Source organism: Perognathus longimembris, chromosome 6 (genome assembly GCF_023159225.1).
Source record: "Perognathus longimembris pacificus isolate PPM17 chromosome 6, ASM2315922v1, whole genome shotgun sequence".
In the NCBI taxonomy this organism is placed as follows: domain Eukaryota; kingdom Metazoa; phylum Chordata; class Mammalia; order Rodentia; family Heteromyidae; genus Perognathus; species Perognathus longimembris.
In genome coordinates, this window is record NC_063166.1 from 49,076,101 (window position 1) to 49,219,700 (window position 143,600).

Genomic DNA, 143,600 nt, shown 5'->3' on the forward strand with positions numbered 1-143,600 from the left:
CTCTCTCTCCAGTTGAGAAACATTGTCTGAGAAAGCTTTGCCCTGACATTCAGTATCCCCCATATACAATGCCACTAGAACAGACAACATAGCCCTAATTCTTGGTTTAGGGGTTTTCCATTCAACTAGACTCTGGCTCCCCTAAGGTTATGATCCTTTTTATCATTTTCACCACCCTATGTACACCAACTAGCATAAAAGTGGCTTATGAGAAACTTCTTGAATGCACATTACTACTTGAGTACCAAAGGAAATGAACTGTAAAAGAGGCTGGGGACATTACAAGATCAATTCCTTTATCACACAGGACCACTATGAAGTCACATTCAGAGATGGATTGTGAAGTGTGCCCAATCAGTGAAAGATTCTATATTGCCAACATCATATCTTGGAAATGCAATACTGATGAATCACTTTCCCGAGGAATGGAGGATGCGAGTTCCGCCATTTGTTACCTATCCATTGAATACCTCTTCAACTCTGTCCTCCTCCAAGTTTCATAATATAATTACCAGCCACATCACATAGCTGATATTGCTGTTTGCAGTCAGCTTCATTTCAACCTTGAGGGCCTTTGGCTGAATAGAGCAGCAACAATCATGTTGAAAACTCCAGGAAACACTCATGCCCAACAGAAATTTATATCAGAATTTATATTAACGATACTTGCTAAAGTTGAGCAACTAGTGGCCATGTGAAGCAACACACTTTTATAAATAAAATCAATATGCCTCCACTTCAACTCTATAAATATCAGGTGGAAAAGTTAAAGAACAGGAAGTAGAACTGTGGCTCAAAGTGGTAGAGTGCTAGCCTTGAGCACAAAAGCTCAGGGACAGTGCCTAGGCTCTGAGTTCAAGACCCATGACAAAGAAAGAAAGAGAGGGAGGGAGAGAGAGGGGGAAGGATGGAAGGAAGGGAGGAAAGGAGGGAGGGTAGAAAGAAAGGGGGAAAGGGAAAAAGGAAGAAAGCAAAAGAAGAAAGGAAAGGAAAGGAAAGGAAAGGAAAGGAAAGGAAAGGAAAGGAAAGGAAAGGAAAGGAAAGGAAAGTTAACCGTGGAGAGTGTGCTACTGATTCACAAGCTCAGCAATGTCATATGCCTCTCTTTTAACCCTGTGTCCCATGCTATGCAGACCAGGTTCAAAGGTAACCTGGGCAGCATTATTACAAAATATTCATGGTGCTTGATTTTTCTCCTAACCTTAGCAAACACATAGCACTTGATTTGCAGATTTGAAGTTAAATGAACTGATATATACAGACTACTTAGAATAATAGTCCAAACTAGGTGCTCACTGCTGTTGTTACTATGTGCTCCATATATCTAGTATTGAAGCATAGCAACATGCTTCTCACATGTCCATGCTTTCATTCTTAGTTCCACCTGTGCAATCAATGCAAATGTCCCATCTAGAGATAGTAACTTTACCTGCAGCTGGGCATGGGGTATCTTGACCACCAGGAAGATGTATTTGTCCTCACTGTTTTTGTTGTACTCTTGCATTGCAAACCATACACATTGCTTCACATTGACATTTGAGACGTTGACAGGTTTGAATGGCCTCAATACCTTCATCTCTTTCTTGGCTGGGTCTATGCTGACTCCCATGTCCACAAGAAGGGTGAGGAGTAATAGGAAGAACCACCAGGATCTGATCATTGTACTGGAGTCTCGGAGTCAAGAGGCACAAAATGGTATCCTCCTGTGCTCTCAGGGCTGGTGCTCACGAACTGGGTGGCTGCTGCTGCTGCTGTTAAACTGGTCAGCCTAAATCATACAAAGGTTCTCTAAAGACTGCACTTAGCCAGGAATGCCAGAGGCCTATAATGGGAATACACATACCATAGTAAGCCCTAAGTATATTCGAAGAGAATAAGATGAGAACATGTTTTTAAAGGTGAAATGAGGATTGCATAGGACTTTGGCTACATGGAATGGTGACATCTGCCCAGAGTAATTAGACGGCATGGGGTAAATGTCCTTACAGAAGTGTTTCCTTGTAAGACTAGTAGTTTTAGGGAAGGCTGTGGTTCTACAGGCAGTCTGGAGAGATGGGGGCACAATGATAGAAGGAGTGACATTGATCAAGATGCATTGTACTCAGAAACTGACATGTTGAATTGAAACTCCTTTGCATGACTACTTAAGGATGTTTACATGTTTTTTAAAAAAATAAATGAATTAAAAGCTGTAGTGCTGGCTGTCTTTCATGAGGAGTTCTTGTCATTAGGCTCATATGCATAAGGTCCCCTCACTCATAACCTCCCAGATTTATGTAGTTATTTAGATCTTTTGGTTAAGTCTTGACACAAAAAATGACTTGTTTGATTCTAAATCAATTTCATAGTTCAAGGACCTTGTCACATCAGGCTGCCTTCTCTGTATCAGCCTATCTGGATTCAAGACCAATCTGTCAGGGTCACTTTTTACAGTTACCCCTCTCCTCATCCATGACACCCTAGTTGGTCTCTTCCACCAGTCTTCCATGCCTTTTATCCTGAGTGTAGCCTGTATTTCTAGGAGCAACTTTCTCCCTCTGTAGACACTGCCATGTCCTCACCTGGCCCTATGCCTGCCACTCTGGTTTCTAAAGCTCAATGCTGTAATACAGAACTGTAAAAATTGCCCTGCCCCAAGGTTTCTTGGCCCCCAACCCACTGTGACTTTCAAACCTGTTCCTCCAGCTCAGCCCCTTCTTCCTTGTGGAATTGGGCTCTAGTTGTATGTCCCAGCCTGTGCTTCTCCTGGGTCTCCAGATCTCTCAGTTCACGCTTATGGCCTGGCCAAGAGACTCTGTGTGTCCTGATCTCTGGTCCATCTTCATCCACTGAGCCCAGGAACTGCAGGGAGGCCACACTTTGTGATGTAATCAGGCACCTGTGACCTTGCCTTGGGAGTCACCTCTCATCTACAGGCCTCTGGTCTTTGAGTCTAAACAGCTCTCAAAAGACACAGGCAGCAATCAACATCCCCCCTCCTCCCTCCCCACACCCTGCCACAGAGTTGGTCTCTGTGGAAGCCGGCTGTCCATCTGCAGCCTAATGAACGCCTACCCTCTGGACTCCACATGTTTAGCATAACAGTGTCTCTCCTACTATCCAGGGAGTGGGCCATAGAGAAGGTGGACATACCCCCCCTCAAGCTCTCAGAGTTCCTGTTTTCCGTGAAAACCCAAAACCAGTATGCAGCAAGTTCCTGGAGGGACAAGAGCTGGGCATTTGCTGCAGCCTGCAAAGATGAGGAATGGCCATGTGCAATAGATGCAAAAGGATGTAAGTGTGCCAGGCAGGTTGTGAAACAAATTAAATGTATTTAAGCTGTATCTCTATTGGATGTTATGTGGTGGATTGATGTTTTCATCTGTGGTTATCAATAAGAATAGTTTTTCAATATATTTGAGGGATTGCACAAAAGGCTAGATGAATTGTTGTAAACCTGTTATAGGAACTCACATTTATTGTTTATTGCTAGTCACCGATTAATGTCACAACTTTCTAATTTTAGCTCTTGGGAATTTTAAGACCCTGGGCCATATACTTCACCAATAAAAAGCAGAATCTGTTAGAGAGTTCAGAAAACCCAACACTTTAATTTCCCCAGGGGTTCCAATGTGCAGGCGATTGAGGATCAGTGCAGAACACCTGTGCTTTATGAATTAATGTGTCCATGAAGCCTCTGTGAATCTTGCTAAAACACAGATGCTGATTGGATGTGTCTAGGTGAAGCCTGAGGTTCTGCATGTCTAACCAGCTCCAAGTTGATACAGAGGCTGCTGGTTTCCCAGCCATGGTTTTGAAGTGTTGAAGTGTTGAATGATAATCCTTGCTTTCCACCACTTTGCTTCAGCCCAGCTATTATAACTCAATTAGATAGAAGAGTAATTATAGTGTATTGATTTGATTCACATTAGTGGCATTATTTATTAAAGATATCCAAATTTTACTCAGCACTTCTGCTGTCACTTATCCTACTTATTATTTTCTAATGTATTACCTTTCCTTTTTAATTAACTTTCAAGAATCTTAGGGGAATCTTGGAGTAATTAATATTTTGTTTTAAGTATGTGAAGCAAGACTTTTGTCCAATGTATCCTCCCTCTTCTGAATTTATTCGTATTTGATTTTTAAATAAATTCTCCCTTTAATTTTAGAAAAATCTATCTTCAAATATTTCTATTTTTTATTCTTTTCTTCCATTTGGAGATTATTATGTGTTCTTTTGTCGAGTAGAAGGGATAGTTGTGAAGTTCTTATGTTTTTGTGTTCTTACAGCTTTAGGGATTTGTCTGATAAATAAAACTGTTAAAAGATATGTTTTTACACATCTATAAACTATGAAATGATCACCATTAGCAAATTTATTACCTCACATCTTTTTTTTTGTTTTGGTTACTTTAATGCTGAGCCTAAACTATCCAGACACGGCATGGCTGGCACTACTACTTGAGCCACACCTCTACTTCTGGATTTTACTAGTAATTAGAAATAAGAGTCCCTTAGATCTGTTGGCTTGGGCTGGATTTGAACAGCGATGCTCAGATCTCAGTCTCCTGAGTAGTACATTATTATTTGTAGTAATCAAGTCTTATTCATCTTATAATCTTAAATGTCTGTACTGCATCTCTTACCATGTAACTCCTGGTGCTACCATCCTACTATTACTATGTTCTTCTACATCCTACTGTTACTGTTAAATTTTCTATTAGATTGCACATATAGGTGAGATCATATAGTATTTGTCTTCTTGTGTCTGTATTATTTCACTTAGTACTATCCTCTGGCCTATCTATGTTGACATCGATGGCAGAATCTCCTTTTTATGGCTGAATAGTATTTCACTATATATGTACCACATTTCCTCTATCCATTCACCTGTTGTTGGACACTTTAGAAGATTCCATATTTAAGCTGTTGTGAAGAGTACTAAAGAGATAGATGCTGGGAGTACAAGTATCTCTTCAACATGCTGATTTCATTGCTAACCTACTAATTTGCATTTATCTTATGACAAGGATGGTAGGTACAAAATCTAGCACCCTTAACAATGGCTGTTACTTAGTTCTAAGCATCAGTTCTAAGCATCAAATCAATGAAGTCCATACTGGAAGCATATTTGTTATTTCTGTGACAGCCAGAATCAGAGGTCAGACACAGGCCTTAGACAAAATATGTTAGCTACAATTCACACATTTGCTATAATATTAGCATTACCCAGAGAATTAGTCACATAACTGCTAAAGTATTAGATTTCCCTAAAGAACTACTTTATGACTTTGCTCACAAAAGCCAATTGGCTGATGTTTTTTGTGTTTGGGATATTGCATGACATCTATGAAAATGGACATAGGGCTGATGAATCAAGAATACCAGATACATTTAATGGTCAGTAATGGAAATTGGCATGAGATCTAGGAACAACAGGCCTGGAATATGTGAATTTCTGAGCCCTGGATAGAGAACTCAGGGCTCATGAATAAGAGCTCTAACTTGCTGAGTCTAAGGTGAGTAGCAAACTAGTTTTTCTGATCACACATCTGCACTTGGAAATATAAGCATGTCACTACTAGATCACAGGTAATGTTACAAATCTTACATATAGGTCAAAGCATCAGTGCTGGGACAGGGTACCATCACTGTCTGTGACCAAAGATCCATCCAGGGCTACTTCTGTTAATCTTGTCCCACCAGCACTATGCCAAAATCATGGGCACAAGTTGGCGAAGAAAGGGCTCAACTTTTTGTCAAGGGTCACATGAGTCCATAGAGACAAAGGATGGAGGAGCACTCTTCCAGTGCTCTTCCAAACAGAACTCTTTGCCACCTCGATTGCATTCTCCTGTCTCTCTGCCCCTCCAGGGCTTCTCCTCACTAAGATCTGGTGAGAAAGACTTTCTCCTTAGGGTAGAGATCTGACACCATGGTACATCTCTCAGGGATCAGGAGTAGTATTGAAAGCTGTAAAAGCCAGGATGAGTACCAGAAAGGGAGCATAGGCAGCAGGGATCAGGTGGGAACATGGATACAAGAACTGTTGTCTCTTAGGCTCTCATTCCTGGAGAGGACGCCTTTGTTAGTCAAGCAACATGCATTGTCCAAAAAGGCAAAGCTTCCTATAAATACCAATTACCCTCTTTCCCAGACCTAGGCCCGAGTTGGCTCATCTGTAGAGGGGCCACCCACTAAGAGCCTTGTCCTGGAGATGGGAGCAATGAGGAAACAAGCTATAGCTGTCATGAAAAATAATCTGCATTCCTTCTAAGTGTGTGAATGAAAGTTATGGAGAAACTGGAGAATGAATGATGGATAGAACAATGGCAAAACAAAAGAGACCATCACACAAAGGATGAGACGCTTTATAAAGCTTACTAGGCATTCTGCACGCACGGGCAAGGTCAAATAATAATGACAAGAATGTTTTCTTGCTTATCACTGACTGTGACATATATGACAAATAAACAAGATAGAAAAGCCCAAAACTTCTCAGGAACACAGAAGATGCTGTGAGATGCCTTTAATTGTGCTAGTGCTGCATAGACTTTGGACTACAGACTATCTTGTTCCAGTGGGGGAGGGAGGTTCGGCTGTGGGTGGCACAAGATCCCGTTCCACCTATGTCTGTATGCAGGTGCTGTTCATAACTTTGAACTGGGTAATCCAAATTAGAGACTCCACAATATAAATGCAGCGAACCTGAAAAAATAATAACACATAAATTCGAAAAATATAATATGTACCGATATAATTTATATCAACATTTGATATTGTCACTCAAGTGATATCTTGAGTTGAATTAAACACTAAAATAGAAAAGAAAAAACAGAAAATCAAAAGCAGTCACCTAAGGGCAGTCCTCATGAATACAGCTAAGGGCTTCACCAAGACAAAATGTAATGGTTGCTGAATTCCCCCACCCACCTGACCCATCACTTACCCCCTGTGACATCTTGTCCACTCATATTCTTCCCAGAATATATGATGCTGAGTGAAATGTTCCCACCCCAAAGGTCTGAGGGGTCCCACAGAGATGGCCTTGCCAGGTACCTCCTATCTGAACAACAGCACAAACCCACCCCAAAGGCTATTGGTTGGGGAGTGGGATCTCTCATGAACAGTCTCTCCAGAACAGAGAACCACTCCGAAGCTCTCGAATCCCATGGGTTGCATGTCACCCATAAGGTGATAATGTCAGAACTCAGGCTCTCCAGGAATCATCTTATGACATAGAAACTAGAGTGAGTAGCAGGCTGAGCTGATTGAATGGAACCATCCCAATCCCCAAGGACATTCGCAAAGGAAGGGTGAAGACCACAGACAGAACACCATCTTCCTTAACTTCCAGGTTCTCAGGAAAGTATGGGGCTAGGACCAGAGGAAGGGCTCCATCCACGGATGAAGGCCACCTGAGAGTTTTCTGGTTGCTTGTGGTCAGCCAGCTGGGCTATGAGCAGAGGAGCTGCCCCCAGCACGGTGAGCCTTCTCTGTCTGCTGAAGATGACCCCTTTCTGCCTGCAGTGGGGATCCATGAAACCTGGTACACAGAGGTCATACACCCTCATTCTGTTCAGGATTACCCCTTGACATAATTCCTAAGCCTCTCCTCAAACCTCCCTTAGTATCTATTTTCATTCTCAAAGACTGGTGATATACTGTGAAGTTGATTTGATTCTCAAACCTTTTTCGCTCCTGGGCCATGTTGCAATGGACAACTGTCAATGTCTTCCTCGTATTTCTTGCAAATTGTACGGCCTAGCTCCAAGTCTACTAAGAAAATCCAAGTCCACCTCTGTTAAGAGAAATTTTACAAGTTGTTATGCAATAAGCTTATACAGAACCAAATAGAAAAAATGATAAAAGGATACAAAGGTGCTTATGTAGGTCAATAGATATATACCTATCATTTTCATTTCTTTTCTCTATTTCTGTTTTTCTTTCTCTGTCTCTGTCTCTATTCCCTGTCTCTGTGTGTCTCTGTGTGTGTATTAGTGTGTGTGTGTGTGTGTGTATATGTCTGTATTTCCATCTCTAAATCTTTTTTTGAGATAGGATCTAACTATATAATTCCCAAATGGCCTCAAACTCTTAATAATTAATCCTACTGCCTCTGCTCCTAACTCCTGGAGTTATAGGTGTTCACCATTACGCCTGGCATCTTACTTTTTAATTTATGTATGTGCATTTTTCTCCTCATTTCACCATTTACCTACCAAAAAAAATTCTTTAAGCTGAGAGTGTAGGTCAGTGATAGAGTATGTGCTTAGCAACATAGTCTAAGTATGTTTTATGTATAATTAATGGACATTTCCCAAAGAAAATGTCCATTAAGTACACAGGAAACGTGCATTAGGGCCTTTCTTCAGCACTCTTTTCACTGGCTAATTAATACCAGGACAATGAATATTCAGGGTATAATATCTTAATACAACCAAATCCTATACATTACTGGGCACAGTAGGGCATACCTACAATACCGTCACTCCAAGGATGAAGCATGGGATCTTGAGTTTTAGGCCAGCCTGGCTTACAGAGAAAGTCTTAAGCTAGCCTCAGCCTTTGGAGACATTTTCTAAAAACAAAACAAAATCTACACAGCCAGAAACCAGTGGCTCATGCCTATAATCCTAGCTACTCAGGAGGCTGAGATACGAAAATCGTGGTTCAAAACTAGCCTAGGCAGGAAAGTCTGTGAGATTCTTATCTTCAATAACCTGTCCCTCCAAAAAGCCAGAAGTGGAGTGGTTGCTCAAGTGTAAAGCTCTAGCTCTGAGCAAAGCAAAAGCTCAGGGACAGCAACCTAGGCCCTGAATTCCAGCCCCAGAACGCACACACGCACACACAAAATCCGACATAGCAAAGAACCTGTCCACACCACAACCACACCTGACAATATAACCAATATGACAGTTCTCACAAGAGTGTCAGACACTGCTTTCTGCTGAATGGCTTCCTTTGTCTAGCACAGGAATCCATTGGGTAAGTTAACAAGAAGAACCAAGAGAGTTTCTTAGGGATAGGAAGCTGTGTCTTTAATGCAACACTGACGGCACCGAAGTTTGATCTTGCAAACTTGAGGAGGTGACTTTTAAGCACCCTGTGCTATTCTGAATGCTTATTAGGATCTTAAAATGTCATTATAAATTATTTTCCTTTTTGGCAGTTACTGGAACTTACAGTGATTACTTTGCAATTCCTAGGTAGGCATTCCACGAAACTATCCTCTCTGCTAACCTTTAAAATTTATTTTCATGACAGGCACCGGTGGCTCAAGTCTGCAGTGCCAGCTACTCAGGAGGCATTGATCTGAAGATTGAGGTTTGATGTCAGCCTAGGCAGGAAAGTCCATGATATTATATCTCTAATTAATTACCCAAAAGTGAGAAGTAGAGCTATGTCTCAAGCAGCAGAGCACAATAAACTGGAGCAAAATAGCTCAGAGACAGTGCCTGGGCCCAGAGTTCAAGCCCCAGGACCAGCACATACACACACAAAAATGTCATTTTCATTTCATAACTATAGATCCATGATAACTGAGGAAACAACCAAGCATGGGAAGAAAACAAAGCCAGCTAACCCTAGGTTAGCTAGCTAACTCCCAGGTTGGGGCCATACCTCCCACAGACTGACTGGGAAAATGTCCAGAAAGCCCACTCAATTAGGGATTCAGGAATACTCTCTGGTGATAACGATACCTACCCATGCTTGACACAGTAGCCACATATTCGCACAACCATGCTCAACACACCAACCATACACTCACATCTTCCCCAGTACCCAACTCCCAGTGACCAGGGCACTATTGTTCCTGGTCTGGTCACCAGCGTGGCCAGGACTGTCAGTTTTGGCTACTAACATCCTGCAAACATCCCAAGAGGTGTTTATCAGCTCATATGAGAAACACCATATAATGCATTTCTGGCATTCCAAGCTTAGCATCCCCACATCCTTCACTTTTGCTGCCCCCAGCACACCTCTACCTCAGCACCTCCTTCCCTGAATACATTTGGCTTGGTGGCTGCCTTCACTTCTGTTCTCCAAACCTCTATGTGGCTAGGTCTTTCCGGGGATGCCCATTGAAGAGGGCACTCACCCAAGAAGCTACCACCTTCTAACCTTCCTCACCTCCTGTGATCCTGAATCACTGCATGAGCTTCACACACACACACACACACACACACACACACACACACACACACACACCCCACTCCCCACTACTTCACTCATGGATTCAGGCCTACTTTGTTTCTGTCTTTTACTGAAAGAGCAACCATGAGGACAGCTTCCTCTTGCCACCACTGATTTCTGGCATGAAGAAACAGCGGATCTTGTTCCTCCCTCATGCCAAGGTGAAGTTCAGATGCTTCTTTTTCCTTTCTGTAAGTCTTTCTTCTGCCGGCTTTTCAGGAACCACACTTGTTAAAATAATAGAACAATGTCCTCTAGTAATAGCTGTTTCAGATTTTTTTTTAATGTTGCTGTTACTGTTTTTAACACCAAGTTAAAAATCTCACTTGCTCTTTTTCAGAGATCCAGGATCCCCCAACTCTGCTAGCATTCAAACATGGACACCATCAAGAGACATTTGGTCATCTACCTGGTGTTGGCTTCTCCAGACTTGCAGAAACTTGTAGGCAAACTCATCGTCCTGGTCTTCATTGAACTTATGAACCACATACTCCACAGAAATGGCAAAATACTTCATATTCTTGTCAATGTTATTAAATTGGTAACTGCAGACATGGGTCCCCAACACGATGAGCCCCACCAGCTGGAATACTTTCTGAAACATGGCTGACCCTAGAATCTGCACTAGGGGCTAGGGATACGGAATGATGGCAGCTGCTGCTGCTGGTGACACCCTCCCAGCTCTGCACCCCAAATGGCCCTGCCCACCAGAGGCCTTATCCTGCTAATATCCTCCCCTTGGCCAGCTCTTCTGTCCAGTGCTTTATCTCAACTCCCCTGCCTTACTCCTCCCATCTTCCCTAAGCAGAAAGCAGAGTAGGACATTACATTTTCTGCCCCCTAGTGATATAAACCCTGGATTCACAGGCCTCAATTCAACATCTCTATTGCTCACACATCCCTGGGGCTGCCTGCTGCAGCCTCACACCCTCACCTATAAGATGTGGGTAGGGTGTCTCAGCCCACCTGCCTTACCCTCATAACCCTGAATCCTAGAATTGGCAGAGCCACGGGAACTTCTAAGAGTAAGGTTGGACTATTGAGTGACTTTGGTTATAGCTTATACTGTTCTCAGGGAGCTCCAGGAGGGCACAGAGTAAGGGACCAGCATGAGAACTGGATGATGGTCCCTCCACTACTGCGGCTTGCTACTGGCCAATTTTCTATCTCTCTTTCTTTCCTTGAGGTCTGGGCAGGCCTGTGCTTAGTGGCGAGACTCCTAGGATCAGAGAAAAGCAGAGTGTGAAGCACCAGCTCTGCAGAAATGGACATGGAAGGCAGCCATGAACCTAGAAGGGGGCAGGAACTGGAGAAAGGGCAGTAGCTGAGCATCAACTGACATGCATCCTTCTCCAGCTCTACCTCTTGGCAGTGCCATAGCTTTCATGTGTAATCTGACCCATGCCCTACCTCCCTCTTGGAGAAGTTGCTGGAGAGTAAACAAAATGGTTAAGCATGCCAAGAAGGGCCAAGGCCACTGATGTCAGGGGAGGATGCTCATACTGAAACAATTTTCCCTCCTTTGGGGTATTGGGGCAGCTGCACTTGGATGACTCCACAAATGGGCCCAAGAACTGGCCCACTGCCTTGGGGACTGGTTGTAAGGGCAGAACTGGAGCAGAGAGATGGGGATATGAACAGAATGATAGACACAATTGTGAACACTAATCCAAAGCTTTGAGGTAGGAGTAGATGGAAGCATGCAGACTTAAGGAATGCATGGGATCTTTGTACCACTACATATACTTCAAAGTATTTGTGATTCCCTAGTGTGGAGCACCAGCCTGCAGCTTTAAGAGGTGGTTCTAGCTAACCCACCTATTTTCCTATCCCTGGAGCCACATGGCTGTTAGCCCCACCTGCCTTCCTGGTCCGGAACCAGAAAGGCGGCTCTAACCAGCCCTGCCTCCCAGCCTCGGGACCACGTGCAGCCAAGATGGCTGCTGGTTGTGAACCCGGAGGCGGTCCTGAGGGCCGTGACATAGATTTATGCCGCCCTTAGGGAGGTCCCTTGGCTCTCTACCCTTGATGGATAGCTCAGGCAGCCAATCAGCGCCTAGCTAGGTGCTCTACACCCCCTCCCCTTCCTGCCATCATTTTGCCTTTATAAATGTGGTTCCCCCTTATTAAAACCGGAGACTGCGTGAGGCATCCCCGGGATCGTCTGAGTGTCCTTCATTAACGTAAGGAGGGCTGGGAGCGGGCGGTTCGCGACTCTTCCTCCTCTTGGTTTGCCCCGTGGGGTATGCTCCCCGCCTCTCCCGCTGGCCAGGAGAGCACTGGGGACGAAGGAATCCAACAACTGGCACCCAGATGTGGGGTTGGAAAGCATAGGTTTAGAAACTCTACCGGCGAGCCGAGCAAGCAGGTCCCAGAGGTAAGGGCATCCCTGAAAAGAATGGGGCACTCTCAAAGTCAGCAGAGCGATCCACCCTTCAGGGTGCTGAGATTTATGCTCCAAAATACCAGACTGGACATTTCAGACTCCTAGGCTGTAAAGATTTGGGAGATGCTGACCCATGCTGTCCCTTGGCTGGCCGAAGCCAATCCACTCTCCTGGGGGACGTGGGATTGGCTAGAGCAGGAAGTGGAAAGCAGGGATTTCGACTTGGGAAAGGAGCTCCCTCTCGTATTCTTCCAAATTCTCTGGGCCCTTAAGGCCTGCTTTCCCCCAGACCCATTAAAGGAGAACATCTGGGCCTGGGAAGGGTCTGTGGGAGAACATTTTGGAGGGGAGGGAGATGGCCCTCCTGCTGCCCAGGAGGAGAGGGGCTCAATGCCTCATTCCAATGGGCCCACAGAAGAGCCCCGGCCTGGTCCCCCGGGTCCTGAGTTAAGCGCGCCTCGGTCCTGAGACATGTGGTGCACGAGCGAGGTGGGGGGCGGCCTCTGCCATCTTGTCATCCTTCCCCCACCGGATGCTCCCCTCCACCTTGTGCAGACCTGAGAAGGCCTGCCGAGCTGCCAGTCTGCAGCCACAGCTCTCGCTCACTATGCATGGGCTCCCCAGTAGATGTTGACCTGGGACTCATCCCATCCAGGTGGCATTCCTGGTAAGCCCAGGACTTTAGAGAACTTAGAAAGGTACTTACTGAGGAGGGACCTAATTCTCCCTGGGCCGAGACCCTCCTCCGTGGCCTGGCTCATCGACTTAGCACCACCCAAGATTGGAGGAGTTTAGCTATGACCATACTTCCCAGACCACTGTACATAAACTGGTGTGCTTTTTTCAGAAACGCATGCTATGCTCAGGCTGAGAGAAATCAAGCTGCCAATCCCCCAGTCCCCATAACTTTTGAAATGTTGTTAGGGTCCACTGATCCGTACTCTACAAGCCTCCCAACAGGCTGCTCTTCCTGCCCCCTATCAAGAGAAAGCATTGGCCCTGGGATTGGCGGCATGGAAAAGGTTGGGGGGGGTGCTCCTCGGAGCCCCCGGTATCAGGAATTACTCAAAGGGCTATGGAGGACCTTGGCACCTTTATCGACAGGGTGGAAAGGAGCCTCCAGGGAAAGGTCCCTCCTGGGCCCTCACTGGACCAGCTTGTCAAGGCCCTGGTGTGGGACGGAATGACCGCAGACCACAAGCTAGCCTGTACAGGAATGAAGGATAGATCTATGGAAAGCTGGGTAATTGCCAGTGAGGATGCCAGTGCTCAGGCCCGCCGGACACAGTCACTGACTGCTTGGCTTACCGAGGCATCCGCCCTTGCCTCTACCAGCAGGGCAAACAAGGGGTTCTGTTTTGGGTGTGGCTGCCAGGGCCACTTTAAGAGGGAGTGTCCTACAGGCTCCGTAAAACCTGGTGCCTCATGAGGACAACCCTCAGGCCAGGCTAAGGCGCTACCTAGTACACCTTGCCCCCGGTGCAGGAAGGGATTTCATTGGCAAAAGGATTGCAAGTCCAGATTTGATGTTGAGGGAAAGCCTTTAAACTAGTAGTGGGGTGCCCTCCAGCCCCGTCACCCAAAGGAAGCGACCAGTCTAGCAGCCAGTCTAGTGACCAGCCTAAGGCCCACTGGACAGTCCCAATAGTCCCAGGAATTAGACCAAAAATAGACATCTTTATAGCAGGGAAAAGGTTCCGATGTTTAATTGACACCAGAGCAGACGGGACTATGCTAAGAAAAGAGGAGGTTCCCCCACAATGGAAGCTGACCCCTGGGCCTCCGTTGTCGGGGGGGTGGGGGGTGATGCTAGGAGTGAAGTAACCAGGGACTGGCTTGTCTGTAGACATCTAGACGGTAGTCAGGGAGAAGTGCACCTCCTGGTGGCGACTGGCCTAACAGCTAATCTGCTGGGACAGGGTATTTTTGGGGAAGCTGAGGCCTTGATCACTACAGGTCATGGCCTGTCAGGTAACCCTAGTGACTATCAGGGAGTGCCTCCTTCCGAGGCCTCGGGGCAGGGGGCTCCTGTTCCTCCTATGGGGCCTCACCCCCAATCCTAGGGGCCACTGTTCCTACCATCCCTGCCATTCGATGGCAGTTAATTTGTTACCAACCCTTGTGTCCTCATATATTAAATTAGATAAAAATTCAATTACTCCCCTGATAATCCAAGATAGGCTGAGCCTATCTTCTTGCAGCACCTTTGAGGACACCAAGAACTACCTGGAAACCTGGCACAAGGTAACCAAATGGCCAATCATCTGGCCACTAATGGGATTGTTATAGTTATAGCCACTGCACAGCCTCAAAATTTTCAAATGGCTCAAGGACTCCATGAGTGTATGCATTTAAATTGGAGAGGGTTACATCAAAGATTCCCCCTGGTTCCTATAAAGGACTTTAAAAAGATCATAAGGACATGCAGATCATGTATGCCATTTCTGCACGTTCCGCCTCTGCAATCTCCTGGAGTTAACCCCAGAGACCTTAAGCCTAATGTTATCTGGCAAACTTATGTAACCCACTATGCTCCCTTCAGAAAATTAAAATATATATTTATGTCCATAAACAGCCATTCACATGCCTGCTAGGCAATAGCTCATTCAGGTGAGAGGGCCTGGCATGCTGAAAGCCATTTTCTACAATGTTTTGCTATCCTGGGGCTCCCCCTACAGATAAAAACAGATAATGGGCCTTGCTTTATAAGCAAACCATTACAGACACTTTTTCAAATATGGAATATTAAACACACCACTGGAATACCATACAATCCAAGGGGTCAAGCCATGATCGAGAGGCATAATAAGACCTTAAAGGACCAATTATTAAGACAAAAGGGGGGAAGCAGCCCCCATGACCAGTTAAGGACAGCCACCATGCTTACATTAAATATTTTAAATTTCTCCAAAGACCAACCTCTGACAGCTTTTCAGAGACATTGGTCAAATCAGACACCTTATTTAAAGGTGAAAGTCCGATGGAAGGACCCCCTTACTGGATCATGGCGAGGTCCTGGCCCACTTATTCGTGTGGGAAGGGGCTTTGGATGTGTCTTTCCGATTGGGGAACCAAGCCCAATTTGGATACCAGCTAGAGACTTAAAGTATTGTTCATCAGAATAATTACCCAAGAGCACTCACTCTTGAGAAATGTCTTCTCCTCGTTCTCTCTAGGAAAAAATAAAGACCATGGTGGATTTCTTCCTGCTCCTCCCTGGAAATACGGGAAGCCTGCCTGCATGCATCAGTGGTGGACAACAACAGAGACAGCCAGCCTCCCTTCCTTCCAGTGTCCAGCCCTGCTTGCTTCCTGGACTCTACCTTGGCGTCTTTCGTGTGCAATGTTTTGCTGTGGCGATATCGCCTGCAGCTTTTCCAAAGAACTGGAATGGAGTATTGTACTGTTGTTTCCCTTTTGCCTTTCCCCTGCTGCTGAGCTTAGGGGTTCCCGTTGGGGGGAAATAGGTGTTGAGGGTTTTGGCACCTTGCTTCAATGTTTATGATAAAATGTTTACTAATCACATGCATTAAGTTGCTAGCACCTTGGCTGCCATGGACCTCCAGAGTCGCCAGGGCCTGAACCTGCTTCTACCTCACCGCCAGAGAGGGGGAATGCTGCCTGCGGCACAGAGACGGACTAAAACTCCAATTTTCCCTGGACTGAGCTGAATGGGTGGCTCCCTCACCTTCTCCCCCTGTGGGAGAGGCCCCACATTTGCCTTGTGTTTACATTTGCCTTATGTTCACATTTGCCTCTTGCTAGGGCAAATAGGTTTCCCCTATTTCTTAAGCTATGAGCCAGAGCTGTCCAGTTAATGGTGGTCTGGCAGCATTATGCTGCTTTTAGCCATTTGGGAACCCTATGAGGTTGGTCATGACCCCTACCAGGATGTGCAGCCTACTGGGGTGTACAGGCGTGAGGCAGAAATAACAGGGCCTCCTCTTGAGTGCCAATTCCACTCCCCCCAAGCAGGCCCTGCAGGTAGGTTTGCCTGAAGAGCTAGGATGGCAGCCAATGACGGGTAAGACCTCCCGGGGGGGTGGGGGGGCCGGCGGCGACCTAAGACAGGCGCATTCTTGAGTAAGGAGCCTCCTGCTAATTAAAAACAGAAGGGGGAGATGTGGGGCACCGGCCTGCAGCTTTAAGAGGTGGTTCTAGCCGGCCCGCCTATTTTCCCATCTCTGGAGCCATGTGGCTGTTAGTCCCGCCTGCCTTCCAGGTCCAGAACCAGAAAGGCAGCTCTAAACAGCCCCACCTCCCAGACCATGTGCAGCCAAGATGGCTACTGGTTGTGAACCCGGAGGTGGTCCTGGGGGTCATGACATAGATTTATGCCGCGCTTAGGGAGGTCCCTCGGCTCTCCACCCTTGACGGACAGCTCAGGCAGCCAATCAGCGCCTAGCTAGGTGCTCTACACCCCTCCCCTTCCTGCCACTATTTTGCCTTTATAAATGTGGTTCCCCCTTATTAAAACCGGACACTGTGTAAGACACCCCCCGGATCATCTGAGTGTCCTTCATTAACATAAAAAGGGCTGGGAGCGGGTGGTTCATGACTCTACCTCCTCTTGGTTTGCCCCGTGGGGTACGCTCCCCACTTCTCTGGCCAGGAGAGCACTGGGGGTGAAGGACCCCCTACACCTAGCTTCTTGCTGCCCAAGAAATTACAGGCTCCCAATTTGTTACCGTCATCATTCTTGGCAGCAAAGTGACCATCATGCCTCACTCACTTCCTAAGAGGGCCAGATCTATAAGGAGGCTCCTTTATTGCTGGTGTGAACTGTGACTGTTTTCAATTCTAGATCTCTCCTGCTAAGGGTCAGCAATTTTATTATGCTTTCCAATGAAATGACCAATGGATCCCTTGATTCTTTCTATCCACCTCTGATCTTTGTCTTTTTTATGCATATGTGGTACAGTAACCTCTTATTTATTTTTTACCAGTCCTGGGTCATGAACTTGGGGCCTGAACACAGTCCCTGGCTTCTTTTTGCTTAAGGCTAGCACTCTACCACTTGAGCCACAACACCATTTCTGGCTTTTTCTGTTTATGTGGCGCTGAGGAATCAAACACAGGGCTTCATGCATGCTAGGCAAGCATTCTACCACTAAGCCACATTCCCAGCCCCTCCCTCTTATTTTTATCTAGGTTAAATTGAAATTGTTTTGGAGATATAAATCAAGGTCAGTGTATACATTTCTACATCTACAGTATATTTCTTAAAGCCCTGTGTCAACACGTGCTTGTTACTTCAGAATGTTTTAATTTTACATATGTGTACATACACATACATATACACAGATATCATCTTAATTTACATACATACATATATACATATACACACATACATATATACATATACACAGATAGCATCTTAATTTACATGGGGATAACATCTCTACTCTTAGTGCTACTTAGAAATTTAGAGTTGTGTGGAAATTTTTTTATACTTTTCTCTCCTTAATTTCTGCTAAATTCACTATAGCCAGAGAACAATGTATGGTGCCAATTATGGAATTCATGAAAACTTGTAGTATGAATCAGAAGATGTTCAGTTTTGATAAATCTTCCATAGGTTCAAAAAGGGACACATGTACTAAAAAAGTTGAGATAAAGCTCTCTATAAAACTAATTCAAATTGGTTTAATAGGTTTTTCAATTTGTGTATGTCCCCTGTGATTTTTACTCTATGGAGCTGTCCATTACTGAGAAAAGTGATTAAAACTCTCCTACTAGTATTTGTGTTTCCTTCTCGGCTTGCTAAGTAGCCTCAGTGACCTTGAGGGCAGAGCTTCCTATAGCCATCCTACACTGAGCCTGTGCCTGGCCCCTCTGTAGAAGGACCACCCATTGGGAGCCTGGGCCCCAAAACTCAAGTATAGGGGATTTAGGTGGCTGCTCCATGGGGGAAATGTTCTGCAGTATTTTTGTTGTTGTTGTTGTGTTTGTTTGTTTGTTTTTGAGATAATGTTTCACTATTTTGTCCACGGCTGAAGTAATCCTCCCTCTTTAGTCTCTATAGTAGCTGAGACTGTAAGAGAATAAGGCATGATTTACACATTCCTCCCAAAATAACAGAGAAATTGAAAAGAAGTGAATGAATGAATGAATGAACTTGTGAAGGAATTCATGGAAGGAGGAATGAATGAATAAGTACTCAAACCAACCAGTGGGGCCCCTGCCTGAGCTCTATCACATGAACTGAAGGGCCTGATTAACTTGGCTCTCTGTAACTGTAGGAAAGGTACTAGTAACGATGACAAGAATTTTCCATTGTTTATCACATACAATGACATCCAGTGTATGTACATGATATATAGAAGAGTGCAAAATGGCTACGAGGGTGAGATACCTTTAATTGTGCTGGTGCTATAAGACCTTAGACTATATCTATCACACTGCAGAGGAAGAGCAGGATTTTGCTGTGGGTGGCCAAAGGCCCTGTCCCCCCTTACGTTATCATTACATATGCTGTGCAGGATGACAAACTGGGAAAACCACAGCCTGGGGAATTAACATGAAAAGTGCAGTACACCTGAAAAAAAAATGTAACACATGAGTTTAAAAACTGTAGTAATTCTAACACATTAATTAGAGAACTGTAACACATCTACATCATAGGGTATAGCATATTTCAAGATGTGCTAAAATGAATTTAAAAAGAAGTGGGGGCTGGGAATATAGCCTAGTGGTAGAGTGCTTGCCTTGCAGGCATGAAGCCATGTGTTCAATTCCTCAGCACCACATATACAGAAAAAGCCAGAAGTGGTGCTGTGGCTCAAGTGGAAGAGTGCTAGCCTAAAGCAAAAAGAAGCCAGGGTAAATGCTCAAGCCCTGAGTCCCAAGCCCCAGGACTGGCAAAAAAAAAAAAGGAAGTGAAAATAAAAAAGAAGTGAAATATAAAAACTAAACCAAATATACACCCAAAGTACTGCTCTGCCCAGACAAAGAACAGAGGTAGCTGAATTTTCCCACCTAGTTGAGACCATCACCCATCTCCTGTGACATCCTAACTACTCACAGGCTTCCGAATACATATCTGCTGAATAAAACATTCCCACCCAAGGGTCTCAGAGGTCCCATAGAGATGGCCCTGCCAGGCACCATCCACCTGAGCAACAGCACAAACCACCCAAAAGGAGGCTGCCGCCAAAGCTAGTGGTTAGGGAATGGGATCAACCATGCACAGCCTACCCCTGACAGAGAGCCACTCAAAACTTCCAAATCCTATGCATACGTGTTACCCATAAGTTGATAATGTCAGAACTCAGGCTCTCTGGGAATTATCCTTATGACATAGAAACTAGAGGCGAAAGCTGGCTGAGCAAATGAACTGAACCCTTCTGATACTCAAAGACATTAGCAAAGAAAAGGTGGGGACCACAGACAGAACATCCTCTTCCTGGATTTCTAGCATCTCAGGAAAGTACAGGGCTGGAACAGAAGGGAGGACTCTATCCAACCAGGAAGGTCACATAGACTTACTCTGGTTGCCTGTGGTTAGCCATCTGTCATGTGAGCCTGTCTCTGTCTGTTTAAGATGACCCCCTGTGCCTCCAGCGGGGGATCCCTAAGACATGGTAGGAGAGAGGTCAGGCACCCTCATTCTACCCCAAAATTAACCCCAACTTCTTCCCTAAGCCTTTCCTCACATTTTCTTTAATATCAGTTTTTATTCCCCCAAAACGTGTGATACTTGGGGTTGTTTTATTCTCAAACATTTTTTGCTCCTGAGCCTTGTTGCATTGGATAATTGTCAAAATTTCCATCTTGTTTCATACAAACTGTGAGGCCCATTTCCAACTCCATTAAAAATATCACTGTCCATGTCTATCAAGAAATCATACAAACAGCTGCTAAATTATTTGGGGTTTTTTGTGAATTAAAGCAAAGAGGAAACCAAATCTCTGAATATTCAGGTGCCTGAAAATAAGAATATGCAGACAAGCTAGGCACTAGTGGTCCATGGCTTATGATCCTAGCTACTAAGGAGGCTGAGATCCTCGGATCTCCGTTCAAAGCTAGCACAGGAAAGCAAGTCCATGAGAGTCTTATCTCCAATTATCCACCAAAAGCTGAAAATGGAGCTGTAGCTCAAATGATAGAGTGCCAGCTTTGAGTGAAAAAGCCAATAGACAGCCCTCAGGACCTGGCTTAGAGCCCCCGTACTGCTCTCCTCAAAAAGAAAAGAATAATACTCTGGTTTCTCTTCAGATCGTATAAATCTTTCACCTTTTACTAAAGATTTCCGTGGAGAGGAACAATTCTGAGTTATCAGGCAATTTTTTGAGGCCTTGTTTTACCAAGGCTACTTAAAAAAAAAAGAAAAGAAAAGAATATGCATCCAATGTCTTCATGTCAACAGAAAGGTGCCCAGGAGTTCTCTTAATACATGCACTCTTGCCAGCAGTTCATGCCTGGGTAACCACATGTCTGTACCAATAGAATCCCACACAGAAAATCCTACACAAGCTGCTACCACACCTGACAATATGACAACTCTCAAATGTGTGCCAGAGCCGAATCAGCCTGACTGAGGTTTCTGCTGATTGTCTCCCTTCCCACAGAGCAGGAAGATAGCTAAGACTTCACTTGCTACTAACAAGCAGAATGGCACTCTCCCTCTGGGGCATGAAGTCTAGACTGGAGTGGGAGTCTTGAAGGCTGTGACTCTTTCTTTTTCATGGACACCGCATGGCACGCTCATCTTACAAACATAGAGGTCGGTTTTGTGTGCTGTGCAGTTGTGAATGTTTCTTAGACTTCAGTGAAAAGTTGTGAAGAATGATTCTCCTTTCTTTAAATAGAGGTCCATGAAAGCTAAGGAGTTACTAACCAGAAGAGAAAACAAATCCTGCCAAGAAATCTTCCCAGAGTGAGTCACAAATCCCACTCGTGGATCTGAAAATTGTTCCAGAAAGCTGACTCCATTAGGGGCTCTGGAATCTGCCCACACAGGTTACAATGACACTCACCCAGGCCTGCCACAGCAGACACACAGTCATACATGGACATGCAGCACACTAACCACACACTCACACACCCATGCCATCCATACCCACACCCACTCCTGACACACACCAATCCCACACTCTCACACTCGTGCCTGACATACACCAAACACACACCGTCATGAACAAGGTACCAACAAATAAGCACTCCCCCATGTCAAATACACACCAGACACATATTCACTCATATCCAACACATACCAACTACCCACTTATAGACAGATACACACACACACACACACACGTCCTGCATACAGCAACCATACATTCATATACTCATTTCAAAATGTACCAGCTATACATTCACCCATTCTCAACACATACCAACTACACAAACATATGCACACACGTGTATTCCCAACATATACCAACCACACATTACTCACTCAAGCCTAACACACACCAGCCACACACTCAACACACTCCTTCACATTGTCCCACACCTTCTTGTATGCCACCCTTACCAGGAATCCGGCTAGCAGCCCCCTGGCTGAGTAGCATCAACAGAGCTTCTAGAGGTGAGTCACCCAAGTCAGATGTATCTTCCAGCGGACAGGAAAGAGCTGGAATAAACTGTGCCCCTGGGCAGGTCCACTTACCTGCAGAGGGGACTACACATCCACACCCAGAACCCTCCTCATCAGTCCTTGCTGATGTCCCAGCTTGCTCAGGACTCTTCACGTGAGGACCTGGCTCTGGCATGCACACAGTGACTGCCACTTATCTTTTTCTGGGCTCATCCAACCTCTAGCAACAAGTATGTGTTCTCTTCTGTGTTGTCATTGAACTGAGCCACAGAAAACTCCACTGATGCCACAAAATTAAGTTCTTACTAATGTCTACAAATTCTTTACGAATTTTCCAGATATGGGTCGCCAGCACAATGAGTCCCACAAACAGGGCTACCTTCCACAACATGACTGACCTCAATGTCAGTATTGGGGACCAGGGATAGGTCCTCCCAGCGGTGGGTCTCACATGGTGCTGATCACCTGATGCCGCTGTTGGTTGTCTCATCTGTATTGCCATGCCTTGCTCCTCCCATCAGTCCCAAGCAGAAGGCAGACCAGGAGGGTACATGTTCCTCCTGCCCCTAGTGACACAATCCCTGGACCAATAGGCATTCACAACATACCCCTTTCCCTGTAACCCTCGGGGGCTGGTCCCACAAGTTCTAACTGAGGACTTTCACAGCAGCTTCTACCTGCTATCCCTGCACTTAGAGTAGGGGGAGTGATGCCCACTCTGCTTGTCCTCACACCATGCCTGCAAGGATTATGAAGGTCACAGGGGCTCTGGGAACTCTGGTAAGCCCTCACCTGGGGACAGAGGGTGGGGGAGGTTTCAAACAGTTGCCAAGCTTGCTCTTGACCTTGGCTGGAGCTCATCTGCCAGTTGAACAACTCAGGAAAGCACAAGGAATGTGTCCAACAGTGTTGGGGAGGGGGTTAGCTGTGAGAGGACAGGCTTCCCACATCCCTGCCCTTCATCCACCATAAGTCTATCTGACTCCATCCTTCAAGACTTCTCTGTCAATTAGAAGTTTCCTTCATTTCTAAACCTGCTTTCATTTCCACTGACAGTGTTTTTGTTTTGTTTGTTTCATTTTGACACGTTTTCATTTCAAATCAGGAGTTTATATTCTTATCAGCTTTTTGCTTAAGTCCACACTAGCCAGAGAACATCCACTCTACTTTGGCCTTCTTAAAAACATGTTGAAATATGTGTGTGTGTGTGTGCACGCACATTCATGTGCATGCACGCACACACATGCCATTACTGGACTTGAATCAGAGATTAGGCATTGTCCCTTAGCTTTCTCATGCAAAGCTAAGGCTGTACCATTTGAGCCACAGCTCTGCTCCTGGGTTTTTGCTGGCTAATTAGAGATAAGAGCCTCATGGACTTTCTTGATAAGGCAGGCTTTGAGCCATTATCCTCAGATCACAACCTCCTGAGTAGCTAGGATTACAGGTGTGAGCCATTAGTGCCTGGCTGAGGCTTACTCTTCTTTGTTCAGAATATGAAAATATTCTCTATGCATTTGGCGGAAACGTGTATTCTGCATATTTTAGTCAGAGAGGTAAATATGATGTAGTAAGATCATTTTGTTCATACTTTAAATTTGTTGATATTTGATTTGATACAGTTTGGATTTTATTTTTGATCTTCTTTTTCTATTGGTTATTGAAAAATCTTAAAAGCTCTCATTATGAACATTGTGAGTTTGTTCTTTTTCCTTCTACTTCTGACTGTATACATTTAAGACTGCTGCACTAAGTCTAGAACAAATAGAACAATTACAGCTTGCTGGTGCTGACCATTTCCTTACATGAAGCACATATTTGATTCTGAGTAGCATCTCTTACTCTGCATATTTGGTAGCAGGAAGATGTCTTTTGCTTCAGAGAAGCAATATACATTATCATGGACGAAGTTTGTAAAACTCACACCAAGGGCATTTCTTTGCCAATGAGAAAACTGGGACACAGAGAGAGCCATTGCATTGCTCACGGGAGCATTTCTGGCTTAAACAAAGCCCTTAGAGTCATCAAAATGAAGTACTACCAAGCACTAGTGGCTCATGCCTGTAATCCTAGCTACTCAAGAAGTTGAGATCTGAGGATCACAGTTCAAAGCCAGCCCAGGTAGAAAAGACTTTGAGATGTTTATCTCCAATTAACCAAAAAGCTGGAAATGGTGCTATGGCTCAAGTGGAAGAGTGCTAGCCTTGAGCAAATAAGTTTAGGAACAGCACCCAGGCCCTGCATTTAAACCCAGAATCAGCACACATACACATGGACTCACGCACACACACACACACACACACACACACACACACACACACGGAGTACATATGACTATGACTGACACAGCATCAGGTTGTCCTTTCTCAAAGAGGTAAAGGCTCCATGGTCAACCCAGTCAAGAGCAGATGCCGCAGGTGTCAGGAAGCACAATGCAAGAGCTAGGGCAGAAAGTGTGATGGAGGTGTGTTCATGAGCAGGTGATGGTTGTGGGTGTCAGGGGCTCTATCTCACTGGGGAGCTGGACAGAGGAAGGGAGAATGTTGTAAGGTATCTGCCTGAAAAGTGGCCCACCTGAAGGGCACAGAGGCTGGGATACTGGATCACTGACTATCATATGTGTAGAGGCTGCTTCCTGATGCATAAATTGCCTGGCACCTGGGGATAAATGTGTCCTGTGGCCAGAAAATACTTTAAATAAATCCACAATCTACAGGAGGACATAGTAGCACTTATTTTACCCATTTCAACAGTTGTGAGCAGAAAGGGCTGAGTCTCTGTTCTCTGCTCTGTTCCTCTGCACTTGGTCCACTCTCAATCTGGCCATGTCCTAGAGCATGATGGCTGCACCTAACAACTACACTCCACGCAGTGTAAAGGGAGAATAACTGGCACTTATGGAAGTGCTTTTGGGAGAAGAGGCCTCACCATCTGGGGAAACCATCAGCAGGGGCTGTGGCAGGTGTACCCAGGACTATGATCTCACTCACTAGCCTGACTCAAGAAGAAACCATCCTAATGATGATCAGCTCATACGCAAACACATGCAAACACATGCAAACATACGCAAACATACGCAAACACATGGCTGAGTCTACACAATATCTGCACTTTCAGGGAACAAAGAAGAAATATAATGGAATGTTCTTTTTGCAATGCATGAAAATACAAGTACTTAGGAAATCAGCTTAATAAGATGTAACTATATGTCAATACACATTTTAAAGGCCTTCTAGAGATATGAAGACTTAAGTAAATAAAATATAATGCAAATTTTTTTTCTTCAAATTGGTAGGATATTCAATGGAATTTCAATTCAACAGGATATTTCAGGAAATAAATATTTAAAGCCGGTTTAGAAACATAACATGAAAGGAGAGTCAGCAAATTTCTAAAAAAAAAAAAAAAATGATGAGGATAGGAGATGTCACAAGTAGCCCAACACTGGTGGCTCTCATCTGTAATCCTAGCTACTCAGGAGGCTGAGATCTGAGGACTGCAGGTCAAAACCAGTCCAGGAATGAAAGTCCATGAGACTCTTATCTCCAATTAACCACCAGAAAACCAGAAGTGGAGCTGTTGCTAAGTGGTAGAGCACTTGAGCTGAAGAGCTCAGGGACAGAGCCCAGGCCCAGAGTTCAAGCCCCATGACTGACCAGAGAGAGAGAGAGACAGAGTCAGAGACAGAGACAGAGACAGAGATTACAAGTTACAAAGATTGACAGGGTCATTGGTCCCATGGTTGCTCAGATTTTACTTCCAGGAGTCTAGGGTCAGGCTGAAGGAGGGTTAGGAAGATTACCATGATCAGCATTCCCAGAAGGTAGGATAGACTTGAGAAAAGGAGGAAGAAGCCGGAGAGGGGGAGGAAGAGGAAGAGATTACTCTGAAGTTTATTTTCAGACAATGGATAACAAATGATATGTTTATGCAACAGAATTCCAGTCTATGACAAAAGTGACCTAAACACAAGTACACACAAAACCACAGATACGTTGAATAAAGAGATACCAGAAATAAGAATATATATTGTATGACTACATTTCTAAAACTTCAATAGCCTGAGATAAGCCATGATTTAGGATGTGGACAGAGGTTATCTTTGGAAGCTTCTCATCTGTAGTATGCAGATACACTTGCCATTCTAGAGGGTTGTCATGACGAGACAGGAGTGAGCAACTGGCTTAATTGACAGGCACTCTGGCCCTGTGTGAATAGAGATTTTACACACACACACACACACACACACACACACAGCATTTCATTCTTTTCCACTATCTTCCCTCTTTTTCAAGGACTCTCAGCAAATATGAGGCTGTTGCTTAGAGGCCAATGGTCACCTGGTTTATTTGCCATTCTCAGTCCCTCAGTGGCACCCCATTTGTAGTCTGATGTACACCTTCTCTATGAGACTATGAATCGCAGGAAGGAGCGTTTGGGAGAGCAGCAAGCATATGGACAGTTCAGAGGCTCACTGTGGCTTGAGTATAGTCTGGAAACTTGGAGCATGAACTATCCCCCATGCTGATAGAAGGCCTTACCTGAGAGGATAGCTTAAATATACAAACAGTAAGGCTGGGCTGAAAACCTCTTTCCTTCCAGAGTCTGGAATGTGGTACATGCCGAACAGAGATCCCTCCATAACCAGTGCAACAGAAACCTGGATAGTGAATCTCTCAATACATTTCCTTAGCATGGCATATCTCACGGGTGTCCTCACCGCTCACTGCTCAATGTTAAGCACCTGTTATGTGACTTCCAGAAAATGCTATAAGTTCTGCCTGCCTCCCATTCGACTGCATCGACACATTTTTTATTTTGCTAATGTGCAGTGTGGCCTTCGGCTTGTAAAACTATGCACTGTGTCCTGTGAGAGAAAATTACCCACTCTATTTTTCTTCTGGGGGACCTCAAGCCCACTGCTTTGACATGTGAGTCACTGTTTCATGTACAAAGGCAGGGTTCGGGTTCTCCCCTGCTCCAGCCAGAGGTGAGGGATAGGCCTGAATCTAGAAAAACTGCAGAGGGAGTGTTAGGAAAGCTTGAGGAGCAGGGCTAAAGTTGGAAAATACCTTGAAGGGTCCAAGAAATCAGCATCTGCTCATGTTAGCCCCCTGAAGACCTCTGGTGTGTGTGGAGGTGAGTGTGAGGGAAGGGGAAGGTATGAGCTAAGTAGGCTGAAGTGTGTGCCCATGTATGTTCAGTGGGTGTGAGTTCATGCAAGTATGTGGGGGTGAGTGAGAATGTCTGTGCAAGTGTGTCTATGTGTATGTGTATGTAAGTGTGACTATGTACACTGGTAAGTCTACTGTTCTCTGCTGGTCAGGAAAGGGCAGATCTGCTTGTGCACTAGCAACTTGCAGAGCTGTGCCAGACAGGCACCGTCACACTGATTAACCATCAACATGCTGCATGTAGGGAAAAAACTAACACTGGCGGTACCTTTAACTACTATCCCACTCTGTGAAGTGTATTAGTGTTAGCTTTAAGTGCTAAATAAGAATAAGAATGGTCATAATAGTTATAAATATTTTATGAATTTCTAGATGGCACTGTGCTGAATTATAATTTTGACCCATTCTGCAGATAGACAAGACTTTTACCACTTGAGCTATACCCCAAAGCCCCATAAACTTTTTAAAAATTTTTTTGCCAGTTCTGGGCCTTGGACTTAGGGCCTGAGCACTGTCCTGGCTTCTTTTTGTTCAAGGCTAGCACTCTGCCACTTGAGCCACAGTGCCACTTTAGGCCATTTTCTATACGTGATGCTGGGGAATTGAACCCAGGGCTTCATGTATGCAAGGCAAGCACTCTTGCCACTAGGCCATATCCCCAGTCCCCCATAAACTATGTTTTAACAATTAACTCTTTAACAATCAGAGATTGATTTCACAGCCCTAGTGCCTCAGCTTTAACCTGGGAAAACTGATCCAAGCATAAGTTAAATGAGAGTACTGCCATCTTGTGGTAAATGTGCATTACTGAGACAACTCCCTGGAATGCCTACATCGATGCAGAACCTTCTAGATGTCATACTAACACTGCCTGGCCCATCCCCTATGCTCTCTCCTCTTGTGGTTTCTGTGGTTCAGCTGTTTGTCCTTCCCTCTAGATATACATATTTTCCCCTAGTCAATTATTTCCCACCCTCCCCACCAATGTGGCTAAGATGTACTATTGTCTCTGCTCTATCTTACATAATTTACTATCTGACCTTGAGAGAACACTGGACCAATGAGAAGCAGCTTTCAAACAGCTTTTCCTTTCTCTATCATACTTCAATTGCTGTATTTCATCCAACTGCCAGGCGCCCTTCCAAGGCTGGGCTGGAAGGAGCAACTGTGGTCTGTGACTTGCTTGGGTATCCCACATGTGGATGCAGCTCAGACCATGTAGCACTCAGACCCTCTGTGGCAGCCCTTGCTGCAGTCCTAAGCCCTTATTCCTAGAGCTGCTGCACACAGACGTGGCTGACCTTGGCTGGCAATACCCTGTGGTGCTGCAGATCAGGCCAGCAGCAGTTGCACAGAATGTTGACAGGATAAGGTAGTGCTGCAGATGGCTCAAGTTGGCATTGTCACAAGGGGCTCAATGTACATTTTCTTTTCCAGACTAAGAAACCATAAAGCTCAGAAAGTGTCTCCTCCATCTACAGAGTGCTTCTTCCGGGGTACACAGTGTGGATGAGGATGCCTGGGGTGGGAGAAGCTAAAGACCCATCCTCCTGCAGGTGTTTTCCACAATGAGAGGTGACTTACAATGTAATAAAGAAAGAAGAGTGGCTAGTCTCCAGTGGCTAATGCTGCTCATCCTAGCTACTCAGGAGACTGACTGAGATCTAGAAGATCATATGTCAAATCCAGCCTGAAAAAAAAAATCCGTAAGATTCCATCTCCAAAATGACCAGCAAAAAGCCTAGCTGGAGTCATGGTATAGCACCAGCCATGAATAAGCAAGCCAACCAAGTGTGAAGCCCTGAGTTCAAACCCCAGTGCCAGAAAAAGAAAAAGAAGGAGAGGGGGAAAATGTAACTTAGGTTAGTAAGAATAATACATTTTATCAGTCAATAGTATAGTAAGGTGATAATAATTTACAGCAATTTAATATTTATTTCCAAATGGTACGAAGACAGACTTGGAGTGATTCTCATCAGACCCCTACACCTATGAAAGCAAATAAATTGGAACTGAAGTGTTCAAGAGGCTTTTGCTTTCTGCCACCATCTTTCCATTTTTCTGTGAGGAGATGATTATCTCACTAAAAGCAAGGGGAAGCAAAAGTTGAAGAAGGCTGAGTATTTATTAGCATTCTCTAAGTTTTAAAGTTCGAGGCCTTTGCCTATGTTTCTATTTGGTTATTTGTATTATGCTGATTTTTCATAAAATTTGTTTTTTCTTACTTTGATTTGGGTATATGTGGTACATATATACTTCTGGATGGTGGTTTATCTTCTCATTTTATTTATAGCACACTGGTGAAAAGAAATTCTTAGCCATAATGGAGTGGATATATTGATTTTTCTCTCTTCTGGTTTGTATTTTTGATGTCTTATGTAGGAACTCAAGGTCATAAAGCTACTCAAATGTTTTAACAAAGTTAATTTCCTGTGTTCTCTTCCAAACATTTTGAAGTTTAACACCACCTATTTCTATCCATAATCCACCTAGATTGGTGCATGGCATGTTTGCTAATGCTTAGTTCAAACTTTTGGTACTTATAGTCTGTGTGAAGGGCATATGCCTCTCCTTTCCTTATTGTTCCTTCCTAGTTTTGGTGTTAAAGTCGTGCTGGTCTTCAATGAGTCTGAGATCATGTAAGTCAGGAACTTCACCATGAACAGAAGCACACAGCAATGGGATGTCTATATAAATAGAAAGGTACAAGGGAACCATGGAGTCTAGGGAACAAAGCAATTGTTTGAAGTGAAGAGCAGTCATGCTTGCAGTCCTAAGTCTGAAGAATGAGAACAGGAACAATCTAGAAAGAGTCAGAGAATATCAGCTGGCCACTTTGTGGAGGGGCTGGGAATCAAATGCTGGAATCTCACTCACCTTCTATCTTTCCTTAACTCATGCAATACGCACCTCACCTCACTGGTCAAATATAGGTATGACTCACAGATCTCAGGAGCCCCATTGGTTGAATCCTATTGGCTTGTGTCCTGGGGTAGAAGGCAGCATAGGACAAGTGTACTAGGGCTTTCAATGTCACACACCAGTAGGATATATATATATATATATATATATATATATATACATGTATACATATATACATACATATATATCTGTGTGTATACATATGTGTATATGTGAAAAGATATATTATGAGAGACTTATTCATGTGATTATAGAAACTGAGCAGTACATAATCTGTCATTTGCAAGCCAGAGGTCCAGGAAAGCACCCATTGTAGAATCATAAAAACGCAACACGTGGCAGGATACAAGCTGTGAATGGACACTTGCTAACAGTAAGAAAGCTAAAACAAGAAGGCCTGGTTCACCATGTTCAACCCTCACTGTTCACCACTCTGTTCACCTTAGGGACTGTGAAAGCACCACAAGTGTTGATTTGAGGATTACAACACATTTTAGCTAGTAAGTGAATTTATAAACAGAGAATTTGTGAATAGTAAAGGCTTCCTGTATTTTCAGTCGGTTACTGAGATGCAGAATAGGTTTGCAAAACTTCAGCTCAATCTGATCTTTTTTTTTTTTTTTTTTTTTCGGTGCCAGTCCTAAGGCTTAGACTCAGGGCCTGGGCACTGTCTTTGAGATTTTCTACTCAAGGCTAGTGCTCTACCACTCGAGCCACAGCTCCACTTCTGTCTTTTTGGTGGTTAATTGGAGATAAGAATCTTGTGACTTTTCTACCTGGGATGGCTTCAAACCAAGATCCTCAGATCTCAGCCTCCTGAGTAGCTAAGATTACAGGTGTGAGCCACCTGAACAAGCTTTTACATATGGATTTTGGGGAGGCAGTCCAGATGCAGACTACAAGTCATTATAGAGCACACAACTCTAATTACAAAGACAGAAACATGTTACAGAAACATGTTTCATAAACAAATAAAAATAAAGCTACAAACCTGTTCCCCAAGCATATCTTTGCATGTGTAAGTTTGATGATTAGATAGGGACATGTATATATTAAAAATAAAACAATTTTGTTACACATGCTGGATTATGGGAGATTATCTTATTCTCAAAATGTCTTTGAGTTGTATTCATTGCATAGTAATTTGTGAAAAGAAATTAACAGGCATGAGAGAAAGAAACCACTTACCTCTCTTAACAATTATGTTTGAAGCACCAAACTATGACTGATAGATCCACCTTAAGCATAAATGAGAAAGGTCTAAGTTTCAACTGTGTTGTTTGTTGATTTGCTGAAATTTAAAATACTAAGTTAATTATAAAAGTTTCTATAGATTTTCTAATTGTCTAGTGAAAAAGTTACATTAACTAGTGACCATAATATAAGTAATATGTATTTCTCCTAATCAGTTATTTTATTATTTAATATTTTCTCCAAGCAGATATTTGTGTCTACTTAATTCTTTCTTTTCTAATTTTTATCTAAATTTTAAAGAGCAATTTCTTAAGAAAATATTAGATTGTATTTTTAAAAGCTACATTTGAGAACATTTGTAGCAACTTTATGTGGTTTGAAATGGAATTCCCCAACCCCCTCCATAAACCAATGCTACTTTGACAAAAACTTAAACAATTAGTACAGAAGATATAACTAGGGCTTGGAGGCAGCCTCAGGTGATAGGGAGCTTGCCAATGAGCATAAAGCATCAGATAGTGAGCTCAAGTCAGTCTCCAATGGAAAACAAACCAAGTAATTATTTCTGAGATTTACTGATCAAGTGCTCTTGGGTTTCTAAAGGCTGGGATATGACTCAAATGGTAGAGCTCCCATGTCACAACCAGACACCTTGAGTTCAAATTGCTAAAAGGAAAAGTTCAAATGTTCTTGGTTTTACAGGTCCATGAGGAAATTCAAAACAATCACTACAAATAGAGCAATTAAATCCTAGCCCTAAAGTTGCACAACTTTATTCACAGAAATGGAGGATATTTGTCTTCATTAGTGCATTACTTCAAGATTTTAGTGAAGAGATTTCTGGAATGTCTCCATTGGTCCTCACCTTCTAAGGCAGAGCACATTGCTTTTTTTTTTTTTTTAATTTTTTCATGTTTTGTTTGACTTTTTCTTTCTTTTTTTTTTTTTTTTTTTTTTTTTTTTTTTGCCAGTCCTGGGGCTTGGACTCAGGGCCTGAGCACTGTCCCTGGCTTCTTTTTGCTCAAGGCTAGCACTCTGCCACTTGAGCCACAGTGCTACTTCTGGCCATTTTCTGTATATGTGGTGCTGGGGAATCAAACCCAGGGTCTCATGTATACGAGGCAAGCACTCTTGCCACTAGGCCATATCCCCAGTCCCAAAACATTGATGCGGTTTTTTTTTGGGGTTTTTTTTTGCCAGTCCTGGGCCTTGGACTCAGGGCCTGAGCACCATCCCTGGCTTCTTCCTGCTCAAGGCTAGCACTCCTGCCACCTGAGCCACAGCGCCCCTTCTGGCCGTTTTCCACATATGTGGTGCTGGGGAATCGAACTGAGAGCTTCATGTGTAGGAGGCAAGCACTCTTGCCACTAGGCCATATTCCCAGCCAAGTGGACTGGCCCTATCCAGTGCCTCTGAGCCACTCTTAACCTTGCAGGAAGAATTGAGGCTGGGATGCCCTGAAAGAGGACTGCTGAAATCCCAGGCAGGCCCCTCAGGACTTCAGGACCATGTAAGGCAGGGCTGCTCCTCTGTCTGGAGCCTCCAGCATCACAACTCAGGCTGTAGAATCACTTCTTATAACCTAACATTAGTGGTAGTTACAAACTGTCTTCAAATCTGTTGAGATTCTCTCAGCCTTATCTATTTGCCTGCATGTGGAAAAGTGCTGTTCCATTACTTTTGAGAACAGGATAAAAAAAAAGGTGACCCTACTCTATCTAGCATTCTCCCTTCCCTTCTAGGAAATCATGCAGAAGACCACACTTTTTTTCTTCATTACAAAGGTCATTTTCTGACTCTGCCTATCTTAGAGCTTAGTATTCTCATATGGATTTAGCCCTTGTGCCCATCTCTCTGATAGGCAGGTGGACACTTAACCTTCTAGTCTAGAGTCTGATGTACTGATTGGTTGGGGTGTCCATGTGTCCTCTGGATCTTCTCCTAGAGAAAGGTCAGCAATTTGTCTGACCTATTCTTATTCAAGGTGGAGACTGTTCCACTCCTGACCTATTTTCTCAAAAAATACTTGGAATCGTTTCTCTCTTGTCTTAATAAATGCTCAGAGCCCCTGAAAGGCCAGTTAATATGATTCAGATCAGTGTTTCCCAAAGGTCCTGGTGTGATGTGTTTGGTCCTCAGGATAGTACTATTTTGATAAGTTATATAGACCCTTAGGAATTGGGTCATAGTGGGAGGTCCTTAGGCCATTGGAATTATATTCTTCATGGGATTGTGGAATTCACAGTCCATCTACACACTCCCCATACACACACACACTTCTTGGCTCATGATATGAATGTTTTAATTTGCCATGTACTTCTAGTATGATATTCCATGTTCATAAGAGGGCCAAAGGCTTAAGGACATCCAATTTTATAGCGGAAACTCCAGAACTGGAAGCTAAAATAATCTTGTATTCTTTATAAATAAATTTCCCCAAGTATTCCATTACAGTAATGCAAGGCTAACTAATACATGCAGTGAATATAGTCCGCTGCTCTCCATGAGGACTCTATGCAATGATAGGATTGTCCTACTGTATACTTCAACAGGGTAGCCACTAGCTATGTGTAGCTATTGAACCTTTGAAGTATGGCTACTGTGACTATGAAATAGTAGTTTTGTTTTATTTAATAGTGTTGAGTTGAAATGTGAAGTCAATATTTGGCCATCCTAGAGAGCATAATGTAGGTAAATAGACCCCTGCATCTTCTCCAGGACAGCTCCTACCTGAGTTGCTTCCATTTCATCCCTGGCCCATACTAGGGGATCACTCTCCTTATTTTCACTTCTGATCCTTCATCTCTCAATCTGGTCAGTCCTTATTCTGTAAAGTTTCGCTCTTTTCCTTGCTTCCTCCTCTTATCTTGTCTCTGACAAGAAGCACTTACTATACACAGTAGCTGTGGTTGGAAGATTTTTCTCCTTCTTTGGAGCAAAGTAGAGAAAAGAAGTGCCCACACAATTTCTATAAGAAAACAAAATAATTTTTAAAAACCAAAATGTCAAGATACAACCCTCTCACCCTTCATTGCAAGTACTAGTGTAGAGGGGAGAAGTCTAGTTTTTTGTGGGCTTTTTTATGATGACAGATGTTAGAATTATGAGTTTAGAGTCAGGGGTGAAGGCTTCTTAGTCTTTTTTTTTCTTTTTTTGCCAATCCTGGGCCTTGAACCCAGAGTCTGAGCACTGTCCCTGGCTTCTTTTTGCTCAAGGCTAGCACTCTACCACTTGAGCCACAGCACCACTTCTGGCTTTTTCTGTATATGTGGTGTTGAGGAATCGAACCCAGGGCTTCATGTATGCGAAGCAAGCACTCTACCACTAGGCCACATTCCCAGCCCTCTTTTTTTTTTTCTTAAAGGTTTACTTCCCAGATCCCAATTCCAGGTGTTTCTAACATCAAATGCTGGTGGTCTAGGTATCTGTATTTCTTGAACATCCTGCAGAACTTCTATATTTCATCAAGTTTGATAGACTTAGAACTTTTAAGTTGGTCCATTCAATCTCATCCTCAAAGCTTGTTTTGCTTTACAATGTTTATGTCCAGTTTTTGCAGTTTTTCATCTCTTCTTTCCTGTGTTACTGTTACCTCCAATATCCTCCCTTCTTTCTCTAAGCTGCTACAAATACAAATCAGCTTGTCAAATGAGACAAATATACACAATAATTGTAAATGAACTGTGCAAAATGACCATAGGTTTCCTCTCTCTGAAGTGCCCTACAATGTGTGGACTCTTTAACATATGCCTACTAACTTTTCTTTCTAGGAGTTTGTTCCCTTTTGCCTTGCTCCCTAAAACAATTCATTTTCTTAGGGATGTTTTGCTAGTCAGTGTATTTATTAATAGCTTTACATTATCCTAAGTTCTCATTCGGCAGTGATTCTATTTGCTTCATCACCTCTGTGTTAGCGTTGCCAACCAGTCTAGACATTGTATAAAAAATAATTCCCTCTGGAAATCATTGGCACAGGACTGCCTCTATCTATGGATATTTCTCTTAGGAGATTTGAAGTCTTTCTGGCAGACAAGAATGTTGTCCTAGGAGATCCACCCCGTGGCCAATATTACATAAGGAATAAGGCAGGTCAATGACTCATATTCATTTAATAGAATTCAAGCAATAGAAATAGTGGGTTATGCATATATGGCACATGCAATTCATCTCTAACTAAAAAGAGGACCTGCAGAAAGTTGCAGCTTGGGGAAACTTAGAAATGACTCTGAATTTATGTTAGTGGAGATGAGGCACTTAAACATCTTGCTCTGAGACATTAAAAATAGCTCTTCCCACCAGCTGTTGCTCCTTATTTTGGAGAGTGGGGGAGGGCATCACATGGTTGATGAAACTGCTCTCAGTGGCTGTATTATATTCTGTTAGAAAGGACTTGCATGTAGGTTGAGCATTCCAATCTGTTACTTCCCCATCGGTCCATTGCTAAGTCAGTCGTGTGCAGCAAAGATGCCTAATGCTGCATGTTCCGGGTGATCTCTGTTGCAAGCCAAGAGTCGTTTACCAACTTCATATACTTAAAAGCCTTAGTTCACCTTGGCCCAAGACCCCACTAGAGGGCCACGCCCCCTGCGCCGGAGATTCGGGAGTCCGAGTTCCGCAAGTGGGGACCCCCTCCCAGCCCTGCCCAGCAGCCTTCTGGGAGTTGTAGTTGGTGTTACTCGCACCCAAGCCTCCGTGACAGACTCTTGGACTACAAATCCTAGCAGGCACCTCGCCCCGCACCCGCACTCCCACCACTGGGAGGGCCGAGGCACTCTGAGAGCTTCACCTGCGGGCGGAGGAAGCTGAAAGCGGCGGCAGCTGGCAAAATGGACAACGCAGGCAAGGAGCGAGAAGCAGTACAGCTGATGGCGGAGGCCGAGAAACGGGTCAAGGCCTCCCACTCCTTCCTCCGAGGGCTGTTCGGGTGAGCGCTGTAGTGTGCGTGCCCAAGGGTGCCCCGTACTCCCCCCGACCCCCATCCGCTACCCTTGCAAGGTCCCCAGTACACCTTCGGGGTCCACTGAGCGCTCCTGGAGTCCCTCAGGTCCCAGGGCCACCCTTGATCACCAAGGTGGCGCCTGAGGACCCCATGCGTCCTCCAGAGACCTTCTTAGACTCCCATCGCCCCCTCTGGGTGCTAGAACAGCCCCCAGGGCCTGCGCACCCCCAACCTTCCTAGGTCCCCAATGTCTTTTGCACCCCTTAGAAAGTGCTTCGGGTTCCTTAGCCCCCACGCGCATTCCAGATTCCTCATCATATCTCTCTGGAGTAGCCCCCCCCCCCATTCTCTTTGGAGGATCCCTCGGCCTCCTCGCGACCTCCAGAGGTCCCCCCAAGCTCTCCTAAAGACTCCCAGAATGGCCCCAGGGACCCCCAGCCACTACACTCCTCCAGAGACCTCCGCGTCCCCCTCATTTTCTGCCCCCAGCATTGGCATTGCCAGGATTTGGGGTTCCGGGGTTCCACACCTGGATCTGAGGCGACTAAGATTTGTGCTTTTCGTGGGGATGGAGCCCATTGAGCTCCGGGGAGACCCACGTAGCTGGCATGAGGGGTGAGGGGTGCTGTCCAGGGATCCAGCCCAGTGCTTGACTCGCACATCTGCCGGCTGCCCGCGGGGAGGGCCAGGCCACCGCCCCCATTCCCCGGGGAATGGCTCTCTGGCTCTGGCCCAGGGCCCTGGCGACCAGTAGACATTTAGTAAATATTCCTTGGATGAAAGGAATTAATTTCTTCAGTATTGTGTTTTTCCGCTACCAGAAGTGGCCTTATTACCATTGCCACCAGTTTGATTAAAGATAACGTTTTAAGCCCACAGCTTTTGGGAATTCCCTGTAGTTCTGTCGTACTGTTTTAGGATAGGTGTTTTTTCTTTAATTCCTAGCTCTCAAAAAGCAGAGCCTGCACTGACAGCTTGTGCTGGCCGGGCTGTTGATTATGTGAATGATTCAGCTGTTTGTGATGAGAAGGAAAGAAATTTCGATCTTTCTTTTTGAAATTGAAGGTCCTCTGCTGTCACCAAGAGCACCATTTTATTCTCAAGCAGGAGCCATAACACATACTTGTTAGACACAATTTCATTTCTAAACAAATTCAATTTTGTCTCAGTTCAGAAAACACAGCTAGTGAATGAACTTTTGGCTGGTTTTGCAAAGTTCATCCTTTTGGTTGCAGATTATAACATTGAAGTATTATGTGATATTTTAATGGTAAACCTTTATAGATACCTCTCCAGGAAAGGCTTATGAATAAGTTTCAAAAGTGTGTGGTAGTCTAGTCTGCAAAGATGTATAAAGATAATGTCCCTGTCTCCAAGGACTTCACGGAAGGCCTTTATTACAGCTGGTTTCTGAACTTCTCACATGAAATATGACTCAGAGATATGCCTTGTTTCCCTTTTAAACGTTTCTCTTAGTATTTAAGGTTAAGAAGACATTTAAAATTCATTCAGATAAATTCTAATGCCTTGGTACTTCATGCCAGCAGGAGATCTTAATGTTACATTGAGTTTCAAATCAGGATGTACTTCTTAATTGTCCAAGGGTGGGGGTGCGGGACAGCTCTGGATACTTACCTTTGGTCAAAAGACATTTTGTTTTGGCCTTTTTTTTTTTTTTTTAATCTAGATCAAATCTTGAGGCAATAATCCTGAAAGGATTCTGAGAAATCTTTGCTTTTAAAGAAATATCTTTTGATTATTTCTACCCTACATCACTGACAGGCCATATAGGAAGACCTTCAGCTTTATTCACATTCACTTGCACATAAGTCATTGTATCCAGGTCTAACCTGGATATAGGAGCCCAGTTTATTATCCTGGCTATTGGAACTTTGGGCAAGTTAGCTTTGTTTCTCTGAGTCTCATTCACCTCTGTTATAATATGGGATATTAAATAGTACATCTAATAATTAAGGAGAGTTTTGTGAACATGTTTGTGAAACATTGAGGGCTATGGATGTTGGAGATAATGCATATCAGAAATTAACTTGTATATTCTTTAAAATTGTCAGCTCCAGTTATTTATCAAGAAAGTTAGAGGGGAGAATGAATGAAGTAGCTTTTCTAGGATTTCAGAGCTAAAGACTTGATTGTGTGGTCTTGTAATGAAATAAATAACCTGAAAGAGTTTGTAATCGGTTTAAGTGCCATGTGAGTGTTATTTATACTTTTGAGGACTGTGTTGTTTCCTGTAATACTTGACTTCTGTCAAGCTTAGAGAAAGAAGAGTACTTAGAGTTCTGTGAAGAAAAAAAACAAGTTTGCTTCTAATTTCAGTGAGAAGATAAGATTTTTTTTTATTATCAATGTTAGATGTTTAGTGTCCCATGTTTTAGGTAGGTAGCATCATGTGCACCTGTCATCCCCCTTCTAGGCTGCAATACAAGTTACTTTACTCTGATACCCTACCAGCTGTATCTTTAAAGTAATGTAGCCTGTACTCACAGCAGACTCTTGAATTAACAACACAGAATCAACAAGACACACATATGCCTGAATATAATTGGAACACATATAACTTAAGAGCTAAGCAATTAGTGTTTACAAGGGGATAGATGATACTGTCTTAAGGATATGGTGGCAAATAAAAGGTGTTTGGCATATTGCAGATGCTTTTACATCACAGACATTTGTGATACCCTCACTGCAGGTTAAAGCCTATTCTCCTTCACTCAGTGTTGATCTGCCACCGACACTGGCTTTATGGCAGTACTGTTTTCTCAGCACTATTCCATAGCTCTTACTTTATGTTAATAAAAGGATGAGAATATGCACACATATTCACAAGAAAGAACTAGTTAATATTTCTTCAGATTGTTAGGCACAAATTTTATGCTTTGCTTGGTAGGTAAGTTGTCCGTGTACTTTCCCAGCATACCTTTCTCCCATTGCACTCTCCCCCAGGAAAACAGCTGAAAAGGGATTGCAAGAACCTCTGCTACTTCTTTTTTGCTTTTCTACATGATTGCTGCTTAGTTAAATCATTATGTGTTTCTGTAGCTGTGGATAAAATTAAATCTTAATTTCCTGCGGTCATCCCTCGCTATATTGCAGTTTGCTTATTGCATCTTCACTGTATCATGGGCTTACAAAACAACAAGCGTAAAGTCTGGGAGTATCGCCTAGTGGTACAGTGCTTGCCTTGTATACATGAAGCCCTGAGTTTGATTCTTTACACTACATATGTAGAAAAAGCCAGAAGAGGCATTGTGGCTCAAGAGGTAGAGTGCTAGCCTTGAGCAAAAAGAAGCGCTCAGGCCCTGAGTTCAAGCCCCTCACCTACCATGGGAGTTATGTTCCAGAGAACCCTATGCTAGGTAAAAATCCATGAAGCAGCAATAAGTGAGCTGTGACATAGTGAGGGACAACTATATAATGCTGCTACTTTGTGGATTTTCACCTGTTACAGAGGTCTCCGAAATGTAACTCTCGAGATAGATGAGGAATCAGTATAGTATAGTATAGCTCCTTCCATAATGAGCTGTAGAATTTTGTAGTAATTTCAGGTTTTTAATTTACATCTTGATGAGACAGTAGTGTCATCTTAAACTGGTCAGAAGCAGAAATAGTTTTAAAATGCAAAGATCCCCTTACTGTCAGCTCCATTTGTTGCTAGGAGACCAGAAACTGAGGTTAACCTGCACAGTGCCATCTAAGAAAGTGGTACTTAAGAATCATAGTAGAAATGTTAGTGCTGTCTTCCCTTCTTTCCAATGGTTCTTAAACTCAGAGCTTGTAAAAGAGCTAGGAATCTGGCAGGGTCAGTGTAAAGTGGCAGTGAAGGAACCTACTGACTATCTTGATAATATCATGAATCTACAGTTGACTAGCTATTTGTAAAAGCACTATAGGATATTATCTTAGTTCATTTGGCTTTATTTCAGTAAAGATTGTGTCTCTACATTCTGCCTAAATATGTAGTCTCTTGTGTAGCCTTCATAAAACATTTAGGACTTTCTCAGCTATAATTATTAATATTCAAACAGATTTAGCTTTTAGAAAAAAAAATCATTAAGGACTGGACTGTCATGTGATAGAGCACCATCCGGGAGTGAAAAAGCTAAGCAGGAGTGTAAGGCACTGAGTTTAAAAACCCCGTTACCAGCACCAAAACAAAAAACAAAAAAACCACAAACCCAACAACCTGTTAGGGTAACTTTACATATAGAGACAAATTATATGTATTAAAATGTGTATTTTAATGTAAGAACTAGAATAATCTATAGGCAGTTATTTCATATATTATATAAAGCAAATACAATAATATTTGTGGCTCTGGTTTCTCATTTGGTGTTTGATGAGTATAGCCGACCACATAAGTCATTCTCAGGGGGCTTCTGTTTTTTGTTTTAACTTTCAAATGGGCAGGGTTGCTAGGTTTGAATGGGGTGTCAAGATGTCAGAATGCATATTCAACTGCACAGAGGTGTGTTATTGTTAATTTGAATCATTTAGTTTTCTAGTTTTAGGTCATTTCAGTTGGGTGTCAAATGATATGCCACCTAACCTGGATTTTTTCCTGCTTGCATTTTTTCAGTGTTCACCATGTATTCAATCTTTCATTCTTGTGAGAATTACTCTGAGAAGTAAGGAGGGTAGGAGCACCTGGTAGGTGGCTCCTTGGGAGTCTATTCTGTTTCGTCACTATGGTGAAACACATCACCCAGCTAGTGGCAGCAGGCAGCTGGTGAATGTTGGTGGGGAAACTGAACATACGAACACTAATACAAATCCTGACTTTAAAAAATTTTACTTTTGTCTGTGTATGTGTGTGTTTTTTAAGCAAATGTATAGCTGAGCACTGGTGGCTCACACTTGTAATCCTACCTACTCAGGAGGCTGAAATCTGAGGATCATATTTCAAAGCAAACCTGGGCAGGAAATTCCATGAGACTCTTATCTCCAATTAACCACCAAAAGTAGCTCAAAGTGGAGCTCTGGCCTAAGTGGTAGAGTGCTAGCCTTAAGCAAAAAAGCTCAAGAGCAGACCTGAAGTCCTGAGTTCAAACTTCAGAGTTGGCACACACACACAAAAAAGAGCAAAGGTGTAATAAGTGAAGAGGTGTTATGTTACTTTCTTTTGTTATTTACTTAAACATTTATTTTAAATGAATGTTAAGCATTTTTCATACATAGTGGAAAAGTACAATAATACAGAGTGTTTTAGTTGGACAGTAAAATTCTTCCAGTTATCCTTTTTTTTTTTTTTAATGTCACCTACCCCAAAGTAATATATTTGGGGGAGGAAACTGGAATTTGAACTCAGGGCCTTATACTTGTTAAGTAGTCTACCATTGAGGTACACTGCCATCCTTTTCCTCTCCAGGTACCTGTATGTACCACAATTTGCCTACTTTAGTCTTCATACAATATGACATACACATGCCATTATACCTAGCTTTTAATGTTGAAATGAAGTCTTGACTTTTCTGCTGGACTAGCTTGCAGCCGTACTCCTCCCAATCTTAACTTCTCAGGTAGCTAGGATTATAAGAATGAACCACCAGTGTCCAGCCCAAAGAAATCATTTTTAACTGTCTCTTTTCAGTTGTTCTCATAGTTACCATCATGATTCTAACTAATTCTAGGATACTCCTGAATTCTGTATCTGTTGGTTCTACTGGAAATGTTGATGAATTTTGCTGGAGCTTATATAGCCTTTTATGCAAATAATAAATTAATTAAACTCAAACAGATTAATAAGTCAACTCTGAATGGAAATAGTTATCATGGTAAGGAAGTATCTCAATTCTGACTTTATTGTGTATTTTCATTGGGAGTTAATGGGTTTTGAAGGTCTTACCAATATCTATGGAGATAAACATGATTTTTAGGGTAACTAGTATGTTCAATAGTGAATGGCTTCATACTGAATTATCCTTGAATTCCTGGATTACACACCTCTCTAGATGATGATGATGATGATGATGATGTAGTGACAATGATGATTAGAGATAAGGTGGCATTAAACTGAATCCTTCTGCCTCAGCATCCTGAGCATTAGGATTACAGGAATGTGCCCATCTCTATACTATATTTTCCTTTAATAAGTTCCCTTTATGTCTGCCCTTACATATTTCATTTGGGATTATTTTATTTAAAATTCTTTTGTGTATAGTCTTTGATCAAGTTTTAGTACTGGTGTAACAGGTTCCTCTTTTTTATGTGGGTCATGGGGCTTGAACTCAAGGCCTGGGCTGTCCTTGAGCTTCTTTTGTGCTTAAGGCTACCACTTGAGTCACGGCACCACTTCTGGAATTTTCTGAGTAGTTTATTGGCGATAAGAGCATCACAGCATCCTGCCTGGGCTGATGCCAACTTCAACCATCAGATCTCAACCTCCTGAGTATCTAGGATTATAGGGCCAACAGCTCCTGACAACAGGTATGTCGTAAAAAGAAATTTGGAGTTTTTCCTTTTAGATTGTGATCTTTGAAAGGTTTTTATACTTTTATTTTAGGGTTTTTTTTCTTTTAGATTGTGGTCTTTGAAAGGTTTTATATTTTAGGTTTTTCTTAAATTTTAGATTTTATTGAAAGGGGATTAAAATAGGATATCACTATGTGTGTAGCCCTGGTTGGCCTCTAACTTGCTATCCTTCTGCCTTGCCTCCTAAGAACTGAAATTACAAGGCATATTTTATCTAGATCATATACCATGAAAGAACCATCCAGGTACTTTGGAAGTTTATGTAAAATCCTCTTTTGGTGTGTATTTCTTTGATAACTTTCTCTTTGGGATTTGGAGTGTTTAAATTTTCTATTTGTACTGAAGCCAGTGCTTGGTAAATTTTATCTTCCTAGGAGATTATTAATTTCAGCTAAGTTTTAAAATGTTTATTTGTAGAGTTGTATGAAACAGTCTTTTATGGCCTGTACAAGTTGTTTGTTTCTGTAGTTACCTCCTTCATGGTTGTATCGTGCTTTCTCCTTTTCCCTTGATTCTTTTTGTTTTATCTAACAACCGTGATTTGGTTTATTAGTTGTTCTGCTTTCTGCTTCTATGTAATTGATTTCTACTTTTACTTTGTTTTCTTTTCACTTTCCTTGGCTTCTTTTGTTTTTCTCTCTAGCTTCTTCGGGGAGGAATGGGTAGTTTGCTATTTCCATTTTTATTTGTATGAAACAAATATTTAAGATGATGAACTTTAAAACTGCTTTAATTGTTCACTGTGGATCTTGACATTTAGACAAGGATTTTATTTTAGCTTGTTTCCCCTTTTTTTGTCAGTTATGGGGTTTGAGTCTAGGCACTGTCCCTGAGATCTTTTTTGCCCAAGGCTAGCCCTCTACCACATTGAGCCACAGGTTTTCTGGTGATTAACTGGAGGTAAGAGTCTCATGGCCTTTACTGCCCAGGTTGGCTTTGAACTGTGATCCTCAGATCTCAGCCTTTTGAGTAGTGAGGATTCCAGGCATGAGCCACTACTGCTTGGCTTGACATTGTTTTTCTTTTGATCCAAAAGTTCAGGATAATGTATAGGAACTTCATCAGCTTCATAGGCAAAATCTCCTTTTTATATGTTAATTTACAGTTTTCCTTATAATCAGGGAACTTGAGATTTTCTTTGCCACCATATGTACTTTAGAAGAAAGTGGGTATTTTCTTAACAGGGCTTGATATTATTCATAAAATGTAATCACTAATTATACTATGTCAGTATTTCTTTTTTTATCCACTTGATCTGCTTTGAACAACAAGGGTACACTAATGTCTCTTTTAACTGTTTTTCTACCTTCTTATATCTCCTGTAGTTTGTGTTTTCAAAAGATGGCTGATATGTTTTTGCTACATAGATATTTATACCTAATGTAATTTCATTATGAATTTTACCTTTCGTACTATAAACTGTACTTGTTTAACATATTGAGTGCTTTGAGTCCAAATTCTACTTTGTCTGATTCCAGGATAGCAATCCTTTCTTACTTGTTATTTGTGTGTCTGCTTTAGAACAGTATTATGTAAGCAGATTAAACACTTAGCTAGTGCCTGTGCCTGTGTTCCACAGCCCCCTATTGAGCCTGTGGTGGCCATGTGACTAACATTGAGGAAGTACAAGTGGAGGGGACACATGCTCCCATTGCTCCCATTAGACAAAAGTGCAGTGACACCCCCGCTCCCCCCGCATGCTGCCATGGCTTTATTCCTTCTATAAGAAAATAAGAGGGCCTAGCACTGGTGACACATGTTATCATCCCAGCTACTCAGGAGTCTGAGATCTGAAGGGATTGCAGTTTGAAGCCAGCCTAGGCAAAAATAAATAAATAAATAAAATCTGTAAGACTCTAATTAATGCAAAATGCTGGAAGTGGGTGTGTGGAAGTAGAGATATAGCTCAAGTGATACACTCTAGCCTTGAGCAAAAAGAGCCTGAGACCCTGAATTCATGCCTCATAGAGAGAGAGACACAGAGAGACAGAAACCGAATGAGAGAAAAGAGGAGTGGGGGAAGGTGGGGGGAGAAGGGGAGGGGAGGGGAGGAAAGCTGGCCATCCCAGAGAAGAGTCTCCATTCCATAATAGTGAATGATGACACTTGGAGACAGAACTAGCCTGCAGTAATTATCAGGTGAAAATTAGCAAAAGAAACTTTTTGGACATATCAGGGTCATTTGTGGTGGTGGCAGATTAGCAAATATTGGTTTATATTTTTTCTATACTTTAAACCATCTATTTTAAACCTTTCAGAATAGCTTTACTTTAGTTAACCTCTCATACTTAGCACAAAGTTGAGTTTCATTTCATGAAATGAAAATGTCATTCATATGATGGTTTATTTAAACGGTCACACCGCTTTGGTATATTAGTTGTGCATTATGTTTTATCAAGTTAATAACTAGGAGATGTTGCTGGCAAATGAAGACATGGGGGAAAGGGGAGAAAGAAAAGGCAGCAGGGGCAGAGCTGCCCTGTGTGGGAGACACCTGCCATGGCCCTAAGCACTGACAGTGAGACTTAACATGTTTTTCAGCCCATTGATATGGCTTGAAACTTCATCAGAATATTCTGATGATAGAATTGGATTCCTTCCCCCCAGCCCAGCTCCGCATGTACATCTTTACAACACTATCACTGTCACTTTGGGAGATAATGCTACTATAATATCTTGTCATTTTAAGGCACTTTATTTCTGCCCCAGCATTTGTCACCTTGTTCTTTCGGCTGTATCTCAGGATGTGTGTGCCTTTAATTCCCACATGTCTACTTTGATACCTCCCTCCTCCCACCTACAGTTTTAAAATAGTCTGTATTATCATCACCACTGTGGTACAGTGCTCCAAAGCAGTGATTATTCAGGATGAAAGAAATCAACACTCCAGATTGTTTGAGGATTAATTTGTTTCTAATGTTTGGATGTGTTGGCACTTTGACCTCAGTTGAACATGATAGGGCTGGATGTACTGTCTTCGACTTCTACCCCTGAGGTTTGATCTTCTTATAGCATTCTAACCTTCCTGTAGGCAGTACAACCCCTTCCTAGTGTTTTCTGGCATGTATTGATATCAACAAATGTTTTCTCTTGGTCAGGAAGAGGATTTTTACCTTGCTGCTAGAATTGAAACAGTTTGCCCTGCTTGGGCCAGAATGGTAGCAGTTCTTCTGCCAGCTGGCCAGTATTTTCTTTTATGGTAGAGGAAACATTTGGTTCTTCAAGGTCTGAACCCCATAATAACCAAAACTACTAATTTAACCCTGTCATTTTAGTGTCATATGCTATATTACTTTATAACATAATTTCCCAAAATCCAGTTTCTGTTTTCAAGAAACTTCTATCCCTGTTTAGAACTCTGGTTAGCAATCATTTGAATAATTTGAATGTAAATTCTGAATATTTATCCTCAAAACCTGACAATTAATTTTATATACATAGAACTGGTAAGCATTTAGTATGATTTTTGAAATGTAATTTTTCATGAAGCTTTACAATTGCACTCTCTTTATAGCAAACGGGTTTTTAGAATTTTTAAAATGAGAGTACTTGTAGTGAGTAGTTCAAGGATGTGCAGTCACTTGGTCTAGCTGGTTTTTTTTAGTGTTTATAAAGATCACTAAATTTGAAGTCAGGATTCAGCTGTACCATTCCCTTAGGCTGGGTAACAAGAGTAAGCCATTGGCCTCTTTTCTGTTAAAGAGAGATAGTGCCTTTTGCGATTCTTATAATAATGAAAATGGTATAACATGTAGAAATATAGGAGTTCTCTTATTCTTAGCTGTGTCAATCTCTGAAAATAGTAGGATGAAGCACATTTTAATTAAACTAGCTTTATTTATCAACCTTTAACAAGAATGACTGCATTGTAATTACAGTTCAAAATTCCTGGTACATTTTACAAAAACAAGACCCAGGAAAGTAGACAGCACTTGTTAGATCTAGAGAGCTATGTCTATAATCAAGAAGCTTCACATTGCTAACAATTTTCCATTAAAAAAGCTACTTGCGGGGCTGGAGATATGGCCTAGTGGCAAGAGTGCTTGCCTTGTATACATGAAGCCCTGGGTTCAATTCCCCAGCACCACATATTCAGGAAATGGCCAGAAGTGGCACTGTGGCTCAAGTGGCAGAGTGCTAGCCTTGAACAGTGCTCAGGTCCTGAGTCCAAGCCCCAGGACAGGCAAAAAAAAAAAAAAAAAAAAAAAAAGTAGATTTAAAAAGAGAAAAAGGAGTATGAGAATAAGGCTCTACTTTCTCTGGCTTCCTTTTTGGTTTGGTTTCTTGTTGTCCTGTCATTCACTGTAACATAACATATAACCTCCAAAGGGATTTTGTTTTGTTTTATATTTATTTATTTATTTACTTAATGGGTGAAGGTAACAGCTTCATTTAGGGACAGAAAAACAGACAGATAATTCATTATATACATTTTATCCATATAAATCACCGAATTATAATTCAGTGCAACTATTGCAACAGTTTTAAAGCTTCTTTACCCCAGAAAGAAACGATACCCCTTTTAGCTATTATTACCTCTCCATACTCCCTTAACACTCTGAGGTCTATATTTATTATTCTCCTTTTTGCTATTGTAAGAGTATTCCTGAGACTGAATTTACAAAGAACAAACGTTTCTTAAAATTATGGGGGTTGGGGCTGGGAATATGGCCTAGTGGCAAGAGTGCTTGCCTCCTATATATGAAGCCCTGGGTTCAATTCCCCAGCACCACATATACAGAAAATGGCCAGAAGTGGCACTGTGGCTCAAGTGGCAGAGTGCTAGCCTTGAGCAAAAAGAAGCCAGGGACAGTGCTCAGACCCTGAGTTCACGGCCTAGGACTGGCCAAAAAAAAAAAAAAAAAAAAAAAAGTGCAAGATCAAGCCACTGGCACCAAGTATCTGAGTCTTGTTGCTTAGTCTTCGCATGACAGAAGTCTGAAGGTAGAATGAGTGTTGTGTTCTCCCGTGGCAGAGGAATGAGAATATCCACTCCCATAAGTCCAAACCAATTCATCAGGCCCTACCTTCCAACTTTGTTGCATTGTAATTAAGTTTCAACATGAGTTTTATGCTTTCAATGCATGAATCTAGTTGTAGTAATTGTCTTGAATGAGGACCTACTCTGCAGTGATTGCCATAGCAGCAATTATCCATGGGAGATTTCTTTAGATCCTCATAATAACCCAAGGTATAGATGATATCCATAGTTTACATATACATATCTAAGAGGAGAAATTAGAGGGCTCTCTGAGGGTCAGACCATTAGTGCCTCAGGCCCCACTCACCCCTGGGCCTAACTCTATGCCCAGCCTCGACTGTAGATAGTTCTCATTGACACATGCCTTGCTGCAGCTCAACTTTATCCAGTTCCTGGGACATGTGTTTGCACATGTATATCATGTGACGTCTCCCTGTCTCTGAGTCATTGAGTCCATGATCCACTCTGAATTCTTCATTATGCACATAATGAAGTCGCTTCCCAAATCTCGATTTTCCTCTTATTTTATATTTATAGTGCCAGTAGACACAAAAGATGAATGTCTTTTGTAGAAGGGCCTTGGCATAGGAGAAGCAGTGTTGCATTAGGAAAGTCTGCAGATATTACCAAAGATCAGTTTTGGTTTTGTGTATGAGGAAGTTGCTGAGCATTTATAGACATCCTTCTGTAGAAACAGCTGCCCCCTGAAGAATTTACTGTGCTCTCCAGAACTACTTGTATTCATTCAGCCACTGGTGCCCTGTCCTCAGGGTGCTGTACTGAGTAAGGGCTGCAACCTAAATACTCCTGTGATAAGGCAAAGGCTTGCCCTAATACAGAAGTAGGATAGTGTGCTTTCCCAGAGGCTCTGGATTCAGGCTTTGATTTTTGTTTTTATTTTATTGTTTTGGGTTGTTGTTTTGTTTGGAGACAGGGTTTTACTATTTAGCTCAGGCTGGCCTTGAATTTATTACTTTTTTCCCCTGTCACTTACAGGGCTTGAACTTGGGGTCTGGGCTCTGTCCCTGAGCTTTTCTGATCAAGGCTAGCATTCTACCACTTTGAGCCACAGCTCCTCTTCCTGTTTTGTGGTGGTTAATTGGAGATGAATCTCATGGTCTTTCGTGCCTGGGCTGGCTTTGAGCCACAGTCCTCAGATCTCAGCCTCCTAAGTAGGTAGGATTACAGGTATGAGCCACCAGCTCCCAGCTTTTGAAATCACTGTCAGTCTAAAATGACCTTGCATTCCTTATCTCTCCTGCTTCTTCTTCTAGAGACCTGGGATTGCAGGCATGTATCACCATGACCAGCCTTCAGGTTTTATTTTTATTTTTAAGTCTGAATAGAGATAGTGGTAAACTCTTGAAAAATAAGGTAAAGGTGTCTTTGTCCTTTGAATTCAATCTCCTTTGAGAAATAGGCTTCTAATTACTTGGACTAAAAACTTACAGTTTTTATATATTCATAAAAATAACTGGTTAAGGTAGAGAACTCCCAACTTAGCCAGAAGTATGTTTGAGTCCCATTTCTATTGTAGCTATGCTGTGTGCTTACAGTTGATGACTTCACTGTTATATGCTTCAGTTTTCTCATCTGGAATATGGAGACCGTAATAGTATTTCCCATTTGTCCAGCATATAGAAAGTGCTCACTAAATGTTCATTATTTTCCTGGGTCAAGCCCTAGTACTGCCCCTCCCCAAACATTTATTATTGTTTTGTTTTTGTTTATACCAGTGCTGGATCTTGGATCTCAAGGCCTGGGTGCTATCCTTAAGATTAGTTTGCTCAAGGCTAGTGCTCTACCACTTGAGCCAAAGTTCTACTTCTTGCTTTCTTGGTAGTTTAGTAGTAATAGTAGTCTCACAGACTTTCCTGACTAAGCTGGCTTCAAACTGTGATCCTCAGAGCTCATTACAGGTACAAGCCACCAGCACCTAGAGGATGAATAATATGGATGGTTGCTGTAATAAAAATATAACCTCATGTTTAAATTTTTTTTGTAGAGGAAACACAAGAATAGAAGAGGCTTGTGAAATGTATACCAGAGCTGCAAATATGTTCAAGATGGCTAAGAACTGGAGTGGTATGTACAAAGGTTTTACTTGTTTGCTTTTCACACAGATACTTTAAAGTCAGTTTGTAAGAAGAAATAATTTTTGTGTTGCCCTTAAAGAATAAGTGGTGGCTCTGGTGACAAGTATCATTCACTTGCAGGATGATGTAAGGGAACTAAGCAGGGACAGCCCCTAAGGCACTAGGCTGACAAATAAAAAGCCAAAATTGTTTGGAATTAGGGAGAGTAATCTTTGCTTCTTACAAATGTTGTCAGATAAATACAGGCCATAACGAATGAAAGTTGTCTTAAAATTCAAACTACTAGGAAAAAATAGAAAAGCCTGGCTTTCATTAAACATCAGTTGAGGCTGGGAATATGGCCTAGTGGCAACAGTGCTTGCCATGTATACATGAAGCCCTGGGTTTGATTCTTCCCCAGCACCACATATATAGAAAATGGCCAGAAGTGGTACTGTGGCTCAAGTGGCAGAGTGCTAGCCTTGAGCAAAAGGAAGCCAGGGACAGTGCTCAGGCCCTGAGTTCAAGGCCCAGGACTGGCAGAAAAAAAAAAGAAAGAAAGAAAAAAACATCAGTTGAAACTTTCTAACCCTTCCCTACTTCTGATATAAGAGATTGAGAGATCATGGAGAACTGAAACCCTGGGGGATCTTTATATCAGCCCCTGCAGACTCATCACTATTTTTTATTTTATTTTATTAATTTTGAGAAATAATCTCAGTACTGCTCAGACTGGCCTGGAACTCACCATTTTCTGTGACAGCCACCCATGTGTTAGGAGTACCAGTGTGCACCACCATGCCTGACTTCATTATTATTTTCTCAGAAAGTGTTTTCCTACTTAGTAAAATTCCTCATGAAGAATATCAGCATTATTATTTTCATTCATTTGGTCTGAAAGAATGGTCCTTTCTGACATTGATTTGAGAAAATAAATGCCTCCTACCCTGAAAAAGAGACTTCATGACCCAGTAAGTAAAAATGGAGACAGTCTTAGACCAGAGCTGGGAGGGGTGTGAGTCTCTAGTTCTGTTCACAGCTTCCAGGTGATGTGGGGGTAGCTCCCTTGGCTTCTCTGTAAGCTGTTTGTTTCCTTTTTTTGCCTTTAAGGCAGACACTTTAGAATTGTCATTTCAAAGGAAAAAATGCTTTCAACAGGATGGACCTGAAAGGTCCTTTGTAGCTGTACACTGTGGTGCAGTGGTGGTGATCATAACACCATTACAGCTTGTTATGGTTTTGAAGTTCTCTTGTGATTAAGCTAACGCTTTTGATTCTTACCGGCATTAGGTCAATTTTCACATTAAGGACCTTTAGCCTGAGAAGTAGGGAGACTTCCCAGGGGCCACTGAGTTTAATGGATTCCTTTAAAGACACTTCCAGATCTGGGGATATTAAACTGGCACTTGTTGGCAAGGACTGGAATGAGTGCTCAGAGTGAAAACGTAAGCCAGCAACTGGTTTGAGAAAGTTAATACACAATAATAATGTATAATAATTAAAGTATTCTCTGTTCTTGGGGAAATAGAGGTAGGCCAGACAAACTTCGAATCTGTAATATTACACTGAGAAAGAAAAGAATGGGTTCTGGGATAATAAATACAAAAGTACCAAAAATGAAATGCCAGCAGGAGGATACATATGTAAGTTGTAATGGAGTGATGATGTTTTAAACATGCCAAAGCATAGGCATGAACCAAGGATAAAGCTGCATGAATAACAATGTCTAAAGCCAGTATAACCTGAGAAAGCACTTTCTAGTTACAACAAATGAGGAAAAGTATGCATCCTCTTTCTTTAGGTGTGGCTTAGTTTGCTTAATATGATTTTTTCCCAAGTCTTTCCATTTCCTTACGAAATCTACAAGTAAACACACTGGATGGTAAAAGAAAAAAAATACACTGTGCCATGATAAATTATACAGGACCCTAGGCATTCACATTCACATAGTGAGACAAAAGGAGGATATTCTTTTTTTTTTTTTTCTCAAGGCTAGCACTCTACCACTGGAGCCTCAGTGTCACTTCTGGCTTTCTCCTTATATGTGGTGCTAAGGATTCAAACCCAGGGCTTCATGTATGCAAGGCAAGCACTCTACCACTAGGCCATATTCCCAGCCCCAAAGGAGGATATTCTTAAGAGAGGATCACAAAAGTTCAGTAGCTATGGGCATATGATCATATAGAATGATGTTTATTGAAATGAACTCCAAGAAATGGAAACAAGAGTTTTTCTGTTATTTTGCTTCTTGTTTTTTCTTTTCTCCCTCATCACTGTTTTTTGTTTTTGTTTTTGATTTCCTGAGCATTTGTCTTGTATGTAAGTTTATCTGTTTGGGGGAGGGTAAGAGGGCGCACAGAAATAGTGGGACAAAGGGTAAACAAATGCAGCAGTGGTGCTCACTAGACGCTGTGTTGAAAATGAACTATACAACTTTTGGGGGAGGGGAGTCTAGAGGGGAAAACTGGGAGAGTGGAGGTGACACTACTCAAAAAGAAATAGACTCATTACCCGACTTATGAAATTGTAACCCCTCTGTACATAACCTTTACAATAACAATTATATAATTATGTATAAATATATAGGAAGTATATTTATATATATGTCAAATATCTATCTATCTGACCTTTCTAAGCACTTAAGATTCTAAGCCAGTACCACGTTCTTCTGAAGCAGTGTTCCTTAAAGCGACTCCCAAACTGCCACTTAGCCTTAGCTGTTGTCCTGAGTACCCCCAGGTGCCTTCCCGTCCCCATCCTGGCAGTAGTCTTGGTCCCTCCTCAGGACCTGCTGTCCTTCAGATTCTCCAGTGGCCAGTAGGGCTTCTCCAGTTCCCGCTCTGAGGCTAGCTAACATCTAGCATATCCTCTTACTGAGCATTCCTTGGTCCTTTTCTATTGCTATGAAAAATAGCCTGGTAGTTGATGGAAACAAGAAACATACTGCTCACCATTCTGGAAGCTAAAAATGCCATGGTCATGGTGCCCTCAGATTCCGTGCTGGTTTGCTGCCTGCTTTATCCTCACAGAACCTGAGTCAGAAAGCAGGAATGGAACCTGACAGGCTGGCTTCAGAGTGAGTACTGACTTTTGTGCAGAGTGTGGGGGCAGTTAAAGTTCAGAAAACACCTAAGTGAAAGGAAATAGATGCTTATCTCTGGGGAAGAAGATGGTACAAAAGGGTACAGCTGAAGCTGGAACTAAATTGGATGTTACATTTTTTACAAATCAATATAAAGCAAATGTTACTAACCATTAGCAGTAGGTACCACTTTGTGTTAGTGAGCTTTCCAGGGCTGTGAACAAAATACTGAGAGAACAGCCTAATAAGGGAAATATTATTGAATTCATGATTGCCTGACCCTGTACATTTGGAAAAATTATCATGGCAGCAGGAACATGTGGTAGAAGAGGTTTTTTACCTCCTAGCAGTCAGGAAGCAAGGAAAGGGAGACACATAAGGTTTCCCTGATACAGCTCCCAAGGACCAGCATCCTCTGGTCAAAAGGTATACTTCATGAAGTTTCTATAACCTTTCAAAATAGCATCACCAGGTGGGAACTAGCCTTTGCTCTATTTCAGGGAACTAACTGTAAACATTTTAGTCGAAGTCAGTCTTCAAGCCAGGGCTGTTTTTCAGGGAGACTTACTACCCTGGGCTTAACTGTGGCCTCTTCTTCAGCTGCAGGAAATGCATTTTGTCAAGCCGCCAAGCTCCACATGCAGCTTCAGAGCAAACATGACTCTGCTACCAGCTTTGTGGATGCCGGGAATGCTTACAAGAAGGCAGACCCTCAAGGTAAGGCAACAGCTCTATTTCTGTGTAACTGACTAGCCAGTGTTCCTTGTAAAGGTCAATGTGTTAGGTCCATTTGTGTCCCAGTAAAAGAGGAGTTTTGTATTTTGGAAGAATTCAGAACCTTAGGAAGTATGGGGGCTTTTATGAAGAGAAAATACTTTAAATGATTCTGGCTGTTTAGTTGTCAACACCGTTTTCTTAAGCTTAATTTCTGTTGAATTATAGAGAACATTGTATAAGTTACCTTCAATTTTATCTGACTTCTTATAACTTTTGTGTTTTGGGACAAAAATCTTATTTTGTAGCCCAGGCTGACCTTGTAGTTGTCATCTTCTTGCCTCTACCTCCCAAGTTGGGGTTACAGGTGTGTGCCACACCCGGATCCTTCATTTCAATCATATGAAATGTATTCTTAAACTAGCAAGAAAATTCTAATATTCCCTTTCTCCTAAATGCTCATTGAATTTTAAGATTTAGATGAAAATGGTAATGTCTGCTTGCTAAAAACGTGCCTGGAGCACACAACACTCATTTAGGGTGTTATTTGTTGTTGGTTGGTTTTGTTTATTTCGGTGGTTCCAGGGTTTGAACTCACGGCCTCACATTTGCTAGGCAGGTTCTCTCTCACTTACTTGATCTATGTCCCCAACATTTTTTGCTTTAGTTATGTCTCAGTTGCGTCCTCCAACCCCCGGCCCTGCCTTAGACAGTCCCATCTACAGTCCCTGCATACCCTGCATGTTACCATGCCCATCTTATTGATAGAAGATCTCAATAACTTTTTGCCCAGGCTGGCCTTGAACCATGATCCTTCTGATCTCTACTTTCATATAGCTGAGATTATAAGTACAAGTCATCATGCCTGTTGTCACTTTTTAAAAGTATTTTTTTCTAAAGTATCTTAAGGAGGAAAGAATAAAATTGGATATTTAAACTGGTAAAATTTGGAACTCGTTTTTTTCATTGGGAAATTATACTTAGCAATTACAAGTATTAATATTTTTTCTCACATATGCGCACAAATACTTTTGAGTCTCCTCTTTTTCTTTACATTTTTGTTTTAGCCCATATTGTTTAACACATAAGTCCCAATTTTTATGATAAATCATAAAGAACGATGGTATTTCAAGAGCTTTTGTATAAAGATTAATCCAGATTTTTTTTCTAAAGTGAGAAATGACACAGCCTACGTGAGCCGGCATAGAATGGTATGGTTGTATTAGATCAGTATTTTAGAACATGGAACAGACAGTAAAATCCTTACTTTCAAGCCTTGCATAGAGGTGCCCACCTATTATCCCAGCTTTGGGGAGATAGGAGCAGGGCAGTGGGGAGCCTGGACTACATAGCAAGACCTTGTCTTTAAAAACAAAAAAAAAGCCCTGGTTTCAAAGACTCTTCCATGACCTAATAAGATGTTCTCAAGGTTACTAAAGAACCCCATGAAACTGAATGAAAACAAGATTGTACACATAAAAATGCCTCTGAAACATAGAAAGAAAGAAAAACATAGAAAGAAAAACTGGTTCCTATACTTTTGTTTCTGTGGAATTAGAGGCAAATCATGTTTACTCTGGTTTTTCTTTTTCTCTATATTTTTAAAGGTTTAACAATGAATTCACATAGTTTATGTAGTTTAAGGGAAAATTGCTTTTTATTGTTATTGTGATGGATACCTTTCTAATTCTTAAGCTTTGCCTCACTGTGCCTCTTTCAAAGCAAAAGCAATAAACTTGGAGCTGTCAGTCACAGACCAACAGTATAAATACCTCCAGTTGGTGACAGGAATTTTCTTGGCTCATTGTTTCAGGAAATTAATATAATTTATTATCATGATCATTTATTAGATTTTTTCTTCCTTTTTTTTGGATACCAGAAGTTAGCATCTTTGAGCTTGTCTGAGCTGTCTAAGCAGGCCTCTCTTTTGATTGCAGCCATGTGAATAGTAGGATCAATGGAACTGGCCTTTCTTCTTAAGTGACACTGTCTTCTAAAATAAATATATATATCTACATGACATTGATGAACAATACGTTCACTTTATGTATTAGCAGACATCATGTATCAGTGTTGGTGACAGTGCCCATAGTCTTGTTTTCTTTGGAAAAAAGTCTGCCTCCTTGGATGGCATTTTCACTTTCAGGTTAAGAGCACTGAGCCAATAATCCTCCAGCCACATTTCCTTAAATCAGCCTGTAGCTGCTGGGAACAAAGCCATGCTCATGAACTTGAACTTGTGCATGATTTGTGTTTGCTTTACTAACTGACCTGCCCATCCTCCTGCCCAAATTGTACCTCATTACCCTCTAATAACAGCCAAGAAGACAGGCTCACCTGAACCCTCTTTGACTGAATGGATTTTTCATTGTTTTTCTTAAATGCCTACGCTTCAGAGGCTATCAACTGCTTAAATGCAGCCATCGACATTTACACAGACATGGTAAGACGTTGCTTTGCTTGAGTGGCTGTGGGGTGGAGTACCTAACATGGCTTAGAATCATTTTTTTTCTATTTCCAAACTGCATGGCATTCACATAGGTAAAACAGGTGTGTGACTCTGGATTTTTCTCCCTAGGGAAGGTTTACAATCGCAGCAAAGCATCACATCACTATTGCTGAGATCTATGAGACTGAGCTCGTGGACATCGAGAAGGTAAGTGCAGGGCAGTCTCTGAGTGAACTCAATGCAAAGCAAGTGGAAGGAAAACTCCAGGGGCCTGCTCTCCCCTCACTGACTGAGTGCTGCAGTATCATGGGGGTGAGACTTCTGGGAGTGGCTGGCTGAGTAGAGGAGTGCATGCCTAAGACAAGATAGCAGCTGAGATGTTGGTATGACCAAAGTGATTTTGTCATGTAGCTCAGCTCAGGTCTCTTGAGGCCCTGGGAAGAAGGTGTAGCCCCTTGGCCAGTGCTGCTTTTCCATCTGTGTGCCAGTGAAACGCAACTGTCTGCAGCCCAGATTTGCTCCAGACTCCAGGTGAAACCCACCTGCCTGCTCACCTTTCCACTTAGGTTCCACTGTCATCTCAAAGCCATGGGGGTGGGAGCTCCAGTGACACACCCACCCTAGTTCTCCCCTCCCAAGTGGCAGGCTACTGTGTCTTCTCTTGAGTCTTCATCCAACCTGTGAGCAGTTTCTGTGGGCTCTCCTCCCTGCTCTTCAGTCTCAGCACTTCTCAATACCTTGTCCCCAGCCTCACTTCATCATCACAGGAGTCTCCTAACTGGTCTCCTCACTTCCACATCCCCTGCCCACCCCGAGCCCTCCTGTAACAGAGAAGCCATTGTGTGAGCCTTGTGAGTCCTGTGAAGACTCTGTTTCTCCATTACTTCCAGATTTTGTGAGCACCATCTTCACTCTTGGGAGCGGCAGGAACCATGCATCCCGTCTTCATCATGGCACTGGATTACCCCTCCCACCCTGTCCCATGCTCTGCATGCACCTCTATGACCTCAAGGTGGTGCACTTGCTAGGCAGGTGCTCTTCCACTGAGCTAAATCCAAAACCCCTAAATTTTATGTTCCTGTTTGTCTTTTTTTCCCCTCTTTTGCAGAGCTAAGAACTGACCTCAGGGTCTTGCACTTGCTAGGCAAGTGCTCTTCCACTGAGTTTAATCTCTTAACACCCTCACCCCCTGGACCGACCTTCCTTCCTTCCTTCCTTCCTTCCTTCCTTCCTTCCTTCCTTCCTTCCTTCCTTCCTTCCTTCCTTCCTTCCTCCCTCCCTCCCTCCCTCCCTCCCTCCCTCCCTCCCTCCCTTCCTTCCTTCCTTCCTTCCTTTATTTGATAAACTCTCACTATGTGATCAGTGCTGGCCTAGAACTTGAAATCCTTCTGCCTCGGCCTCCCAAGTGCTGGGGTAATGGGTGTGTGCCACATAGCCACCTGTCCCTCTGCCCACTCATCTGCCTTACAGGTCCACATAGTGAACTCCCCACAGCCTCCAAGTCCACGTGGCTGACTTCTCCATGTATCTCTTCATTGTATCACCTTTTCCATGAGGCCTATAAGGCTTTCTAGTTAAAATCATAACCTTGGCCCTACAGGACTATTACTCTACCACACATGAATACCTCACTGATTTTTTCCCCTCAAATTATGCAACATGTGTCACCTTTTATCAGATGTTAGTATATACTTTCTCATAAATTCCTAATATTTGTGTCTCTTATCCTCTGCTGGATTTCGTGCCTATATCAGCAGAGGAGCTTTACCTCTGCTTCACTTATAGGTACCAAGGTCCCAGAAAATAGAAGTCCCTAAATAAATAGCAACTGAGTAAGCAAGCCACACACCTATTTCCTGTATGAAGCAGTACTGAGGCTGGACCACCATGGTTAACATGAAGAGGCCATTTTTGACATGCTGACCACCACCATTCGTTATTCAGCACAAAGGGTGCACGTGTTCCTCACATACTACTCATTCTTAGTCCCTACCCCTTTGCCATGTCATGCCTTGCTGAGGAGACTGTGCTCTTTATCTGATCAGGGCCACCCTGTGCCCAGGCATGTGCATGCAAATCTTATAAGGTTATCTGTGCATACTGGGTGAAGGTAAAGGAGCCTGGAGTGAACCCTCAGTTGTCCCCTGGTGTGGGCTTAGTAATGGGACACAGGATACAGAGTTGGTGTGGCTGGGGTCTTTGCTTCATCAGAGTGCCTGTGATGGGCACTGTACCTTTATTGAGGTTGAGTGAGTCAGGTATAAAATCTGCACCAATGTCTTCCTGGATTATTTTTCTAGTCCATGTCAATCAGAAGAGCACTCTGGGTCTAGAACTGACCGGTGTTATGTCATTCCTGCCACAGAGTTTAGTTATCTCTAACACATGTTTTTCCCTTTGATTTGTCAAAGCTGCTTCTAAAATCCCCATCTCATGTTTCTTCTCTTCTATGCTTTGCCAGTAGGTGGCACTATTTTCATTCCAGAGGCCTGTTCTATTAAAAAGTTTTAGAAAGTGTGGCTCTCAAGTGGTGCTACATGCCTCTGATACTAGTACTCAGAAGCTGGGGGCAGGAAGATTGGGAGTGTGAGGCCAGTCTGACTACACAGCAAGACCTGCCTCAAAAAAATTTTTTTAAGTATATTACTATATATGTATACATGCTCCTGCTTTGTTTACAAACATTATTACCTTCTCTTAACTTCTTTTTCCCAATTATGGTCAGTAGTATATGAAGTTTAGGTATGAAAAATCACTCTCACCAAGATACCTTGTGTCTGGTTTATTACATATATATTTATTCTCTGTTAATACTACCCAGTGCTTATTCTCTGTTTCATATTTAAGCTATTGGTCAATAAAGTGTAACATTCCATGAACTCGGTTACTACATTTAACTTTCCGAGGTAAAACAGTGAACCCAGCAATAGGAATCCTTTTTAGGTGATGTTTTACATGATCCCTGGGAACTATGACTCAATTTTGTTGTCAGTTGAAGAACATAATTTAAAACTATTCACTAAAGCTAGGCTAGGCATGTATGACAGGCTGACAGGCTGGCATTAGGTCCCATCTCAGAGCATTTGTTCAAAGCCAGCCTGGGCAGGAAAGTCCATGAGACTCTTTATCTCCAGTTAACCACCAGAAAAACAGAAGTGGTGCTATGGCTCAAGTGATAGGGTGCTAGCCTTGAGCTGAAGAGCTCAGGGACAGAGCCTAGGCCCAGAGTTCAAAACCCATAACCAACAACAACAAAAAGTTACTCTGTTCAGTTACAGTGGGAAACTGTTCTAAAGACTCTAAAGAAGAACAGTTCAAAGAAGGGCTTGTTTTATGGTGGGGAAGGCAGGGCCTTATGCTAATAAGTACACTCTACAACTGAGGTACATCTTTAGCCCCAAGAAGAGTTTCTTTTTTTCTCCCCCAATTAACCATCAAAACACTGAAAACCATTTTTTTCCTGACATTCCAAATTAATTAAAATATTGGCAGTGGTTCAATAGGGGGCCTTTCATTTGTGATGGTGTTTATGTTTATTCACTAGGCACCTATCCTATGCTAGGCTTATTAACTAGGCTCAGGTTGTACTGGTGAGCAGCAGTGCTGGGACCTGCCCTTACAGAGCCTGTGTTTCAGTGGGAGAGATGCACAATTGTCAGGTAAAAATAAGTTGCCTATTAATTAGGATAGACTTAAGTGGACCCAATCTTTCAAAACAAGTAGAAATGTCTGTTTTTAAATACATCTGTGCAAAGTTCAACGGTGTAGGTACTCACAGTACAGAAGGCACTTCTGCCTTCTTTCTGTGACTTCAGAGATGGTGCTGATCTGGTGGCTATTGCTGCTGTCTGTTTTACTGTCTGCAGGCCAAGCCTGTTTGCTTCTAGTACACTCCCTGTGGCAGGCAATCAACGCCAAAGTGGTATTCTAAGGAAGGTTCCAAGCCTGTTTTACTTGTTTTCTTAGGCTTGTGCCTGGCACCTTTAACCTGATCTTTGTGTGCTGCTAGCTTTCTCTGGGACTTATTGAGAAACTTTTGTAATTCAAAGCCTTCCAGCCTTGTTTCCTTATGCCTGCAAGGTAAGAATAGTTTTGTTTTTTCATTGTGAGAAAAAGCATTTTGTAACACATAAAAATAGTGTGAAATTGAAATGGCTTTATCCAAGAATAAAGTGTCCTTATCTGCAGCCATATGTACTCATTTTTGTGTTCATGGCCATGCTGTCAGAGTGGCCGAGAGCTGCCATGAAGATGATTTGACTCACAAGATCCACAGTACTTAGTATCTGACCTGTTGCAGAAGTTTTCCAGATTCATGGCTTAAAGCATGTGCAGACTTACTTACCCCTTCTCATGTGGGATATAGCAGTCACTGGTTTTTCCAGTCTTTTGAGACCTTGCCTCTAATAACTGCCTATAAACTAGCTGATTTCTTCCAGAATTCATTCCTCGTAAAAAATGTAGCTGGAAATGCACTCACACAGCTCTTCTCATCTGCTTTATATAGTTCCATCTGCAGAAGCTATGTGTCTACCTTGTCAATTGTACTAGTGCTTGATTTCACTAAACCTCTGCTACAGTGTGACAAGAGCTTCTAGCCTTTCTGGACCACATCCTCTATGTTGTTAACTTACCACTTCAGTGGGTATCACACATTCTAGAAGGAAGATAACATCTTTCCTCAAGATGACATTCTGTGGTCTTGAGGGTAGTCAGTGCTGCAATAATAAATATGGACTCATTTAGGTCTAACAGGGTTCCAGTCTTTTCTAAAATACAATCTGCTTGCAAAACCATTTGGTGTAAACCAGCTGAACAGCTCATGGGGGAGAGGGAAAGGGGGAGGGGGGAAGAGGGGAATGAAGGAGGAGGTAATAAACAGTACAAGAAATGTACCCAAGGCCTAACGTGTAAAACTGTAACCTCTTTGTACATCACTTTGACAATAAATTAAAAACAAAAAAAAGAAATAAAATAAAGTACAATCTGGTGTAGCTGTTGTGAGTTTCTAGTGATAGATACACACGGTTATATTCTATCTTTGAGGTTCTTTAGAAGGCAGGCTGAGATTATTTAGAAATCTGTGGCTTCCAACATCACCCTAGATGTGCCATTGCCATTCTGGCTTATGGGAAGTGTCAGGGATCTGGAGAATAGTGCAGAGTAAGATGTGTGTCCCAGGCCTGAAAATAGCCCACAACAAGCCTGTTTATATTCCATAAAAAAGAACTAGTCATCTGACCACCTTCACCACAGTGGAGGCTAGGAAGATGATACAGCTGTGTGTTTGCTATGGGGAAGAAAAAGAGCAGATTTGTTTAATAGTGAGCATTCCACCACCATGAGGTTTACAGCATTAGATTCTTTCCTGTATTTGCTAAATAAAGTAGGCCAAATTGTGGAAGATTGCTGCTAGAATAGGGTTGAGTTCTAGAAAAAAAAATCTGTACAAATGTAGTGGGTGTTTTGACAGTACTGACTGAGGATTGAACTCTGAGCCTCATGCTGTCACTAGGCAAGAACTGTTCCATCTGAGCCGTGTCCCATCCTTTTGCTTTTATTTCAGATAGAGTCTTGTACTTTAGGGCAGCTTTAGAGGCAATCTTCCTTCCTCTATCTCCCAAGTGGTTGGAATTATGGGCTTGAACAACCATACTGGGCTATATACATAGTTTTAAATGCAACTCTTCAAATGAACAAGTGGTGAATGAAATGTATGTTTTTCAGGCTATTGCACATTATGAACAATCTGCTGATTATTACAAAGGAGAAGAGTCTAACAGGCAAGTATTTTTTTAATATTAGTAAACAAGTTTTAGCATCATGATAAAAGACTAGTCATCTCTCTTTGTACCAAATGCATGTCTCCTGTGTCATGGGGCCCGTGTATGTGCATCTTTTGTTGTGGGTTGTTACTTATTCTCTGGTTCTTCATTTTAGCTCAGCTAACAAGTGTCTGCTGAAAGTGGCAGCCTACGCAGCACAGCTGGAGCAGTACCAGAAAGCCATTGAAATCTACGAGCAGGTGAGGACACCACTGTCTCCTCAGATAGAAACCAGAATGGTTCTTTTACATTCAGTGTTTTATTTATTTTGTATTGAGAGATAATTCACACTTTGTGTAGTCCATCCTTTTAGTGAGTAAACTCAGTAGCCTTTAGTCTATTTATGAAGTCATGTAAATACCACCACCACCTAATTCTATCTCATTTTCATTACTCCCCACAAAAGCCCACTACCACTACCCTGTTCACCCTGAAAAACCATCTGTTTTCTGTCTCTGTGGGTTTTCCCATTCCTGAACCTTGAATATATGTGGAATTGTACAACGTGTGTCCTTTTGAGATAGGATTCTTTCACGTGACATTTTCAGGGTTCATCCATGTTGTAATGTGTACCAGTACTTCATCACTCTTCAAGTAATACTCCATAGAGCAGTCATTAATCAACTGATGACATTTAGAGCTATAAACAATACTGTTATGAACATTCGCCCTCAGATTTTTATAAGGATATGCTTTCTGTTGACTTTGTTTTATGCTTTGGGATGGAATTGCAAGTGCTGGGCCTATGTGGTAAGCCCAGATTGATATTTTAAGGAACTGTCAGACTCCCATGGTGCTTTGCCATTTAGCATTTCTATAAGCCAGACACAAGGTGTCCAGTTTCTGTACACCTTCACCAACACTTGCTTAATTTATTTATTTTTCTGTGGGTCGTGGGGCTTGAACTCTGGGCCTGGGCGCTGTCCCTGAGCTCTTCAGCTCAAGGCTAGCACCCTGCCACTTGAGCCACAGCACCACTTCTGGTTTTCTGGTGGTTAAATGGAGATAAGAATTTCACATACTTTACTTCCCTTGCTGGCTTTGAACCATGATCCTCAGATCTCAGCCTTCTGAGTAGGATTACAGGCATGAGCCACTGGCACCTGGTTGCTTTATTTTTTATAGCAACTTTAATGAGTATGAAATGTTGTATTATTGCAGTTTTGATTTGGAATTCTCAATGATTAGTGATGATGAACATATTTTCATGTATTTATAGATCATTTTCTGCCTTCTTTAGAGAAGTATCCATTCAGGCCCTCTACCAATCTTTTAATTGGGTTTTCTCTTTTTGTTGTAGAATTGTAGATACTTTCTATATATTCTAGGTATTAACTCCTATCAGATTTGTTATTTGCAAGTATTGTCTTTTTCACTCTTCTGGCAATGAGTCCTCTCTTAGTTTCTAATTGAGTTTTTTTCAGTGCTGAGTTTTAAGAGTGCTTTATCCTTAATATTAGTCTCTTATCACATAAGTGATTTGAAATATTTTCTCATATTCTGTGGGCTTCCTTTTTACTCCATTATCATATCCTTTGATTGACAAATATTTTTAAGTTTCCTGAAGTTCAATTTGTTTTTATCATCGGTTGTCTTTGCCTTTCATAATATAGCCAAGAAAACTGCCAAATCAAATGCTGTAAAACTCTTATCCTATGATTTATTCTATGAACTTTTTCGGTTTAGCCCTTAGAATTGAGTCTTTGTTACATTTTGAATTATTTTATTTATGCACATATTAGATAAGAATTCAGCTTCCTTCTTCTGCATGTGGAAACCCAGTTTACCTCATTTTATTTGTGGAATTTTTTCTGTTGAATGGTCCTGTGTCTTTACTGAAACCCAATCTATAAGGGCTTGTTTCCAGGTTTTTCACTCCATTTGTCAGGTTATCTTTGTATTCTGTGTCACTATATCTTTATAGAAATGTTGAATTCAAGAGCTTTCCTGTTTTGGCTGGGAATGTAGCTTAGGGGTAGAGTGTTACATGAACGCCCTGGGTTCGATTCTCAGTGCCCTGTAAACAGAAAAGGACAGAAGTGGAGCTGTGGCTCAAGTGGTAGAGTGCTAGCCTTGAGCAAAAGAAGCTCAGGGACAGTGCTTAGGCCCCGAGTTTAAGCCCCAGGACTGGCAAAAAAAAAAAAAAAAAAAAAAAAAGAACTTTCTTGCAATTTTTTCTCAAGATTGTTTGGGCTAGTCTGTGTCTCTCACATTTCCATACAGATTTTAGAATCAGTTTGCTAATCTCTCCAGAGAAGCCATCCTATATTTTAGTAGGACTTCTGAATGTGTATTTAAAGAGTATATTAGGGATCGGGCAGTAGTCCAAGTAGATTGTTTGTGTGTCTGAAAATGGAAGAATAAAACCTATTGCAGTTGTTTTAGAAAGGAGGGGATAAGGGAAAGTGATAAGATAGGGGAAAGGTGATTGAAATACAATGTAATCATGCATGAAAATGTCATAAAGATAGATGCTCCTGTATGATTACTGTATACAAGTTTTTAAAAATGAGTATATTAGGGTTTTCCAGAGAAATGGAGCCAATACGTACATATGTGTGCATGCATGTGCACAGTGCATAGAGAAAGGAGAGAGGGAAAGATGATTTTTAAGGAGATGATTCACTGAGTAGAAGCTGAGAAGGCCCATCATCTTGAGTCAGCAAGCTAAGGACCAAGAACAGATAGTGTAAGTTCCAGTCCAAGTCTATGTCTAAGTCCAAGGCAGGAGAAGACCAGTGTCTCAACTCTAGGTCAGTCAGGCTTTGAACATGAATTGTTCTTTATTTACCCTTTAGTGTATTTAGTCAGTAGATTAGATAGGTCCATCTATTTTAGGGAGTGCAATCTGCTTTATTCGTTCTACAGATTCTCATGTTAATCTTATCTAGAGTGCATGCAGAATAATGTTTGACCTGTAACTATCTTAAAAATTTGTTGAGGGTTGCTTTATGGCCCAAAATATAGTCTATGTTGGTGTGTGTTTTGAAGTACTGCTGTTATAGGATGGTCTGGGCTTTTTTGTTTGTTTGTTTTCATTTTTGTGGTACTGGTCCCTAGGCTTGAACTCAGATCCTATGTACTGTTCCTGAGTTTTTTTGCTCAAAGTTAGTACTCTACAACTTTAACCACAGCTCCACGCCCAGCTTTTTTGGTGGTAGTTGGAATTAAAAGTCTCCTGCCCCAACTGGTTCATACTGTGATCCTCAAATCTCTGCCTCCTGAATAGCTTGGATTACATGCATGAGCCACCAATGTTCAGTGTTGGTTTGTTCTCTTAAATGTTGCTTAGAGCCTGTTGTGTTATAGAATATTGGGTTCTATGTTCTTGCTTATTTCTTGTCTAGTCCTCACTATGACAGCTGTATTTTAAAGTCTGTAGCTGTCATTGTTATTTGTCCATCTCTTCTTTCATTCTGTCAGTCTTTGCTTGCTCTGAATTGCTACTCTTAGTAGGTTGACCTTTTAATATTAGATAATGTCCCTGCTGACGTGTGATAATTATGCTTGCTCTGAAGTCTATGCACTTAATAGTCTTCTGTACTTTCTTTTGATTGTTTTTATATCTCTTTCCATCTTTTTTTCAGCCTGCTGGTATCATAGTTGAGAATTTCTTGATTACTTAGTTAATCACTTTTGTAATCTGTCCTACCAATGCCTCTTTTAACCATTGAATTTAGATGATGCGTGAATTAAACAGATAGTAGAGACCCACCTGTATCTTGGAGAACAGGCAGGAGTTACACATTGCTAGAGTACTGCTACATACTATTACAGTACTGCAAATGGATTATGACACGCCCTTTTGAAAGTTTATTTTTCCTTTAAATGTGATGAATGTTGAGAGATGGGGAGATTGGACTACCTCGCTGACAGTCATTAGACCCTTTTCCCAAGTCCCTGGCTACCCTGAGCCAAAGTCTGCCAGTCAAGCAGCTGAACTACCATCATGCCAGCCCCCAAAGCACACTGGTCCTAGAAGGTGCAGCCCTAGCCAGTAGCTTGAACTGGACTTTGTGCCACCACAAGCTTCAGAGCACTATCGCCTCCTTGCAGCCATTCCTACCCAGACCAGAGGGGTAGAAGATCTATGATTGATATAGACACTCTCCTTCGTTTGCATGAAGGCACTGTCATGGTTTGTGCAGACACCTCTTCTGGCCTTGTAAGCTATCTGTGAATATCTAAGAGACACCGTTATGTGACTGGCCCCTGGTGTTGCTGCAGCCAAATCCAGTAGCCTTCTCTTGAGTGGTCTGCCTTGTCTCCACTTCTTAGTCTCATCACTTGTAGAGCAGCTGAGCCAGGAAGATGAAGAGAAGAACAGTAGCAGCAACTGCAGGGCAGTGGGTTGGCAAGAGTGGCAGCAGAGGGACTTGCAGAGCACCAGGGACCTTCAACATGTGTAACTTCAGGCAGGTGGTGGCTGATAGGGCCTGCATGTGGGGTGCTGCAGAGTGGAGTCGGAGAGGTAGCAGCTGCAGCAGGATGAGAGCCTTCCTGCACGGGAAGTCAACATCAAGAGATATATAACACTTCTCAGAACCAAACCCCAAGACCCAGAATTCAGGCCCTGCCCTAGCTGCCAAAGGCTTTAGGCTGTCCATTATTGCCCGCTGTCACCCATTGCTGAGGCTTGCAAACATTCATGAAGGCCTAGAATAACTGAAGGAGATTTTCCTGTCTACGTACAATTTCTACCTGGACAAAACAGGAGGACCCCAACCAGCTAGTTTGTAACATATTTAATATAATTACTGATGTGTTAGAGTTTAATCCAGCTATTGCATGTTTTTCTTTCTGTCTTCACTGTATTTTTGTTTGTTTGTTTTCTTTTTCCTGACTCCTTGAGGGGTTCCTTGGCTTTATGTAGTGCTTTGGATGTATTTCTTTAGATAGCTCTCTTCAGTGTTTGAGGATAGTACATTATGTTTACATAATGTAATGATATCACCATTTTTATCAGTTTCAATGAAATACAGAACTGCTGACTCATTTTAAGTTCCCTAATTATCCTTCTTCAAAATGTAATTATCTTAAGTATTTCCTGTGTATACATTTAAAACCACAACTGTCTGTGATAGAATCGTGCTTTAGGAAGTAGTGCTGTAGCTCAATTGGTAGAGTGCTAGCCTTGCGCACTAAGAGGCTCAGGGACAGCCCTGAGTTCAAGCCCCACAACCAAAACAATAACAAATTCCTGATTTCATTTTGGGGCTGGGAATATGGCCTAGTGGCAAGAGCGCTTGCCTCATAGAATTGTGCTTTAACAAACGTCAAACATAGTTTTATAAACTCAAGAGAAGGAACGTCTGCTGTATTTTCACTTTACTATGTTTCCTTTGCTCCTGCTGTTCTAGGGACTCTTCTTTTGTTATTATTTTTTTATTAGGGACTCTTCTTGTAAAATTGTTTCCTTACTATTTAGAGAACATACTTTTGCCATTGTTTTAGGGTAGGTATCCTGGCAACACATTTTCTTCTTGTTTTTAATCTGAGAATATCTTGACTTCCCTTTCATTTCTGAAATATACTCTCACTGGCTGTAGAACTCTGGATTGATGCAGTCTATAGCTTTCCTGATTTTTGATGAGCAATCTATGGATACCCAAATTTCTTTTCCCACATAGGCTAATGTTGTTTTCCTTAATTATAATGTGGCTCAGGCAAGCCTTGGCTTTTATCCTGTTTAAATCTGTAGATTTTTGTTTCCTGCCAAATTTAAGAGGTTTTAGTGACAATTTCTTCAAGTACTTTTTTAGCCTTTTTTCTCTTTCACCTGGTTTTCTAGGACTCAAGCACAAACATTATACCTTGTTTTATTTGCATGGGTCCACAATGCTCTATGTATTTATTTATTTTTGTCTTGTTTTCTTTGTTGTTCAGTTTAGTTTCTGTTATTCTGCCTTGCAGCTCTTTGATTCCTTCCTTATCAATTCATTCTGCCATTAAGCCCAGCCATTTTATGCACATTAGTTACTGTGATCTTTGGTTCTGTAATCTCCATTTTTGCTTGATCTTCTGGAGTATTTTCCTGAGACTTTTTTTTTCTTCATTGATATATTTCTTTTGTCTTTTTTCTTCTTCCTTTTTCTTTTTTGGTGTGGAGGACTCTAACATAGAGTTCTATCCATGGTGGATAAGTATGTTACCATTGCAAAATATAGCACTCCTGATGCTTGCTTGCCTCTCTTCCTCCCTCCCTCCCTCCTTTCCTCCTGCCCTCTCGCCCTCCTTCCTTCCAAGACATTTTTATAATTTCTGCTGAAGCATTTAGTTATGAGGACTTCCTTTAAAAAAAATCTGTGTTAGATTTCTAACATTTCTGTTATTTGCAAATGGTCTGTTGTCTCTGTATTCTGCTTCAAATCTGCCTTGTTTTTAGTATTACAAAAGGTTTTCACTTGAAACCAGTATTTTCACATTGTTAGAAGGCTTGATATCTTATTTTGTTGTGCCAAGTCTCGAAACCACCACCAAGAAGACCACCGAGACTGAGACATTCCGAAATGCAAAAGCAAGGCAAAGCTTTATTTAAGTGAGCTGCAACTCGGGCCTCGTCCTACCCACCGACACAGCGGAGGTTAGGAGGGAGCCTTGAGCTGTGATTACACAGGGCTTATAAAGGCAAAGAACAAAGTAACAACAATCAGGTGTTCAAGCAAGCAAGATTAGGATACAGGTACAAATCTGATTGGCTCAGGGTTCGATTCTAAAATGGGGTTCACATGGTAAAATGGGGTTCACTTGGTAAAATGGAGCCTGACTTCAAAGTCTGGCACTTCATTTCCCCCTTTTTCTTTTTGGTACCTTGGGAGCCAATCATGGCTCCATTCTGTCCATTTCAATGGCTTGCATGTCTAGGGGATGATATAGAGATAAGGCATGGGCCAATAGGGCCCAAAGTAGTAACCAAAGGGCCTGTCTCCATTTCTCACAAGTACAGTCTCTGTACCTCTGTTTTGCATGCCTCTAGTTTATCCTGCCTCATCTTCCCAAAAACAACTCTGGTCCCTCGGTTTTAAAGGGGGGCTGATGGGTGAAGATCATCCATCTTCTGTAACTTCTTCAGGCTGACTCAGGGGCGTTGACCTTACCTAGCCAGGAACATATAACCTTATCTACTTTACCAAGGGACTGCAGGATTACTGCAAACTGAAAATTAACTTTCAGCTATACAGACTTACCATTTGCTGTATAGTGTTTAGTATCCAAATGTAAGCAACAAAATAATACATAAACTTCTCAGCTGTGCTCTAAGGGTCGGGTGGCTGGCTATACCCGTATTCCTGAGCAAGCCCAAAACTACCTAAAATAAGGGTGTCACCTCACTTTGGAGTGAGCTGCCAAAGTAACATCAACACTAGCCAGGGTAGTAAGGAAAGAAGGCAAAAAGAAAATTATAACAATATTCAGTCTAACTTTCTTTTCTTGAGGCGAAGGCGAAGCGGCTGAGTTGGGTGCTTGGAGACCTCCCATGTTCTACCACGGTAGTTGTCGTCCAGGGCAAAGGGGTCAGCTGGCCTGGCATGGAAGCAATGAACCCAAGTGGTGATGCCATCTAGGGTTCCTTCCACCGTGGTTCTAAGGATTTCAGTCCCCTGGTCTTAATAAATGGGGGGTAGGGACAGAAGCAGAATCATAATGCCTTAAGTTGGGGTCACATTCTTGTGCACGAGCTGCAAATAATCGAATTTACACAAAAATTCAGCATCATCCAAATCAGCAAGCAATTCAGTCTGAAGGCTAGGGATAATGGGTGGGGGGTACCCGTACATCATTTCAAAAGGAGTAAAGCCAAGCTGATAGGGAGAATTTCTTACTCTAAGCAGAGCAAAAGGAAGGAGTGACACCCAGTCTGCGCCAGTCTCTAAGGCCAGTTTAGTTAAGGTTTCTTTTAGAGTCCGATTCATTTTCTCTACCTGTCCTGAACTCTGGGGTCTAGAAGCACAATGCAATTTCCAATCCGTCCCCAGTGCGGCGGCTATTCCCTGACTTACTTTTGAGACGAAGGCCGGTCCGTTGTCCGACCCAGTGGTGGATGGGAAGCCATACCTGGGTAGGATTTCTTCCAGGATCTTCTTAGCCACTACATTCGCGGTCTCATGCTTTGTTGGATAGGCTTCAACCCATCCTGAAAAGGTATCTACAAAAACTAGCAAATATTTGTATTCAAATTTTTCAGGTTTAAATCTACTTCCCAATACACACCTGGCCTATCCCCCCAGAGGCCAGCTCCTTTAGTAATTTGTTGATCGGGGGCATTGGTAAGCTGACAGGCCTTGCAATTTTTAACAGTATCTTCAATAAGTTGATCTCCTCGTCTAATTTTCACTTTGGAGTGTCGGAGCAAGTCCTGCATTTTTCAGGTTCCCATGTGAGAAGCTCAGATTCTCTTAAGGATCCCCTTACCCAGCCCTTGTGGCAGGATAAGTTTCCCTTCACAAGTTTTCCACAGTCATTGTTTCATTCTCTGTCCAGGGGTTTTGTGGGCCATGGGAATTTTCTTTATCCACTCCAAGCCTTCTTGGGAATACTGGGGCACAGGAGGCAAAGCTCATGGCCCTGGGTCTACTAAAGTCTGTTCCCAGGAACTCTGACTTGTCTGGCTGATTTAGGCACAGGGATTTTCAGCACAGTCTACGTGCATCTGACAGCCAACGCTTGCTCTCTTTTAATATGAAGCCCAGATGGGTGACTTCAGATTTACAAATTTGTGCCTTTTAACATTCTAGTTTGTAAAAGCATTTTCCTGATTGGCTTGGGAACTGATCTCTGATGACCTAAAAAGTTACCTTTGCAGGCCTTTAACAGATCTCAATAAGGACACAATCTCAGGTCTACAAGCTTTAAACAGATGTATCAGCTTAAAATTCTCACTGCCAGTCAGAGCTTTGAGTAAATGCGGGGGGGTGAGATTTTAATCTATCCTCTCATTTGACAAACTTTCCCTTACTAACCACTATCACAGATGACTGGCAAGTTCCTGCCCAGTAGACAGACATGGGCATTGGAAAGGCATGCTTATGAACTATTCTTCTAGGACTTCCCGGCTTTGATTAACTTTTGAAAGGCCAAACAGGAGTGACTCTAGGATCTGACACCATCTCTGCCATCCGAGCAGTGGCTTACTGCCTCTGGATGCTCCATCACTTTTGTCCCAGGAGGAGTGACTTTCCACTGGACTTGGACTCAGGGCCTGAGCGCTGTCTTCCAGCTCTCCAGCTAAAGACTAGCACCCTACAACTTTGAGCTCCACACAACTCCGTTCCCAGCACTCTGCTGGCTGATTAGAGACAAGTCTCTCACAGGGACCTTCCTTTGCCCGGGCTGGCTTCAAACCGCAGATTCAGATCAGTGAGTCTTACAAGGGGCCACTTTACTCCAATTAGAAGCAACAAGGTGGTCCACACAGAAGTAGTTTTTAAGCATGCTCTCTTACCTGGAACTTATTAAGGGTCAGTATTAGATTTCGACAAACTTGTAGGAATCACCTGTGCTTCTCTGTGGGCCTGCTGGAAACTGTTACAAAAAACCTACAAAGAAGCTGGAATGGCAGTTAAACATTTTGGTAGCCATAATTCTCCTTTTCTCACTTTGCAATAGTTATTTAGGACAATTTTACTTCCAAATTTCTTATCTAGAAATGTATTCTTGATTTCCAAAGCCTTTTTAACACTAACACAACATTTTAGCTTTTATCTGAATCAGAAAAACTGAAGCTCACAGGCATTCTGAAACCAGGTGCTACCCTTTGCCTATGGGCTGCTTGTTTCAAAAGAGCCTCTTTTTTTTTTTTTTTCTTCAGTCCCAGTTACTGCATGGCATGAAGACCTTTGAATTTTTCCTTAATGTAAGAATTACAATTAGAAATACGTATCCATTCAGCTTTCCAATATATTAGTGAGAAACATTGGCCCATTTTGCCTTTTCTTCCTACATACATAGAGTTAATGAGAGTTTACTTCTATCCCCATTAGTTTAATATATATATATACATATATATCCTTTTAAATCCAAATTTCTGACACTTAGCTCTGATTTTTTTTAATTTTAATTAAAGAACCCTGAGAAATCCTTTTTTAACTCTAGTTCCTCTTTAAAACAATGCAGTAATACCTTTAAAGCATTTGGTAATGCCCAAACTTGATGACCATTTGAATTTAAACTTAAACTTAGTTTTGCATCATACCACAGTCTTGAAAATGTTCACACTCACACATGTACACCTATACATTTTCAAAAGATCTTAGAGCGTGTAGAATAAGCATTGGCCGTACATTTTAAGACAAAAACCTTTAACAAATGATTTTAGCATTCTCCAGCCTCATTTTCCAGGGCTTGATAGTTTTAGTAAAACATTTTAGCGCACCAAACAATTTTCTGCTTAAGAAGCCTGGGTGGGGGTCCCCCTAGAGTTCTTTTTTTTTGCGGACACTCTCACTGATTGACTGATTGTGGGCTGTCACCTGTACATCTTTCCAGTGAGCTAAAGTCAAGTCCAGGGGAGTGGAAGGAATGTTCCCCATCATCCGTTTGTCAGTCAGGCACAGCACGAGAAAGAAACACACAAAAATAATCACAGGCACAAAGACCAGACAACACTTACAGACAGACTTAGGGAGCCGCGGCTTACAGGTTCGACTGTGTCTCTCCTGCCCCTGTGAGGGGGCAGACCACACAATCTCACTGTGTCTCTCCTGTCCCTGTGAGGGGGCAGACCACACAGTCTCACTGTGTCTCTCCTGCCCCTGTGAGGGGGCAGACCACACAGTCTTGAGGTTCTCTCCCGTTCCTGTGTAGGAGTGGACCAGACAACCCCGAATATAGAGTGGACTGGATGGGTGCCCGTTAGAAGGGCCTCCTGGTCCAGTCCTTCAGGTTCAGGGTGGTAGTGGGAAGCCTGAGCCCCCTGTGGAGGGCTTGAGGTGTCCCCCAAGTCCTCCAGGACTGCCCATATGAGCGTGTCCACTCCAGCTGGTCCTTCACTACCTACAGGTTCAGATTCAGGCAGCTGGCCAAAACAGAAAACAAAACTACAAATTACACAGACATAGACACACAGAATGAACAGCGCTATTTTCTTACCTTCGGAGTCTGGGGTCTCAGGCGTCTCTGGGGCCATCCCGGACGAGCCCCCAAATGTTGTGCCAAGTCTCGAAACCACCACCAAGAAGACCACCGAGACTGAGACATTCCGAAATGCAAAAGCAAGGCAAGGCTTTATTTAAGTGAGCTGCAACTCGGGCCTCGTCCTACCCACCGACACAGCGGAGGTTAGGAGGGAGCCTTGAGCTGTGATTACACAGGGCTTATAAAGGCAAAGAACAAAGTAACAACAATCAGGTGTTCGAGCAAGCAAGATTAGGATACAGGTACAAATCTGATTGGCTCAGGGTTCGATTCTAAAATGGGGTTCACGTGGTAAAATGGGGTTCACTTGGTAAAATGGGGCCTGACTTCAAAGTCTGGCACTTCAATTTAAACTTTATTCAGCTAAAATCCTTTGATTCCCCTCTGCCTGGGGAACAGTGGGGGCAGTGAGAATACTGTGTAATATTAGAAATTCGGGCTTTCCACTAGACCCTCATTTCTCTTGAGCAGGGGTAGGTGGTTCTCCACTCTCTGTCAGCTCTCTGCTAACACCATGTTAGGACCATTTGGCAATGGAAATCTTCATCTTCTGTTGCCAGCTGGGAAGAGAACCTTGATGTAGCATTCCTTTGGTGTTGGGCTGGAATAGAGCTGTTAGTTGTCTATGCACTGTGTCTTGCTCCTCTCTGCCTTTCCTGGTCCTTTGACTAGAGAAAACAGACTTATCTTTTCTCTTTTCATCTGTGCCCACTAACATTTTGTGTCACTAGTTCTGTATCAGGGATTTAGGAATGAAAAGGAAAAAACAGTATCTTAAGTTGAAACCCCTTAACAACTACTTAAAGATTATTTTTTTTAAAGAATGTAATGAAACAAAAAAAAAGTTAAAGGAGAAAAAAAAGACAAAAAAGAAGGGGAAGAGGAAGAGGAGGAGAAGAGGAAGGGAAAGAAGAAAGAAGGGAAGCCCAGTAGCCCCTACCATCATGTTTTCCCTGTTTCTCAAGTTCCTCTTTGGTTGACCCATCTGTTTACCTTTCACAGAGATTTGCTTTGCATATGATGAGCAGAACTGTTCCTTGTATTTAACAGGAATTACTGGAGGAAAATATATCTTCTCCTTCTCCCTGGAAACAGGTTTCTAAATCATTTTTAACAGGCTTCCACTTGATGTTTTTATGGTATTGGGTTTAATGAATATATTCCATAGCTGCCCTAATGCACGTTACTAATAACTATTTTCTAAAGAGTAACAAGTGAATGAGCAGGGAAATATTTTGCCTAATACATTTTTCAACTTAACTCTGCTTTCTATACCTAGGTGGGGGCAAACACTATGGATAATCCTTTGTTGAAGTACAGTGCAAAGGATTACTTCTTCAAAGCAGCCCTTTGTCACTTCATAGTAGATGAGTTGAATGCCAAGGTAAGGAGGCCTGGGCTCATTTTCTGGTTTACATCTTAAGAACAAGTCTCACAAATAGGTGTTTTGTCTTTTTTTTTTTTTTTCCCCTGGCCCTGAAGCTTAAACTAAGAGCCTAGGGCACTGTCCCTAAACCTCTTCATATGCTCAAGGCTAGCACGCTGCCTCTTGAGCCATAGTGCTTCTGGCTTCTTCTGAGTAATTTATTAGAGATAAGAGTCTCACAGACTTTCCTGCCTGGGCTAGCTTTGAACCGCAATCCTCAGATCTCAGCCTCCTGAGTAGTTAGTGTAACAGGCGTGAGCTACAGGTGCCCAGCTTATTTTGTCATTCTTAATGTCATTTCATACACATGTTAGTGTCAAGAAGTAGACTGGTTACATTAAACAAAATTTCTGTGACATGTGTCCCAGTTGGAATCTTATAATAGCTACCAATCCTTCCTTTAGTAGTTGCTTTAAAGACATTAGCAAACTAAGAGGGGGCAGTAAAGGTACCATAGTATCCTTTGTGTTTGTTTTGTTTCTGTTTTGTTTTGTCTTTATAGATAGAGTCTTTCAGAAAGTCTCTGCTTATCCCAGGTTGGCTTTAAACATATCCTCTTGCCTTAACCTCCCAGTGCTGGATTGTAGACATGCATCACCATGCCTGGCTAGACTAATACCCTTTTCTTTGTTTGAATTTTAAAAAAAAAAGACAAGAAAAACCTTGGCAGCATAGCTGGATGGTAAATGGAAGACAAGTATCTGGACACTAGGCAGCCTTGGTGATGACAGTATCTAAAAAGCCATAAAAAGACTCACTCCAAAAGAGAAAGGTGTTCTAGAATCCTTCCAACCTGATTTATTTGATACTTGGATAGTTTTAAGAAAGAGTTCCTCCATTTAATGGACAAATACAGATACATGGCAGTGACTTTTTAAGAACTAAATTTTATTTACAATGTCATCTCTACATGAAATCTCCAGAATCTAAACTGATTCTAAAAATCAGTTTTGAAATTTCTTCTTAATTGAAATTAAGTGTTCAAAATAAATGGTTACCTGTGTTGGTCCTGCCATTGAATTTAGTAGCATAGTTAAACACTTGCAGATGGCGATATGTCTTTGAAGTTAATAGAAAGCTGAAGCCTTTCACTTCCTCTTGCAGTTGAATGTGATGTTTACTAGTTGTGTTCCTTCTTCAGCTTGCCCTTGAGAAATATGAGGAGATGTTTCCAGCATTTACTGACTCAAGAGAATGTAAATTACTGAAAGTAAGTAGAATTGAACTTTTAAAGAAGAAATGCCTTTCTATCAGGTGACTATGCCCCAGTGGTGATACAGTGGTGGTTAATCAATGGCTTCCAAGGGAGGGGAGATCCAGTCTTTTGCTGCTTGTTTGTTGTAGATGTTCAGAGACCAAAAGGGTCATCTCAGGGACATGAGCACCATGTTTTAAACAGGCAGTACAAACACTGGACCCTTGATTAGGATAACATGTGAATATTTCCCCAATTTTGTGAGATATTTAGCAACATCAATTAATGTGATACTAGGCTGTCTCTATGTTTAAAGAGTCCACTCAGATATTAGACTTTTTGACCTTAATCAAAATATTGTTTTCATCTTTTCAAATGCTACAGAAACTTCTAGAAGCTCATGAAGAACAGAACAGTGAAGCTTACACTGAAGCAGTAAGTAGGACCTTCTGGGATATAGTATATTTTTTTCAAGGTTTATGCTTCAGAAACTTTTGCCCCCCATAGGGTAAATCCTAAGCACCTAGTTATTCAGACATGACATTTTGTCATTCATTTGTATTTTCCAGAGGTCATGTTTTATATATCTTACAAATCAGAGGCCTTTCTCTGTTTATTTGTTTTGTTTTTGTTGCCAGTCCTGGGGCATGGACTCGGCCTGAGCACTGTCCCTGGCTTCTTTTTGCTCAAGGCTAGCACTCTACCTCTTGAGCCACAGTGCCACTTCCGGCTTTTTACTATATATTTGGTGCTGAGGAATCAAACCCAGTACTTCATATATACGAGGCGAGCATTTTTACCACTAGGCCATATTCCCAGCCCCCAGAGGGCTTTCTCTTTCTTTCTTTTTTTCCTTTGGCCAATCTTGTGGCTTGTACTCAGGGCCTAGGCATTGAGCTTCCTTTTGTTCAAGGCTACCACTCTACCACTTGGTACTGAGGAATCGAATCTAGGGCTTCATGCTTCCTAGGCAAGCACTCTACCACTAAGCCACATTCCCAGCACCCAGAGGGTTTTTTCTTTGTTTTGTTTTGTTTTTTGGCCAGTCCTGGGGCTTGAGCTCATCCTGAGCACTGTCCCTGGCTTCTTTTTGCTCAAGGCTAGCATTCTACTACTTGAGCCACAGCACCATTTCCAACTTTTTCTGTTTATGTGGTGCTGAGAAATCAAACCCAGGACTTCATGCATGCTAGGCAAGCACTCTACCACTAAGCCACATTCCCAGGCCCTAGAGGTTTTTTTTTTTAATATATTAAAGGAGTTTTGCTTTCCATCTTCTCTAATTCTTCTATTATATTTTACCATATTCAGTACAGATTTCCATATTGCTTCCCAGTCTTTTGCTGTATTGAGTTTCCTCTACCACACTGTATACCCCTTTTAGCTGCCATAACTGTTCTGAATTTTTGCTGTGCACTCTTAACATACAGAATGATATTAAAGGCACAAGACTCATCACGACTAACATCAAAATGGTTCGTAAAAGATAGAAGATAGTAGAAGTAGAAAATAGGCATGAAGATAGGTCTAAATAATTTATGATCAAAGAAATAGGTAGAGATCACTGTAAATTATTTAACACAGTTAAGACCACTACTTTTTTATGTTGAATATATTTTCATGAAATAATTTCTGTTCCTCTTTGCCTTATTAGGTGAAGGAATTTGATTCAATATCACGGTTGGATCAATGGCTGACCACCATGTTGCTTCGTATCAAAAAGTCCATCCAAGGGGATGGAGAAGGAGATGGAGACCTAAAGTGAAATGTTTCTGTCCTTGTGGCATGCAGCTAATGTCTCTTTAGTTTTGTCTTAGGGCCACTGGATCTTTATGAAATGCCCGTTTAATGGCTTAATTCTGTTGCATATGAGCCACACAACCTGTGTACTGTCCAAGTGCGTGTGCGCCACATCAGTGTCACTGTGAAGCAGTTGAAAGGGAGATTTACTGTGCTGATCAGAGTCCCCAGAGTTTCTGAGTACTTTCAGATCATATCCCTGTTCTTCTGATACTGAAAGAGCCCATGTTTAATGTTGCCACTTTTTTTCAACGTTCTTCCTCTTGAACTCTAAATCTGGGCCCACTTTTTTTCATAGATGCTTTGTAGAGACCCCTTACATTTGGCATCTAGATGTATTCTTTAAATGTGTGTGTTTAGTTTAGAGTGATTGCCAACCATGAGTGTATTAACTTCAACGGAAATATTTTTATTCTTCTGTGACTATTTTGATGGTGCTAGTGACAGATTTGCTTGCTTTTTGTACTATCCCCCATGCTCACGTGTACATGGAAAAACTAGAGAACTGTTGGGATATGTGGAGAATCACTTGCATTATGAGGAAAACCAGCTTTCTGGCAGTATGTGCTTCTTGTGTTGATGAGTGTCAAAGAGGATTATATTGATTTGTACTTAAACACACAGGGAAGATTTGCAAAGAGCAGAACTTGTCCTTTCCTAGAGGAAGTTTCCATTTTGAGTTATAGTAGAAATCCCTTTTTATTGGCATCACAGTGTTTAATTTGGCACGTTCTGGCATGACTTTCAGTCCCTTCTAAATTGTGCTGATGACATTAGTGACAGATAATGAAATTTTCTGGTGTGTTTGGTGGTAAGTAGCACTGGTATGGTGTCTTTACTTTCAGTGGGCCCTGGATTTGAATCTGTAGGATTTTGTCAAGTGCTGCCAGGCTAAGGGCTGAGTAAGGATGGTTTGAGGACTGATAAGAAAGTTAAGTTTATCTGGAGTAAAAGCCAATAGCCAGAAGCAAAGTGAAAAGGGCCCTCGGAGGGCAGATGGTAGAGGTCTCTATTAGAGGTGGTGAGCGCTTACTGGCCCAGTCAAGGTAGAACAATAGTGTGCCAGAGACCTTGGGGAAGCGAGAAGCTCAGTGACATCCATGTGACTGGTAGGGTAGAGGGGGTAAGCCCTGGAATCTGCTGAGGATTCCTTTTCCCTTCATAGTTTTAGTGTTCTTAACTGAAAGATGTCATGAAGGTCCGTTTTGAAATGGAGCCCAATTGATCCCTCCTGACTCTTATTAGAATATCTTATTTAAAAACGAGCTTTACTTACTATATTCCACCACTAGCTTTGCCCATTTGTAAAAATAAGACATGGGGAGAGGTGATTTCAGTAGACACAGCATTTGAAACCTGGCCAGCCAGTGCACAAAGTCACCACTATTCACAGAATTTGTTTGTAATGTGACATAATATTCAGAGCCAACTACTTGTCGCTCATACCTATATCCTAGCTACGCAGGAGGCTGAGAACACAGGATTATAGTTTGAAGCCAGCCTGGGCAGGAAAGTCCATGAGATTTTTATCTTCAAAAATTAACTACCAAAAGGCCAGAAGTAGAGTTGTGAGCTCAAATGGTAAAGCACTAGCATTGAGTGTGAAAGCTAGGGGACAGTGCTAAGGCCCCGAGTTCAAGCTCTAGTACTGGCACACACACATATACACATGCACATAAACATACACACGCACATACATACAAACAGATAATCTCTGATGTGACCATTTGAAGTAAAAACTACATGGTATCTTTTAGAACAAGTCTGTTTGCTTTTCATCATGGTTCCCTAACAGACTCCTGTCTGTTTGAAGAAGGGATGTGTGGGTTTTTGTTTGTTTTTAAGAAATATTGGTGCCATTTTGCTATGTCAGTCAGAGTTCCATGCTTTTATTGAAATAAAAGCTGAGATTGGTCCTTGGGTTAAATACTAATGTTTTTCTAGCACTCAGGAAGCTGATACACAAGGATCATTATTAGTTCAAAGGTAGCCTAGACTATATAGTAAGACCTTAGATCAAAATATAATTTTTGGTTTTAATATTTCACATGAAAAAATAAAAATAATTATAATGGAAAGAACAGACTCGCCAGAAGATAATTGGAGGATGAGAAAAAAGCCCAGACAAAAGTGTGCACTTATCTCTTCCCTTCCCCCAGCAAATGGAGGACAACACCATGTTTAAAAGATTGATACAATGTTATTTATGAAGCAAATATAATGATCATTTATGTTATAGTTCTTGTACTTTAGCAAATCTGGGGTACACAATTGAGGTCAGTTAACATTTCTTAAAGGAAAGCTTTGCTTTTTGTGGCAACATTTTTATAGCTTATGTGAATTCCTTTTTTATTTAATGATCTGAACACAGTATTTTTGCACAATTGTGACCATGTGTGGTGGTGTCATTATAACCAAAGTATATGCACCAGCCCTTGTGATTTATTGTTTCCTCTTGTATTGTACACTGACCCCCCCCCCCCCAGTGCAAGCCTTTGTGACTCTGTGGAGGACCTGGCAGCACAGCATGCCCCCTGACCTGCCGCCGCCGCAGTGTGAGCCGTGACCAGTAGCAGGCTTCCTGCCCTGCCACGTCCCAAGTTGCTCTCTGACAGGAAAGTATATTATGAAAACTAACCTTATAATGTTAAATCTACCTTAGCAGAATGTTTTATGTGAACTTGTACAGTAAATAAAGTGAACATTGTGAGTAATATTTCGACTAGTCTTGCCTACTTGACACAGACCAAATGCAGCTTCCTTGTTCACCTAATCTTCAATAGTGACATTGCTATTCTCTTGGCACCATGCGCATGGTCACTTTTAGTGGAACTTGAGGGCACTGCCATGGTCTTGTAGACTGAGGTTTAGAGGGAAAACCTGGTGCCTTTTGTTGCTGCAGGCTGCTGGATGTGGGTAACTGCTGACCTCACTCGGCCTTGGTGCTCTGAGTTAGATGGAGTGGCTGCTGAAAGATGGTTGATTTGTTGGGAGGCCAATAACTCCTAAGGCTGACACTTCCTCCAAGACAGGAGTATTAGGTGTGTGGACATGTATTTTACTCTCACTGGGGTCTGCCTAGGGATAGTTGATGCCCCTGGGTCAGGGAGCATTGAACCATGAACCACTCAAGTTCTAGAAAGAGGACCTGCATAGGAAGTAGCAGAGATAACATCTTGTCAGAGCATTGATTCTGATGAACGTATGTATTCAACTTTAGAAAATCCAAGCATGAATGGCAGCACAGACCATCCCAATCCAGAAATTAAGGTACTTTTAGTCATTGAAGGTCTGATCACTGAACTGTCTCTTTTCAGAGAAATTAATGCCTGCCATTGTATGTCTTAAGAGGCCTGTATAGATTGCCAGAGCCGATGGTCTCTGGGGCTGCTAGAATGTGTAGGATGGTCCTCCGCCCTGTGTGGCCTGTCAGTCTTGTTTGTTCCTGTCCAGTTGTATGTGAACAAAGGTCCTTTGCCATGAGAGCCCTCCTCCAGCTATAATATCACTTCCAATATGAGTACTACTGAAGATGATTAGAGAGACAAGTACTCTTTCAGTTCCCAAAAAGTGTGACAAGAAATAACATTGAGGGCTGGGGATATGGCCTAGTGGCAAGAGTGCCTGCCTCGGATACATGAGGCCCTGGGTTCGATTCCCCAGCACCACATATACAGAAAACGGCCAGAAGCGGCGCTGTGGCTCAAGTGGCAGAGTGCTAGCCTTGAGTGGGAAGAAGCCAGGGACAGTGCTCAGGCCCTGAGTCCAAGGCCCAGGACTGGCCAAAAAAAAAGAAATAACATTGAACAGGTTAAAACTAAAACTTTCCTTCATTTTGGATACTTACCAACAGCAACATAGGCCTTTGGAACTTAGGCCCAAATTGTATTAACAAAGTGGTTAGAATACCACCAGTCCAACTCCTCAGTGATCTTTGTTGATGCTCTGGGAGAAAGTGTGCCACTATTGGAACCATCATTCCGTGCTTGGGACCAACATGCTCAGGGAAGGCCTTACATTCAGCATGACTACTTGGATTCAAAGAAACTAAGAAGGCACTCAACAAAATCCTCCACAGTCAGTGTTTTTTACAGGGCTTATTGGCTTCTGTGCTCTTGCAGATAACCTTACCCTCTTGGGAAAGGGCCAGAGAATGTACATAGCAGGCATGTCCTAGTCCTAGTGTCTGCTGGTATTATAGCAAAGATATGGGCGGGACACACTTACACTTCCCCCTTCTAACACGGCCCCCAGGCTGCTCTGCCTGAGCTGGGCTATTTGCCCTCCCCTATTTCCCCCTGCTAGACACTTCTGTGGAATCCAAGCTGGTAAAGCAAACCTTACATTGAACCAAGTAAAGATTCACAGACCTTGCTTTTACATCTAGTTATCCATGTTATTTGGCACATTACGTTTATTCCAAGAGTCTTCTTCAACTCTGTTAATAATAATGTAAATAGACTTACAGATCTACTTTTACAAAGCAGACATTTATTAACACATTAAACAATTTTATGTAGAACTTCTAAAGAAACATTCAAGACAAAAATTCCTCCAGTAGATAACAAAATAATCTTGTTTTAATTCTCTCTCATCAAGATGACTTTATTCCATAAAACAGTACATCATTTGCTGGGAAGGTTCACTCTTACCAAGATTCAAATGGTAGTGTGACCATCACTATTGTTTTGTTCTGTAAACACTAACAGGATTCGTTGACAAGGTCATAACTGAACTTGAAGCAACTCAGAGTCCTGTGACCGTCAAGAGCAGGTGTGAAACATCAGTGCCCAAAACGCTTCTCTAGTTTCTTCTTTTTTTTTTTTTTTTTTTCTCTAGTTTCTTAAATGTCAGAAGTTGGCAGGATGTGAGCACTGGGGAAGAAAGTCTTCCCTCAGTTTGCCTCAGGGCAGCCATGTCTTCATCCTGGAACTTAAAGATAAGGTACCTTCCTTGTAGAAAATCAAAGTGTCTCACAGCAAGTTTAATAAATTAAAAATAGAAGGGGAAAAGCAACCAGCAAACAAAAGAATTCTCCCTTTAAGGCGCTTTCCTAAAATGGGTATGTTGAAGGGTTACATGTGAATCAGAGCATTTCACAAGTGCACAACCACACCAAGGCCTTGGAACTAAACGCCAAGAATAACAAAATGGAATTCTCTTTTCATTGTGAATTTTTTTAAGTCCAGTGTGGTATAGTCAAAGGAGCATTTAAGACAAAGTTACTGGTTCTTCACGATCCACTTGTTAAGGCATAGTCAGAGATAGTGCGCCGAGGCTTCTGGTCCCTTCTAAAGACTCTTATGTGCTCCCTAAGCAGATTGTGGGAATTACTAGACTGTTGCAGACATGAGCAAGTCTTGAGTTTCTGGAAAATTGAGAAATCAAGAGATAAACCTAGCAAAAAATCCTAATAATTTAAAATTTAGCAATCACCTTTGTGTTACTTATGAATAAAATTACTACCCAAGTGTTCTAATGCCTCTTCATTTCTCAGGTCTTCTGCAAAAAAATAAATAAAAGCAAAACAAAAACCTACAGTTTTACTAGACTCTTTGGTAGGACAGCTTTTACCTAATCTGATTTTCAGGAATGAAACTAAATAACCACATTTCAATTCAAAAGATGGTCTTATGACAAACTCCCCAACTACACAGGTGCTGTGAGTGGAGATACTTTGCCTCATAAGAGTTCAAGTTGTCATTCCTTTTTTAGTGTCTATAAAGGAGTTAGGGAGGAATGACTGCAATAATCCATTTCTTCAGTCCCACTCAAGGGGCTCCAGAGCAAAGCTGATTTTATACAACTCACAAGGAAGAAATTGCTGAAAATAGGCAGACCCAGTCTAATTTCAGCTTACTAGAAAAATACCTTAGAGGATCAAAGAAGTAAACACTCATGGAAGTATAAGGCAGGGCAAGACCAGGAAGACCATTAACAGCAATTTCATGAGCTGGGTCAGTGCTCTGCAGTTAAGATAAGCAGTAGGTTAAATATCAAGAGAATCAAGCATTCAAATGATTGATGCACACAGCCTACAGCAGGATTAATGGAGCTTATGTTAACTGCCTTATTTGCTGATAAAAGTGTAGCTGAGATCATGCAGATCAGAATTTTTTTACAGGAAAGCTTAATTGTGGTGTGATAAAGCCATGCAAGTGAGTGAAGTTCAGGAACATCTAGAGGTCATTTTTGTCCACCTCTCTGCATATAGTTCTTTTTCTCAGCTAGTCTGGAATTACCCAGAATATCACTATCACACACAATCACAGCTTGGAACACAATTGCAAGCTTTCATTCCATGTTGGTCAAAGTGTGAAGTTGTGTGGGCACCGAGTCTGTGGGGGGGGTCAGCTCACTAAGCTCGCTGATAGTGGTGGCGAGCAGAGTGTCCTGGGAGTCATCTGCTTTGCAGGTGGTATCTGCAGAACTGTTTTCATGCACAGTGGGTACACCACCTTGGACAGTAGCCAGGTTGTGAAAATGGCCATTTTCTGCAAAAGACAGCAATTTATCCGAAAGTTTGGGAGATGCATATTCTTCATCAGGCTGCTCCGTCTTGTGCTCTTCATCATTCTTGGGTGAGCCATCTACAATAACAAGGAAAGACTTCCATGGAGTATTCTTATCGTGTATCTATAAATCAAACACAAATACATGTCATCATAATTGTCTCTGTAACTCTCACAATTTATATATATATATTTATTTAACAACAAGTACAGCTTGTAAAATAGTCTCTTTGGAGCCAGACATGGTTGCACACACCTGCTATCCTAGCCCTCAGGAAGCAGAGGCAGGAAGACTGAGTTTGAGGCCAGCATGGGCTACATTGTGAGACTACCTGCTGCCCTCCCCCAAAAAAGTCTCTCTCCAACTTAACTTTGGTTCTACTGCCCTGAACCCCCTTTCTGTTATTGTCAAGCATATGATTACTGATGTCACTGTTGGCAGGTGTCTATCAAGGATTTGCTGGCCTTGGAGCTTCACTTCACTGAGTAGAGAGACCATAGAGAATGCCTGAGGAGGGGCTGGGAAGATGGCCTAGTGGTAGAGTGCTTGCCTTGTATACATGAAACCCTGGGTTCAGTTCCTCAGCACCACATATGGAAATGGCCAGAAGCGGTACTGTGGCTCAAGTGGTAGACTGCTAGCCTTGAGCAAAGAAAAGCCAAAGAAGCAAAGAGAAGCCAAAGACAGTGCTCAGGCCCTGAGTTCAAGCCCCAGGACTGGCAAAAAAAAAAAAATACAAAAAAGACTGCCTGAGGAGAAAACAGCTGCTGCCTCCTCTAACACCCTAGGGAGAGTGATGACAGGCATTTCTGGTTGCTCAGGGTCAAGGACCAGCAGGGTTTAGCATTTCCTTCTCATGTAGTCCTCCATCACTCACTGAGGTGTGCCGCCGGAGAGTGGACTTGTCAGTAAATGTCCTTCCACACGCATTGCACATGAATGGCTTCTCTCCTGTGTGGATGCGGTGGTGGCGCTGGAGGGCGTTGAGCTGGGTGAACTGCTTCCCACACTGGTCACAACAATACGGCCGTTCTCCTAGCACAGGGAGAGAAGAAAATGGGTGGGTCATGTCTTCAGCTCATTGTATTAAGTCAGAGTACAAACCCTGGACTCAAGTCTCCAAACCCCTGGAAAGCCTACTGATGGAGGCATCCATCAATCTATCCCAAGATACCAACAGTTTACACCAACACCAACAGCAAGCCAAAATTCTTGCCAGCAGTTGATACCATATCTGTAAAAATGATAATCTGTTCTCCACAATAATGGAGTAGAAATTGCAAGTCCCATAGTAACTCGGTGTCTGTGTGCATGTGTGCTTATAACATACTGTTAAGAAATTTGAATCCTTAGAAGTAGAGCTGTGGCTCAAGAGCTAAAGCACCAGACTTGAGTAAAAAGGCTACAGAATATCCAGACTCGGAATTCATGCCTAAGTACTGGTGAAAACAAAAAGGAAAATGAATAGATGGAGGAGGGAATAAAGAAGGGATGGAGGAAGGAAAGGAGGAAAGAAGGAAGGAGAAGAAAAATTTGAATCCATATACACATGTAATGTTCACATAGCAGATGAAGTCACCTCTCTGATCTTTTCAATAAAAACCCCAGCTGGGCACTGGAGGCTCAGGCCTATAATCCCAGCTACTCAGGAGGCTGATCAAAGCCAGTGCAGGCAGGAAGGTCCATGAAACCAATTAACCACCAGAAAACCAGAAATGGAGCTGTGATTTAAAATGGTAGAGCACTAGCCAAGAGCACAAAAGCTTCGGAACAGCACCCAAGCTCTGAGTTCAAGTCTCACAACTGACCAAAAACAAAAAAAAACACCCCAAAGGGACGTGGATGTTCCCCATAGGTACCCACAAGTGCTCCCACTCTGCTGGCTCTCACAGTGGCACAGGAAGTTCAGCCATTTTTCTCCTAATGCTTCCAAATACTTCTGGAAGGACTCTTCCCGGGACACTGCAGCCATACCTGTATGGACTTTAATGTGTTGATAAAGAGAGTTCCGCTGAGCAAAGGTCCTGAAACACACTTCACATTTAAAGGGTTTTGATCCAGTATGGATTCTGTTGTGGTGTTTTAAATACTCCTTAGAAGCAAAACTTTTGCCACACGTTTCACACATAAAAGGCCTTTCACCTACAGGAAAAGATGAAATAGAATTAAGAACAAGACAAGCATTAAAAAAAAAAAACTCAGGAAGAGTAGATCCACATTCTTTTATTTATTTAATATATATATTTTATTTATTTATTTATTTTTTTTTTTTTTTGCTAGTCCTGGGCCTTGGACTCAGGGCCTGAGCACTGTCCCTGGCTTCTTTTTGCTCAAGGCTAGCACTCTGCCACCTGAGCCACAGCACCACTTCTGGCTTTTTCTATATATGTGGTGATGAGGAATCATGTATAGGAGGCAAGCACTATAGCACTAGGACATATACCCAGCACCAAGATCCATATTCTATTATATATATATATATATATATATATATATATATATATATATATCAAACTGAATTACAGAGAGGCTATAGTTTCATACATTAGGCATTGGATACATTTCTTGTACTGTTTGTTACCTCGTCCCTCATTCCCCCCCTCCTCCTCCCCCTTTCCCTTCCCCTCCCCTAAAAGCCATATTCTTAACACCCTCGGTGAGGAGGATATGGTCTTTCTAGCTAAAACTATCATACAATATTTGTTTATGCAAGATGCTTGCTTTTTTCTGAAAGTTGGTGTAAAACCTTCTCTAGGACTATAGTCAGCCATCTCATACTTGAGAACTTTAGTCATTTCAAACTAAAATAATTTCACTTCTCTTGGAAAGACTTAGATTATTTTTAAAGTGCTTCTGTAAATCTTTATCAAATTAAAGTCCCTTTTGAAAGGAGAGGAAGTTTATAATGGATTATTATAGATATTCAAGAGTAGTAGCTCCAACCCAACTGAAGGGCAGGGCAAGAAACAATCTTAAATGCTATCTTTTTGAAATTTAAGTCCTCTGTTCTCACAACCAGGTCTCATCTACTTCAGAGACACACCTCTGATTTAGAAAGCACTAAAATAAAAATATTGACTAATAAAATCATAATATTCTCATCAAATGATGAATTCTAATGCTCTTTAAAAAATACTGTATTGTCTCTATCTTGCAACTTCCATTAGACACAAATTCTGCTCATTCTACAGTCTAGAAATTCACATCATTAAATAACTTAACTCTCACTTGCATTTGAACTTGAGGCCAGTACAATAGTAGAAGTAAAACCGTAAGTAGAGGATGAACTGATTCAGGATAACTATAATTTACAGGTTCTGATCACATCAAAACTTTGTGCTAAATCAAAATACTACCAACTTAAAATATTCTCCTATTGATAGGATGTCACAAAAATTCTGGAAAGAAAGAAGCTAATTACATCACTACCATTAATATGATAATTTATCATATAATAATTTTTCTGGATTTTATGAGGCTCAACACAATGGGAATTAACTATTCTGCATTTTTAAATTAATCATCCAAACACAGATGTTTCCCTACATTCAGTCCTACCTCTGGCTAGGTCATGAGCCAGGGGATGGATTTTATCAGTTTACTGAGTCACTTCTTGTGATGTCTCCAATTCTATCTACAGCAAGAAGAGCATGAGTAACATATAGCTTTTCTTATATTTTGAGCAATTTCTTTAGGGCAGAATGTTGGAAATGCAGTTTCAGGCTAAAAATTGTACAAACTATTTCACACATCTGGACACCTAAGATCCATTTGTCAAATCCAGCTGTAAGGTATAGAGGCCATGGCACTGTGGGCAACAGGAGTACTTATCTTCAATTCTTCTTACTAGATGGAAAAGGTATAACATGACTTTAACCTTCATCACCTCAGTAGATGCCAACTTCTAAATTAGCCAGTGACATTTTCTTCTACAGTTAGGAAAGACATTGAATGGTAACAGCATGGGTATTTACCTGTGTGGCACCTTTTATGATAAATCAGCATATGGTTCTGAGTGAATCTTGCACCACATTCATCACAGACAAAAGGTTTTTCCCCTGTGTGAATTCTGAAAGTATAACATTCACATAACTTAGGATGTATTTCAAAGCTAATTTTAAAATAAAATGTCCACTCTATTCTGCAAAAATCATTACTCCAAGAAACCTGACGAGAATGACCAAAGGAACAGCTGAAGAGTCTATGATCTCTATCCCAAAATAAATGAATTTCTGTGCATGATTCCACATTTAGTGTGTAATGACCTACAACTGTTCCTGAGCCATATTTATGCTGTAAAAGAGGCAGAGATAAGAGACTATGCCTTTGAATATTCCTTCTAAATACTAGAAAATATTAATATTTGTAAAAGCTTCCTCATTTAGAAAAGTCAGCCACACTGTAGGAACTTTTGCTGACAAAGTACCACATGATCAAAATACCTTACGATCATTCCACAATATGACTTAACCAGTCTGGAAAAGACAGCTGTTCTCAAAATACTGAAAAAAAAATCTAGTTTCTGAGAAGTAGCACTTTAATCCCAACCAGCATGAGGAGACCATCAGCCATGCCTGACTAAGCACTCCTAAACAAGTAAGTTTGAGTGTGTGTGTGTGTGTGTGTGTGTGTGTGTGTGTGTGTGTGTGTGTGTGTGTGTGTGTGCTGACAGTGGGGCTTAAACTCAAAGCCTTGATCTCTTATTTAGCTTTTCCACTCAAGTCTGGTTTTCTACCACTTGAGCCTCCCTTCCACTTTAGATTTGTTTTGTTTTTGTTTTTGTTTGGGGGGGGGGCTGATTAAGTGGAAATAGTCTCTGGGATTTGTCTGCCTGGGCTGGCTTTGAACTGAAATCCTTAGATTTCAGCCTCCCAAGTAACTAGGATTATAGGTGTGAGCCACCAGAACATGGCTTTGATTGGCTGATTCCTGCCAGAACAAAGGTTTGAACCCAGAGCCTCATGCTTGCTTATCTTGCTTACTTGCCTAGTGACCACCTCCAGCCCAACTTGTTGCTTATTATTTTAGAGATGGAGTCTCATGAACTTTTCTGTCGATGCTAGCTTCACATATCAAGCTTCCTGATCTCAGCCTCCTGAGTAGTTTAGGATTGGGGTCATCAGAACCCAGCTTCTTAAACAAGTCTCTTGAACTTCTCCAGACTTAAAGATGAAGAACACCATGCTACCTCCCCAAAAACTAGCCTAAATTTAAAGGCAGACCTAGAATTCCCACATACATAAGAGAACTATGGAGCAATCTACTTTAAAGTAAATTTACAGAAAGCATGATCTGTTCTGCCTGTGGTGATCAGACTAACCAACCTCACAAACTTTCAGAACTAAAAAGTTAAATAAAACCAAGGACATCCTGAAACCATGAATGTCATCTCACTCAACTATGGGCCTGTGGGCCCAGGGGTCAGAGGAGCAGGTTGTAAACCAAGAGGAAAGGACCATAAGGGTAAGTAGCACCACATATACAACCGAGCAGTGTGATTTCTGGGCGATCTGCTGTGTCCAGGCCTCTATGCCTAGATGTGCCAGAAAGGAGGGGCAAAGGCCTCAATGGCCAAAGGAACTTCAGGGACGTTGGGAGCCATCTCTTTAAACCCCTTTACCTCCAACGAGAAATTCAAAGCTACCTAAAAAGTATCCCAAGTTCTAGAGGAAATAGATGAAGAAATGAGCAATCTAGGGACAGCACTGGATCCAAGCCCAAAGTCCCTCCACTCTGCACCCCGCATTTCCGGAATGGTGTCTCGGCACAGAAACCAGCCCTGCCCCGGTGCCATGTACCTCATGTGGGTCTTGAGGGCAGATGGCTGCGAGAACTTGGCCCCGCACTCGGTGCAGCCATAAGGCCTGTCGCCAGTGTGTGTCCGTTCGTGCAGCCGCAGCGCCGTCTTGGAGCTCAGCCCCTTGCCGCACTGACCGCAGCGGTGCCGCTCGCCGCCGCCCTCGTGCACTTGTACCACATGCCGCTTCACGTCCTTCTTGCGTTTGAACTTCTTCCCGCACAGCTCGCACGGGAAGTGGCGCTCACTGCTGTGCACGTGGCGCTGGTGGCTCTTCAGGTTGCAGCGGTTAGCGAAGGTCTGGCCGCAGGTGTCACAGCGGTAGGCCACCTCAGTGGCCACGCCGTGATGGTGCTTGATGTGCTTCAGGAAGCTCTTCTCATACAGGAATGCCTTCTGGCAGCTCGTGCATTGGAAGTTGCTCTTCTTCTTCTCCCCGTCCTCCCCCTCCCCCTCCTCCCCTTCTCTTTCCCCATCTGGTTCCCCTTCCTCTTCCCCTTCCCCTGAGGCTTTGGGTAGCACTTCCTCCACCTCCACACCAGCACTACAACCCTCATTTTGCACCACAGACCCCATCTCCATTCCCACAGGGTCTGGGCTTTGGTCTTGGGCACACCTGTAGTCCTCCACATCCTCTTCAGCACTTTTCTGCTGCTCTCGAAGGCGTCTGGTGTATTTCTTCTTAGGGATTTCCACAAACACCTTCCTTCCAGCCAGCCTTCCACTAGCCCTTCTGATTTTAGGGTAGGGAGGCTTAGCCACCTCCTTCTTCTTATCTAGTTTCTCCTTGGGCTTCCTGGGGGGCATGTCTTGGGGCAAGCCATTGCTGACTCTCTCCATTGGGTAATCAGTGGAATCCACAAGGCCAATAGAGTGAGTACAGTCCCTGGCTGTGACAGCACCTGTCCTAGAGCCCAAAGCAACCGTGACCTGGGGGCCGCTACTCACTTCCGCCTCCTGAGACTCTGAGAAATTCTGCAATTCTAAGAGAACTGACTCTAGCATCTGCTTCTTTAACTGAAAACACGTTTCTGATAGGTCCAAACACTTGAGCTTTTCAGCCATTTCTAGCATCCGCTGCACCCGATCCTCTTCAACTTGTACCTTGGCGGTGTAGACAAACTCCAGAAATGAAGCAAAATCAACAACTTGTACTTCATTTAAGTAGACATTAGTTCTGGTACCAACCACAGTCTTCTCATTGAGGAACATCTCCTTAAAAAACTTGCTGGTGGCTGCCAACACTGCTTTGTGGGCCATGAACTCTTCACGGACTCCTTGATACTCAACACTGACTGTGACGTCACACAGGTGGCCCAGAAGGCGGAGCTCATGCATTTCTTGCAGAAGGTTAAAGGGTGAGGACTTTGATTCCAGCAGAACTGCACCACTTTCCATCTTTTTTCTTCCCCCAAACAGCTTTAAAAACAAAAACAAGAGTTGTTTCACACATTCACAACCACTGGCCTAACAACTCTAGAAACTGTGAAGGTTTTTCACTTCTTCAAGGCATATACACTGATTAACAACCCAGATTTTCTCAATGAAAGGTTCAACTCACATTCCACTTAGCAGGTCTCTGACGTTCCTGAATATTACCATTTGCATCCATAAAGACTATTGGCAAATTTCCCCCAAAGATAAACACAAATGACTAAAGTTATGACTCGTGAAATACATTAAAGTCATTCGCTTATCAAGGTCAATGACTCAAACACTTATGGCAACATTACTATCTCATTCTTGGATCAGGAAACCAGATATGAAACACATAGTGGCCACTGTCTGGGAACAAAGCTTAATCACTTCTGCCACTGAAAGTAACCAATAAAACACTTTTTTTTTTCTCCTAGGAGGAAAATTTCCCATATCCAAGGCCTCTAGATGCAGCACAGTTTGAACACTTATTCTACTAAAATAATGCATGGAAGTCCCATAGCTTTTACAAGCTGGGTTACCTTGAGCAGGTAACTCAACCTCTCTGGACCTTAGCTTCCACTTCTGTAGAAGGCTCACAGGTTACTGTGAGGGCTTAGTGGGTGCAGCACGTCATATGCTTACAGCTGCTCCTGAAACTTGCTGGCTTCCTAGTACAGGAAAAAATACTATTATGATCCACTCTTCACAGATAAGTACAAGTAGTTTGTGAAGGCTGAAGCCTGAGCCTGGTCAGACTCTGGGCTCAGTATACCTACCTTTGCTTGGCATGTGCCAAGGGCTACCTCCACAGAAGGCAGATGCCATGCACCCTAAAACCTCCTCTCCTGGGCTCCATGATGCACCCCCCCACACACACTTCATACCTGTGCTTTTCCTGAAGACCAGCTTTCCCCTTGAGGTTCATCCTGACTTTTTGTTCCCAGAATCTACCTTCTTCTTCCAGGTCTATTGGCCCCTCCACCATCCCAAACACTGCTATCCACCACCCAGATTTTAAGACATTACTTTGGATTCAACATCTCTAGAAGCTCCTGTCTCTGAAAACTCAACCCCACTCTCCTCTGACCCCATTAAAAAAAAAAAAAATAGCTCCCACAGCCACCAGCTCCCAAACATGGTCACTTTGTCATGCAGATGTGGAGCCAGTACCAAGGAGGCCAGAGCAATGTCGCCTGAAGGAGACTCACTCCCCAGTAAATAGAACGCTAAGGAAGCCCAAGTCAAAGGACACAGTGGGGTGAAGCGGGAGGGGGCGGGGGGTGAGCCAGCAGCCTCTCAGAGATCTCACAGCAGCCTGGCAACAAAAGGCTACAGATGGCTCACTCAGCCTCGTGCCCTTATCTCCCGGTCCCGACTTCCCCTGTTCTCTGCCATCAGACCTGGGAGAGGACATTAAGTCCTTACAGGTGGTCTGGCAGCGACTTCTCTGTTAACAAAGTGGGTTTTCGGCACGGTTTCCAAGTTGGTCTTTGCCTGGAGAGCAGGTACAGACCACAGCAGAGGCTACCCGCGGCCTGGTGACAGCAGTGTGTGTGTCCCCTGGCAGTGCATTAGCATTCTGGCTGCCTCCTCGAGCGCCCAGCATCTGCGCTAAGGTCGGCGGGCAGCCCCGGGTCCCGGGGCGCATGGGCCAGGCCCCTGCCCAGAAGGCTCCCGCCCACAGCAGAGAAAGCCTCATTCTCCAGCTCGGCTTAAATCCTGGGTCGCCGTCGCCGCGCGGACCGCGCTACCCCCAACCCGAGTCAGCCGCTACGGCCTCCACCTCGCAGCCCCTCCGCGCCCCGACCCCCCGCAGCACCCTGAAAGACCACAGGGAGGAAGCACAAATCACTGCAGCCAGAGTCAAACCTCCTCCCCAACGCAGGCATCCGGACCGCATGATCCGGCCTGGACCTCGGCCCGGGCGGTCCCCAGCCTGGCTGCTTCTGTATCCCCGAAACTCGCCGCTCCTCCGGATAGCCGAGCACACCAGACAGTCAGGAGGCGGCTGTGAGGAAAGGGGCCAACAGGGCCCAGCCGACGGCGCGCTCACCTCGCAGCCGGCACCCCCGCCACCTTCGCCACCTTTGCCACCATCCGCTGGACCAGGCCCACAGGAACAGCCGGCCTGGGAGGCGGGGCGAAGTCCACCGCGGGCGCCGCTTATTGGCCCCGGCGGGGGCGGCCCCGCCCCCTACGGGCCCCACCTCCTTGAGAGTGAGGGAGGGGCTGCGCGCGCGCACGTCCAGCTGCAGAAGCTGTTCCGACAAATTACGTGATCTGACGTATACTGGGCAGGGCGTCTGTCTGGAGCGCCCGACACGTCACCTGCCGCGGGCCAAAGCTTGCGTCTGCGCAGGAGACATTCGTGGCGCGAGTGGAGAGAGACCCGGGCGCTAGTTGCGGAAGACCGTGAGGCGACACGCAGCCGCAGTGGCCGGGACACGGCCGGGCGTGGAGTCCGTGCCGGGGGCACTGCAACCTAGCGGTGCTCTGCACGCCCTCCCAGCGGAGTGTGTCTCCCCAGCGGCCCCTCCTCTGCTGAAGTCCTGACGCCCCAGAACCTGGACCTTATCCCACCATCAGCCTTGCACGGAACTTCCCGCTTCGCCGTGGAAAACTGCCCTAAGATTCCCAGAGTCCCTGCGCCCTAAACCATCGGCCTGCCCTAGCCCTTCACTTGGCTTGCCTTATCCAAAAGCGTCATATATTTCCATGCTCGATGTCTGTATATCTCCCGTAGTGAACTCACAAGGCCTTTGCACCATCCCGCGCCTTTTGTGTTCTTTTTGAGGCACTAGTGCTAGAACTGGGGGTCTCTCCCTTGCTAAGCACGCCTTTTGCCACTTGAGCCACTTCTCCTGTCCTTTATTTTTCACATAGAATTGGGTGGGGGTGCTAGAGAGGGGACATCCTAGACTACACTCCTCCTGCCTGTGCCTCCTGAATTGGTGGGGTTACATTCCCACACCACCACCAATAGCTTGTTTGATGAGATGAGGTCTGCTTTGCTGGCCCCAAACCGTGACTCTCCTGATCTCTGCCTCCCATGTAGATGGGATAACAAACATGAGCAGCCACCCCTGGTCCCTTTGCTCGTTTTAAAATTGTGTGTGTGTTGTTTTTGTCTTGTTATTTTTGAGTTGTAGAAGTTCTCATTTTAGATTGAAAGTCCTCCATTAGGTAAATAATTTATAAATGCAGTCATTCCTCGGTATTTGTGGGGGACTGGTTTCCAGGCCCCTTAGGGATGTCAAAAAGAAAACAAAAACCAACCTTCAAATGTCTCAGATGAGCTCACATCTTTGGGCTCTTTCTCTTCCTCATGCCCTGGTTTTTTTTTCATGAAGCCTTCCTGGCTGTTTGCACCATTCCCCATGTTGAGTCCCAGGTAGACTTTTCCTAAACTCGAAAGACTTCTGTTTCCCTTCTCCCAACCAGGAGCAAACCAAGGCCTTCCTCCTGTAAGCATATCCCTTCCCTGTAACTGTCTCCAAATGAATCCTGGTATGGGATAATGATAATGAAAACAAGAACATGTTTCTCATCCAAAAGTGATTGAGGAGGATTTGTATATTTGATGGGGAAGGAGAGGGAGTAAGGATATGATGGTGGCATTTGCCATTATCAGATGTATCTGCATTCATGTCTGGGTTGAGTGAGATCTATCTTTACTTTGCTTTACCAATAAACTTTCATGATATCTACCTCAGTGTGTCCTCAGATTATTTTTGGTGATATCATAAACTTAGTATCCAAGGGCCAGTAAGAGACCTCCTTCAAAGAGACTTGTCCCTGAAACATCACTGGTTCATTAACAATGTCTTGATTGATACATAGACTGGCCATTGTGAATAATGCTACTCTGTGTGTGTGTGTGTGTGTGTGTGTGTGTGTGTGTGTGTATGTGTGTATGTTCCTGCTTTCATTTCTTTCAGGTACATCCTACAAATGGAAATGCTGAATCATGTGTTAATTCTGTGTTTAACATTTTTGGTTTTTTGCTAGTCCTGGGGCTTGAACTCAGGGACTGAGCACCATCCCTAGTTTCTTTTTGCTCAAGGCTAGCACTCTCATAGCGCCACTTCTGGCTTTTTCTATATATGTGGTACTGAAGAATCGAATCCAGGGCTTCACATATGCAAAGCAAGCACTCTACCACTAGGCCATATTCCCAGCCCTGCTTAACTTTTTCTTCCTTTTGTCTATGATTAATTTTTCTCTCATACTTATTTGAACCAACCTTTTTTAGATTGGCATATGTTAACTGTAGAAAGAGGTTTAATTGTCATAGATCTATACATGCATATAGTGTGCTTTGATCAAATTCTCCCCCTCAATTAGTATTTATTCACCTTGCCCCAAATGGTGGTACTGGAGTTTGAACTCAGGGTTTTCTAATTGCTAGGCATGTGCTTTACCACTTGAGATTAAATGTTTTAGAAAGCATAGCAGCTGCCTCTTTTACATTCCACCAGCAATGGACAGGCTGGCAGTTTCTCCACTTCTCACCATGGTACCAAAACATTCTAAAGTACAGGATTCATACACACAGACAATATTTTTAGCACATAGAATTACTTTTCCTTTTGAGATAGGCTTCGGATTTCAAAATAGACCTAAGTAAAATGTATACAAGAAAAAAACTATATTATTATTGGTGGGGAAATAAGAAACATACTAACAAATAACACTGTTTCGGGAAGACCTGATTCTATTAAAAGGTACAAACACAAAAATACTCTCATTTTTGAGCATTATTCTGGAGTAATTTAACATGGCCACAGAGGCTTCTTTTATTCTGCTAGATTATCTTTACTGGAAATCAATTTATGGGTTTGTTTTTGTTTTGTTTTTTTTTTTTGGCCAGTCCTGGGGCATGGACTCAGGGCTTGAGCATTGTCCCTGGCTTCCTTTTTGCTCAAGGCTAGCACTCTGCCACTTGAGCCACAGCGCCTCTTCTGGCCGTTTTCTAGATATGTGGTGCTGGAGAATCGAACCCAGGGTTTCATGTATAGGAGGCAAGCTCTCTTGCCACTAGGCCATATTCCCAGCCCTCAATTTATGTTTTCCAACATTTTACCTACAGATATTTCACATGCTACTCTGTTTGGCTGCCAGTCTCTTATCTCTGTCTTTGGCAATGGCAATGGGTTCCTTTTTCTCAGGGAAGAGAAATAAAAGGTTTGTTGCCTTTGACAATAACAAAAATGTATGAAAGCCGGGTAGCAAAGATTTTGTCTTTGGCATCTTTCACATAAACCACATCAAAAGAGCCAGGGCGTCTCTTTATGTTGGTGATCACATTAATTTTTCCCAAGTTAGCACCTCCAGTCACCATACACAGGTTACCAGTGTCAAACTTGATTAAATCAGTTATTTTGCCTGTCTCCAAATCAATTTGAATGGTGTCATTCTCCTTAATAAGAGAATCAGGGTTGCGAATGGTGCAGGCATCATGGGTCAATAGATGAAGGGTTCTTTTTGTGCCCACAAAGATCTTTCTCACTTTGCACAACTTGATCTTTGCCTTCTCAGGTGTTACTTGATGAACAGTGAAACGACCTTTGGTCGTTTGGTTGTATTTCCATATTTTGGTTGTATTTCCAACTGCCTCCGAGATTGCTTTTCTTCTGAATGCTCTGTAGCATCAGACATTGTTTAATGTTTTAGTCAGCTCCATGAGTGCTGTTTTGTCATTTTTGTCCATTTGTTTTTGTGCTGGTCCTGGTGCTTGAATTTAGGGTCTGGATGCTGTCCCTGAGCTTTTCAGCTCAAGGCTAGCACTCTATCACTTGAGCCACAGCTCTACGTCTACCTTTTAGGTGGTTCATTGTAGATTCCTATCTGTGGATGCTGATGACATCCATAAAACCCACAGGGTAGGTTATATGAGTTCTGACTTTGTCATCAATATTAATAAAGTGCTTCAGGCAAAGCTTCTTTATTTCATGTGCTATCAGTGCATGCTCAAGTCTGTTCCTTAGGAAAACAATGAGAGGCAGACATTCTCTCAGCTTTTGGGGCCTGGTGGATGGATGAGAAGCAAGCACACCAGTCAACTTGTCCAACACCCAATGCTTTGAGGCTGATGCTTGCTTTGGATGTTTCCTGGGTCCACCAGCCATAGCTGTGTAGGAATAGAAAAGTATATAGTCTTTTAAACCAGAATCAGTAACAAGTATTTTGTAAATTACACAAACACACACACACACAAACAAACACACAAATAAAACCTTGTCACAATGATGCTGTAGTCTTACAATAATTATCAAGGACCATATCTGAGCTTCCAAAGAGCTTAAGAGGTATTACAAATATCCTAAAAGAGGGGCCCTGGTGGCTATTCAGAATGCTGAGACCTGGAGAATATAAATTTGAAGCCAGCCTGGGCAGAGAAGTCTGTGAGATTCCATCTCTCATTAAAGCAAAATGCAGGCTGGAGGCGGGTCAAGTGGTAGAGTACCAGCCATAAGAAAGAAAGTTTGAGTGAGAACATGAAATCTGAGCTCAAACTTCAGTACTGCAATAAAACAGAAGGAAGGAAGGAAGGAAGGAAGGAAGGAAGGAAGGAAGGAAGGAAGGAAGGAAGGAAGGAAGGAAGGAAGACGTAACTACAAATAAAAACATGATACTTGAAAAAGGTTAGGCTGAGAATTATGCTCACTTTAGTTAATTCAATGCTAAATGGGGTTCTTCAACCTTTGTGTGTGTGTGAGTGTGTGTGTGTGCACATGCGCGCAACAGTGGTAGGGTTTGAACTTAGGACCTGGTGCTGCCACTTTTTCACTCAAAGCTAGCACTCCACATAAGCCACAGCTCTAATCATGGCTTTTTGTTGGTTAATTGGAGACTAAGAGTCTCGTGGACTTTTCTGCCTGGGCTGGCTTCAAACTGTGACCCTCAGATCTCACCTTCCTGAGTAGCTAAGATTATAGGCATGAGCCCCAGGCAGCTGGCAATTTCTTTAATCTTAATGCTTGACCTAATGAAGAAGTAGCATATGACGATCATAACTTTTATATTCTATTACCTTTATAAGTACTAGAGATTTTCAAATACTAGCAGCTTCCAAGGTGGCAAATATATTAAGTTTAGTCAAAGAATCTCAGGAAATCAATAAGGAAAAAATTAGCAGTCCAATAAAAATAGTAAAGTATATTAGTAGACAATTCATGTTAGAGAAGGAATGCTGCAGAGCATTCAGAAGAAAAGCAATCTTGGAGGCAGTTGGAAATACAACCAAAATATGTGTATACACTATATAGTTTATATATCTGCATCCATATGCATATATATACATAATACACACATTTATATACATATATAGGTATACACATATGTATACCTAATACACACAGAGAGGCTCTCCCTTTTAACCATGCTGTAGAAGTAAATGAGTGGACAATTACATAAGCATAGTTACTGCAATGAACTTTTGAAAGTGAAACTTTGAGAGAAAAAATCTACACATTCACAGTTGGTCTATTCATACACAGTCAGTACAATTTTTTTCCAGGTTTCAGTGTTCTAATTTTAAACACGCATATAATCTATTTCCAGGATACTCAGTCTCATTCAGTCTTTCATGGCCGCCCACTTTTCCTAGAACCTGCCCTTCCAACACAGCTTGTTTTTTTGTCGGTTGTGGAAGGCTTGAACAAGCCACCATTGCCTAGCCCCAGCACAGCCTGTTTAAAGAGTATCTTTTAAAAGTTCAACAGTATTTAATAGCTTGCGGGAACGCTCACCATATTATGGCTGTCCTACTGGAGAAAGAGCTACATGAGTTTACATAGGTTCTGATCTGATCTAAGCAACAACTAATGCTAAAGAAATAGATTGCAAAGCACCGTCCTAAAGTCTTAACATTCTGAGGACAAATTTAGAAGCTTGCACAGCCCCAAAGCTCGGGTCCTCCTATTCACCCAAAGCCTGGAGCCATCCAAAGCCCGGTTCATCCAGCGCTTGCCGAGGCTCCGCCCAAACCCCCTCAACTTCCAATGGGCCAGGCCACGCCCCCCGACCGGCTCTCCTCGCGAGACCACAGCCATCGCAGTCCCCTCAGTAGTCTCCGCCCACTGGTTGTCCCGGTACGCTCTACTCTGTTCGGATCTCCTTGGAAACGGAAGGCGGAGCTGGGCCTCGGGAGTCACATGATGCTTGCGCCTCGTTTTCGTAAAACCAGGCCGAGTGTTTCCATTGGTCCTGGGTAGTCGCGGAGTAATGACGTCTGCTTTAATGTGTCCATTCTCAGGCCATGCGGGTGGCGCAAGCGCTGCCAGTGCTGTGCTCAGGCCAGTTAGAGCTGCGTTGGGCGTGTGAGCGAGGGTCGCGTGCGGCCTGGGCAAGGGGAGAACATGGGGGAAGCGGAGTTCTGCCGAGAAGAGCAGTTCCTCAGAGATGCTTACCCTGCGCCCTCGGCTGGGAACAGGGCGCCGGCGGTGGACAGCGTCTCCGGTGGAGGAACACCATCACCCTTCCTTTGGGGACCCTTCCCCTGATGCTCAGTTCTGATGCTCCAAAATACCGCAAATTAGGCCACATTCCGGGAGGTTCAATTAAGAATATTTAAAGGCAGTGGTGGGACAAAGGGTGAACAAATGCAGCAATGATACTCGCCGGCCTGTGTGTTTAAAATGAACAATACAACTTGTGGGTGGGGATGGGAGGGGAAAACTGGGAGAGAACGAGGGAAGGGGTGACACTGTTCAAAAAGGAATGTATTCTTTATCTGACTTATATAACCGTAACCCCTCTGTATATAACCGTTACAATAATGAATAAATGCGGAAAAAGAGAATTGGACGACTTAAGGATCAGTTCAAGAGTTTATCACCTATCTTTAGCTGCCTTAAGTTTGGGCAGGTTAGCACAGTTTTAAGAGAAACCATTGTTCACAAGCTTAAGTGTTAACAGTTTTAAGGTGAATATATTTTTGTGAGATTCTGATGTGTTTGGTTAAACAGGTACTACCTGGAAACCACCGCGCATTTTCGGCAGCTCTCATTCCCTGGAGCAACATGAGTGTCCTTCCTTTTTGATTCTTAAGTACATCCCAGGTTCTTTCTTGAAATTGTAATTGAAAAAGCAAGATGTGCACACTATAAAGTGAAGATACTCCGGTAGCAAATGCCTTGTCCCCACATTAAGATAATTAAAACCAGTCTCTAAGACAGCACTTTTTGCTTCCACAAAGTTTGTACATATAGTAAATCTCGTTACTCGTGTCTCAGCTGAATACCTTGTGTCAGCTTGTTACATACAAATCTGTAGGACTTGTTTGACCACTCTATAAAGGAAGCTTTAAAGCTGCATTTACAGCCATGTCTTCCATAATGAGAAGGCAGCAGGGGCATGTTCTCATTTATGTGAACATAAACCAAGACTGGCCCAAACACAAGGCAGCATATTCTGAACTAGTCCCAGAATTGACTGAAATACTGGTAGGTGGCACAAGATTATACTTAATTTGCTTATTCAGTATCTCCTGATTAGATTAGGAAACCCTTTAAGTACCAGGAAGACACCTCCTCCTGGGGTTCCCCAGAGTGCCATGGCAGAGCAAGTAGAATAAACCAGTCTGCCCTTCTTGCAAGTCACTTTCTTCATTTAGTACTGTTACAGTCCATACCATCTCCTCCCAGCTGATTGATGATTTAAGATCAGACTCATTTCTCATTTGAAGTCTTGGGGTATGTAACCCAGAGCTATTTTGGCAGCTCCATCACCACCAAAGAACCAGACATTAATCTATAGCGCAGCTGAGCTGTTCTGAGAGCCCAAGATGGAGCCAGAGTGGTGGTCTAGCCATTGTAACTGCTTCCAGGGAGCAGGATAGAAACAAAATTCTAACTAGTTTCATCCTTCAGCTTCTGGGAGGGGGCAACAAGTTTGACAAGAAATGTACTCATTACCTTACGTATATAACTGTAACCCCTTGGCAATAAAATAAAAACAAAAACAACAAAAGCCCTAGCTATGTAGCAGGATGCCAGTGGCTCCTGTCTGTATCCCAGCTACTCCTGGTACTGATCCCAAGGACTGCAGTTCAAAGCTATCCTGGGAAGTAAAGTCCAGGAGATTCCATCTTTAATTAACCAGCAAAAAGCCAAGCTGGAGGCACAGCTCAAATGGTAGAGGACCAGCCAAGCAATAAAATTGATCAAGTACGAGGCTGAGTTCCAACCATGATACCAGAAAAAAAAAACAAAACAAAAACCCATATATTGGACTAGAAAGCCAAGTCTTTAAGGTCCAACTCTGGTGTTTCTTAAAAGCAGTGCTGTCATTTTTACAAGTTTCATGTATAAGCACTTATCAGTAACTTTTGACATTTCACCTATCCTTATCACTCAGGTAGAGCAAAGCCAGCATTGTGGCATACCCTGAGGCGAATCACAATATCAAGCAACTGGGGTGCTCTGAACAATAAAATGCCATTTCCCAGCTGCCCCCAGTGATTTTAGTGGTGGTGGTGGTAGGTCTGGGGGTGGGGCCTGTATGTAGGTAATTTTCAGTGTTTCAGGTGACACATAACATTTAGAGGGATAAGATACACAGCTGTGTGTCACCTGTGCACAACAGGTATATGGGTAGGTGCTCTGCTCAAGACCTCAACTTTGCAGGTGCTGTCTAGTATACAGTCTGCCATTAATCTCTTTTTTCCAAACCTAGCTGAACATATCAGGTAAAGAAAGAGAAACAGCATTTGTATACTTTTTTTTATTTGTCAGAATTTCCAAATCAATGTCTCTACTGGATAAGTAGAAAAATAGAAAAAGTTTACTACTTTTAAAGGCAACTATGACAAATGAGTATATACTCAGGAAAAAGGGTGCTAGGATCCACACACACATATCACACACACAAACTCAACTTCAGCACAGTGTGGACTGCAGTGTTGCTGCAGAGACAAAACCGAACTGGTGTTAATCACATCCTGAGATTTGAGACCAATTTCTCTACAGAGCTGTCACTGAAGCCAAGAGGCCTATCGCCCCTACTAGCTGGCCCAGTCCTGGAACCGGAAACAGTCACTGGCTATCTTCCACACTGTGTTGCTGGGTGAGGCCTGGGCAGTCAGGATGAAGTTCTGGTTGAAGTCCCGTTGTTTGTTGCCCTCAAACTTCACTGTTCCACAGATCACCACAAGGACCGTGGTCTGGCTTGGTGTGGCTTCATCATGAACAGGCTGGCAGTCTACCACATTAATTTGGAACTCACTAGAAGGCAACATTTCAAAAAATTCACTCAAGGATTCTTGTCCTGAAACAGCATTTCCATTCCACACCAAAGTGGCTGTGCCCATGTATAGGCGGGACAGCAGCCGGCGCCGCTTGTCCATGGTGGTATAGTAGACATTAACGAACTCCTCAGCAGCTCTGCAGGCCTGATCCACATAGGTCTTGAAGTCCACAGATGCCATCTCAGGCTGTGGGAGGCAGCCCCTGCCAGTGGTCTCCTGTGACCTGGGGGACTCAGCGGCTGTGAAATAGGAAGGGTGGAGACCACAAGTGAGCGCTCAAGGACAGTCTGCCATAACCATCCTCCATTTCTACTGGTGACAATACAACGACTAACTACAGACAGGTGGCTTTAAACTGAGATTGATCTTACTAAGCCTCAGCTTGCTCCCTGTATAATGGTAATATCTTACTACAGCAGCTGTGGTAGAATAAATGGGACGGTGTACATCAGGTACTAAGAAGCATGAGACCTATGTGCTGACATTACTATGACATTTTATTTTTAATGAAACATATGGTTAACCAGAGATAAGAATCTCCCAGACTTTTCTGCCCAGGCTAGCTTTGAAACTCCACCTCCAGATCTCAGCTTCCTGAGTGGCTAGGATTATAGGTGTGAGCTACTGGCACCTGGCTACTATGACTTTTAATCCCAGTATATATGACACAAGTTCCTGGTGCAACTGCCTTCAGACATACAGGAAAGCTGTTTTAGTAAGGGTAGTGGGCCAAACTGCAAACAAGTGGATTGGGGCTCAACAAAAGGCCAAACAGAGAAAGAGCATATACCTGTCTCTAGGTGAGTCTGGGAAAGACAATCATGAGCACACCCACAAGGATCCGGAGGGTGAAGATGCCTCAGCTTCTTGAATGCCACCACGCCCAGCTAGGGAAGGCAGGCTTAAGGAGGTAAGAGAAGAAACAATGAGGGAGTATTCAAATGGTGATTATAATCCACATAAGCTACAGAAGAAAACAAGGATGTGTGGAATCAAAAGGGAGAATGCCTACCTTCTGTGGCACAAACCCAGGTTAAGTGCAGTGTAGCTGCACAAAAGAAATACACCTTCGAATTCAAAGATCTCTTGGAAGTTGGAGACATGAGTTTTACCTGTATCTGAAATGTCACATTTTCTTTCTAAAAAGTTCATAAGTATAAATACTAACATCTGTTTCTTCCTTTAAAGTACAACTGTTTTTTCCCCCTACAATTAATCCACTTAAAAAAACAACCCTGTTGAATCAGGTGCCATGGCTCATGCCTGTAATCCTAGCTACTTAGGAGGTTGAGATCTGAGAATCATGGTTTGAAGCCAGTCATGGGAAGAAAGTCAGATACGCAGACACCATTAACTACCAAAAAGCCAGAAGTGGACCTGTGACTCAAGTGTTAGATAGTCTTAAGCAAAAAAGCTAAAGGACAGCAACCCGTCCCTGAGTTCAAGCCTCAGTACTGGCACAAAAAATGAACAGCTCCCTCAACCCAGTTGAGGGAGGATATTACAAAGAAGCAGATGTATAGATTTAGAAATTTAACTTCTTTTTGCTGGTTATGAGGCTTGAACTCAGGGCCTGGGGGCTCTCCCTGAGTTTTTTTACTCAGGGCTAGTGCACTACCACTTTGACCCACAAAGTCACTTCCGGTTTTCCTGTGGTTAACTGGAGATAAGAATCTCAGGGACTTTCTTGTCTGGGCTGGCTTCCAACTGTGATCCTCAGATCTCAGTCCCCTGAGTAGCTAAGATTACAGGTGCCAGCCAACTTTTCTGCCCTTAATATGAGCTTATGAAAGAATACTCAAGGGTTCAGTCATGTATGTACTCTTAGGGCAAAGAGCTGGAAGGGAGCTGGCCTAGAAACTAAGGTAGGGGAAAATTAGCTCTGTTAAGTGCTTCTGACATACTGAAACATAAAGCACACATTTTGGTAAGTCCTGTGCCTTTGAAAAATGTCAGTACCCTGCTACATTATAAATGTAGTGAAAAAACCTCAAATACAGAAGAAATAACTAAGGTTGTTTCCCCAACTTACTGGGTTAAACTAAGGTTTACTGTAATATTTGTTGTTAACCATATGGCTAATGCTACTGGCCAAATAAACAAGATAATAGTTTCCATAATTATCATAGGAATAAGTAGAACTTGTGTTTCTTCTAGTAAGCAAAGGACTAAGGATGTTTTATATCAGAACCCTGAAAATATGCCAGTTCAGAGTGGCATTGCTATGCTTTGCTAAATTGATAACCTGAGGAGTAGGAATGAATAGATCTGATAAATTATTTGAGCCAATAATTAATGGAATTGGTATAAGCGATCACATTTGTTTTTAATGTTATAGCTATCTGTTTACTAGTTAAGAGCCAGCCTAAGCCTCTATGCTTTCACTCTTCAAGGGCCTCAGTGAAGTCTCAGCAAACACATGGGAGTGTATTTAAGTGTCTTACCTACTGTCCCTCATTTTTTATAAATGGATAAGGGTATTACTATAACATTTTTAAAACTGAGAAAAGGCAGTGGTACACTCCCGATTTATCATTTCCAGGGAAATTGGGGGGGCCTTAATTTTTTTGCTAGGATGCCACAGCTCTTGTATCTGCTTTTTTTTTTTTTTTTTTGGATGTTCCTTCTCTTTGGAGAATCAATGTAAAAATTCCAGGATGTTTCACTCGACATTTCCTTCCAGGGCACTCATTAGTCTCTAGCTATATAACCCCTTGTAAATCCCTCTTCTCCCTAATACTCCCTCTCCTCCACTGGGGTTCTAACACTCCGGGCCTCCGCCGCGGTTCCCGGATTCCATTCATTTCCCTTTCTCGACCACCACCCAGCGATCCGCCACCCGCAGATCAACAGCCCCCGCTTCGGGTTCCCCAGGTCCCAGCGACATCTGGCCAGAGGGGAAATCTGAAAGGGGGGGGGGGGAGACCCAGGACCGAAACAATGTAAAAGATCTTCCGTGATCCACAGAGTTAACTTCTTTGAATCTGGGCCAGAGAAGCTGCAACAGTAGCGCAGGTCATCATTTCCAGCCTGGAGTTATTAACTACACTAACCCGACGCCCGACAGAAGCACGCTCCCCAGGTCGTCTTCCGGTCCCCAAAGGGCTCTCTTCCCGGCGGAGCGAACCCACAGCCGGGCTCTGAACAGGCAAAAACCTGACCGGCAACCGCAGGGACAGGGAACGTAAGGGGGAAACGGGCGAAACCCGGTCTTAACTGACAATGGAGGGGCGGCGAATGGATTTCCGTGGGAGGGGGCTGCGGGGTCGCTGTGGTCTCTGGGGGAACCCCCTCGCCTCCCGGTACCACAGGCACGGGCGGTTACCTACCTTCGCCCTAACGTCCCCGGAGATCAGCGCCGGCCGCGGCCACTCGCGTCCTGGAGCCCCCCGCGCGGGCCGCGGTTCTTAGGGGGACCAGCCCCCGAAGGTCACCGAGTGGGCCTACCGAAGCTCAGCACCTCTCACCGCTCGCCTGGGGCCAGGGTTCGGGAAGAGCGTTTCTTTTCTTCCTCCCTTCCTCTTCCTCCCAGGAGGCTCCGCCCGAGAAGCCCAGATCGCAGCGGCGGGGAGCGAGCGTTACCGCGGCGCGGTCCGCAGGTTCCCGCGCGCGGCCTGCCACGCTCCGGTGCCGACTCGAGCGTCCCGGCCGCTCCCGCCTCCCCGTAATGGACAGCTTGCTCTGCCAGTGGGACGGTGAGACAAAGGCTGGCCCCGCCCAAGTGTGGCTGGAGGGAGGTAGTGGCTTCCGGGGCAGGCTCCTTCTCAGAAGATGCCAGCCAATCCAGATTCGGGTTTTCACTGGTCCAACCGGCCGGAGCGGATTTGTGATTGGGTGAGATGTTCCAGAGTCCGCCCCCGGAACTGAGGGTGGGGCCGGCTCTCCGCCGCGTCGGGGATGGGGTGGGGCGCCTGCGGAGGAGCTGGCGGAGGTGTGTTGGGGTGTGGCACGGTATCTTCCGCCTTGCCTGATCACCTGAGTTGGATAGATTCCAGTGAGGATTCGTGAAACCTCTAGGCTAGACGCCATCACGGCTGACGGCAGCCTGCAACTAACGCTATCAGGCACTCGTCGAGCAACAAAAACGTTGAATCCGCCCGGAGGTCAAAGCCCCCGGGACCTTTTGGAAACTCTACCTTGTTTAGCACCTGAGTTGATCACGCCTCTTTTTGCTTTCAGCTGTTTATTGTTGACATCCTGAACAGCACGTGGAAAGGAACTAGAACCGAGGCTAACTGCTCAACTAGATCGAACCATTTACTGTGGAGACTTAGGAGATTGAAGTGTCAATTAAGGGAAAAACAAAATAGCTTTCTTTTCCTCAACACACAGTTCATCTGCTGGTTTGAATAATTCTTTGCCAGGATAGAAGAGCACTCTGGAGATGGCTGGTTAAATAAAGTAGCTTGTCGGGCGACGGTGGCTCACGCCTGTAATCCGAGTCTGAGGATCGCGGTTCAAAGCCAGCCCTGGTAGAAAAGTCCGAGACACTCTGATCTCCAATTAACCACCAGAAAACTGGAAAGGGTGTGCTGTGGCTCAAGTGGCAGAGCGCTAGTCTTTTTTTTTTTTTTTTGCCAGTCCTGGGGCTTGGACTCAGGGCCTGAGCACTGTCCCTGGCTTCTTTTTGCTCAAGGCTAGCACTCTGCCACTTGAGCCACAGCGCCACTTGTGGCCTTTTTCTGTATATGTGGTGCTGGGGAATTGAACCCAGGGCCTCATGTATAGGAGGCAAGCACTCTTGCCACTAGGCCATATCCCCAGTCCAGAGTGCTAGTCTTGAGCTGAAGAGCTCAGGGAGAGTGCCAGGCCCAGAGTTCAAGCCCCACAACTGATTAGAAAAAAAAGTAGCTTAATTTCCCTTCCTTCATCCATCCCTCCCTCCTTTCTTTCCTGTGCAGAGAATCAAACCCAGTTTTAGTCAAGTGGTCTATTACTAAGCTATACCCTATTTACCTAATCTGCTTTTTATTGAGGACCCTTGCTCTTAGACTACAGGACGAGTTTAGAACTCACTTGGGTTGTTTGATATAGGCTACTCCCCACTCTGATCAAATAAGTGGGTTCCAGTGGCTCTACCTGTGATCTTAGTGGCTCAGTAGATTGAGATCTGAGAATCACCACTTAAAACCAGCTCAAGTAAGGAAGCCCTTGAGATGCTTCTTGTCAATTAACTACAAAAAGAACGGGAAGAACTGTGGCTCAAAGTGGTAGAGCAGCCTTGTGCAAAAGAAGCTCGGGGACAGTGCCCATGTCCTGAATTCAAGTCCTAGGACCAACACACACACACGCACGCACGCACACGAAGGCGAGGGAAGAGAAAGTAATTGAGAGGGTATTTCTAGGCTGTGTGTGTATGTGTATGTGTATATGTGAAATGCCATACTGTTGTGCCAAGTTGCAAGACCACCACCAAGAAGACCACCGAGACTCAGACATTCCGAAATGCAATAGCAAGGCAAGACTTTATTCAAGGGGGGCCACAGCCTGTGCCTTGTCCTACCCACCGACCCAGCGGAGGTTAGGAACCAGCCTCGAGCTGCGATTATACAGAGCTTATGAAGGCAAAAGACAAAGTTACAGCAATCAGGTGTTTAAGCAAGCAAGATTACGGGTACAAATCTGATTGGCTCAGGGCTCGAGGTATTCTAGGGGTGGTTAGAGTTAAGCATTCCCAGTCGTTAGAGTTCTCGACCGGCTGAGCCCTAATAAGCTTGTCCTGGGTTTGCTCACAGGACCTTCTTATTTTCAGGTTCACGTGGTAAAGTGGGGTTCACGTGGTAAAGTGGGGCCTGACTTCAAAGTCTGGCACTTCAGTACACCTTGATTTAATTACTATACACTGACAAGAAGGTAAAACAGGATCTGATGGAAGCAGGTAGGCATAAATACTAAGAGGCAGGAGGATGAATACCATGGAAAGAGTTTATGTGCATGAAAATAGAAGAGTGAAAACTCTTAAAACTGCTGGGGAATCGAACTTAGGGCCTCGTGTATCCGAGGCAGGCACTCTTGCCACTAGGCTATATCCCCAGCCCTTAAAGCTTTTAATAAGTGGAGTGGGATAGTGGATAATGATAATGGGGGTGAGGATACATTGTATACATGTGTGGAAATGTCACAAGGAAACCTCCCTTGTACAACTCATGTGTGGTAATAATTTTTAATTAACTGGAGGCTAAGTTGAGAGGGAAAATGAATATCTTTGGAGCAGTGATGGCATCAAAATGGCTTAACTCCATTTCCTGTCTAAAATCCAAATGTCAGAATGAATGGACAGAAAATTAGAATGATGGTTGACTTACTGCACAATTACTCCAACATCCAGTAGTCTGAGTGTTGTCCTGCTTTAAATTTTTTCATGTGTCCCATCCTCTTTTCAGTACGTTCTTATAACTCTTTGGGGGGTATATATCCTGATTTGTATAGAGGAGGAGACTGGGAGACAAATTAGATAACTAGCTTGAAAGTCACAGAGTCAGTTTATTTCTAGAAAAGCTGGTTAAGAGATCATTTATCCAGCTCCTAAGACTGTAAAGACATATGACTTTAACTATGACAGGAAACAGAGCAAACAGCAGAGGGGTAGGAGGGCAAATGCCTTTCAGATTTGTTTCTCCAGCATCTAAAATTGTTTCTGGCCACAGCAAAGGTTCAATGCATCTTGTTTGAATGAACACAAACCTGGGTTCAAATCATTGCTTTATAAAGTTATAGCAGAAGTGAGCCCTCACTTTCTTCTCCCTTCTCTTGGAAGAAACCCTGGGATTTGTTCTCGCTGTGGTTTTTGAGTTTGCGGAGGGTAGAGGTACCACTAGGGCTGGGACATACTCCTAGCAATGTAGACCCTGAGCATTGTTGAGAGTGATAGGAAGCTCAGGCCACAGAACCTGGAGAAGGTGTCTGCTAGAGGATTCTGGGAAAGGAAACTTTTCTCTCTCCCTTCTGGATATGTGGTGTATGAATGGCACAATCCCTTGTCACCTTGAAAGGGAACACATTGGTGATGAGGTAGACAGGAAAACTGAGAAGCTATCTGGGCCTTGGTGACTGTGTTAAGCACCAAATCAACACAGTTTTGAACTCTGCAGTTTCATGAGTCAGTGTGGAAGTGGCACAAAAGTAGTTACTTGTCAGGTGGTGGGAGCTTACACCTATAATTCCAGCTACTCAAGAGGCTGAGATTTGAGAAATGAGGTTTGAACTTAGCCCCAGAAGACAAATATGAGGTTCTTATCTCCATTAACTAGTCAAAAACCGGAATGGGAGACATGGCTCAAGTGGTAGTGCCTCCTCCAGAGAGGGAGCTGATATGACTATCTATCCTCTTGGGTGATGTGAGGAGTGAAGGAAACGTGGGAAGGGTTCTGCATAAGATTGAGCCCAAAATAGCCTCCAGAAAATGTTAATGAGGCCAAATTATGCTAGGACATTTTATATCAACAGTACTTTCTTCACTTGCCAACCATCTCTCCGATGGCTGGCTTTTAAACTTGAGACAAGCCTGTTACCAAATTGCTGGGATTTATTACCAACTCACATGGGTACCTTCTGATGATGAGTCTGGCTTACACAACTGTGAAGCCTATGACTCCATTGAAGAGTGGAGTCCATCCAAGGAAGAAAGGCGCATCTGGTCACACATTGTCCCTGGTGGCACAGAAGATGGGCCTGACTTAGGGATCTTTAAGTCTGTAAACACAGGACTCATCCTCTCCTCCATTACCCTTGTTGTTCCCTGGGACAGGATCTTAACAGCATTTGTTTGCCATGAGCAGCTGCATGACTTGGAGCCCAGTCGATTCACAGCAATGACTGGCAGTTATGCTCCAAATGGACAGTTACCACCACCATGTCCTTTTATTTCTGCCTTAGCAGAACTGTTTGAATGGATATGGACCACGATGAACTGGTGCTGTATTTCTGTGAGCTTTCAGTTGGGGATTTGACTTTGAGAAAACCCCAGGTGTTATGAAAGAAGAACTCTTGATAGTGTCAAATAGTGGTTTGTGAAATCAAGCTTCCCTTTACTTATTCCTCTGTGCTTCTCTTATTACATTTGTAAAATGGGAAGGTGGCTCTACATTAAAAGGCAATGCATTGAGGAAGCTCTATGGGGAGCTTGTTCAACCTGTAATGATGCCTTTTGCTAAACATGCTATGGAGATCCATGCTGAATACATATCTATGTATCAAGTTGCTCTCTTCCCAGTTTAGCCACCAGCCATCTGGAATTGTGAGAAGGGCACACAAATCTACAGAGCCCCTGAGTGGGATCAGAAGGGAATGTAGATACTTATTTACATTTTCATAAGCAACAGACTCTAATTCTGACTAATTTCAACTAAAGGTGTTTGTAGGAAGACTGCTTACAGAATCCACAGAAGGTACTACTAAATCTGGTGTCTAGAAAAAAGAATCAGACAGTAGGTGATTCAGGGCTATGGTGGACTGTCTGAGCTATGACCAGTTTCCAGCTTCTAGGATTCTACACTGTGCTAGGTTCCTAGGAAACAGCCAATTTATTCAATTTGAACCATGTACTACCCACTTACTGGAAAGTCCACTGAAAGTGCACATGAAGAAGTGTCCCATGGAAATGTTAGTGCGGGGGGGGGGGGCAGGTGTCCCGTAGGAAGGAGAAAGGGGTTCTGGGAAGGCAGGAAGAAATGAGACCTATTAGCTAATGAGGTAGGGTGTGGCCAGCTGGGAGAATAGAGCAGAGGTAAAGACCAGAGATGGGAGAGCTGGAATAAGACATACATGCATGCCCATGTGTGCACACTCCCATGCCCCCATACACACCCATAAACTTACACATATATGCCCCCCACATATACATGCAAGCTTGTTGGCCTATAGATTCACACACATGCACAGAGGTACATGTACTTCCACATACATCCATAAACACACACATGCAAATGGAGTATGCTGAGCTACAAAAATGGTCTATCTCTTACTGTATAACAAATGTTATGAAACAGTGGCAACAACAATCACTTCACCCACAGATCTGCTATTTAGACTGGGCTCACAGAATACACTTACATGTGCATGTGGACTCAGAACACCCACATGGGGAGTACAGCTTCCTTGATTCCCAGTGGTATCTCATTCCTTATTGTTGCAGATTGTATTTTCCCAAGCTGGTCATAGAAATATTTTCAATCTCCTCTGTTCTTCTGGAATACCGTCTTATATCAACTCACTTGCCCAAATCAGGAGACTATTAATACAGACCCTTCCCTTGGACTAGGCAGGCTTATGTGACTGTTGAACTCAGATGAAATTGTGTTGCTATGGAACTTATATAATCGGGCCATCAAAGGAGCTATGGCTGGTATCACTCTCTTGGCATGCCTGTCCCTGGAATCCAGCTGTGAAGCTCATTTCCTCCAACAAAGTGTCCAGTGGCCCATTATATGGCATTGGAAGTGGACCCTCTGGCCCCTGCCTGGGCAGTCCCAGCTGGCAGGGCATACAGCAGAAATGAACCTACTCTGCTAAGCCCAGCTCAAATACCTCATCTTTGTTAAATGTTAAATGTTAAAGCCACTGGGTTATGGAGCTCAATGTCTGTTATACCCCAGGAGAGCTAGACTTTTTGTAAAGTTCAAATTGACATGGAACTCTCAGTCCTCCTTCCTCAGCCTCCCCAGTGCTGTGATTACAGGCGTGTACCACAGTGCCTGGCCAGAATTCTTAGCTAATGACTTAGCCACCTGCTGGTGCTGCTGCGGCTCCCCATACATCCCTGCTATAGAGACTGACACACAGAAAGAAGGTGCCTGCCTAGTCTCTGGGAAACTAACTTTGGTATAAACCAGCCATCACCTCTACCTGTGCTTTGCCAGCTGGTTCCTGTAACTCTTCCTGTTCAGGGTATCCACTTGCAGAGAGCTGAGGTGGGAGGACATTCTCAAGATAGTTGTGAGTTCTTTAAGATGGCATCACCTCGTAAAGTCTCATAGGAACCTGTATTCAAAGGTTCCTTACCAACCAGTGGCAAAACCAGTTCAAACAGACTTAAGCTTAAAAGGGGTTATAGTGGGCACTAGGCTTTTTCTTGGAGCCTAGATCAAGATCAAGGAGGCTAGGTTAAAGATATACATGTTAGTCAACTTTTCATTACTGGGACACTATCCATGAGATAATCAAATTATAAGGAGGAAGTGTTTGTTTTGTCTTGATGCATGTATGTGGTGGGCTCTTGTTCTCAGTAGTATAGAAATAAAACCATGAATGATAACCACAGTTACAAGAAAAGTTTATTTAATAAAGAGAAAGTAAAAGCCACTCGGTACTGGGATTTAAAGTTCAGGTTTCATGCTTGAGGAGAAGTTTCTCTACCACTTGAGCCATGCCTCCAATAATTTTTGCTTTAGTTATTTTTCTGGTAATCTCTCCCTTTCCTTGTTTGGGCATGCCTACACTGGGATCCTGTCATCCCACAAAGATTATTGGACAGGGGGGCACCAGCAAACCCAACTTTTTTTGTTATGGAGATGGTCTCTCTAACATGTAGGTAGAACTGTCTTTGAACTGAGATATCCTTAATCTTTATCTCCCAACTAGCTAGCATTATAAGCATGAGCTACATTCCTGGCCTCCCCTCCTCTTTACTTTTCTTTAAGCCAATACAGAAATAATTATCAAGGTTATTAAAAAGAAAGAACATGGGCTGGGAATGTGGCTTGGTGGTAGAGTACTTACCTAGTATGCATGAAGCCCTGGGTTTGATTCCTCGGTACCACACAAGCAGAAAAGGCTTGTGACTCAAGTGGTAGAGTGCTAGCCTTGAGCAAAAGAAGTTCAGGAACAGTGCCCAGGCCCTGAGTTCAAACTCCAAGACTGGCACAAAAAGGAAAGGAAGGAAAAAAGAAAGAAAAATAAGAAAAGAACATGTAAAAGATGTCACAACCAAGTGTTTAATAAAGATACAGGACAATTATATATAACATGGTATCTTGGATGGGATCCTTGGACTGAAAAATTACACTGGACAAGAAATGTGAATAAACCATGAAGTTTGCTCAATAATGAAAAGATGTAAGTAACAGGAAAAGTTGTGTTCAGAAAATTGCAGTAATTTCTGTAAAAATGAAATTAATAGAAAATAAAAAGTGTTATTAAAAAAAAGAGAAGTCACTCATCGGAGTGAGCAGTGGACAGGAAAACAGTTGTCCACCAAGTGGTAAAGGATCAGCAGTTTTATATATTGTTCCTCTCCACCTTTTACTCATCCCTTTTGGCCATTTGTCATATAGTGACTGGTTTGTTTGAAACAAGCAAGATCCTCCCCTGGGTGGCAGCTACAGGATGATGGCTTGTAGGAGGGCTGACCTGAGTTATGGAAAAATCCAAGACACTCCCTTAGGTGGTGGTTATTTGATGGGGGAGGGGGGAAGGTGGCCTGAGCTGGTTGGCTGATGTTTTCTTTCAGTCTCATAGAGATTTCAGTTCATGCTTTCTTGGTGTTTTTTTTTTTTCCCTTTGGGTCTGAGGTTGCCAAGGATAAAATGTCAGGAGCATGTGGTAGTGTTGCTGCTCTTCTCCCAGCAGCTGGAAGACAGAGCAAGAAGAGAAAAGGCCAGGGTTCCAAGATCTCCTTCAAGAGCAGATCCCCCGGTAGCCTAACTTGATCCCACTTGCTTCCATCTTCTTAGTCTATGACTTTCCGATAGTGCTGCAAGCTGGCCACTAAGCCTGTATTTAACAAATAGGCCATGGAGTTATTTAAGATCTAGACTATAATACCATGTGAGTCTGGGTTACAATAGATCTTCAAGGTCACCAAGCTGCAATATCTAAAGGATGTGTGTTCCCAAGAAGGAAAGTCACGGAGGGGAGCAGATGCTCCCCATTGAGTCCAGTGCTCACAGCTTCCTCATGAGCTGCACTCATGTTTGTCCTTGTGAATGATAACATCTTTATTCTTGTGCGTTTTTACACTGTGGTGACAAATCTGCCCAATCATGCCATAGTCTTGTGCCCCAAAGATTCTTTTCTTTTTATGCCAGTCCTGGGGCTTGAACTCAGGGCCTGAGCACTGTCCCTGGCTTTTTTTTGCTCAAGGCTAGCACTCTACCACTTGAACCACAGTGACCCTTCTGGCCTTTTCTATGTATGTGGTGCTTAGGTATCAAACCCAGGGCTTTATGTATATGAGGCAAGCACTCTACCACTAGGCCATATTCCCAGCAAAGCTTCTTTACTTTTCATGGTAAAGTTGCATATGTTCTTTTCCCTGAAGGAAGCAGGCCTATGTGACTCAGATCATTGTCTCCCTGACTTCTACTCTTGAGGATAGTGTTCTCTGCTTCTAAGCAGGCTCTATGAATTAATGCATAGCAAGTGCATGGAATATGACAGATGTCTTAGTTTGGCTTCTCTAAGAAGCAGATCTGGAGGAGGAATTTGATATGAGTCATTGGCTGGAGATATGTAGGAGAGCAAAGAAATGAGATGGGACAGGCTTGGATTATTCAGACAGTTAACACTGTGGGTGGCTGAAGTCTAATAATGCTACAGAACTCAGTATAGAGCACTGAACACAGGTTTCAGAATTGGCCCATCTTCAGTGGGTAAAAAAGCTGAAGTATTTATACACCCACTTGAGAGAGTGAAGGCTCTGCTGGTGAGCCCATTTATTTGGCATTCTTATCCTGTATGACAAAAAGAAAAGGCAACTTTGCTTCCATAGGTCTGGAAAAAAGGCCTGTTGGCACTTGCAAAACATCTGGAGTCTCTGGACATGGGAAGCCCAGGACCTACATGAGCACAGAGAATGTCAATTGTAAGTGTTGCAGAGGAAACCCCAGCATGACCTAGTACACTCTTGCCCTTCATAGGTATCCCCTTGGTGATGTTGAATCTTGCATTGGAGGTGGCTGTTGCCATCTGACACCCTACTGTATGAATCAAATGCCGATTTGAATAGGAAGGGAAAACAGTGAAGCTGGTCTTGGAGCTGATGAATGGTATCTAAAATTTGAAGGAACTATGACCATATGAGATGATCTGCTCTGCTCTTCTCCTCTACCAAGAATGCCTTTCCTTTGGGCATGTAAATCAAAACCCCAGTGCACAAGATAAGTATGGAGATGGGGAAATTGAAATCATTGTGCAATGTCTGTGGGCTGTGAAGTGGCACAGCCTCTGTAGAAAATGCTATGGAAATTAGCCTCTATATGAAACTGATTTATCATAAGATATAAAAATTTGACTCCTGGCTATGTATTCCTAAAGAATTGAAAATAGTTGCTTAGAACCAGCACTTGTATATGAGTTTATAAAAAGCCAAAAGTTAGAAACAATTCAGGTGTCCACAAAAGGATGCCTGGATAACAAAACATAACCTCTCCATAGAATGGTGTTCAATTCAGCCCACTTCCCCACAAAAATGAAATACCAATAAATGCTACAACGTGGACGAACCTTAAAAACTCCATAATTGAGAGGCCAGACACAAAACATCAAACTAGTCTATGATTCCATTTATTTATATGAGAGACCTAGAGGAGGTAAATCCATAGAGTCAGAATATAGATTTGTGTTTTCTAGGGAGGAATGGGGAGATATATCCTACTAGGAAAGGGATTGCATGATGGAAGGGTGGGAATTCTCTGGAAATAGATTGAGGTTGGCGATGTCATGAATGTACTAAATGCTACTGAACTGTTCACTTCAAAATGACTCATTTTGTGTCATGGTACTTTTATCTCAAAGTATTAAACATAGTAAGCCCTTTCCCTCAAGGCTCAGTTTATTTTTGGTTTCTTGCCAGTCCTGGGACTTGAACTCAGGGCCTGGGCACTGTCCCTGAGCTTCTTTTGCTCAAGGGTAGCACTCTACCACTTGAAACACAGCACCACTTCTGTTTTTTTTCTGCTTATGTGGTACTGAGGAATCAAGCACTCTATTACTAATCCACGTTACCTGTCCCTGTCAGTTCAGTTTTTAAGTGCCACCTATTCTCTGGTATGTCTTATGATTCCAGCAGCCAGAGGTGACTTTTGGGACTTTCCCCTATTTGCCAGGCTCCATTGCTCCTGACTGAGAACTAGGGAGGAGGAGCGACTGGGTCACCTTCCTCCTTCACACTGAAACTGACACTCCAGTCTCATCTAGTCACTTTGCCCCAAAGATCCTACTGTGGTTTTGAGCTCAGGTTTGCTTATCTTTCTGGGACCCTTTGAACAATCCCCAGTAGATGAAGCAGAAGGAGCACGGAGATTCAGAGGTACATAGAACTGCATGACCTTGTGTCAGTTATCTAACTTCAAGGGCTCAAGTTCCTCATCTGTCGAATCTGGGCAAACACTCCCTAAATCAGTCAAGTAGAGAGATGAGGTATACCTCAGAGGCTGATACAGGTTCTGACTTAACCAATAGTGCCCTTGGTAATTTCCTTCCCTTTGTATCCCAACGGGGCCAGTAGCTTTTATAATCCAGAGTCCAAACATGCTCTCATAGGAATTTGCATTGGGTGTGATTTCACACCACAAACCTCCTACTCAGGAGCTCCTGTGTGCTATCACAGCTCCCAGACCTGCCATAGTGTGGCCCAACTAGGATTCCTCCTGTGTTTCCCACAGACTGTCCATGCTGATGCTCAGGGTGAACTCTCCTCAAGTCTTTTTGCTCATGTGATTCCTCTGCCTTGAACAGACTGTGTCAGTGTCTGCATAGGATCCTGTATCTTTTAAATTCTTGGTTCAAGGACCATTTTCTCCTTCTAATTGTCCCTGTCATTCAGAAAAGTTGAGAAGACAGCGATGATCTGGATGCTATTTGTTCTTCAAACATGTGTTAGGAGCTTGGTCCTCAGGGTTGTGCTGTAAGGAGGCCGAGCATTAGTGGTCAGATCTCATGAACGTTCTCAAGCCTGTTAGAAATGTGCTTACAGAAGGTACTGTGTGGGCTGGGAATATGACCTAGTGGTAAAGTGCTTGCCTCGTATACACGAAGTCCTGGGTTCGACTCCTCAGCACCACATATATAGAAAAAGCCAGAAGTGGCGCTGTGGCTCAAGTGGTAGAGTGCTAGCCTTGAGCAGAAAAAAAACAAAAAAAATTAAAAAAACAAAATAACAACAACAACAAAAACCAGGGACAGTGCTCAGGCCCTGAGTTCAAGCCCTAGGACTGACAAAAAACAAAACAAACAAACAGAAGGTATCGTGCAACCTCCCTCTCCCCTCTCTTTCTTTCACCCCCTTTCTGGAGCTGCTATCATGACAAGGGTATGATTTCCAGGATTGTATTGGGGTTGTTGTTGGGGAACAAAAAGCCAAGGCATACTCTCAATATTAAAATTACCTTGGAATCTCCAGGGAGTCTTCCTGTTCTCTTGACTGGTGAGTTGTTTGGCTATTGTGTCTGTATTTCATGGAGTGACAGCAGTAAATCTAACCATGTTAAGAGATAATAGTAGTGCTCAAACTCAGAAGCGTGTCAGAATTCTGTAGGGGACCTGTTAATATATATAGGACCCTAGCCTAATTTCAGAATTTTATCTGTTTTTATACTATTTACTGGGATTTGAACTCAAGGCCTTGCACTTGTTAGGCTAGTGCTCTAACACTTGAGCTGCGCCCCTAGTCCTCTCAACTTTTCAGTTGGCCTGTCAGAATACCATGCTTTTGCTTAGGCCAGCCTCCATCCCCTGGATCTCTGCTTTCACTGGGTTTACAAGCATGCTCCACCTGCCCAGCCCAGCAATGTGCATTTCTAACTAATTCTGGAAGGATACAGGTGCTGAGGTCTGCGAAGTATAGCTGGGAATCACTGGTCTGATTAACCACAGAATGAAAGTGCCAAAGTCCAGAAGTGTTCCAGGGATTTTTTTTTTTTTTTAGTATTCCAAGAAGTTTTAATGGACAAACAAAGGTTACTTATAATTGCCAGAGCAAACCCTAAATGATCACATGAAATTCTCACAAGTATCAATTGTTATTTCTAGCACATCCCCTCTATATCCAGACAGGCTCTAGGATTAATTAATAAGAGAATTTTTTTTACACTATTAAGCTATACCATTCCAGCATAACTGTCAACTTTCTACCAGTAAGCACACTGGATGGTAAGAAAGGGTTTACAAGTAAATTATCTGAAGCATAACAGACTCAATAAAAAGACTAAGTCAAAGCTCAACAAAGTGACTATCCACAAATGAGTATTTGCAAGAGACGAGGGTAAGCGAATAGGGAGAGGAGTAGAAGAATGAATGGGAAAGGGTGAGAAATGTAAGGGAGAATTCCTTGTACATACCACCAAATGGAGGAGTATAAGGGGAGGTGAGGGGTGAAGATGTTGAACTGAACACAGATCATCAGATTTTACATATAAAATGCTTTGTGAAATGGCAAAAAATCAATACAACACCTAAGGTTAAGATAAACAAGTGAAAAAGTGAATTGGGAAGGGTGGAGGAGTATGTAATAAGATACAACATTGATCAAGATGCACTGTATTCATAAACTGCTTCAATGAATGCAAACTTCTTTGTGCAACTACTTAAAGCTGATAAAAATATCCTTCCTGTCATTTAAAATGTTATATCTGATTTCACCTTAGGACTGGGCCCTCAACCAGGCCATATGGATGTGTCTCAACCTTGGATTAGAGACATGAGCAAAATAAATCTCTTTTTCTTATAGTGGGTTGGGTGTAAGATGGGCTGTAAATTATTCTTATTATTGTAACTTAAAAGATCTAATATGGCATGTAATTGAGGTCTCTGTCTCTCAACTAGACAACAGGGCTTATAACCCTTTCAAGGGTTTTTGTCTTATAACGTCCTGTCATTATTTTATCACCATTTTTTTTTCTGTATTAGTAACAAGTAACAGCAACCTTGGGGATCTCAGGCACACATGACAACATTCAGAGACCTAGATATCAGTCTGAGCTCACTTCCCTCTCCAGAAAGCTGAGCCGTTTCTTGCACCCAGGCCTTTTCAGAGATGGTAGGGTGTATTCATTTTAATAAATGTTTACTGTATTCAAAAATAATAAAAATAGGGAGGGGGAGGGGGGTATGAGGGACAAGGTAACAAACAGTACAAGAAATGTATCCAATGCCTAATGTATGAAACTGTAACCTCTCTGTACATCAGTTTGATAATAAAAATTTGAAAAAAATAATAAAAATATTTTAAAGCTATGTGTCAGAGGCTCAGTTGTAATCCTATGTAATCAGGAGGCTGGGATCTGTGTCCAGTTGTGTGACTGGTGAACGTCTCCTGAGGAGAAGGCAGAAGTCCAGGGGTATGTTGTGGGGGTGCTGTTGGAGGAGGGGCTTAGGTAAGAGGACCCCAGGAAGTGATCTCATCCTTGACAAAAGACCAAAGAGAACTTGGAACCCAGGTATCCAGGCAGCCACATTCTCAAGCTGGCCCCAACTGGCCCCAACTGGCAAACTTGTTTGCTGTTGTCCGATTTTCTCTAGTTCGGCCTCCAGGTGTTCCTGCAGAGAGCGCCTGATGGACAGCGAGAGACACTGGATCAACCCGCGACCCAGACCTCAACCCCAAAGCAGGCCCTTCAATTGGAGAGAGCGGCAGGTGAGGCCCGACAGCCCAGACCAGGATAGCAGGGGTGGGGACACTGCTGTGACTCCTCCGTGCCAATCCCAGGTGCCAACTGCGGCAGACGAGCGGTGGGCTGAACCCACTCTGCTGAAGATGAAGCTGTGCTGGCTGCGGCCGCAGCAGCTGAAGACTCAGCACAAGCTCCAGCTGCCGTGGATACCACGATGGCCGTGTCCACTTCACCTCAGATAAATGACCCCCCAGCTGGGCCTGCAGGAGAGCCACCAGTGCCGTGCACCCGTGTGGATGTCCCCCTGGATCTGTCCACAGCCGCTGAGACAGACCGAGCCCCAGCAGAGGCGTCATTGGAAGAGTCTCGAGGCCGAGGCGGGAGAACCAACAGCTCTGCTTCTTGCTCGCATCTGCCCTGGGCAGGTGAGGACCCCACTCCATGGGAGGCGGATGAGGAGGAAAGCGCACAGGGCGCAGTCCTTGGGGCTCTCACGGTGCCTCCACCCTCACCACGGGAGGAAGTCGAGTTTTCACCAGCCGTGGAGGCTGAAGGGGCACAACACGGGGAAGAAACCTTTATCTAGAGGAGTCTGCAGGATCTGAGGCAGTCTCCCCTGACTGAGCCTGTGTCAGAAGACGAAGAACCCTGACTCGGTGCAGCCCACATGGATCTGTCCAGTGTATCTGACACAGACTCTGCTCCAACCGAGGAAGAAGAAGACATTCCAACACAGGCTACAGCTGTGTGGCGCAAGGAGGTGTCTCTAATCAACGCTTATGAAGAAAACCCCCTTCCTCCAGTATCACATGTCTGAAGAGGTGCTTCACATTACAACTATCCTGGATCTCAATATTGCCCAGGTCACTTAGGATATTTTGACTTCCCATCTGTGACTGTCCTCGCTGCTAATCTGGCAGACTCTATAGACTTTGTGTGACATAGACCCAAGAGGGCAACTTAGCTCCAGCAGATCAATCACAGTGTGATTGTCATTTAAGACTGGCCCTACTTTGGGTGTGGTTTAGAGACTTAGAAACTTCTGAATTCCACTGAGCACTAGCTCAAGCCCTTAGAGAGAGAAGTTGTTTCCCATGTCTTGAACGCTATTTGCTATTTTTTCCTGTTCATGTAGTTTACCTATTCATTTAAATAAATGTTTACTGTTTATTAAAAAATAATTAAAATATTTTTTAAAGCTATGTGTCGGTGGCTCACTTGTAATCCTATGTAATTAGGAGGCTGGGATCTGAGGATTGTGGTTTAAGCCAACCTGGGCAGGAAAGTCTATGAGATTCTTACCTGCAATTAACCACAAGAAAGCTGGAAGTGGTATTGTGGTTCAAAGTGGTTAAAGTGCTGCTAGCGTTCAGTGGAAGAGCCCAGGGACAGAATCCAGGTTCTGAGTTCAGTCTCTAGGACCAACAAAACAAACATTTTCTGTTTTTTTATTTCTTTTAAATTTTTATTGTCAAACTGATATATCGAGCAGTTACAGTTTCATACGTTAGGCATTGGATACATTTCTTGTACTGTTTGTTACCTCCTTCCTCATTCCCCCTATCCCCTCCCCCTTTCCCTTTCCCCCCATGAGTTGTTCAGTAGATTTACACTAAACAGTTTTGCAATTATTGCTTTTGTAATCATTTGTCTTTTTTACCCTGTGTCTCTTGATTTTGGTATTCCCTTTCAGTTTCCTAGTTCTAATACCTGTATACACGGTTTCCCATGTACTCAGGTAAGATACAGAGATAGTGCAGGTACAACCACAGGAAGGGGATACAAGAGGATCATCAACAATAGAAGCTACGGTTTCACATCACATGTTGAAAGTAATTACAACAGTGATATAACAGTCGTTTCCATAACATGGAGTTCATTTCACTTAGCATCATCTTTTTTTTTTTTTTTTTGCCAGTCCTGGGCCTTGAACTCAGGGCCTGAGCACTGTCCCTGGCTTCTTTTTTGCTCAAGGCTAGCACTCTGCCACTTGAGCCACAGCACCACTTCTGGCCATTTTCTGTATATGTGGTGCTAGGGAATCGAACCCAGGGCCTCATGTATACAAGGCAAGCACTCTTGCCACGAGGCCATATCCCCAGCCCCTAGCATCATCTTTTGTATTCATAAAGGTATAGCTATTGGGCTCTTGTGATCCTTTGCTGTGACTAGCCTAAACCTGTGCTCATTATTCCCTATGAGGGAGACCATAGAGTCCATGTTTCTTTGGGTCTGGCTCACTTCACTTAGTATAATTTTTTCCAAGTCCTTCCATTTCCTTACGAATGGGGCAATGTCATTCTTTCTGATTGAGGCATAAAATTGTTTTTGTAGCTGCCTACATCTAGCCTATGCTTCCATTCTGAGTTGCTATTCAGAGCAACCACCACAGGAGGTTGCTCTTGTCTTTGCATACATGGCTGTTCTTTTAGAGTGAGAGAAAGTTTCTGTTTCTTCTTTCTGTCTCTGTCTCTCTCTCTGTGTGTCTATATGTCTGTTTGTCTAGATAGATATAAACGTAGATACAAAAATCAATAAATATTTCAGAGCCCAGGGGACCCCCCACTCCCTCCCAGATGTGCCTGTTGCCCTTGTTACAAATGCTAGGTGGGAGCTTCTAGGGAAGGTGCTGCCTGGGCACCCAGGAAAAGCAATGGGGAAGCAGACATGTTTCCTGGGCGGGCCTAACAGGAGGAACTTCTAGAAACTTTTGCATTTGTATAGTTCCTTCTCCAGCAGTACAGTGGGCATTCTCTGGTACTATAGAACATCTCTGAAGTGTTGTCTGAAATGCTTCTTGGTTAGCCTTTTGGTAAATGGCATTGGAATGTGGACCCAGGTGAAGACTAGTTCTATATTGGTGCAAGTGAATAGAAAGGTCACCTTAGGGTGTAGGGGTTGTGCAGGAATCCTGTTTTGCACATGATACTGCCCCTACAACAGTCCCCGGACTTTGTTTAAGATGAAATGGACTGGTCGTCATGAATGCACTATTTCCAGGCTCATCTTCTGTTTCCCATCTGTGGGTCCTGGAGGGTACCCAGGGCAGTGAGGAAGCCTATTTCATAAACTTAGTTGGTAGACTTTTTCCTACTTAAGCTTCCATTGTAATGGGGTCATTGAAACTTTTTTATAGGTAATAAAACAAATGACTGAATTATACATGCATGTTGTAGAATTTAGAGATCACCAACAACAGAATAAAAAGACAAGAAAGTTTGCAAGTGTTTCATGGGGGGACCTGGACAGTTAACAAAGGATAGGATCGAGGTCCCCACTTTTCATTTGGGACTCCAACAATCATACCACTGCTATACTATTGCCTTGTGTCTTCCCATTAAATTAAGACACTCTGCTTCTACTTGGGGGCAGTGGGCAGGCAGTGGAAACAGAAGTTACCAGGAAACAAGTAGAGCCCCATTAGCCTGGTGCTGGAAGCTGTTCTTCTTTGCCCTCATGATACTTTTAGGTAAGAACCACAAAGTTGTTTTATTTACATAATTTTGGGTTCATTTGTTAGAGTACTTCAAAGCAAATTCTAACTAATATATACAATAGCAGGGCTGACTGATTTCATTTATTTATTTTTTTGCCAGTCCTGGGGCTTGGACTCAGGGCCTGAGCACTGTCCCTGGCTTCTTTTGGCTCAAGGCTAGCACTATGCCACTTGAGCCACAGTGTCACTTCTGGCCATTTTCTAGATATGTGGTGCTGGGGAATTGAACCCAGGGCTTCATGTATACAAGGCAAGCACTCTTGCCACTAGACCATATTCCCAGCCCCTTCATTTATTCTTTGTGTAGACTGAAACTAAGCAGAAACATTAATGAGCAGTGCTCATGTTCCTAGTCCCCACTCTTCCTTTCTTCACACTTTTTCCTGGGCATCTTGCACTTGAAGGGTAAAGTCCTAGGTTCAATGTCCCAAATATTCTTTCCTGCATTCCTTCTAGCATGCTCCTTTTATTGTGCTTTCCTACTTGATTATCTTTCTGGTGAGGACTTTGTGTTTCTTGGAGTTTGTAATTGCTTTTATCTTTGTTGCTTATGCTGTTGATGAAGTGGTAATGTGTCATTAAACCCACTAATGAGCAGCCTTCCCAGGACAGGGTTCTCACTTGGAACCCCTTCCTTCCTGGGTTCTCTATCAATCTTCAGGCCTTTCCATCCTGCATGGGTTCCCTCTACCTGATGTGTGTGTGTGTGTGTGTGTGTGTGTGTGTGTGTGTGTGTATGCTAATTGGGACTTGAGCTGTGCTCTCACTTGGCTTGCTTTCTCATGGCTGGTGCATTACCACTTGTACCTTGTACTTTGTCATCATACAGGTGTTTTGGTAGTCCATTGGAAAGGGAGTCAGTGATTTTCTGATCAGACTGGCTTCAAACTTCAATCTTCTGATGTCAGTCTCCTGAGTAGCTAGGATTACAGGTTGGAGCAAATAGTGCCCAGGTTTTTTTTAAATTTATTATTTTTAAAATTTTTATTCTCAAACTGATGTACAGAGAGGTTACAGTTTCATACGTTAGGCATTGGATACATTTTTTGTACTGTTTGTTACCTCCTTCCCCTCCCCCCTCCCCCCTTCCTTTTCCTCCCATGAGTTGTTCAGTAGATTTATACTAAACAGTTTTGCAAGTATTGCTTTTGTAATCATTTGTCTTTTTTTACCCTATGTCTCTCGATTTTGGTATTCCTTTTCAGTTTCCTAGTTCTAATACCAGTTATACATGGTTTCCAATGTACTCAGATAAGATACAGAGATAGTGCAGGTACAACCACAGGAAGGGGATACAAGAGGATCATCAACAATAGAAGCTACGGTTTCACATTGCATGTTGAAAGTAATTACAACAGTGATATAACAGTCATTTCCATAACATGGAGTTCATTTCACTTAGCATCATCTTTTGTGTTCATAAGGGTATAGCTATTGGGCTCTTGCGATCCTCTGCTGTGACTAGCCTAAACCTGTGCTCATTATTCCCTATGAGGGAGACCATAGAGTCCATGTTTCTTTGGATCTGGCTCACTTCACTTAGTATAATTTTTTCCAAGTCCTTCCATTTCCTTATGAATGGGGCAATGTCATTCTTTATGATAGAGGCACATATACACAATGGAATTTTATGTGGTGGGGGTATGTGAGCCCTTGGGTTAGGGAGATGAAGAGGGGATACAGGCAGGCTGGATGGACATTGCGTGCCCTTTAATGCTACCTAGCCTCCATAGTCACACTTAATTTCTTCTGTTCCATGCTTGGTAGAGTTGGTTATAAAGCTCTGCTCGTACAGCCCCATCTTTACAGAAGGAATGTTGACTCCCATTAACTGAAGAATATATTGGATAGGATATTTATTGACTAAAGAGTCTTCCTTGTAAGTAATAGCTTGGTACCAGTTCCATGGTGTGAAAGTGCTTTTGGGGGAGTTGGATGGAGGCAGGAGGACAGATCAGAGAACAGTGCAAGAACTCTTGAGTATATTAGCACTGGAAGTATAGGAAATGGAATAAACATGCCTGGGAGAAAAATCTGTAAGACGTGAGCTGAGTGTAGGTGACAAGGAGAGAGATGAATGAGGAAGAATCTTGAGTCTTTACTTGGATATTTCTGCACAGTGATTTCATTAGATGAAATGGGAAGCATAGAGGATGAGTGGATTGTGGGAGAGATTGATGCAATTTGGGGATATTGTATCAGAGGCAGAGTGTTGCTGTCATGTGGAGAAAGTCCATTGTAACCATTGTTACAGCTGTAACAAACACCTCGAAGGAAGAAAGTTGTTTTGGTTCACAGTTTCTGAGGTTTCCATCCATAGTCCATGAGTTCCATTGCTCTGGGCCTGAGGTAATACAGAATGGTGTTGGATTCAGAATGGTGGAATTAAGTGGTTTACTGTTAAGACAAATCTTTCTAGAGCACACCTTCAGCAACTCATTTCCTCCAACTAACCTCAGTTCCCACTTCTTACCACCTCCCAGGGATGCTCCCATACGATGACGAATACATCAAAGGATTAACCCATTGATCAATCCAGATCCAAGCATTTTCCAAAGCTGGCAATCAACCCTTGAACACATGAGCTTTAGGCAACATTTCACATCCAAACCATAACAATCAGGTTTAGAAAAATTCATAGTAAATGACAGCTACCACCATCATTTCATATTCTCTCTCTTTCTTTTTGGCTTTATTATTTTCTTTATTGTCAAAGTGTGATACAGAGGGGTTACAGATTCATATGAAAGGCACTGAGTACATTTCTTATTCTACTTGTTACCACCTCCCTCATTTCCCCCCTTTCCCTCCCCCTTTCTCTCTCTCTTAAAAATTTTTTTTCCCCGAGGGTTCCTTGTGGTGTTTGTATCAACTAACACATTAGTTGTATTTCTCTCTTTCTATAGGCTCTTTCTGTGTCTCTTGAATTTTAGAATTGATTATAGTTCCAGTAGGAGGGAGGAATGGAAATGACAAGTTACATGGGAAAATAGAACTGTTTTCAGGGCTAAATTGAGCTCAGGAGAAATTATAAGGGTGCCATGAATCAGAACTTACATATCCACTGGGGATATCTACATGATTTAAGTACCCGGAAGTACAAAACGTGGACTATTCATGAAGGAAAATTGTCAGGGAGAAGTTGGGGCACATTGTGAAAAATTTAAGAGTCACAGCTTTCATTGGAGGTCCAGAAAATGGCAGGGGTTAGGTTCCTTTCTTCTTTGCAAACTTCAAACACTTAAAGACCTCAGGCCTGCAGACACTTGATCTGGTCACTATAGCAACCCAGTGGTGAACCTCAGGCTTGAGCTTGGAACTCAGGAGGAAGCAATTAGATTACCAAGGTTTTCTGGCTGGATTGGACTCTACAGCCTCTAACATCAGAGAGTTTCAAACCCCCTTGCTAATTACCTATCAAGAATCTTGTCAAAAGCATTTCTCTACAGGCTCAACAGCCAGAGTTTCCACTAAATAACCAAGGAAGATAGCATAGAAAAAGCAAGCTAGTCATGTTTGGGACCTCAAACCCTTCAGTAAAGGTTGGTGAGGGCAGAAGGCCATCCCCAAAGTGGAGATTGAAGAAATAATGCATTGCTGGTGGTAATATTATTTAACCAGGGATTGATGGAAAAATAGAAGAGGATTCTAGTCCCCTGAGGGGGGAGACAAATGAGAGAGGAGGCTGAATTATTCATCTTTATTTACCTCTTTGGAACAGGCTGCAAAGGCTTATTTAGCAGAAGAATGAAGGCAAGAAAAAAAAAGACTCAGCTGGCATTGGAGAGAGGCAAAGGCAAATGACACCTGGGTTCTGAATTATTTATTAGCCTGTATTCATAGCATTGGTTTGTTTGGTTGTTTTTCTTTGACCATAGCTCAAGAGCTATAATCCGCATTAGAAGAATTTGAAAAACATAATAAAAAGTATAAAGTGGAAACCAGAGGTTATAAAACAGCATCATTCAAGAAGTGATATTTTACTAAGGTGAGTAATAATTATTTCCCCGCTTTTTATTTTTTGGCTTTATGGGAATTTGAAAACTCCAGAGGATACACTCAGAAATAATACCTAATCCAGTCATATGGGCACCCAGTAAAATTGATACATAAAATGATCTTCATATTCACTGATGTGTCTTGGCTTGTGCGGTCTGACCATTGAGAGCAATGCAGCTGTTCAAAACCAGGCAAAATGCCACAAATTGTGTCCCCCAATTTCAGTTCATTAGTGGTGGTGAGCAAGAATACATTCAGGATGATTCATGAGCTAAGAACAGCATCTCATTTTGTCAGAGAAGTTCTTCAGCAAGTGGAGTGATTTTGGCTTTCAAAGACCTAATCCTTTTAGATGAAAGCAAATAAATGGTAAGAGAGCAAAGACAAGGTGCTTGCCTAAACCAAAGCAACTGGTCCATCCTTAGTTCATCTCATTTTTTTTTCAGATCAACGGACCCTACTGCAAGGAGCCTCCATGGGGGTCCAGCTGGCTTCAGGCATCAGAAGCAGAGACATTGAGGAAGAGGACTGATGTGGTAGGCCTGTGCCTATTGAGAAGTGATGGCCAGAGTGGGAACCTATTGATATGTATAGAGTAGGGAAAGGGTGGGATACCCAAGGCATAAAGTATGAACTGGAAGCTCTTGTATAGAAGAACTAAGGCTCATTAGTACTAGGAGACTTCAGGAGGCATCTTTGTGTTTGAGGGCAATTAGCCTTGGTGTTCAAGAAGGCTGTTGTTGGGGGGCCTATAGGATCCAACTGAAGCAGGCCAGGGGTAGGGGACAGCTTTGTCATCACAGGTGTGTTGAACAGGGGCCTCAAAAAGCAGAGATCTCACTACCTATAGTTTGTAGTTGTTGTGGCCACATTTTCCAGCCCTGAAGAGGAATGTGTGCTTGAGCTTTGAAGTTTTGGAGAAGAACAATGGCTAGTAGCTATAGCTTCATGTTGAGCAGCACCATGTAAGGCAGCCTGTGAGGCCCATGGACTTGGCCTGTTGGAAACATAATATAGTATCCTGTAGGGGCTCTGATATGCAACAAATGGTACATCAGGATTGGGGTCTGTCTCCCTAAGAAGAGGGCTATCTCCCCATCCAGACTCACGAGGGGCAGACTCTTGGTAAGCTTCGTTTTCTGCCCAGCTGTCACTAAAAACAACCACAATTCTCTCCTTCTTGTCAATATTTTCTTAGTGCCTGTGTGTGTTGCTTAGAAACCAACCCTGCAATTTTGAAATCAGATCAGATATGTTTAATTTGAAAGAACTTGTGTTAAACTTACCATTACTGTCAGAATTCTTGATTGGCAGCAGCTCCAAAATGGAGACTTTCTTTTTTATTTATTCTGAAAAGCAAATCTGATGTTACACACTGAATATCATTGCTCAGAATTTTGAGTGAAAAGCTTCTTTTATTGCTTTAAACTGTTGACTGCTCCTGGCTGTGCTTGGCCCTGTAGCTTCTAGAGATCTTCATAATCACCCTGAGAGATGGATTATGTGTTTCTCCTCTTCTGCATGGGGAGGAAATCAGAGCGAGGTGTGAGGTTGGAGCCCTGTGAGCAAAAACAGCACAAGTATAGTACTCGGGGGGAGGGCATCAGTCTCTGCAGAGCTGGATAGTACCTGTCAACTGGGCCAAGTCCTGATACCTGAGCCTCCTGCTCCACCAGCCTTGGTTAGAGCTGCCTGAGCTTCGACAACACAATGAGTTTAGAACCAACACTCCATAGTCTGGGCTACAGTCACAGGTAGATATGTAGGGAGGTTTGGACAGCGCCAGGTGGCCTTGCCCTCCTTTGCTTGCTTAGCATCAAGCTGGTATTTCTGACTTCCTGACCTCCTGAGAGCAGCAGCACAGGATTGGCTATAACCCCACTGAGACAGCTCGCAACACTAAGCAGTTGAGGGCCATCTGCGCATTAGAAAGGTATTTTGTCCGGATAGTGAGTGCTTGCCAAAAGCAATGGGTATTTCCATATAGACTAATTCTTTGGACTGTAGGTTGTAATTAATACCCTACTTCTTTTGCAAAAAAAAAAGGCTAAAACAAAACCCCAAGTGTTCACAAAGCTGTGGCTAGTGTCAGCATTGTATCCTTTGCTCCCATTGCAATCCTGGGGTTTCTGTGCAGAGTAACAGCTGCTGGATGGTGCGTGGAGATCTAGTTTCTCAGATTCCTGCTCATTTGCTGGAAAAAGTCCTGTTTCTTTTTTTTTTCTTTTTTTGGCCAGTTCTGGGCCTTGGACTCAGGGCCTGAGCACTGTCCCTGGCTTCTTCCCGCTCAAGGCTAGCACTCTGCCACTTGAGCCACAGCGCCGCTTCTGGCCGTTTTCTGTATATGTGGTGCTGGGGAATCGAACCTAGGGCCTCGTGTATCCGAGGCAGGCACTCTTGCCACTAGGCTATATCCCCAGCCCAAAAGTCCTGTTTCTAAAGCATTGGTGAGAAATACTATCTCACTGAGGTCCTCTGGAGGAAAAATTGTTTGTAGATCATTGAGGCCTATAGCCTCCAAGGCCTTTACCCCACACCATGAAGAAGGCCTTGTTGTGGGTCCAGCCTCTCTTTTCTTTGGTGAGCTTTGCTGTCTGTACCTCTATGTTCCTGTGTAGTCCCTAGCTCTCTCTATAGCTTGCCTGTGACTTAGGTGGAGTATGAACAAGTTTGTCATTGCAATGTGACCTACCGTGCCTCTGTGATAGGAAAGGGGTTTCATGGGGAGGGCAGATGTTGTACAGGTTTATAGCCAGTTGTCTGTAACCAAGACCAGAGGATCCAGTGGATGATCAGGTCAATCATGCTGTAGAGGGAGCAGGGTAGGAGGACACAGGGGCATGGAGTTCTCTGCAGGGGCTTCAGCTGACCATGCAGGGACTCCTTGGGGGTTACAAGGGCTCTTCAGAACTGGCCAGCTGTGGGGAGGGTCTTCACTCTCCACATACTTGCATATAGGGGCACACAACCATACTCCATCATCTGTATTTTCCTCTTTCTCTCCTAGAGCTCTTTAAGGCCAGGCTTGTCTCAGTTCTGCCTTGTCTATGGTATGTCTGGCACATGAGAACTGCTCAGTTGAATGAATGATGAGCAAAGAAGCTATGTTGAAAGGGGAAACACAAACTTGATGCAGCCAATTGGAGAACTGGGATGCTTGGAACAGATCCCCTTGGAGTCTGGGATCTGGTGTTTTGTTTCCCAGTTGGGCTGAGAGGGTAGGATTCTTTAGGCTCAATTCTCCCTGAGAAAGAATCTCACAGAGTAGAGTCAGGATGGCTTCTTCTGAAGTGGTGGTTCTTTTAGATGGTCACTGTAAATCAGTTTTCAAGGGGTTGCTTGGTTTGGCTTGTCACACACCTGGGACTCAGTGATGTCACAGAAATGTTCTACAGTGTAAATGACAGACCCCACAGTAAAGATTTAACCAGCCCTTAAAATGAATGGTGTTGGCTGGGAATATGGCCTAGTGGTAAAAGTGCTCGCTTAGTATACATGAAGCCCTGGGTTCGATTCCTCAGTACCACATATATAGAAAAAGCTGGAAGTGGCACTGTGGCTCAAGTGGTAGAGTATTAGCCTTGAGCAAAAAGGAAGCCAGGGACAGTGCTCAGGCCCTGAGGTCAAGCCCCAGGACTGGCAAAAACAAACCAAAACAAAAAACAGATGAATGATATTGAGAAGCAAAGCCTCAGGTTCAACCACATGCTGTACAATTGTAACCTTGGGGTCATATCCTGTCCTGCCGGTGTTGATGCACGACTCTGGGCATTTCTGCAAGCTCAGAAGATGTCACAGGACTCTGCTTGGCTGTCAAAGTGCACAGGCTATTAAAATGCTCTAGCAGCCGGGCTCCAGTGACTCACACCTGTAAGTTTAGCTACTCAGGAGGCTGAGTTCTGAGGACACAATTCAATTTCAGATCAGGCAGGAAAGTCTGTGAGACTTTTATCTTCAATTAATTACCCCAAATCTGGAAGTAGAGCTGTGGCTTATGCAGTAGAGCACCATAAGCAAAAAAAGAGCAAGGACAGCACCCAGGCCCTGGGTTCAAGCCTCAGGTCTGGTGCAGGCGTGCACACACACATTCAATCAGTAGGGCAATAATCCAACAAGTACTTACTGAGTAACCATTGTATGCACTGCTTTCTCTTTCTTTGTTTTTGTATTTTTGAGGTATAGCTCAGGCTGGCCTCAAACTCCAAGTGTGTAAGCCTATGGCTAGCCTAGTTAGTTACATTTGATTCCTCTCCTCTGTCTCTGTCTCTTTTTCAGTATAAGGCTTGGGTTAGAACGTAGGGCCTTGAACATGCCAGGCAAGTGCTTTTACACTTGAGCCATACCTCCAGATCTTTGGTTCTGAATTTTCCAAATAAGGTCTCATGTTAACCTTGATTGGCTGGCCTGGGACTGTGATCCTTCTGTCTGTACCTCCTGAGTAGTTGAGATACAAGCCTGTGTCACTGTGCCTGCTCTCTTATTTCTTTCTCGTCCTACCTGCATTTTTCTCCCTGGTATTTGTCACTGGACTGTTGTAGTTTTAACATACATTTGAATCTCTTCTAACGTAAGAAGAGGTTCTCAGGGGTCCCTTGGCAGCTAACATGGACTTCTGGGGATCAAAGGCACAACACGGTGTCTCTCCTGACCTTCCCTACACAACACTGATTTATTTAATCAAAGCACTCTTCTCTTATTTTTATGAGGGGAAGCCCAAACAAAAGCTGCTCCAGGTTAAACCCAGATAGCATCGACTGTGGCTGGATATTATCCTAAAAGATGAGTAATGAAAGCCACACAAGTGTTTAAAACGGTGGCTGCTTTGGTTCTGATGAGGAAGGCCTTGGTTCACAGGAAAACCAAGATGTACAAAACCCAAGCATGCAGGAAGCAGGGAGAAGTGGCTTCAAGGATGGATCCCCCAGCATGGCTCTGGAACGTTACTGTCTTCAGAATCTGCCAGCAAGCTGATTTGCTAGAATTAATTTTTATGTATCTTTTGAGGAAGCCAAACATGATTTTCATTTTTTATTTATTTTTTGACAGCCATTTCATAACTTCTTCTTCCTGCCAGTGCTTTCTAGATGCATAATGCAAACTCAGTGGGACTTTAACAATGAGAATCAGTAAAGTCAGCAAGAAAGAACACATCCACATGATATAGCATGCCTCAACCTAACTAAAGCCAGAACCCCTCCAGCACTAGCTCTGTCATCTTCTATAGCTCTGGGGCCATTTACAAAATTGACTCCCACTTTGGGGGTCAAGTGTCCAGCTAGTGAGGGAAAGAGGTGGAACCAGCGGGAGCTCCTACAAAAGCTCTAGGCCTGAAAGATTCAGACACAACACACACGCTAGATTATTTTGGTTTTATCCTCTCACTGTTGTTAGCATAATTGTTGTTTATTTAGAGTAATAGAGCAGACAGAAAAAAATTGAGGCCGAATTTATTCAAATTCAAGCATTTGGCAGAATATCAACAAGGGACTCTTCTATGCCCCCATACTTTGTTGTAAGGGCTTCTCCTAAAGCCCGTGGCTTAGATGAGCTACAGTCCTGCAGGGACTAACACATATGGAAACACTCTAGCGCATTAGACTGAAAAGGGCATGGAGAGATAGATGAGGAGGTGGCCCCATGTCAGCCCAGGATATATTTGGGAGAAGAAATCATCTGAAAAAGAAAATAAGATAAAAGAAGTAACCAATCCTGGGGTTGGAGGCATGGCTTAGTTGGTAGAGCACTAACCAATGAGCAAAGGTCCCTATCTTGGACTTAAGAAACCATCTGAAGCTAGAGCTCCCTGCCACTTATAGACTGGGTTGGTACAGTACTAGGTGTGTAGCTATTAATGGCAGCTCAGGGAGATAAGTGAAGATTAGGTTGCTTGGTCACCCAACCAACTCTTTTGCTCCAGGTAACAATGGCACAGGTGAATGTCCATCTTTTGGGTCAGGGAAGGTTGAAGTTTTGTGTAAACAGCCTATGGGGGAAGAGAGGGAGGGCACTTTCCTGTAAGCCACCTGTGAGTGACATGGTATCTGATACTAGCACAGGTGCCCTTAAGTCTACCCTAACACAGGGAAATCATCAAGCCTTTCCAAAAATATTTCCCCACAGAGATGGGGAGGATGGATGGGCGATTGTTCTGTCTGTCAGTGGTCCCATTTCAGTGGCTCTCATTTTCAAAATATTTTTGAGAAGTTCAGTGGAGCAGGTGGGGCCTGAGCTACCTAGCCAGGGTGTCATGCTGACCTAAATGCAACATGAAAGTGAAGCCTTTCCCTTAAGCAAACTTCCAGAGGACCAGCTTGGCAGTTGAGAAGGAACCAGAAAATCCTGATTTAACCCTCCTTCCCTCCCTCCTTCCCTCAGTCTTATTCTCCCCCCATCATTTCCTCCCTCTCTCCCTGTGTTTCTCTTTTCCTATTTTCCTTCCTGAAGTTGCTAACTTTATTTGCTGAACACTTGTTTTAAGTTTTGTGTTTAGAAAGATTTATTATAATTTTACAAGCTTATGGGAAGCAATGTGAAGGGGTGTGTGTGTGTGTGTGTGTGTGTGTGTGTGTGTGTGTGTGCCTGCCTGTACTAGGGCTTGAACTCAGGGCCTTGCATTCTTTCTTGGCTTTTTCCCCCCTCAAAGCTGACTTTCTTTACTTGAGCTACACCTTCATGCTCAGCGTGTAGCTGGTTAATTTAAGATAAGAATCACTCAGACTTTTTTTTTTTTTTCTCAGACTGGCTTTGAACCCTGATCCTCACATCTCAGCCTCCTGAGTAGCTAGGATCACAGGCATCAATCCTCAATGCCCAGCAACAATGTGACGTTTTGGGACTGGAAACCTTGTATAATGATTCAGTAATAGTAATTAATAGCAAACATCATCTCAAATGTATGTCATTATTTTGTAGGGAGAGCATTCAAAAATCTCTCCTCAATCATTCTGAAATTCAAAATGCACTTTTTAGTTGGGTACTGGTGGCTCACGCTTGTAATCTTAGCTACTCAGGAGGCTGAGATTGGAGGAGCAGTTTGAAGTCAGACCTGGCAGGTTTGTCTCCAATAAAATACTCCGAAAAAGCCAGAAGTGGCCCTGTGGCTCAAGTGGTAGAGCTTTAGCCCTGAGTAAAAGAAGCTCAGAGACAGTACCCAGACCCTGAGTTGGTCCTGAGCCTCAGGACCAAAAAAAAAAAAAAAAGAAAACAAATGAACAAACAAAAAAAATCCATGCATTTCTTGTTAACCATACTCAGCTTCTCAATTGTGTGATAGAATACCAGAATTCATTCATTCCTAACTTTCTACCTGTCTTCTCCCTCTCTTCTCCCCATCCTTTGACTAGTCTGTACATCTATGAGTTCAACTATTTCAGATTCCATGTGTGAGTGTGAACAGGCAGTATTTGGATTTTTGCACTTAGTTTCTTTCACTTAATCAAAGTCTTTCAGCTTTGTCCCCATTTTTGCAAAGGACAAGACTGCACCTTCCTTTATTTGCAGAAGAGTGTTTATTGTGCATATACATTTTCTTTATCTATTCACTTTTGAGAGGAAGTTGAAGAAAGCTGTGGGCAGGCTGCACAGGTGACAGCAACTTGACTTCCTGTCCACGAGGCTCAGGACTTTGGGCTCCCCATATTACCATTGAGAGCCCCTTTGCCACCCATAATTGCCCATCCAGCTGCTTGGCACTGGGGCTGGCCTGGGCACTCATCGAAGCCTTCAACTGCCACTGAGACAGCTTTAATATTTCAAGGTCATCATCTGGAAATTTTAAAGCATTTTTGGACAAGGGCCTTGCAGACCCTATAAGTAATACTGACTAGAAGACCAGTATTTTATTTATTTTATTTTATTTTATTTTTTTTGCCAGTCCTGGGCTTTGGACTCAGGGCCTGAGCACTGCCCCTGGCTCCTTTTTGTTCAAGGCTAGCACTCTGCCACTTGAGCCACAGCGCCACTTCTGGCCATTTTCTATATATGTGGTGCTGGGGAATCGAACCCAGGGCTTCATGTATACAAGGCAAGCACTCTTGCCACTAGGCCATATTCCCAGCCCAGTATTTTATTTTATTTATTTACTTTTGGTATATGTGTGTGGGCAGTCCTGGTGTTTGAACTCAAGGTCCATGTACAGTCCCTAAGTTTTTGTTTTTGTTTTTGTTTCTATTCAAGGCTAATTCTCTACCACTTGAGCAACATCTCTACTTTTGGCTTTTTGGTGGTTAATTGGAGATAACAGTCTCATGGACTTTCCTGCATGAGTTGGCTTTGAACCACAATCCTCAGATACCAGCCTCAGATTACAGGTATGAAGCACCAGCACCCAGTAGATCAGACTTGTAAACAAGAGATGGGAATATAGATTGGACCTGGTGACCCTCTAGAGAAGAGAATGTGACATTCGAGTTTATATTCTAGACTTGGTCTGGACAAGACCAGAAGAAAGAGCAAGGCAATTTTAGAATGCATAAAAAAATAAAAACAACATATAGAATCCACTGAGAAAAAGCCATGTTTCCTGGGACCAAGTGACCATGTTTGAAGAAATTGGAGAAATGCCTTGCTCTGGGCAGGCAAACAGTGGTGGAGCTGAGGATGTGGACTGCCATGTGCCTGTGGCAGTCATCTCTCAGAATAACACTAGTTTGTGAGCAGCAGAAACCAGTGGGGGCCAGACCCAGAGGGGCTAAGGGATGTGGTACCTGATCTGTGCTGGTGGCTGAGGACAGTAGCCCGTGGGCCTATCCGTGCATGGCTATCTGGGAGTAGAGTAGGACTGGAGCCACTGGGGGCACTGATGGAACACTGTGAAGATCTGTGTCCTAAGACTTTTGAAGCACACATGAAAGCATTTGGGGGATAGGCTCAAGAAGTGTTAGAGGTTTATGACTCAGGGCTGTTAAGGGGCTGAGGAGATTGAATATTAAGTTTGATGGGACATGGCCTAGGATTGAATTGACACCAACTATACAGTGGTTGCCCCTATACTCTATAATTCAGGCCATGAATTTATAAAATTGGGATCTGAATACAGGAAGAACTGAGATTCTCAACTTCTGAACAGCATGTAGGACAGCAGGCTTTCAAAGTCACACAGCTCAGCACCTACCTAATCCAGAAGGATTTACATCCTAGAGTTATATGAGTGTCATTCCTGGAGACCCCATTTTCTGACTCACAAGTGCCCACTGGGGCATGCCCAGATGGCAGAAGTCTGGAAGTCTGGGCTCTCTGGCTTTGAAAGTAGAGGGGACAGGAGGATGTCTGTTTGACCTTCTGGTCTTGCTGACCTCCTCCCCTGATTCTTATTCCCCTTCCATTACATGTCATTAAATCAGAAAGGCTTCTCAGAGCCCTTTGCTAAAATAGGATGCAAGGGAAACCCAGAGAAGTGCTGCAGAAAGTGCTCTCAATTTTTCCATTGAATTTGTGAACCCTGATAGTCTTCCACCCAAATTCTGTTTTATCCAAAGAGAGATGGCATCAGATTCTGCAGCTTGTGAACGTGAGCACTGACTACTCCATGTAGCCTCTAAGGGCAATGAGGACATGGGATGGCATAGAAGTTTCAAGTGTGGCAATACAGGGAGGATCTTGCTGGGTTGGATTGCACTGGCTGGCAGGCACTAAAATCTTGACAGCAATGATGGATCAAGTAGAACTCCCCTATGACCCAGCAACCCCACTTTTGGGTATAAAAACCACAAACAAAATCACAGTAAAGCCACCAGCACAACAATGTTCATTGCAGCGCAATTTGTCCTAGCGAGAATCTGGAACCAACTCAGATGCCCCTCCATAGACGAATGGATGAGGAAAATGTGGTACATATACACAATGGAATTTTATGCCTCTATCAGAAAGAATGACATTGCCGCATTTGTAAGGAAATGGAAGGACTTGGAAAAAATTATACTAAGTGAAGTGAGCCAGACCCAAAGAAACATGGACTCTATGGTCTCCCTTATTGGGAATAATTAGCACAGGTTTAGGAAGTCACAGCAGAGGATCACAAGAGCCCAATAGCTATACCCTTATGATGACATAAGATGATGCTAACTGAAATGAACTCCATGTTATGGAAATGATTGTTATATCACAGTTGTAACTACTTTCAACATCCCATGTGTATCTGTAGCTTCTACTATTGATGATGTTCTTGTATCACTTCTTGTGATTGTATCTACACTATCTCTGTAATCTTATCTGAGTATATTGGAAACCGGGTATACTGGTATTAGAACTAGGAAATTGAAAGGGAATACCAAAATTGAGAGACACAGGGTAAAAAAAGAGAAACAACTACAAAAGCAATACTTGCAAAACTGTTTGGTGTAAGTGAACTGAACACCTCAAAGGGGGAAAAGGTAAGGGGGAGGGGGGAGGGGGGTATGAGGGACAAGGTAACAGTACAAGAAATGTATCCAATGCCTAACGTATGAAACTGTAACCTCTCTGTACATCAGTTTGATAATAAAAATTTGAAAGAAAAAAAAAAGATGAATGAGACACCTGCTCATTGTGACTTTGGCAGGATGTTGCTATCTTTGTTTAGAAAGTTGGGCTCATGTCCTTGTGCTAACAGGGCTGGGTGGCAGAAGAGAGCCAGGACTGAAGCTCTTTTCAACCCACTGCACCTATTTTTAAGAGAGGCATATTTTGGGCTAATCAGTTCTTTGATCCTTATGCCCCCATTCCAGGGTATAGACTTTGGGAGCCTGAAGTTTTGGGGCTGCAAAAACAGCACATTGGTTTGTCAGCCAGTGTTTGGAGAAGCCTTGGATAGGCAGTTTCTCTTTAAAAATAGGAATGAATAACCTGACCATTGGTTTGGAACAAAGGTGGGAAAACACGTTGCTTCATAGTTGTGTTTGGCAAGGGAGCACTTGACCACTGTGAGCTTGGCCAGGGACCCTGAATAAAAGCTGGTTTGCAATGGCACTTCCAGGTAGAAAAGTCCCTAAGGAGAAACCCACTGGGAGATGCTCCTGATAGTCTTTTTTAAATACAGCACCTTAACAGACTGTGAGACATATGTTGAAAACTGTCGCTTGGGCACTGGGGCCGGGCGCCCATTCTAAGTCTGTTCCCTTGGGCATCAGGGGATCTTTTGGGAATCTGCCTTCCTTTAAGCCTTTAGTAGAGGTCAACATTTTTCACCAAGATTTATTTGTGTTTTGCCTCACACGGATGAAAGTTATAACAATACCTTTCCCCCAGGCAACCCACCTTCTGGTTGCCCCTTTGTCATATGGTGCTGCTCCTCCACTGGGGAGTAGATCTGGCTTCTCCATTCCTCCAGTCTGGCTTTGCCTGTGGATTGCTTTGGCCAGAATAATATGGAGGAAATAGTGAAGATCAAATTCCAGAGCATCCCAGAGCCCTTGCAGCTTCTAGCTGTTACCCCCTAGGGACATGGTGGATAATAGTCTGATGTAGCCTGTAGAGAGATCGAGGCCACCAGCCAATACCTAGTCACCAGCCACTCATGGGAATGAGGACAAGCCAGGCCAGCCCAGGCCAGTGATTAGGTGTATGTAGCCATACTAGTATGTTGAGATGAGTATAGAGAGAATTGCCCACATAATCTGAAGCATAGCGAGAGACAATAATTCATTATTTGAAGTAAAGAACTATTGGATTGTTTTGTTATACAGCAAAAGAAAACCTGAAACACACACTTAACAAAAGAGGAAAGGTTTATTTTGACTCAAAACTTTAGAGATTTTAGCCCATGATCAAGAGAATCCATTGTTTATAGGCTTCTGGTGAATTACCTGATGGCAATATAAGGAGGCTATGGTGCAAAAATCTAAATACATGTACAATAAGCAAGGAAGAGGCTGGACACTGGTATCTCATGCTTGTAATCCTAGTTATTCAGGAGGCTGAGATCTGAGGGTCCAGGTTCCAAGCCAGCCTAATTTTGCGAATTAACTAGTAAAAATGTCAGAAGTGGAGGTGTGGCTCAAGTGGTAGAGCATCAAATGAGACAATGATTTCCTGAGTTCAAGCTTCAGTATCAGTACACCACACACACACACACACACATACTCACACTCACACACACACACTCACACACACACACACCAAGAAAGAAGAAGGAGATGAAATCTGTAACTTTCTATGATATGTCCCTAATAACTTAACTACCTTCTATTATGGTCCAACGCACAGATTTCACTTGGGCCATGCCTCAAATCTGGCTTTTTGCTAAGTAGTTGGAGATAGAGTCTTGTGGACTATTTTTTTTTTATCTGAGCTAGCTTTGCCATGATCCTCCAGGACTTGGCATTCCAAATAGCAGGATTATGAGTGTGAGCCACCAGTGCCTGCCAATTCATTTCTTTTTGCTACTTTACTTTTTATGTTTTGGTGGTTTTGGAGGGCCTTGGGCTTACTAAGCATGCCATTTTTTTTAAAACATTTTCTTATCTCACACTTATTAGTTTCTTTTTCTTTTTTTTAATACTCAAACTGTATTTATAACAACAAAAGAAGATCACCATATCTGCAAACATTATGTAGACTTTGTTGCCACTTGGAATTTCAAAAGGGTGCCCTTTACACGTAATGAAAATCATTTTTGGTTTTGTATGAGTCTAAAAGTTACATGTTACATTTCATTTAGGAATGGATAAAAGTCCTTATATGCATAACTGTCTTTTTAAAATTGGAATACATTAGTTTTACAAGGGAAGTTTCATTGGGCCATTTCCACACAAGTAATTTCCTGGTCAACTTCTTCTCCTTTATCACTCTCCCTTGTCGCATTCTCCCTTCTTAAAATGATTTCAATGCTTCATTGGCATACTTGCAAATAAATTAAATTACTTCAACTGTATTCATCCTCATTTACCTTTTTGCAAAAGTATCTTTTATCAGGTCTTGAGGCTTGAACTTTTTGCAGTCCCCAACCTTGAGCCACAGTCTCATTTTTGGCTTTTTGATGGTTGATTAGGGATAAGAGTGTCCAGACTTTCCTACCCAGGCTGGCTTTGAACTATACTCCTCAGATCTCAGCCTCCTGAGTAACTAAATATGATAAGGCATGAGCTGCTGGGCCCCACAAAAAAGTATCTTAATACAAGTGCAAAGAAGGCAGAAGGAAGAACAAATACAAAAGAACCCCCAAACCTTACAAGTTTATCCTACAGTTGTAATTTAGATCCAATAATTTAGTTTTCCCAGACACAGGAAATAGGAGGATTAAACCTCTACTTTTGTGCGAATTTTGCAAATAATCCAGAATAAAGAACTAAAATTAAAAAAGGCAGGCAGTTCTACCATATTCATAAAGAATAAAATAGATTTACTGGAACTAGAGGAGGAAAAAGTCACTCACTCCTGAACAAGAGTGTTCTGGTTGTCCAAAATAAATCTCTGGATTTAAGGTACTGGGTACAAGAGGGGGCCGGAAAGATCTTGGACTCATCAGAGAAAGAATTCAAGGTTAGACACTGCGGAAAATTAAGCAGTAGCAGGTTTATTAATGATAAACCAAGCAAAATCAAAGTAGAAATGCACCCTTCAGAACAGAGAGCAAGGCAGACTGAAGAAGGAGCAATGAGCTAGGAGACCCAAGACCTGGGGTCTGTGGTTGTAGGAGACATGGGTATTAGAAAACTGGATCATTTGCCCCTCAGTAGATGAGTGGATCAGATAAATGTGGTACATATACACAATGGAATTCTATGCCTCCATCAGAAGGAATGACACTGCCCCATTCATAAGGAAATGGAAGGACTTGGAAAAAATCATATTAAGTGAAGTGACCCAGACCCAAAGAAACATAAACCCTATGGTGTCCCTCATAGGGAATAGCTAGTACATGATTGGGCTAATCATGGTAGAAGATCAAAATACCCCAATATCTATACACATGTGATCACATAAGATGATGCCAAGTGAAATGAACTCCACGTTATGGAAACAAGAGTTACACCACTGTTGTAATTTTTATCAACATGCCATGCGAAACTGTTAAAAAAAAAAAGAAAATACCAAATCACTAAAGTAATTTTCCTAGCAATATGCATAAAGATCAAATCAGTCTGACTTAATTTTTTGGAGTTGCTTTTCAAAGCCTTGTGTTAAATATGTTTATTATTAATTTAATTATTTGTCATCAATCACCTAACACTAAGCTTAACAGTGAATATAATTTCTTCTGTACACTTCTTTCACATATACCTGTCCTAGATAAATGTGACATCGCACTGTTAAATTATAATTAAAGTGTTTGAGTAGAATTTTCCCCCTCTATATTATAGTCTGATACATTGAAGTTGCAAAGAGAAAACTTTGTTAAGAAACTGGATCTCACAGAAGTTTCACACCAGATCTTTTACTTCCAAGGCTGGATAGGGTGCTTCTTGAGCTTGCTCAGCATCCCATTTCTATTTACCTATTAGAATTTCTCTCTCCAAGATAGAATACATGTTTTTTTTTTTACCACCACCTACAATGATAAACCACTGTTGAAGAGTTCATTTCTGTCAATTACTGCCTCCAATTTTTTGGTGGGGAGGGCAAGGATTAAACTCAGGGCATCACACTGGCTAGGCAGGTGCTATACCCTATCAGCCATGCCCCATCTGGTCCTTTTTGCTTTAGTTATTTTTTAGAGAGTCTCAAAGTTTTGTCCCCAACCACATCATTCTTCTTCCTATTCATGTTTCCCAGCCCTAGCTATTGGTTGACATAGGTTCTCACTAACTTTTTGCCTGGGCTGGCCTCAAGCTACAATCTTGCTGATCATCTTCACCTCCAAATAGCTGGGATTACAGGCATGAACATCACTCCTGGCTTGTGGCTGTCTTTGATCAGGCAAGGAGATCACAACTGCCTCTTATTAAAAGTATCTGAAGCTTTGCATTGAACACCTGTCAACTGCTGAGCATTTTTGTAACTGTTTGATTTTACCACTAGTGTAACCATACTTGAGTTTTCTTCTTTTATTAAAAATTAATACAAAAAAGAAAACTGGATCATCAATTTTCAAAGACTGAGTTATATGTCATGAACTCCTCCCACATGTCAGGTGGATGGATGCCCTTGGATGGTCAGGCTGGGACTGGTATTTTTCTGTGGGCTGTAGGGGATGTGGGTCAGCAAGGCCCTGCTCGATGTCACAAGCCATTCTGTTAATGTCAACAGTTTGGGATGTGAATCTTTATGGGCATGCAAACCTTCGTTCTCTGCCGTCAGCTTTCTTAACTCCCTGCCTACCTCCTCCTATATGACTTGGCCCACTGTGTTCCTACAAAATGTGAATGTTCTTGGTGTCAACATTCCTTGTGCAGGCTCTTGTGAGAAGACCTCATTTTACCATGATAGTAAACCTACAGTAAAGGGTAGGCCAGGCTAGTGGATCTCTTCCTCTTCCTACCATGATATCCCTAACCTCCAACTGAAGTGAAGTCCTTCTGATCATCTAGCTTCTCCACAGCTCCTTTCCTCTTCTCCGTACCTCTTCCTTCCCTTCCCCTCTCCTCCTTTTCCTCAACTGCCCCAAACGACTACGGCCCTCCTAAGGTCACCTCCAACATTGTTCAACCTTGCCATATTGAGATTGTTTATTTACCAATGAGTTTGTGGAAGGCAGGACTCTGTCCTTGTGCCTTGTACTCTGGCATAGAACTCACATAGTATGCATACTCAAAGCTTGTTTTGTGTCTCTATCAGGGATGGGAAATGTCTGGCCTGTGGGTATGAAGACCTTCAAAATCATTTGCTCAGGCCCTACCAAGGTAACCACAGGCAGGACTTGAAATTCAATAAATCAAGGAGCTTCTTTCACAGCAATACAATTTTATATTAAGTGAATCAAAACAGTAACATAACGTGTGGACAAGCAAGGAACATTCATCCTATGGACTAGTTAGTACATGACTGGACAGACATAAGTGTTTCTCATTGGCTGCTTATGCCTATCAGCCTGTACTGTGATGACGCAGAGGACAGTGAATGCCAGCAGGCTGGGATTGAACACAATGCAAAAGTGTGAACACTCTATGGTGAAACTATGATGACCTGGTGATGATAACATGAGACAATTCCTCACAAGGTTGAT

At 43.0% G+C, this 143,600-nt stretch overlaps 5 protein-coding genes, 1 non-coding gene and 2 pseudogenes across 10 annotated transcripts in view; 2 read left to right on the plus strand and 6 right to left on the minus strand.

Moving 5' to 3' along the window:
- Nucleotides 1-1,609, minus strand: part of LOC125353703 (cystatin-8-like) — a 7,283-nt gene extending 5,674 nt beyond the window's left edge. Inside the window, exon 1 of the mRNA XM_048349360.1 lies at nt 1,430-1,609. Within this exon, the coding sequence (XP_048205317.1) occupies nt 1,430-1,609 (180 nt within the window). The remainder of the gene's footprint in view (nt 1-1,429) is intronic.
- A 5,000-nt stretch (nt 1,610-6,609) lies between these two features.
- Nucleotides 6,610-10,783, minus strand: LOC125353704 (cystatin-12-like). The gene is made up of 3 exons (XM_048349361.1): nt 10,589-10,783; nt 7,673-7,783; nt 6,610-6,690 (listed from the first exon to the last, which is right to left on the minus strand). The coding sequence occupies exons 1-3, from the start codon at nt 10,781-10,783 to the stop codon at nt 6,610-6,612; spliced, it is 387 nt and encodes a 128-aa protein (XP_048205318.1).
- A 7,291-nt stretch (nt 10,784-18,074) lies between these two features.
- Nucleotides 18,075-22,570, minus strand: LOC125353191 (annotated as a pseudogene).
- LOC125354048 lies at nt 20,763-20,878 on the plus strand. Its single transcript, XR_007211433.1, has one exon. It is a non-coding gene; the product is annotated as a U5 spliceosomal RNA (small nuclear RNA).
- A 13,521-nt stretch (nt 22,571-36,091) lies between the features above and the next one.
- On the plus strand, nt 36,092-79,056 carry Napb (NSF attachment protein beta). Of its 2 annotated transcripts, XM_048348699.1 has the most exons (11): nt 36,092-36,320; nt 49,811-49,890; nt 53,563-53,679; nt 56,073-56,119; nt 56,255-56,332; nt 61,853-61,908; nt 62,066-62,150; nt 74,363-74,467; nt 75,651-75,719; nt 76,089-76,139; nt 77,359-79,056. In XM_048348699.1, the coding sequence occupies exons 1-11, from the start codon at nt 36,223-36,225 to the stop codon at nt 77,467-77,469; spliced, it is 897 nt and encodes a 298-aa protein (XP_048204656.1). In that variant the 5' UTR covers nt 36,092-36,222; the 3' UTR covers nt 77,470-79,056. The 2 variants fall into 2 exon arrangements, with proteins under 2 accessions (XP_048204656.1, XP_048204655.1); XM_048348698.1 differs by lacking the exons at nt 36,092-36,320; nt 49,811-49,890; nt 56,073-56,119 and having other exon boundaries at nt 53,447-53,679.
- Nucleotides 79,057-81,975: 2,919 nt separating this feature from the next.
- Nucleotides 81,976-93,352, minus strand: Gzf1 (GDNF inducible zinc finger protein 1). Of its 3 annotated transcripts, none has more exons than XM_048348700.1 (6): nt 93,287-93,352; nt 89,816-91,233; nt 87,992-88,086; nt 85,992-86,159; nt 84,895-85,052; nt 81,976-84,140 (listed from the first exon to the last, which is right to left on the minus strand). In XM_048348700.1, the coding sequence occupies exons 2-6, from the start codon at nt 91,210-91,212 to the stop codon at nt 83,799-83,801; spliced, it is 2,160 nt and encodes a 719-aa protein (XP_048204657.1). In that variant the 5' UTR covers nt 91,213-91,233; nt 93,287-93,352; the 3' UTR covers nt 81,976-83,798. The 3 variants fall into 3 exon arrangements, with proteins under 3 accessions (XP_048204657.1, XP_048204658.1, XP_048204659.1); XM_048348701.1 differs by lacking the exon at nt 93,287-93,352 and adding an exon at nt 91,773-92,956; XM_048348702.1 differs by lacking the exon at nt 93,287-93,352 and having other exon boundaries at nt 81,976-84,094; nt 89,816-91,763.
- A 2,549-nt stretch (nt 93,353-95,901) lies between these two features.
- On the minus strand, nt 95,902-97,397 carry LOC125352307 (annotated as a pseudogene).
- A 4,542-nt stretch (nt 97,398-101,939) lies between these two features.
- On the minus strand, nt 101,940-106,151 carry Nxt1 (nuclear transport factor 2 like export factor 1). Of its 2 annotated transcripts, XM_048348704.1 has the most exons (3): nt 105,811-106,151; nt 103,272-103,382; nt 101,940-102,720 (listed from the first exon to the last, which is right to left on the minus strand). In XM_048348704.1, the coding sequence occupies exon 3, from the start codon at nt 102,659-102,661 to the stop codon at nt 102,239-102,241; it is 423 nt and encodes a 140-aa protein (XP_048204661.1). In that variant the 5' UTR covers nt 102,662-102,720; nt 103,272-103,382; nt 105,811-106,151; the 3' UTR covers nt 101,940-102,238. The 2 variants fall into 2 exon arrangements, with proteins under 2 accessions (XP_048204661.1, XP_048204662.1); XM_048348705.1 differs by lacking the exon at nt 103,272-103,382.
- Between the last annotated feature and the right edge of the window lie 37,449 nt (nt 106,152-143,600).

Coding starts and splice junctions, on each gene's coding strand:
- LOC125353704 (XM_048349361.1), bottom strand. CDS start 10,783: ATGTTTCAGAAAGTATTCCAGCTGGTGGGGCTCATCGTGTTGGGGACC. Junction 7,784..10,588: donor TCTGGAGAAGCCAACACCAG/GTAGATGACCAA, acceptor TTCTCTTAACAG/AGGTGGACTTGGATTTTCTT. Junction 6,691..7,672: donor ATGGCCCAGGAGCGAAAAAG/GTTTGAGAATCA, acceptor TTATTTTTTCAG/GTTCGCTGCATTTATATTGT.
- Napb (XM_048348699.1), top strand. CDS start 36,223: ATGGACAACGCAGGCAAGGAGCGAGAAGCAGTACAGCTGATGGCGGAG. Junction 53,680..56,072: donor CAAGAAGGCAGACCCTCAAG/GTAAGGCAACAG, acceptor CCTACGCTTCAG/AGGCTATCAACTGCTTAAAT. Junction 56,120..56,254: donor TCGACATTTACACAGACATG/GTAAGACGTTGC, acceptor TTTTCTCCCTAG/GGAAGGTTTACAATCGCAGC.
- Gzf1 (XM_048348700.1), bottom strand. CDS start 91,212: ATGGAAAGTGGTGCAGTTCTGCTGGAATCAAAGTCCTCACCCTTTAAC. Junction 88,087..89,815: donor GCCCTCAAGACCCACATGAG/GTACATGGCACC, acceptor TTATACTTTCAG/AATTCACACAGGGGAAAAAC. Junction 86,160..87,991: donor TCATAAAAGGTGCCACACAG/GTAAATACCCAT, acceptor CTTTTCCTGTAG/GTGAAAGGCCTTTTATGTGT.
- Nxt1 (XM_048348705.1), bottom strand. CDS start 102,661: ATGGCATCTGTGGACTTCAAGACCTATGTGGATCAGGCCTGCAGAGCT.